Source organism: Amyelois transitella, chromosome 21, assembly GCF_032362555.1.
Source record: "Amyelois transitella isolate CPQ chromosome 21, ilAmyTran1.1, whole genome shotgun sequence".
Taxonomy (NCBI): Eukaryota; Metazoa; Arthropoda; class Insecta; order Lepidoptera; family Pyralidae; genus Amyelois; species Amyelois transitella.
In genome coordinates this window covers 7930578-8044318 of record NC_083524.1, presented here as the reverse complement: position 1 = coordinate 8044318, position 113741 = coordinate 7930578, and the positions used below count along the sequence as shown (strand labels likewise).

General features: G+C 36.4%; 2 protein-coding genes across 3 annotated transcripts; one reads left to right on the top strand and one right to left on the bottom strand.

Moving 5' to 3' along the window:
• Positions 1 to 16138: 16138 nt before the first annotated feature.
• On the bottom strand, positions 16139 to 21299 carry LOC106138383 (uncharacterized). Its single transcript, XM_013339516.2, has 3 exons — positions 21183 to 21299; positions 20639 to 20764; positions 16139 to 16231 (listed from the first exon to the last, which is right to left on the bottom strand). The coding sequence occupies exons 1-3, from the start codon at positions 21282 to 21284 to the stop codon at positions 16139 to 16141; spliced, it is 321 nt and encodes a 106-aa protein (XP_013194970.2). The 5' UTR covers positions 21285 to 21299.
• Positions 21300 to 30379: 9080 nt separating this feature from the next.
• On the top strand, positions 30380 to 94447 carry LOC106134841 (leucine-rich repeat-containing protein 24-like). 2 transcript variants are annotated; one of them, XM_060950451.1, is made up of 2 exons: positions 30380 to 30759; positions 92590 to 94447. In XM_060950451.1, the coding sequence occupies exons 1-2, from the start codon at positions 30711 to 30713 to the stop codon at positions 94377 to 94379; spliced, it is 1839 nt and encodes a 612-aa protein (XP_060806434.1). In that variant the 5' UTR covers positions 30380 to 30710; the 3' UTR covers positions 94380 to 94447. The 2 variants fall into 2 exon arrangements, with proteins under 2 accessions (XP_060806434.1, XP_060806435.1); XM_060950452.1 differs by lacking the exon at positions 30380 to 30759 and adding an exon at positions 73147 to 73213.
• The last annotated feature ends 19294 nt before the right edge of the window (positions 94448 to 113741 follow it).

Genomic DNA, 113741 nt, shown 5'->3' with positions numbered 1-113741 from the left:
GAAAAGGCCTATGACAGAGTTGAGAGCACTTTCTATGCATGGGGTGAGCAGTCTCTTGATACGAGCACTGAAATCCTTATATGAGGATTCGAGTGCTTGTGTCAGGATAAACGGAGCGCACACTGAGTGGTTTAAGATTGAGAAAGGTGTTAGGCAGGGATGTGTTGCGTCACCGTGGCTGTTCAACCTATTTATGGATAGTTGTTTGACAGATTTGAAAGAGTCTGAAAGTGGATTAAGGATGAATGAATTACTCGTCAAATGTCTGCTCTATGCCGACGATCAGGTTATACTGGCGTCATCAGCGGAGGAGTTACAGGAGATGGTAAACTGTATGCATGAAGCTTTAAAAGAGAAAGGAATGAAAGTGAACGTAAGTAAAACTAAAACACTGGTTTTTGAAATGGAGAAAGAAATGACAGCATGTAATATTTTGATTGGAGGAGAAAAAGTTGAGCAAGTGAAAGAGTTTGTATATCTAGGATCAAAGTATACATCAGATGGCAAGTGTGATAGTGATATTGAAAGGAGAGTGAACGCGGGGAACATGGTGAATGGAGCTTTGCATGCCTTTATGAGCAGTCAGAAACTATCCAAAAAGGCTCGACTGGCTGTGCACAGGGGCGTGTTGGTCCCGACAATAATGTATGGGAGTGAAAGTTGGGTATGGCAAAAGAAGCACGAAAGCAGAATAAATGCAGTGGAAATGAGAGCGTTAAGGAGTATGTTGGGTGTGAAATTGAGTGACCGGATAAGGAACAGCGTGATAAGGGAATGTTGTGATGTGAAAGAAGATGTAGTTACAGGAATAGAAAAGGGTATGTTGAGATGGTTCGGTCATGTGGAGAGGATGAATGAAAACAGGTTGACTAAGCAGATATACAAGGAGAGTGTGGAGGGAAAGGTCGGGGTGGGAAGACCTAGACGAACATATCTTGATCAAATTAAGGACGTCCTGGTGAAGGGTCAGGTCAAAAGTGCCCGAAACCGCCGAGCTTGCATGAAGAGAGTTATGAATGTGGATGAAGCAAAGGAAGTATGCAGGGATCGTGGCAAGTGGAAAGAGGTAGTCTCTGCCTACCCCTCCGGGAAAGAAGCGTGAGTTTATGTATGTATGTATGTATGAAATAATGTGGGGATAAATTTCAGGATTCAGAGCGTCGGGACCAAAGTCCATAAAGATCTTAAATATCTATTAGCCGCAGCATTTCTACCTGAAAGGGTATAATTAAACTTTAAAAGCTAATTATTAAAGATGATGTAAGTATATTTGGGTGCATAATTTGCTCGCTTTTGTCTCTTGGGTTATTGTCGGGTGCTGGCGACAGAAATATTTGGCGTGTAATGGGTTTGCATAATAGTGAAATACATTTTGTAGTAGAATGAGGTAGTTAACCCATAGTTTAGTTTAATATAAGTACATATTCTGTTTATTCTTTGAAAAGAAAATACATTTTGTTGAAAAATGGTTTATGTTAAACATTTATAGTGTAAGTTCTGGTTGAGTACATACATACATACATATAATCACGTCTATATCCCCTGCGGGGTAGACAGAGCCAAAAGTCTTCAAAAGACTAATAAGCCACGTTCAGCTGCTTGGCTTAATGATAGAATTGAGATTCAAATAGTGACAGGTTGCTAGCCCATCGCCTAAAAGAAGAATCCCAAGTTAAAAGCCTATCCCTTAGTCGCACGACATCCATGGGAATGAGACGGAATGGTCCTATTCTTTTCGTTTTATTGGTGCCGGGAACCACACGGCACCTTTCTGATTGCGTTCTCACCTTTATGAAGAGAAGCCCAAGGGGCGCGTTTGTCAACGATCCATTTTAAATTAATCTAGGTTTTAATACGATGCAACTCCCATTTGACCACCGCTAACATTGCCAGGAACCTAACCTATATTGGTTAAAGTTTCGGTTAGTTATCAAACGAATGTATCCGTAACGAGCTGCGTCACAGAAGTCGTCAAAATAACGATCTAATTTACATGGTAAAGTATCTGAATAGGTATTTTAAACTTTCCATTCTTGCCAAGTTTCTTGCTATTACGGAATAATTCAAATAAATAAATTAAGGGATTATTAAATTTATAGATCAAATTCGAATGAATCACCCAATCCCTGTTACTCCTATTCCATTTCATAAAGCACCTATTCGATCCGCTCTCACCTCGCGAACTGGGTTAAATTGTAAAATAAAAAGTGTTCAGGATTGCCGTCGTCATAAATATATAAAGTCCAGTTCCTAAGGTACTGAAATAACGGTTAACAAACGCGATACGTCTTTTTATTGAACAATATTTTTTTTAAATTAATTAATTTCCATGAAAACAAATAGCAAAATGAAATAAATTCAGCTGATGGTTTAATAAAACAAAGTCAAAGAAAATAAAAATATTGCTAGCGACATTCTTTTTGAATTTCATAAATAAGTATATAAGCATAAATTTCGAAACAGCAAATATAAATTCCTGACGCTTTATTGCGGAAATACAGGTAAATATTTTATTGTATATTTAATAAAAAATCCTCTTTCTCATTTCAGTATCAATTCAATTCAAATCTTTATTATCATATCATAAAGTATCGATCAAAATAAACATAAAATAATATATTTAAGTGATACTTCTGAAATTTTGTTTTTTTGTGTTTAAAACGACATAAATTTGAAAGTCATTCGGGAAACAGGTCAAAGAGATACCTACAAACAAAATGTTTTGACAGTCTAGAGACCTAATACTACGGTCCAGTTGGCTGGCAAATAACCCATTTTCTTCGTTGCAATGTCGTAGAAGATAATATATTTATTTTGCGGTAGATGTGTGTGTGGTTCCCGGCACCAATATATAAAAAAAATAGGACCACTCTATCTCCTTCCTATGGTTGTCGTAAAAGGCGACTAAGGGATAAGCTGATAAACTTGGGATGGCTGACAAATAACCCATTTTCTTCGTTGCAATGTCGTAGAAGATAATAATATATTTATTCTGCGGTAGATGTGTGTGTGGTTCCCGGCACCAATAAATAAAAGAATAGAACCACTCCATCTCTTTCCTATGGATGTCGTAAAAGGCGACTAAGGGATAAGCTGATAAACTTGGGATTCTTGTTTTATTCTTCCCTCCGGTAAAGAGGCGAGATTTCACTGAAAAATTACTAATTTACTCATAGTTCGTTGAAAAAAAATCTCAATTTAGTAAGGCAAAATTGTCACGTGGCCCAGCAACATAACGCCTTTTTTTCCAAACGGTCGAGTCTAACTAGAACTCCAAATATACTGATTTCAAAGGCTTCCAAAAGTTTTTCTTCATAATATGAAAATGAAATACAAGCGCAATTAAAATTTAATTTATTTCATGAATAATTTCATGATAATTTATGAAATAAACAATTTATATAAGTATTACGTGAAACAATGCAGGCATTTAGAATAATTATGTGATTAAATTAAATTTAAATATATTGATATGCAAACAGCTGCCCTTTGACTCTGTGATTTTAGTAAAACTTTACAGAGATACATATGTTTTAGAAGTGACTCCTTTTTCATTTGTTAGTGCAAAAGGAGATACTATCGCAAGTCTTAAGGCGATCCATGCTTCCGTAGTAAAAAAAATAAAATGTCAGTTTGACAGATGACTCTATACACATGGCTTTTTAAAGAGAACAAAGCTAACGACAAAATTAACAATACAATAATAGAATAGATTTATTTTTAAAATTGTATAAAAGGTATCACGTATTGACGTCACATCACTTAAATCTATTTATAACAACTACCGCTTCCAAAGCGCATGTGAAGAAGAAGCGGCGGAACAAACTACACTGCAGCATTTTCATCGGACGTGTTGACGTAAAGAATGCCTTAGGTAATGGGCTATCAACCTGTCACTATACATGTGACGTCGTGCAGAGACCCCCTCTTCGCACCCCCGTAAATGCGTGTGCGCACGCCTCGGGTTACGCATTTGGACTACTTCAACGCTCAATAAGTGTAAAAATGAACATTGCCTATTTTTAAAAGTAATTGTCTGAGAAAAGACACGTTACATATTATGATTAAACATTTATTTATCTTGCTCTGCGCCGACGTCAATCTCCTGATTGGTTTCCTTCCACCCAAAGGTTGACTGGAAGAGATTGCATTAGCGATAAGTCCGCCTTTGTACCATCTCTATCTGTTTTGTACGTTTTACTCTTATGGTACAATAAAGAGTTTTATCTATCTATTTATCTAGGTGCGATATCTCAAAATTCCTCCAAAATGATAGCCCAGCGGAAAAACTAGTTTTGAATAAATAACAGGGTTCACATTACAAATCCCATTCTTAAATTAAACGCAGTTTCCCTTCCGAGTGGAAATTATATTAAATTCCTAAAACATAACTGTCTAACCGTCCACTGAGGTTTTAGACGCGGGTAATAAAACCGGCACCCGGAAGATTCTAAATGCCTGAGCATTCTGCAATTTCAGCGTGAAACGTTTGAAATGTGTAAATAAATTACTATTTAATATCTCACTGGGTTCAATAAAAATAAATGTCTAAATTAGAATAGTACACAGACAATTTGAAATATTTTTTGTTTTTTGTTTTTCTTTTTCAAGTTTTAAAATGTCTTAGCATTCTGCAATTTCAGCGTGACACGTTTGAAATGTGTAAAGAAATTACTATTTAATATGTCTCTGGGTTAAATGAATAAAATGTCTAAAATAAGAAAGTGAAGACAATTAGATATTTTTTCAAGTTTTAAAATCCCTGAGCATTCTGCAATTTTAGCGTGAAACATTTGAAGTGTGAAATATCCCTCTAGGATAATAATACAAAATATTGCTATGCGTTCTGAAATTTGAAAATTATTAATTACTATAACGATATATTTACGAGTACTTGACGAGTTGACTTTCATACTTTTTAAATTTAACTCCTGATTAATAGCAGATAGTAGTATTATATCTATTGCAGTACCCCCGAAATAATATTCTTCCTCTATTTAATTTGATTACTATGTCAAATATTTGTATTGAAATCATTTTAGGATCTTGGATTCATGGTCAAAGGCATACCCCCCGATCTCTTCTCCAGAGAGCAACCGGAACTAAAGTCAGAAGGAAGAAGATTTGTATTGAAATCATAATCATAAAACAATTTTTTTTTTATGTAGAAAATGTGCATTCGTCCACGGTAGTAAGATTAATTATGCTGATCCTTATTCACCTGCTCTTGGAAGCAGTAGCACCTAGATTTATAATAAGTAATATTTAAGTTATGTTCACGTCAATATTGTTTATTTAAGTAACGACGACGTTGCCGTGTGGTTCCCGGCACCAATAAAAAAAAAAGAATAGAATCAATCCATATCGTGCCCATGGATGTCGTATAAGACGACTTAGGGATAGGCTTATAAGCTTGGGATTCTTTTTTTAGGCGATTAACCTGTCACTATTTGAATCTCAATTTTATCATTAGCCAAACAGCTGAACGTGGCGTATAAGTCTTTTCAAGACAGCGGGCTCTGTCTACCTGTGTGTATGTTGACATCAATAATCGATACCTTGTATCCTACTTTGAAAACTAATCTATTTCAATTTCAAGGGACAAAGACAGGATATACATATAATATGTATGTAAAATGTATGTATTATATAAGGGTATCTTTAAAGTAGAGGTAATATGTGAATGTCAATATCTCCACTCAACTTGATGAGCGGCGTACGACATCCCGGTGGATATGACACGAACCCTCATGAATTTGACGCATTTTTATTCGTGCCTAAAACTGATGGAAGACTTACATACATACATATGGTCATGTCTATGTCCCTTGCGGGGTAGACAGAGCCAACATCCTTGAAAAGACTGAATGGCCACGTTCAGCTATTTGGCTTAATGATAGAATTGAGATTCAAATAGTGACAATTGGAGGACTTATTAGAATTATTTCGGTTATTCCAGGATAAAACATATCTATATACCTTTCTTATCTACCTATCTTAATATATATATGCCGTGTGGTTCCCGGGACCAATAAAAAAAAGCATAGGAACACTACATTTCTTTCCCATGGATGTCGTAAAATGCGACTAAGCGATAGACTTATAAACTTGGGCTAGCAAACTGTCACTATTTGAATCTCAATTCTATTATTAAGCCTAACAGCTGAAGGTGACCTGTCAGTCTTTCAAGATTGCTGGCTCTGTATACCTCGTAAGGGATATAGACGTGGTTATGTGAATGAATAATTTAAATAGATCAAACCGTATCTAAAATCTCCATCCCATCATAAGGTCACAGCTGAACGTGACTTTTCAGTATTTTTAAGACTGTTGGCTCTGTCTACCCTGCAAAGGATATAGACTTGTGGCGGCCGCACTAATGTCACACACCATCTGTCAATTACAGCCAAGAAATTGACGCGCTCAGCCAATAGCAACTAAAAGTCTAAATCGCGCAAACAAAGATTTCACAGATTGGAGCATAAATATCTGCTCTGACTATGTCGAATCGGAAATTGTATATGTGCCACAGACTATATATATATATATATATATATATATATATATATATATATATATATATATATATATATATATATATATGTATCTAAAACGACATAGTTCCCCAACATATTGCAAGGCGTAGGTAGGTGTTTTATCATAAAAAATATTCATAACTCACCGCATTTCCATTTTGTTTCGTCAGTATCCGCGTGTCGCTGCGTCTGGGATTTCCATGCTCTTGTTTTATATTTCACATTCAGGACTCACATTTATTGTGAACATGTTATATTTTAGCCGTGCGGTTTTGTTAGATACATATGTATGCAATGGAAAATGAATGACGATAAAAATTTAAGTGATTTTTGACACAAGGCGGCAAACATTTTTGGCTTACAGGTTAATCTATAAGTTAACTCAACGCCACCTGCTAATGTTTTACATACATATATATCCGTTGCGGGGTAGACAGAGCCAACAGTCTTGAAAAGACTCATAGGCCACGTTCAGCTGTTTAGCTAAATGATAGAATTGAGATTCGAATAGTGACAGGTAGCTAGCCTGTCACCTAAAAGAAAAATCCCAAGTTTTTACGCCTATCCCTTAGTCGCCTTTTATGACATCCATGGGAAAGAGTTGGAATGGTCCTATTCTTTGCTAATGTGTGCCGGGAACCACACTGCTAATCTTTTCTCTCTGGGTGAAGTATTTTACACAATTTTAAGGTTACAAATAACATGTAATTTTTAGTAACCTTAACTGTTACAATTTCCAAAAAGGTATCTGATTTAACAAGCAAATAAAGAATAACCTGTGGCATAGTCGTTCCCTATTTGGGACCCCAACAAAACCGCCCATGCTCGGAACTCGTACATAAATTAATACATTGTACGGTCTTACGGAAGTGACAACTGTTGTCGTCCCTATATTATTTACAATAATGATTCAGAACTTTAATAATATACCCTCAGACTTCGAGGGTCGAAGTGGCTCGTAAAAGTCTTCTATGATACTTTAGTAGCACTTCACTGTTACACTGCCTATTGTAGTTTTACTATGTTAGAACGAAACGGAGTGATAGATTAGAAAGAGAAGGGAAATGCGAATGGTCTTAGAGGTTAGGAAGCGTATTTTAAATAGCAGTAGAGCGCGTGCTATCTCGAGATATCATATATATATGTATATATTTCCACGTCTATATCCCTTGCGGGATAGACAAAGCCAACAGTCTCGATCTAATAGGCCACGATCGGCTTAATAACGGGAAAGTGATGAAGTAGTCCTATTCTTGTGTTTTATTAGTGACGTGAACCACACGGCACGGTACAATAACCAGACCCGTATTAAATCATGGTTGATCCATTTGCCTGAATGTGCCGATTATTGGTAAGCTTACTGTTATAAATATACCTGTCCATTAATTATAATTGATATATGGGTACCTAGAATAATGGGGAGCTAGTCAGAAAATCAAGATATGTCATTTGTTTTTCTAGCCCTCGTTTATATCAAACAAATACTTATAACAAATATATCTAAGGATTTGAACATGTGCCTACCTGTTTACAGCACTGTTATTCTTGCGCACTCTCATTAATTATATCCTAAATTATTATTGTTCCTCATTATACATATAGTATTAAAAATTGTTCGCTTTCAAACCACACTTCCCGCACTTTTAATATCATCTTTCATTGTCAGAGTTTTTAACCGACTTCATAAAAAGGAGGTTCTCAATTCAACCGCATATTTTGTAGTTAATAAATGCGCAATCTCGTGAGCGCTCTACATACTAATAGTTACTCTGAAAGAATAGTTTCTATGAAAAGACGTGGAAAAGTTTCTTGCAGTTTCGTGCAATGGGCCCCTAATGTTTTGTGACTTGTGGCTTTTAGAACTTTAAAAATATTAGACAATTTGTTTTAAAGTTGTATTTTGAATTGTTGCTACTGTTTTTTGCTGTCCTTTAAAGTTTGACGTTGGGATTTCTGCAAAGAGAGAGTGAACGCGTTAGTTTTCCACACTTCACAGCTTTCACACACAGACAGCTTTTAGTGTTTCACAGCTTTATAAGTACTTATATATACATACATATAATCACGTCTATATCCCTTGCGAGGTAGACAGAGCCAACAGTCTTGAAAATACTAAATGGCCACGTCCAGCTGTTTGGCTTGATGATAGAATTGAGATTCAAATAGTCACAAGTAGCTAGCCCATCGCCTAAAGTAAAAGAAGAATCTCAAGTTTATAAGCCTATCCCTTAGTTGCTCAGTTATAACTTACCTGTCTAAAAATAGATAGCAGAGTTAAAAGTCACAAAATGAATAAGATGCCACGTTCAGCTGTTTGACAAAAAAAAACAAATGAATTCATGATTTAAAAAAATCTTACTTTTTAATTTTAATTCTCTGCCATTTTAACTAATTTAATTTTTATTAAATATTTGCTCAACAACTAATATTACTACGAGTATTTATGCAAATTTAGAATTCAAGTAGAATAAATTTGAAATACTATGAAAAGTACAGGTGAACTCGAATAATATACTGCATTTATTTTGTGTACAATTCTGGATCTGAACTAAATCTGACGAGTACACTCAAGTGCAACATGCCGTACATTTAAAAGGTATAGAACTAAAACTGGATGTTAAAATGTAGAAGGAGTATCATCCTATGTATTTCTTGATGTTTAAGCCATAGGTACAGCTGAATGTGGTGTTTCAGTCTTTTCAAGACTGTTAGCTCTGTCTACCCCGCAAGGGATAGAGACGTGACTACGTATGTATGTATGTGCCCTTTTACAGGTCAGGAGGCAGCGATTCGCTTGTGACCACGATTCATGTTTTTAGTCAAAGTAGCTCTCGTATGACCTCCATCGTCTATTCAGAGGGTAAGTTTATTCTCTTGCTTGATTATTGCTCTTGCATTTTTGTAAATAAATTATAATAAAATATAAAAATTTAATTATTTAATGATAAAAAACAAGATTTACTTACAATAGCACGTTGTAAATCTTTTTACAATGTGCTATTGTAAACCGAAACTGTTTTACTTATACAGCAAAGGCTGATGTAGTCGCAGCTCTGACTAGGCAGTGAAGGTCTCATTAAAGTCTAAACATTTATTAGTTAACTTACGCATACCATTTTTCTCCGACCGACATTTTTTTAATTTCAACTGTCTTTCTACGTGTTTTACTTCTATGTTGAAAGATTCAGTAAAAGCCACTCACACTGAGCATCTACCTGTTTGTAGAGTTTAAATGTCTAAATAAAATGATGTTGGATTTCAAAGGATTCAAATTTATACATACTTCGTTGAATAAATACATTTCTACCGCATACGGGATGCATGGATCTATAATTTTGCCATATTGGTATATTACATACACGTGCCGTGTGGTCTCCGGCACCATTAGAAAAGAAAGAATAGGACCACTCCATCTCTTTCCCATGGATGTCGTAAAAGGCGACTAAGGGATAGGCTTATAAACTTGGGATTCTTCTTTTAGGCGACAGGCTAGCAATCTGTCACTATTTGAATCTAAATTCTATCATTAAGCCAAACAGCTAAACGTGGCCTATCAGTCTTTTCAAGACTGTTGGCTCTGTCTGCCCCGCAAGGGATATGGATGTGATTATATGTATGTATGTAGGTACATATAACCTGTCATAAAATTAGTAAGTCAGTTTTTGTCCATTATGCCTTTCATTTGCAGTAATTAGGTAGCAGCTGTGGGATCGAACCCCCTTTTCTTTTGAACAGGTGAACGTACTTTCAATCACGTCTTAATTCTTTACTGAAAATCCACGTTTAGTTGCATGTCTTCATGATGGCATTGAGATTCAAATAGTGACAAGTTGCCAGCCTAAGAAGACCTAAAAAAAGAATCCCAAGTATATAAATCTTTCCCCTGATTAAACTTCACTGTGAAAAAGAAGAAGCTATGGTGAACATAGTGACTTAACTAACAGTCTTACATAATATTATTGTTGTAAACACTGTACAAACTAGAAGACAGCTTCAGCAAATCGTGGAATACATTAAAACAGGCAATTGAGGAAACAATATATGTTGTATGTTGTATTACAAAATATGGAGGGCAGAGATGAGACGTCAATGCTGACCTCTTATTTATGTAGACATTTTCTGTTTTATTAATGGTACTGCACAAGTATATTTAAAACTAGACTTCGATACCATTTCAACAATTGTAAACTCAATTTAAGTGAATGAATTATTTAATTTTTTTTTTACACACTGTAAACAATTTAAATCAATACGTACGTTTTGCAAATGGAGCAAAAATTATAATGAAAGTTCACTTGGAAGTACTCTGTTTTTTTTTATTATGATGATCTCTAGCATTTGCGCGTCCCATTCCTAGTACACTCAAAACTTAGTAAAAACCATAATGTTAAATTTACTTGGTATATTGTGGATGAAGCGAAGGAAGTATGCAGAGATCGTGGCACGTGGAAAGAGGTAGTCTCTGCCTACCCCTGTAGGAAAGAGGCGTGATTTTATGCATGTATGTATGTTACTTGGTATAGCTTTACCGATACATACATCTCTGTTTTAGTCTAAAGGTTCGACTTGCAGATATTGCCAAAGATATTACGCGGTTCCATACTTCTTATTCTTCTACACCTCTGCTAATTATACCCATTATGAGACCGCGTTATACATAATCAAATTGTTATGTGAAAAAATATTACACAATCTTTAATTTTATTGAACCGTATCCTGATTCGGCTCCTATGACACAATCCTGTCCAAAACAATAATATATTATTATAAGATTTATTTTATTCAAAATTAACTTAAACTTGGTACAATCATAAGGACATACATATAAATATAACTACTTTGATGGTAATGAAATAAACAATGAAAATACGATTGAGTATTCAAACAAATGTACACAACTTTGAAAATAGTCATTAGTGCATGGCGAGATGGGATTTGAACCTGTGCCTTTCTGCGCATCACTCATTTTAACCAAACACCTCGTCTCCGACGCCCTTCAAGTTTCACTTCTGTAATCTCGTTCATTTGCAGGCTCTACGATTGTACCCAAATCACGGACTTACGCAATGCGGCTAGGCATCCTTTTATTTTGGGATGGCAAATGCCGTCTTGGTTATTACAGATATCTTTATATTGGTGTTTTTAGTGTGCCATGTCTGTTTTTATTGTTAATTCTGTTCGTGACATTGTTTTCTTAAATTGTTGGCAACGGCTCCACCTGAAGAAGGCTTAATAGCCGGTATTGGGAGTTTGTTTTTGTTCACGTAGATTTTTTTTTATATATGTAATGCTATTGTCGCATTTAATATCGTTTTAAGATTATTATTTTTTTTTTTTGGGATAAATTGCACAAATTGAGTTAGCCTTGTTAGCACTCAACGATAATTTATTTTATAATGGCTACCTATATATATATAAATATCCAAGACTAAGACCAATCAGAAAAAGTACATATCTCATTATGCTCTGGTCGGGATTCGAACCCGGGACCTCCGGTGTCACAGACAATCGCATTACCAAACGCCACAGAGGCATTCTAGGACAATTCAGTAGACGTAAATAATTTTTTTTTTATTATGTTAATTACTGCATTTACGATTGAGCTGTTTGTTACGATTTTTTTTCTTGCCTTATTTCTTGTCTTACTTATTTTTTTAGGAAAATTGGCAAAAGACATACCTTGGTAGTTAGTAATTAATATAATAATGGTCAATACAAAATATATCTCTATACACATACATACATACATACATAAAATCACGCCTCTTTCCCGGAGGGGTAGGCAGAGACTACCTCTTTCCACTCTTTCTTTCCTATATCTCTATTAAGATAATAATTTAACTGAATTCCTCATTTCGCTTTTGGTAATAGCAATTATGTACTGAAAGTGTGCATCTTACATGATGTGAAAGATTTGGTAATAATATATTACGTGCCTAGTCTTAATTTACCGAAAGCCGTTCGTAAACTCGTATTTCTTACGACACGCTATTTTAATACGTTCGAGATTCATATTTGCCGTCAGATGTTAAGTATTTATGAAGAAGGATCATCTTAATAAAACATAAGAATCTGGTTTCTGAAAAACATAACGTCTCGCGATGAAAAAACGATGACTGTTTTATACCAACTGTTATGGACCATAGACTTGTAGATAAACGATAAGTGAGATTAGATTCTGAGCGGGGTTCCGTGAATTTTTCTAGTATTGTGTATTAGTGCAAGGGATACTTACTTATGCCGTGTGGTTTCCGGTACTTTAAAATAACACCACTACATATCTTTCCCATGGATGTCGAGAAAGGTGACAAAGGGTTATCATTTATCCTACAAGAGGATATCACAGGCTTATAAACTTGGGATTCCTCTTGTCGGCGATGGGCTAGCATTCATACATATAATCACGTCTATGTCCCTTGCGGGGTAGGCAGAGACAACAGTCTCGAAACGCCACGTCCAGCTGTTTGGCCTAATAGAATTGAGATTCAAATAGTAACAGATTGCTTGCCCATTACCTAATAAAAAAATTCAAAGTTTATAAGGCTATTCTTTAGTCACCTTTTACGACATCGACGGGAAAGTGGTCCTATTCATTTGTTTCTATTGGTACCGTGAACCACACGGTACCAAATACTCACTACAAAGTTGTGATATTTTTTTTATAAATAACGCGAGAAAATTCAATAAATCTTCATAGTGGAGCGTGCTCTCCACCAATATCTTCACGTTGCACGGAATCCCAAATTCAATAAAAGCAAAGTACACGAGTATGTATGTATGTATGTATCCAAAAATCTTAACAAAGCAGAATACGAAACGTCCCCAATGACAATTTCTTGGTACGTGTGTCATTCGGTAAATTGCTGGCTGTTAGTGGAGTGACGCACAGACCAACATCTCGATAGACTTCATACATACATACATAAAATCACGCCTCTTTCCCGGAGTGGTAGGCAGAGACTACCTCTTTCCACTTGCCACGATCTCTGCATATTTCCTTCGCTTCATCCACATTCATAACTCTCTTCATGCAAGCTCGGCGGTTTCCGGTACTTTTGACCTGACCCTTTACCAGGACATTTCATACTTACGCATATATAATCACGTCTATATCCCTTGCGGGGTAGCGAGCCAGCAGTCTTGAAAAGACTGATAGGCCACGTTCAGCTGTTTGGCTTGATGATAGAATTGAGATTCAAATAGTGACAGGTTGCTAGCCCATCGCGTTAAAGAAGAATCCCAAGTTTATAAGCCTATCCTTAAGTTTATTTATTTATTTTAGTAGCCTTTTACGACATCCATGGGAACGAGATGGAGTGGCCAATTAATTGTAATAATTAATAGTAATATCTATGTCGTGGTAAAGGGTCAGGTCAAAAGTACCCGAGACCGCCGAGCTTGCATGAAGTACTACTAATGAAGAGAGTTATGAATGTGGATGAAGCAAAGGAAATATGCAGAGATCGTGGCAAGTGGAAAGAGGTAGTCTCTGCCTAACCCCTCCGGGAAAGAGGCGTGATTTTATGTATGTATCTATGTCGTGTGGTTCCCGGCATCAATAGAAAAAAGAATAGGACCACTCCATCTCATTCCCGTGGATGTCGTAAAAGGCATAGTGGTGGCAAGGCATATCTGTTGGCACATCAGAAAAATGTGGTTGTATAATCTATTTCTTTATTTACCTAAGAAAATAGATCTATGGACGAGCGAATGAGATGAATCGCGCTTGGTTCTTTGTATAGAACTTGTGATTCCTGCTTCAAACTAAGGTTATGTTTGAAACGATTCATACGTTACTGTTTTATTTGCGATATTTATTGTAAATTTGTCAATGGAAGTAGTATATTCGCAAAATTAAAAAGGACGATATATTCAAACAAAATGACTTTAATGAGCTAATCCTCAAAAATTTTCAAAGCAAGTTGGTGTCAAGCTGTTTGTCAACCAAGTTACATACACGTACATATATGTACATATATAATCATAATGTCTATATCCCTTCCGATGTAGACGGAGCCAACAGTATTGAAAGACTGAAAAGTGCTCATCGCCTAAAAGAAGAATCTCAAGCCTATCCCTTGGTCGCCTTTTACGATATCTGTAGAAGAGTAATGTAGTGGTCTCTTTTTTTTTCTTAATTATTGATAAGTACATGAATTTCAGCAATGTAACTTGGTAAGGGATATTATGACGGGATACCTTTCATTCGACTAATTTTTTTTGTCCTATTTTAATTTGGCATAACGAGTTACGCATACTATTTATTGTCATAATTGGTTTTGGCATACTATTTCAATAGGCATGAATATAGTTTAGGCTAATTTATTTTTTGCGCGGAGCAGATGTAGTGTAATGCGCTATAAGGCGAGTACTTCTTAGGTTAGGTTAGGTTAGGTTATGCTAATAGTAGGTATGCTTAAAGAAATATGCCTAAAATGTTATGCCAAATAATATTATGTTTATATTATGATATGTGTATGTGTATGACCTTGTCATCATTATTATGTGCTTTCAAATAAATGCCATATTTTTTACAGTGGATAATTATTTCACTAAATTGTTTTTTTTTTCAAAAGCAAGTTTCCAATTTAGAAAATATCGTTCAAGTACCTGCTTACTTTATTTATATTTTGGGATTAAAAGTCAAGTTAATTTATGAAAACTGCCTAAAATCGATATCTTCCTTTTATGAAGTCGGTTAAACTATTTAAAAAACCCTTTTCGTAAGTGTAACAAACATTTTCCTGAAAACTGCATCAAAATCGGTTTATCGAAACTCAAGATTATCGCAGACAACCATACATACATATTAAACTTAGAACCACCATTTCCTATTGAAAGCGGTTAAAAACACCGCCATCTTAGAATCACAGAGACAACAAAAAAAAACAATATTTTATTTTCCGTGAAAATTCCTGAGCGCTTTTAATTGCGATGTGAACGCGAAGTCTCAGCCACCTGTGTGGTAATTGAAAATGTTATCGTCGGTAGCGACATTTCTCAAGAACTTAGATTTACGATAGAAATACACCTCACACCAAGGAAATGCAATAATTATTTAAGCACTCCAAAATAAATACCGTGTGGTCCCCGGCACCAATAGAAAAAATAATAGAACCACTCCATCTCTTTCCCGTGACCGTCCCGTACGTGGGTGTCGTAAAAGGCGATGAAGGGATATGCTTTAAAAACTTGGGATTCTTATTTTAGGTGACAGCTAGCAACCTGTCACTATTTGAATCTCAATTCTATCATTAAGCCAAACAACTGAACGTGGCCTGTCAGTCTTTTTAAGACTGTTGGCTCTGTCTACACCCCAAGGGATATAGACGTGATTATATGTATGTAAAGTACAATCCATACATACGTATAGTCATGTCTATATCCCTCGATCGAATCGAATCTGTTCAAAGGTAAATAACACAACCACTACACATTCGCATACCATTATTTTGATGACTGTTGGCTCTGCTTACCTCGCAAGGGATAAAGACGTGATTGTATGTTATGTCAAATTATGTTACCTATTCAAAGGCTGTTAATGTTATGTAGGTAGAAAAACAGCAGAGCTAATTATAAAGTTGAGTTTATTCATGATAACTTCATGCCTTCATATGCAACTCCGGCGCATATTTATAGACGCACGTAACGATCTCGTTTGCGAGTTCACAGTCCGCAGTGCCGCTGTGTTTTACCTGGAAAAAAAAGTACTTATTAATATTAATAATTGGTGCCGTGTGGTTCCCGGCTCCAATGGAAAAAAGAATAGGACGACTCCATTTCTTTCCAATGGATGTCGTAAAAGGCGACTATGGGATAGGCTTATAAACTTGGGATTTATCTTGAGGCGTAGGGTTAGCACTGTCACTATTTGAATCTCAATTCTATCATAAAGCCAAATAGCTGAACGTGGCCATTCAGTCTTTTCAAGACTATTGGCTCTGTCGACCCCGCAAGGGATTTAGACGCAATTATATGTATGTATGTTTGTACTAACAATTATAAACAAAATAAATCTTTTATTTTTATGAGAAATCTGAATATCTGATGATTGTGTATCCGAACCGCTAGGTAATAGATTTGATATCCAGCTGGTAGGTTCTTAATACGTCCTTTACGTGTATATTAAGAGACAATTTTCCCAAAATTTCACGCAAATGCAAATTACCGGATATTCACGCGCTGTTTTTTAATAATTGCATTTTTGCAGTATAACATACACATACATACATATGGTCACGTCGTCTATATCCCTTGTGGGGTAGACAGAGCCAACAGGCTTAATGATAGAATTGAAATCCAAATAGTGACAGGTTGATAGCCCATCGCCTAAAAAAAGAATCCTAAGTTTGTAAGCCTATCCCTTAGTCGCCTTTTACGACATCCATAGGAAAGAAATGGAGTGGTCCTATTCTTTTTTGTACTGGTGCCGGGAACCACATGGCACAGTACAATAACAGTCGCTTTTTAACGTGGAAAAATATTTTAAATATCCCTGATTAAATATCAAAATTTCGTTTCCAAGTTTAAATCCTCTGTCGTTACTTTAGTTATTAAAAGTCCCTTTAATCCAATATTTAATTAAAACTGAACGTTACAACGTTTCGTATAAAATTACAAGTGAACTAGACGTTTTTGAACGGACGTATTTAAAATGGAAAATAGTGAACATTATAACGAAAAGACGAGGGACAAATTTAACGCTAACGTTAAAAATTAATTTAAAAATGTAGGTAGGTACTATGTTCTTCAGAGACAATATTAGATGTTAATTTTAATAATTTTGTATTTTATCACTGGAATTTTGCCCGGGGTCATTGCTCCTGTGAAATTCTAGAAATAAAAGTAAAATATCTTGTTCTGGTAAAGATTTTAGAAAAAATTTGTAAATGTAAATAAAGCCAAAGAAGTAGGTATGCTATGAAAGTATCGTGACAGGTAAAATCTGCCTACCCCATAGGGAGAAAGACCCTATTTTATAGGTATATTTTATTTACTTATATATTTATGTAAATGAAGGAAAAAATAAGAATAGAATAGATTTATTTTCAAAATTGGTATCATTTATTGACGTCACATCACTTAAATCTAATTATAACTGAAGAAGCGGCGGAACAAACTACACTGCAGCATTTTCACCGGTCTTTACATACTTACAGCAAGTCAATTTACATAATATACATACATACATATAATCACGTCTATATCCCTTGCGGGGTAGACAGAGCCTACAGTCTTGTAAAGACTGATAGGTCACGTTCAGTTATTTGGCTTTAAGATAGGATTGAGATTCAAATAATGACAGGTTGCTAGCCCATCGCCTATAAGAATAATCCCAAGTTTATAAGCCTACCCCTTAGTCGGCTTTTACGACATCCATGGGAAAGAGATGGAGTGGTCCTATCCTTTTTTGTATTGATGCCAGGAACCACACGGCATTACATAATATAGCTCTCTTAAATCTTAATCGTGGACGTATGCACATTGTCAACATTAATAAAACATGAATGAATGTAGAACTAATTAAATCAATACGAATATTTCGTCAAATAAATAAAGATTAAGATAAAGATAAAGTATAATACATATGTACACACTGTACAAATTATGCCAACAATCCCATTCACACTCTCATCGTCCAAATAATTGGTCTAAATTGAATTGGATTTCCAATCAATGATCGCACCGCTATTACGCCTAAACTACTTAATCGGCGCATTATGTTTACGTCATCAGACTAATCTGCTGACGTTGGTCTCATGTTATTGACAACCTAGCTTAATGTACCGTATCATTATATCTATTACTAGCTGTGCCCGCGACTTCGTCCGTGTGGATTCGTTGTTTTGGACATCATTGAAGTCATCAAGAATGAATAATTTTCCCCGTCTTTTTTTTTACTTTAACATTATTTCTTCGCTCCTTATAGTTGCAGCGTGATGTTATATAGCCTAAAGCCTTCCTCGATAAATGGTCTATTCAACGCAAAAAGAATTTTTCAATTCGAACTAGTAGTTCCTGGGATTAGCGCGTTCAAACAAACAAACAAACTCTTCAGCTTTATAATATTACTAGCTGTGCCCGCGACTTCGTCCATGTGGATTCGTTGTTTCGGACATCATTGAAGCCCTCAAGGATGAATAATTTTCCTCTTTTTTTTCACTTTTTCCATTTTTTCTTCGTTCCTTTAGTTGCAGCTTGATGTTATATAGCCTAAAGCCTCGATAAATGGTCTATTCAACGCAAAAAGAATTTTTCAATTCGAACCAGTAGTTCCTGAGATTAGCACGTTCAGACAAACAAACTCTTCAGCTTTATAATATCAATATAGACATGGGCATTAGTGCTTACTTGCTAGAGCTAAGAGCGTTGGTCGAATCGCTAATGTGCCTGGTTATAATGCGTGATGCGCAGAAAGGAACAACTATCCAACAGGTAGGATTCGAATCCGTGTTGTAAGTTGACAAAGCAAAACGTCAAAAATAAAAAAACGCTTTGTTCGTGTAAATTCCCATTTTTATACATTAATACACCGTAATTGTAAAGGGCGTATAAGTAAAAATATGAATAAGGAAAATATACAGGAAAGTAGTCATATTTTCACGAACGTGAAATTAAGAATTGTTCATTATTAAAAGAATATTGTAAGTTTTAATTTAAGAATTTTGTATCTATTTTAATCAATCTATCAGAACTTTTCACTAAAAGAAAATCTTCAGCAAATTCGCAAAAGAATGATTTTAATCTTTGCTTACTAACTCTGCATCAAAAATTAAAAAGTTAAAATTGGATCGCATTATGCAACATTTTATAAAAACTAATTTTAATTTTACGCTCATATGAGACGCAAGCACTCAACCGTAAGGCTATTGACCTACATTTAGACGATATATGGTCCGTAACGTACGGAACCACAGTACCCCATCCGTGAACTGAACTTCGGATTTATTCATTTTAAAACGAGCTGAAATTATTCGGTTAGAAGATAGAGGATAAAATATTTGACGTCAATTAAGATTTATACCAAAGATTTTTTTAAAACCTATTTCTGTATCTGTCCTATTTCTGGCAGAGCCGTGTGGTTCCCGGCACCAATACAATAAAAAAGAATAGGACCACTCCATCTCTTTCTCATGGATGTCGTAAAAAGCGACTAAGGGATAGGCTTACAAAGTTGGGATACTTTTTTAGGCGATGGGGTAGCAACCTGTCACTAGTTGAATCTCAATTATATCGTTAAGCCAAACAGCTGAACGTGGCCATTCAGTCTTTTCAAGACTGTTGGCTCTGTGTACCCCGCAAGCGATATAGACATGATCATTATGTATGTACCTATGTATGCTATTTCTGTAATGGATTGTATGCAACACGCTGGCTGGTAGGCGTATTCTCTCGTCCACATTTCTGTTCTGAGTTTGGATAATTGTCTTGTTGACGTTGTTGTAGAAAATGCTGCAGTGCACTTTGTCACCGCTTCTTCTGAACTGACGCTTTGGAAGTGTGTTCTTTTTATCAATTATATTCAAATAAATTTACATTTGATGTTTTTCGCAAATTTTGACAAGTTTAAACGTTAGAGAAGATTTTTTCCAATGTTAATATTGAAGCCAAATGCTGTAACATACGGACGGACAGAACATGTAGCTGCGGAACCCTTAAAAGTGGATACCAAAAGAATTGGGAATAGGTATAAAAACCTCAAGAACACTTTTTTTTACAACATTGTGAATATCTCATAAACTAATTAAACGATTTGTATGTTCCACGAACTTAAAAATTCAATTGACAAATCCAAAGTAAATTTTAAATTTCATCAAAATCAGACCGTCGTCGGTTTAAAAGTTATCGAGTTACAAACATACGTATTTACATACAAAAAAAAAATGTATTTTCAACGCAAGTTGATTGGTAGACCTCACTTGCTTCGCTATATTGGTCAGTTATATACTTACGAATATGAATGTTACGAGAGTTATGAATGTGGACGAAGCGAAAGAAGTATGCAGAGATCGTGGCAAGTGGAAAGAGGTAGTCTCTGCCTACCCCTCCGGGAAAGAGGCGTGATTTTATGTATGTATGTATGTATGTATGTATATACTTACCTCCTTGTCGCAATTTTCGGACACCGTCTTCATATGTTCCATCTTCTTTTTATTTTTAAACACCAATGGTGTTACGGCGGTGACGAAGCCTTGTTTAGAATACTTGTTATTCTTCACAATACCAATCTGAAACATGTTATTAAATTTTATGTTCAGCCTTACATAAAACATAACATCTTAAAATCCTACGGGGTAGACAGAGCCACCAGTCTTCAAAAGATGTAAAAGGCCACGTTCAGCTGTTTGGCCGCATTGATAGAATTGAAATTCGCCTAAAAGAGGAATGCCAAGTATATAAGCCTATGTCTTAGTCGACTTTTATAACATCTTGGAAAAGATATAGAGCGGTCCTATATTTTTTCTATTGGGCCGGGAACCACACGGCACGGGAGCCTGATTAACATCTCCGTTAGGCATCAAGGCGGGATTATATATACTACTTATGACATGAGAACTTATAAGCTGTAAGGTGTTCCATTATGTGGTTGCGTCGACTTCCAGAATTTTCTAGAGGATATTTTTTTATAACATAAGTGGAATATACCTTCTCCAACAGGCATTTGATGATACACGCAGTCTTCTCAGGGTAAGGCGGGTCATTCCTCAGGTATTCAAGGTCTGACTCCAAAGCGTTCGTCTTCTCCATACAAGTTCTGGCTGTGTTCAAGAGACTCTCTCTTACCACCGATGAGAAAGGGTTTTCTGGAAAAGAATGTGGACAATAACATTCAATGGTAAGGGATGGGTTCTTAGTCAAGTACAGGGAACCACACGGCACTAGATAAAAGTGAGTTCTGTTAAAGAGTTTTCGTTCAAATATTTATTGCAAAGATTTATTCCACCCATGTTAACTTTACATTCCTATTATTTTATTTTATTTATTTATGTACACAAAATTATATACATGGAGCATTTAATAGAGTAATTTTAGTACAAAGGTGATACTTATTTCAATCGAAATCTCTTCCAATTAACCCAATCGAGTATTTAAGCGTTCAATTAGGAATATAAAAAAGTATAGCCAATGACTACATCAACTTTTCACTTGTTACGAGTCTCTACTTCATTTACATTCATGAAAATTTCCATGCGAACTCGTGGACTTAGGGTTAGGGTAAACTCTAAATTGAAACCGTTTTGATTTAGGTAAATTTAACTAAAAAAATTCACTTATCCAACAATCGATACTCCAGCCTAAAAATCTACGGAACAATAAATCTTGTGCACAATATTGACCCAAGTAATAGGAAAATTGAGGAAAATTCCGCCTTGGGTAGGATAATCTCAGAAAATAATAAAGCTTGCTTATTGACTAGATGACATTAAGATACGATGATGTCGCATAACATATTAATTGGGTATCGACCATAACCAAGCCGGGTTATGTTTCACTGGTAATGAGGTCAAGAAGGTCAGGAACTGTTTGCGGTTCCCGCAAAATATGCTATTGGTAATATTTTTAATACTTTAAAATGCTGCAAGTAAAATATAAAGCGTAGATCGAGTACTCTCTGGCGTACAAATTTTCTGCATTTACAGCGTCGATGGATGAATGGTTAAAGTGCTCGAATAAAAAAGCATGGTGCAAAGGTTAAAATCCCACCGCGGTCATGTCATCAATGACTTTATTCTGAGTATTATATTAGTTGACAGCAGATATACAAGGAGAGTGTGGAGGGAAAGGTCGGAGTGGGAAGACCTAGACGAACGTATCTGAAACCGCCGAGCTCGCATGAAGAGAGTTATGAATGTGGATGGAGCGAAGGAAGTATGCAGAGATTGTGGCAAGAGGTAGTCTCTGCCTACCCCTCCGGGAAAGAGGCGTGATTTTTATGTATGTATTATATTAGTTTCATTGCTAACTCTTAAGGCGATAGTAAACATTGTCACAAAACCGGCACATTCAGGTAACTGGAACTGTAACCATGATCCAATAGAGATTATATTCAGACGTTGTCATGAAGTGTCTATTATTTTAAGGATTTTTAAAATAAAAAAATACGGAGCTGTTTTTGAATAATATTTGAATATAATTCTAAAATCGAAAAGTGATAAAAAAAAACACAATCGGGCGTGTGCATTGCGTCAATGCAGCACAAAAGAGGATGAATAGGAGCTTCAACAGACGTCAGGTCAGATGTGGTAACTTACTAAATTATACAATCAGAATTTCTTTCTCAGTTCTTCTTTAATAAATTACAATAATACGTCTTGATACTTCTTGTAGCTCGAATTCCCTATTTTTTAATGACACCAAAAAACGCGGCTAACTCAAACGTCAAAAAGCAAAATCAGTGTTGCCAACACATGACAATAAAATACTATTTTTCAAAATGTTAAGAGACGGGAGTAGCTTCGTATAAAAATCTGACTTACGTAATCCAATATTATGGTCATTGGCGAACACTAGACTCCTTTCCAGAGAGGTTAAGACGTGGAACTTACCCCAAAAGGTGATCGTGATCATTAAAATAACGTGCAATACAATAGTTTGCTTACTACGTTGCAAGACGGCAAAAATAGACGTATAAAAATTGCGCAATAACATGCCGGTTGACTGGAAGAGATCCCTTCATAGGGTAAGTCCGCCATTGCAAGTGATTTGTTTCTTTTATAACTATGTACTATTTTCTTGTTACTATGTAAATTTCTATGCAATAAAGATATTACAAACAAACAAATACACATTTTTCCAAGAAAAAAACGCTTACCTCTTTCACCCGTTGCCACATGAAACACCCCTAACACATAACTTAGACATAAAAACCTACAGAAGTACATTTTCAACGTTAGCCCTTACGAAATATTTTCGATATAATGACACCGACCAGTTCATGTTATGATGCCGAGATAAAATCTTTACGGGCAATTTCGGGTCTAATTACGAATTTTGTGGATGAACTTACTTTTGTCCTCGGCTTTGCTTGCGTAATACATTTGTAGTGGAAGCTTCGTGAGTGAAGGAAGTGAGTGAAGGAAATGAGTGAAGGAAATGAGTGAAGGAAGTGATAGTACAGGGTCGACCGCCACAAAGGAAGATTGAATTTGGACGGCCTCTGTGGCGCAGTGGTAGTACGCTTGTCTGTGACACCGAAAGTCCCGGGTTCGAATCCCGGTCAAGGCATGATGAGAAAGAACTTTTTCTGATTGGCCTAGGTCTTGGATGTTTATCTATATAAGTATTTATTATAAAATATAGTATCGTTGAGTTAGTATCTCGTAACACAAGTCCCGAACTTACTTCGAGGCTAACTCAATCAGTGTAATTTGTCTCGTATATATTTATTTATTTATCTTCCGTCAGGCTACGTGTTATGCCTGGGAACCGCAGCTCCAACAATGTTGAGTCAGAAGTTGTATTAATGCTCCCGTAAAATCTATAATAACGCGTTTTCCGCTGCTATTGGCTGAGCGCGTATCAATCTTCGCCGTGATTGGTTGATGTCGTGTGACGTTTGAGATGTCCCCACACATTATATACTTCTTTAGCTCTTACACTTAACAGAGTTTGAGAAAAACTTGAAGGCAATGTTCACCTCGATAGCTAGATGTTGGAATTAAAGAGAAGAAAGCAGAAAATACCGCATCGTCACGACGTCATAAAGTATTCTAAATCCTACTACTATTATAAAGGCGAAAGTTTGTATGGATGTATGGATGTTTGTTACTCTTTCACGCAAAAACTACTGAACCGATTACCATGAAATTTGGTATGTAGGTAGCTGAAGACCCAGAATAACACATAGGCTACTTTTTATCCCAGAGTTCCCGCGGGATTGATAGGGTTTCCATGCGGACGAAGTCGCGGGCGGCCTCTAGTCATGTATAATGGTGTTAAAACTGATAATAGAAATGACAATACAATTCATTAGAGGCTCCCGCCGTCAGCCTACATCATAATGCAGTCAGTTACCACAAAGCAGTCCGGTAATTACACGGGACAACGCAATGCATAATTTATTGCAATGACGTACGCCCTGTAATCTGATTGTTGATAGAACGCCGGCTAAATTATTTGAAGCTCGCCCATTATTTATTACTAGCTGTTGCCCGCGACTCCGTCTGCGTGGAATAACTATTCCTATAACCAGTCGTTTGGGCATCATTCCTCAAGGGTGAATAATTAGTAGTAGTTTTCCTTCCTAGTAGTAGTTCCTGAGATTAGCGCGTTCAAACAAACAAACTTTTCAACTTTATAATGTAAGTATAGATGAAACGAGTCGATTAAGTGCAAGTATTTGGTGTTTAAATCAGAATTTGTGTTTGATACAGAATATCCGTGCCGTGTGGTCCCGACACTTTGGAATAGGACCACTCTCCCTCTCTAACATGCATAAAGTTACATCTATATCCCTTGCGGGGTAGTCATCATTAAACCTACAGCTGAACGTGGCCTCGAACTCGTGAACGAACTGTCTCGAAAAGACCAGTAGACCACGTTTAGCCAATTCGCCAATATTTTAGACAAATAAACTATCATTAATTGGTTTATTCCACTTTAGTCACCTGGGTAATCCCAGGTGATTCCCAGTGTATTATTTTAATTAATATACTATTATTAAATTAAAAATTTGTTTGTGTTCCACATTCATACAAATAGTAAAAGAATTCAGAACCTCTTAATAGACTTCCAATTATGTATATACGAGTAATAATAAACTATGTCATATGGTGAATTGATATCGTCTCATTACCGATATTTCTTCATAGCAAGCCGTGCGTGAATTGAAATTCAAAATGGCGTTTTAATATGTTGACTGAGTAATAATTGATGGTCGTACAGTCGGGTTTAATGTTACAGAGATTTTATGTCACGGATTCTGTGTCGCGTTGGAACCACAGATTGTAATTATTAGATACTGATGTTGTTGTGTCGTTTTGGTATTTGAGGAAAGAACGCGAGGATACCTCTATTGGATCATGGTTACAGTTCCAGTTACCTGAATGTGCGGGTTTTGTCACAATGTTTTCTATTGCCTTAGCAGTTAGCAATGAAACTAATATAATACTCAGAATAAAGTCATTGGTACATGACCGCGTTGGGATTTTAACCTGTGTACCATGTTATTATATTCGAGCACTTTAACCATTTATCCATCGACGCTGTAAATGCAGAAAATATGTACGCCCGAGAGTACTTGATGTACGCTTTGTAGGTACGTTTGATATTTTACTGGCAGCATTTTAAAGTATTAAAAATATTCCCAATAGAATATTTTGCGGGAACCGTAAACAGTTCCTGACCTTCTTGACCAGGCAAATAGATGTGGAATCATGATTCAGTACGGGTAAGGTTCCCCCTGCAAAGGTTGCGGAGGTCAGATGGGATTCGTTTCTTGTAAAACCCTGGTGCACCCTGGGCTCTTCTGCAGAGACACCTGGAGAAAGAAGAAAGAATGAAATACACGTGACCTTAGAGGATTTAGAAAAATATCACGAAGAACTTGCACTTTCAAGAAACTGGTTGTGAAACTACGATCCATGCATAGTTCGTTTTCTTCGTTCACTTCTATCAATCTTTTCATGCAGGGTTAAGCACTGTTGGCTTGACTTTTTACTGAATAGTAAGTTAATATAGAAACTCACTTGTTATTCTTTCTTATGCAATGTCCTGAAGGTTGTTGGACGAGATTTACTGAAATCGTATATATATATGTGTGTGTGGTGTCAGTCTTTTCAAGAGTGTTGTCTCTGTCTACCCCACAAGGGATATAGACGTGACCATATGTATGTATGTATATATATAAACTCTACTGTTACTGAGTGACTGCCAGACAAAACAGAGCCCAAACCTGTAGGTTTAGAGACTTGAAATTTGGAAAATTTGGAGACTTGAAAAATGTACAAGCCTTAATGTAGTCTAGGGATGCCTAAGAGAAGTTCTTCCGAAATTCAATTCAAAATCTTTATTGCATATCATAAAGTACAACAGTTGAATTGCAGCAACTGCTTATAAAAAAGTACAATATGAACCCTGTTGGGCATCGCAGTTTTGAAATAATATGGAAAATTCCCGCGAGAATCGACAGGATTTCCCGCAATACGCAAAAGGAGTCGCGAGCATCCTCTCGTTTGACTTATAAATCTTATTTATAAAATTCTAATGTCACAATGTTCGTTACCGTACACCTCCGAAACGGCTTGACCGATTCTCATGAAATTTTGTGAGCACATTGAATAGGTCTGAGAATCGGCCAACATTTATTTATCATACAAGGGGTATGAAAAATAGATAGTGATAAATGTTGCCCACCCTTAACATTTTTTAACTAGAAATTACTTAAAAGTTATTTATATGGCAAAACAACGTTTGCCGGGACTTATTATTTATTATACTTACGTATACGTGGTAGTCTTAAGTATAATAAATTGTATTGATAATAATTACGTGCCAAAGAAAATTTTATTCATATTATTCAGCAACAGAGGCCTCATTATTTCTCCTTTAGTCGATGTTCACACCTATCTAATTCTGACATCATTTGTATGCTGATAGCAACTAATTCAACATAAATCATGTATTTCGCACTAAAGGCAATGTTTCAAAGCTGCTTTGATTAATTAACGTGTGAACATTTATGATATTATGTTGATGGTTCCGTTGCGAATTAGGGTTTATTGTTTATACATACATCACGTCTTTGTTGCTTTTGAGGTAGACAGAGTCAACAGTTTCTAAGGCCAGATTTAGCTGGCTTCATGATGGAATTGAGAATTTGATAGGGACAGATTATTAATTGGGTATCATTAATATTTTACCTATAACCAGTTTTGGTGCCGTGTGGTTCCCGGCACCATTACAAAAAGAATAAGACCACTCCATCTCTTTACCAGGGATGTCGTAAAAGGCGACTAAGGGATAGGCTTATAAACTTGAGATTCCTCTTTTAGGCGACATGCTAGCAATATGTCACTATTTTAATCTCAATTCTATCATTAAGCCAAACAGCTGAGCGTGGCCTATCAGTTCAAGGCTGGTGGCTCCGTCTAACCCGCTAGGGATATAGACGTGATCATATGCATGTATATATGTGTACTAACCTGCTTACGTTACGCCTACCCCGCTAGGGATACAGACGTGATCATATGTATGTATATATGTATACTAACCTGCTTACGTTAACGGCGTTGTGGTTGAAACAAAACTCGTGAACTTTAAGAGACAAGCTTATACAAAAGTCAGCTTCGTACAAAACGAACAGACAGACAAAGCACAAAAGCACAATGACCCGGAGCTTATTTCCACGACACTTGTTTGTAGATTGTAGGAAGCCTTCGTGTTACAGCGAGTTTTTCTCTTTGACTGCAAGTTAGATAATGTATTTGGTAAAAAGGAATGTTCTAGTATGTTTCTTTGGGAGTTTGTTTCAAAATTAAAAAAAAAAAATCAAAATTTTTATTCATTACTATAGGATACTATATATCGCTTAATAATTGTCAAAACGTATGGTTTAACAACATTGGTTGACAAATAAATTACTTAAAAACTAAGTGTTTGGAGAAAGCATTCGTTTAAATAGCTTAGTATATTAATAAGGACCATCCAGTTACAAAAATACGTTGAAACTTGCACTTGATGAAGCGTAAGAAGTATCCAAGTATCGTGGCAAGTGCAAACCTGTATTTTCTGATCATTCATACATATAATCACGTCTATATCCCTTTCGGGGTAAACAGAGCCAGTTGTCTTGAATGACTGACAGGCCACGTTAAGTTTTTAGGCTTAATGATAGAATTGAGATTCAAATAGTGAGAGGTTGCTAGCCTATCTATAAGAAGAATCCCAAGTTAAGTGAGGGAGTTTTTGTGTAAAAACTTGACTTAACCGTGTGCCGTGTGGTTCCCGACACCAATACAAAAAAGAATAGGACCACTCCATCTCTTTTCCATGGATGTCGTAAAAGGCAATTAAGGGATAGGCTTACAAACTTGGGATTCTTCTTTTAGGCAACAGGCTAGCAACCTGTCACTATTTGAATCTCAATTCTATCATTAAGCCAAATAGCTGAACGTGGCCATTCAGTCTTTTCAAGACTGTTGGCTCTGACTACCCCGCGAGGGACATAGACGTGACCATATGTATGTATGCATACTACCTACTATCTAAGACGTGACCATATGTATGTACATACCTACCTATGTATACAACGAACGATGTAAGAAAAATTCAAGTTATTTTTCCCATATAAAAATTTCCGTGTCGCAACTTTTCCGAGTGTAGATTTTCGAAGTGGCAATCAATACACAGTGGCGCAAGGCCAAAAGCACGAATAACATGCCTCGGAATCTAACTTACTGCGCTAGCTCAGTTTCCAAACTTTTCTCGCGTTTGATATTTACTAGATTGTCCGTGAATTTGAACGTGAACGATGAACACACAAGCAGAATCAACGCTGGTGCCGTGTGGTTCCCGGCACCAATAAAAAAAAGAATAGGACCACTCCATCTCATTTCCCGTGGATGTTGTAAAAGGTGACTAAGGAAAAGGCTTTAAAACTTGGGATTCTTATTTTAGGCAATGGGTAAGCAATATGTAACTATTTGATTCTCAATTAAATCATAAAGCCAAACAGCTGAATGTGGCTCGTCAGTCTCTTCAGGACTGCTAGCCCTGTCTACCCCGCAAGGGATATAGATGTGACTATATGTATGTGATAAACATACAAGCAGAATCACCGCTGGTGCCGTGTGGTTCCCGGCACCAATACAAAAAAAGAATAGAACCACACCCCTTTTCTTTCCCGTGGATGACATAAGAGGCGACTAAGGGATAGGTTTATTAACCTGGGATTGTTCTTTTAAGTGACGGGCTGGCAAACTTCAATTTGACAAAATTCTATAATGAAGTCAGATAGTTGTGCATGGCCTGTCAGACTTTTGGACTGACCGTTTGCTCTGTCTACCCCGCAAGGTATATAGACGTGACTATATGTATGTATGTAAACAATATTTATACCACCAACTTTCAGCAATATCATTGCGTTGATGGATTATGTCAGTCGCTCTTTCTTATTAATTTCTTATTTAAGTCTGTTTCTCTAGATCGACTTATAGAATAGAATAGAATTGATTTATTACTACGCTTTTATTAGCTTGGGTTGTATGTATGTATGTATGTATGTATGTATGTATGTAACGGAATCTTTGAGCTTAATTTTCACTGATTTCTAAACGTCTGATCAACTTGAAACTTTGCACACGTATCAAGGACCGATGACAATGCAATATTTTGATAAGAGTTTCTCATTATCCTTATTAAAACTGCCAGGATTAATAAATTCATTTTTAGATCCTTCGTATGAGAGTAAGAGAGACAGAGATAGCACCAGTGCCAGTAATCTCCATACAAGAAACCAAGAAGTTCTGACGTATAAGGAGTCCAAAAAGAGATGTAATATATTTCCATATAATGTTACTATTAACCTGAGGCTTTTTTATTTCATCGCATCGCTCCATTTAGAATTACCATTAGAAACAATAGTAGAATTAGTAGAATATTTTAAAACAATAAAAAATATATAAGTAATAAAACAAAAGTAATAAATGAAAATTGAACAACTAAATTTACAACAATACAAGAATAAAGTTACTACCTACAGAACTTTGCGATATTTAATACGTATTTAACATATTAATGCAATTCTTGAATTAACATTAGGTATCTTTTGCCTATTTATAATAGCAACACTGTAATACTCGTTTAAGACATGAGTGACAGTTTTTTATGTCAAACAAGTTTTGCAGTAAGTTTTGTTTTGAATTCGATTAGAAAACCTGTAAACTTTCTTTCTGTTTTTTTTATACCGGTGCCTGTGTATTTACCTATTTGCACTTTGTTTTGTGCTGATAACTTGTCGTTATTTGTAGTTTGGAATCTTCCGTTGAGTCGAGCTTTGTTCTTCCGGATATTCGTGTGATTTTATCATCTGAGATTGGACTCTGACTGTGTTCACTGTGTTGTGCAGATATTTTTTAGATAGGACTCCTGTAAAAAGTACCTGATTATTTGAGATAGGAGTCCCAAGTTTGTGTTTGTTTTTGTGAAAGACAGTTTTACAACGAAAGTGCCACGATGTCTTCAGATAAACATTGTTGCGTTCCTGGTTGTAAAGGCAGTGGAGGTATGTTTGAAATATTTTTGTTCCTGTATCAATCTGCCTCTTAATCTTGTGGTTTGATTCCTGGCAAGGCCACAATCGAAAATAATTATGTTTGCTGGATAGTCAAAAATATTATTAACAGTGATTTATCACTATAAAATTCTTTTCAACTGGGTTTAACAGTCATCATACATACATATAATCACGTCTATATCCCTTGCGGGGTAGACAGAGCCAGCAGTCTTGTAAAGACTGATAGGCCACGTTCAGCTATTTGGCTTTAAGATAGAATTGAGATTCAAATAGTGACAGGTTGCAAGCCCATCGCCTAAAAAAGAATCATCATTATGAGAATATTATGAGATTTAATCCAATCAGGCCACATATAACTTTAAGAAAGTTAATTGTGAAAACCTCCGGCGATGGGCGCATGGTTGCAAAAGTCTTTTCTAGTATGATAGTTATACTAGAAGTGTTAACTTCCAAAAAATAATTGTATAAAAAAACTAAAAAACTATGCGTTTTATTGCAAATTGAACTAAAAAATAGAAAATAAATAATAGTTTAAAAAAAACTAAAAAACTACGCTTTTATTGCTAATCAAACTAAAAAATAGAAAATAAAAATTAATGACAAAGGAATTATAAAACAGTAGTAGCAAGTCGAACAATCAGTTATAGTCAATTACCTCCGATTAAAATTATAACAAAATTAAATTTATAAACAAAACAATTTAAATCGGAGTAAAAAGCGTGGGGTGCATTTTACTTCATTTTCATATCTCTCTTGTCATAAATATATGCTAATAGAATGATTTTAATATTTACTACATCAAGCACCCCACGCTTTTTACTCAGATTTAAATTGTTTTGTTTATAAATTAAATTTTGTTATAATTTTAATCGGAGGTAATTGACTATAACTGATTGTTCGACTTGCTACTACTGTTTTATAATTCCTTTGTCATTAATTTTTATTTTCTATTTTTTAGTTTGATTAGCAATAAAAGCGTAGTTTTTTAGTTTTTTTTAAACTATTATTTTCCAAATTAGATACAAGGTATCACTTCTTGACGTCACATCACTTAAATCAAATTAGGTATAACTACTACCGCTTACAAAGCGCATGTGTAGAAGAAGCGGCGGAACAAACTACACTGCAGCATTTTCATCGGACGTCAATTTGCATATGTACATACATAATGATCACGTCTATATCCCTAGCGGGGTAGACAGAGCCACCAGTTTGAAAAGACTAATTGGCTAATAGGGATCCGCACGGCACTGTAATGGTGCCGGGAACCACACGGCACATATATTTACATATATCCTGTAGACTAAACAAGTTCACTTCGTAGGTAAGTTGTACTAATCAAAACTCGTACCAAGGCGTGCCTATAATTGTGTTTAACCCCCCGAAATTCAGCAGCCAAGTATTTCTAAGCGACAAAGCATCACTGCAGTCATTTTTTACCCCCTGACAAAGCGGGCTTGTCAAGGTGCCAATACTGCCGGTTCCGGCTTTATTTCGAAGAATTGCCGATCGTGCATTTTACTGCCTTATTCAACGGGCACATTTTAATTTTCAAGTCGTGATGCGTCAATTTTGATGATAAATTAGTTTTCTTGCAATATTTTGTTGGGTTTTAAGTGATTTACTGATGATTAGTCTCTTTGAAGCTATTTCTATTGTCTATTTTGTATAATACATGAAGAGATTTATGAATGTGGATGAAGCGAAGGAAGTATGCAGAGGTCGTGACAAGTGGAAAGATGTAGTGTCTGCCTACCCCTGGAGAACGGCGTGATTTTATGTATATATGCATGTCTTCAATTTACACGCAAACAAAGCTGTTGCTGATATTTTGGTGATTTTATCATGATATTATAATTTAAAAAAATCGGTTGTCTGTAAAGTCGGTTTACTGAAGATAGTTGAACGTGACAACGTCTTAAGAAAATACTGATGGAATGGTAGCATTTTTGAAAAGAAAATTTTAATTTCATTTGTTTAATAGATTTGTATGTATATAGAGAAGGAGGTAAATGCTGCCGAACGCGAAGGCCGATTGTGCCTCTTTGTCGCTCGTTCCGCGCTCTCGCTTGCACTTCAAGCCTTACATGGAACGCCTCAGAGCGAGGTAACGCCGCATGAGTCATGTTTTTTCGTGCATGCAGTCGGCTCAATCGAATTATAAGACGTTGTCACGTCAAAAATATACCTTAGTCGGCGTTCGTTTAACAAAGCTGCATTTGAAAGTTTGTAAATTAATTTGTTACATTTCTTTACGTTAGGATATATCTAAACTAATATTATAAAGCTGAAGAGTTTGTTTGTTTATTTGAACGCGCTAAGGAACTACTGGTTCGAATTGAAAAATTATTTTTGTGTTGAATAGACCATTTATCGAAGAAGGCTATAGGCTATAAAACATCACGCTGCAACTATTAGAAGCGAAGAAATAATGGAAAATGCGAAGAAAACGGGGAAAAGTATTCATCCTTGAGGGCTTTAATGATGCCCAAAATAACAATTTCACGCGGACGAAGTCGCGGGCACAGCTAGTAAATAATAATATACTTCCCACCAACAATCCTGCCAAGATCACTTACACCAAACATATTTGTTGTTCCTTTCGTCACGTCACACAATTTCCTGCTTCTGCCCTTTTTGTGTCACCAACTGAACTTTCATTATTTGTCTGTGTCAAATCTTGTTGGTCATTTATAGTGACCGGTAATGTAACAAACTTATAAAATTATTAAAATCCATAAGGAAAATTAAAACATTTAAAATAGAAAGTAATTTCATTGACTGACTGTCATATTAACGCGCATCCAAATTATTCTCGTGACTTGTTTTATGTCGTCATATTAAATTGTAAATAAAATATGGGTTTGGTTTTTAATTTTAAGAAAAGCTTGTTTTTAATTATTTGTTTTAAATACATTTTTATCATTAATATTTTAAGAAAATGTTGCATGCATAGGAGTTTATTAACTAAGCATATATTTCTACAAATTTTTATGAGAATTCTAAAGGAAGTGCCGTTTACATTTTGCTCGACTTAGTGGCCTATATCAGTAATACTGATTTCACTGCTGTTACGAAGCGGACACCGGTAATAATTCGTCATTGTCCTGCGCGTCACGCGTCACAATTTCCTGATTTCGGATAACTGGACGCCATGTTATTTAGCGGTCACATTTAACGCAAATATTAATGTGCAACGTTTATTTGGTAGCTATTGTGTCTATGATTATATTTGTGCAGTTTTTCAATTCCCTCTCTCGATTAAAAATCAAAATAAAAAAGTCTCAATGCCATCATTGGACCATACAGCTAAACGTGGCTTTTCAGTCTTTTCAAGACTGTTGGCTCTGTCTAACCCGCAAGACTCGATTATATATTTGTATAGTACAGTACTATCTGGTACTATAATTATCTCCAAAATTACTGGAACGAAATTGACACAAGTCTAGAAATTACCTACAATCATCGGCTTAGCATTATTCCTCTTACGTTGGGTTCAGTTACATCCTCGCCACCCCAGAGTGGAGTCCAGGGTTCGGCCTCTACCATGGATCCTAGATTGGGTGAGTCAGGTTTTTTATACGAAGTGACAGGGAATGGAAATCTAACTCATATAAGTCGGTTCGACGCTCTCAAAATTCTCGTATATTCTATTAATCTTCAAGAGTGCAAAGACTTGCAAAAGTCTTATACTGAAATATAATTAAAATTTTCAGCGCCACAATATCCCGTAATAAATGGTCACTTTGCTATGAATAATGGCGTCGACAGCGCAGGTGATACAAAATTGATGTGCTCAGGCATTTTCTCAAAAGGTTGCAAACAAAACATAACTACGCTTTTATATGTATAGATACTATTAGGACGGTATTCGAGTCGGCAAGGGGTTAAAATGCGTAATGGAAGGCAACAGGAACAGGTTCGAATTCCATCTCGGTCATGTAACAGTAACTATTTACGAAGTTATTACATTAGTTTGAATACTAACCGATGCTCTTACGGTGTGGGAAAACATCAAGAGGAAACCTGCACATTCAGACAACTGGATGTGTAACCATGATCGATGCAATACGGGTTAGGTTTACCAGCAAACGTTGCTGAGGTCAGATGAGAGTGGTTCGCTTCGTGTGAAAACCTGACTCACCCAGTCCAGAATCCATCCAGGTCAAAGGCATACCCCGGGCTCCTCTCCAGAGTGGTGAGGATGCATTGGGAACTATAAGCCAGGAGGAATTAGACTTTACAGTGCTACTAGATGACTACCCGCAGTACCCGCGGCTCTGACCGCGTTAAATAAAACATACATACATACATATGGTCACGTCTATATCCCCTGTGGGGTATACAGAGCTAACAGTCTTGAAAAGACTGATAAGCCACGCTCAGCTATTTGGCTTAATGATAGAATTGAGATTCAAATAGTGACAGGTTGCTAGCCCATCGCCTAAAAAAGATTCCCAAGTCTGTAAGCCTGTCCCTTAGTCGCCTTTTACGACATCCATGTCCTTTCCTTTTTTGTACTGGTGCCGGGAACCACACGGCACGGAAATAAAATTTCCGATAATTCCCGTTCCCAGGGGAATTTCCATATCCTCTTTTAATACTCACCTACATTCCCTAGAGAAACTACATGCCAAATTTCAACTCGCTTACGCCAGGTAGTATCGGCTGTATATTGTCTGTCAGTCAGTGAAAGTTTTTTTTATAAAATATGAATGAGATAAACACACAAACAGGTTAAATAGTCTAAGAGCTAGTGAACCCTCCGAGTAACGGTGTTCCTGTAAGGCTAGAAATTTGTAGTGATGATTGTGATGTTCGAGTTCCTCACGTAACGCGAGGCCCCGACGACTGGTCTGAGACTTTGGTTCTCTTGGGCTCTGGAACACCGTTACTCGGAGGGTTCACTAGCTCTCCAACTAAAAGACCTATTCAGCCGAACGCAGCTTACGAATAGTCACAAAATATTGTCTCTGTCTACCTCGTGAGCGATAAAGACGTTATTATATTATTATTTATGATCAAATTTATATACAGATATTTTATTTATTTAAACTTTATGCACGTAAAATGTACATCAGGTGGATTTTATGCCTTTTTCCTTTCTCTTCCAATCGAACCTGTCTGCATGACGATGATTGATAGACTTTTACCGAACATTTCAATTTTAATTTTCATTTAATTTAAATTTTCTGTATTTTTGCATGCCATGACTGGTTAAATGCGCGACATGTATATGCTTTGTAACACCTTTAATTGTACCGCATTTATAGCAAATAAAGTATTTGTATTTGCATTTCAAGCAGAATCCTGGGGGCAATGACTAGTATATCAATAAAATTCCATTTTCGTGTGTCCATTCAGTCGTCATCAGCCGGGAAATTGGTTTCACAGCACGACTGGCTGAACCCAATGCGATAGATCAACTGCATGTAAACTATTCCATTTGTGAACTGCCTATTTTATATAAAAAAAAAAGATTTTACTGTACGTTTTCCTGACTATGATTTTGTGGAAAATTCTAGATATAAAATAGCTTATTGTGTCGTGTGGTTCCCGGCCGGCAGTTTAGAATCGTCGCTTTATCAGGCTTCTTGCGGCGCAGCGGTAGTGAGCTTGTCTGAGTCACATGAGGTCCCGGGTTCGAATCCCGGCCAGGGCATGATGAGAAACAAACTTTCTCTGATTGGCCTGGGTCTTTGATGTTTATCTAAATAAGTATTTCTTATAAAATATAGTATCGTTGAGTTAGTATCTCGTAACACAAGTCTCAAAGTTACTTCGAGGCTAACTCAATCTGTGTAATTTGTCCCGTATATATATATTTATTATTTGTTTACCTATGGATGTCGTAAAAGGCCAGATTATTTGCCAGTGACAATTATAATAGTTTGAACTGAATTACAATACAATGTAATCCATTCTTGAAAGATATATAATTAGGGAATCTATATAAGAGCAACAGAAGGCAAAACAATGATTTTTAGAAATTCTGCCCGTCTGTATATTTGTACTCGATACACGCGTAAACTATTGCTAATGAAACGAATAATACTAAAGCGAAGGAAGTATGCAGAGATCGTGCCAAGTGGAAAGAGATAGTCTTTGCCTACCCCTCCGGGAAAGAGGCGTGATTTTATGTATGTATGTATGTACTATTGCTAATTAAATGCGGTTTCCTCATAATATGTATTATACTTGGATCAACTTAAAAATTGGTATACAAAAAAATTCTCCTCCCACCCTTCAAAGGTAACAAAACAGTCAGTCAGTTTTTATGTATTGAAATTCCCAGTGAATTTTTATGGGAAACGAAGTCGCGGGCATCAGTTAGTATACAACATATTGAAATCCATGGTACCACTACAGTTTACATATCAAATTGTCATTCCACGATACTGGCCTTTGTAATAATATCCACGTGCGCCGATCTCATTTCCTGAAAACACTAGCGGGGATTCTGTTTGCGGCTTGAATATATTTACGTTCTGCCTGCAAATACAGATTCGTAAGGACTGATGATCGTTTTAAACTAATATTGTGGCAAAGCCGTGTGGTTTTCGGCACTTAAGAATATAACAATTGGTTGCAAAAATGCATCAATTGTTGTCGGGGAGAAAAATTTAATATTTATAAATAAATATAAATATGTACCGGACAAATTACACAGATTGAGTTAGCCTCGAAGTAAGTTAGAGACTTGTGTTACGAGATACTAATTCAACGATAGGTAAAATATAGAAATATTTTATAATAAATACTTATATAGATAAACATCCAAGACCCGGGCCAATCAGAAAAAGTTCTTTTCTCATCATTTCCTGGTCGTGATTCAACCCGGGACCTCCGGTGTCACAGACAAGCGCACTACCGCTGCGCCACAGAGGCCGTCTGATATTACTGATGCACCTTACGTTAAAAGCAGTATTCAAACTACTAATTATAATAAAAATTGAACTCGTAATTTATAAATTGTATAATCCCTGAAAAACCTTTGCCCACGGCCATGTGGGGACAATACAAACATACATACATATGTTCACGTTTATATCCCTTGTGGGGTAGACAGAGCCAACAGTCTTGAAAAGACTGATAGGCCACGCTCAGCTATTTGGCTTAATGATAGGATTGAGATCCAAATAGTGACAGGCTGCTAGCCCATCGTCTAAGAACAGAATCCCGAGTTTGTAAGCCTATCCCTTAGTCGCCTTTTAGGACATCCATGGGAACGAGATTTGGAGGTCCTATTCTTTAACGCCATCTGACAAAGAAGCGACGAAATCATCACCACCTATAAAAAATATCATTCGTTAATTTTTACTATCACGTCTATATCCCTTGCGCGGTAGACAGAGCCAACAGTCCTAAAAAGACTGATAGGCCACGTTCAGCTATTTGGCTTTATTATAGAATTGAGATTCAAATAGTGACAGGTTGCTAGCACATCGCTAAAAAAAGAATCCCAAGTTTGTAAGCCTATCGCCTTTTACTACATTCATTGGAACGAGATGTAGTGTTCCTATTCTTATTAACTTAGGATTTTTCTGTTTGGCGATGTTATAGCAACCTGTCACTATTTTAATCTCAATTCTATCATCAAGCCAAAAAATTAAATTCGTCGCTCGACGTCGCTCAAAAATACAGACGAACGTATCTTGATCAAATTAAGGACGTCCTGGTAATGGGTCAGGTCAAGAGTACCCGAAACCGCCGAGCTTGCATGAGGAGAGTTATGAATGTGGATGAAGCGAAAGAAGTGTGCAGAGATCGTGGCAAGTGGAAAGAGGTAGTCTCTGCCTACCCCTCCTGGAAAGAGGCGTGATTTTATGTATGTATGTATATATGTCGCTCGTCTTATGATACATCTATGGATGGGGCTTAATACACACGGGCGAAGCAAAGAAGCAATAAAGACGTGACAACTTGCTCTCATGCACGTATTATTCAAAATGAAATAAGCTTATGACGTCACAAAGGACTCGACAATGCAACTGAACGATAAAACGAAACTATTCGAATTCAATACACTTTGCATACGTTGTAGACGAATGTACTACAGCTATTCCGTTGAACACATAACATATAGACCAATAGATGTGTTATTAGATATCACTAGCTGCGAGCCAAAGCTTCTCTTCCATGGAAAATTTGAGATAAAAAGTCCCCAATACCTTATTCCAGGTAATGTTTTACCCGTATATTTAATTTCAACAAAATCCTTCATGGAGATTTTGTGTGAGAGAGTAACAAACACACATACAATACAAAACAACACAATCCAACGCAACGCAACGCAACACAGCGCAACACAACACAACACAACGCTACGCAACGCAACGCAGCGCAACGCAACGCAACACAAAGCAACGCAATGCAAAGCATTAATACAGCCTCCGACTCGACATCGTCGGAGTCGCGGTTCCCCAGGCATCACACCTAGCCTGGCGGAAGATCTTCCCTTTGGTGGCGGTCGAGCCTTAACTTTTACCTCTTTTCCAGTACTTTTTTCACAAATCAAAAAAATTTATTTGTCTACGAAATTTTGTGCTCTATACACGACTTTCGACGTTTTGTTTTGAGCTGAATTTGCAGAAAGGAAGTCATATTTCTTTGCAAAATCGTTAAATTTTTACAATTCACTTAACATATGTTTTAGCTACACAATTCAACTTTGTACAAAGGAAAACTGTGTGGTTCCTGGCACTGTAGAAAAGAACCACTCCATATCTTGTAAAAGGATGTTGTAAAACGCAACTAAGGGATAATCTTGAAAGCTTGGGATTCCTCTGGTAGGCGGTAATTTTTAATATCATAATTTCACTATCACATACATACATATAATCACGTCTATATCCCTTGCGGGGAAGACAGAGCCAACAGTCTTGAAATAACTGAATGGCCACGTGCAGCTATTTGGCTTAATGATAGAATGGAGATTCAAATAGTGACAGGTTGCTAGCCCATCGCCTTAAAGAGAATCCCAAGTTTGTAAGCTTATCCCTTAGTTGCATTTAACGACATCCATGGGAAATTTGGCGCCGGGAACCATACGACACTATGAACCAAAAAAAAAAACAAAAACCAAACCAAACAAATGAAACCTGACCCTGATTAATTTTTAGATTAGTTAAAAACAAGTTCGTTTAGGTTTTTCTGCTGTCGACTGTACATAAACGAATGAATCGCCGATAAATTCCACTTATCCATAGACCTACTTAACTTTTTCTAAAGCGGATATTGAAAATTAATATCGTTTTTCAAACCAGCAGTTACTTAATGGTTCTCGTGCAAAAACCGTTACAAAACGCTTGAATTCATAATCTGCTGAAATGTTATCGTACGAGTAATTTTATGCCGTGTGGTATCGGCAGGAGGAATAATTAATATTACAAGTCCCGAACTTACTTTGTGGCTTATTCAATCTATGCGGTTTGTTTGTTTGTTTGTAATATCTTTATTGCATAAAAATTTACACAGTAACAAGAAAATAGTAAGTACATAGTTATAAAAGAAACTAGTCACTTGCAATGGCGGACTTATCCCATAAAGGGATCTCTACCAGTCAACCGGCAAACAATAAAGGAACTAGGTTTTTCCTGTATATATTTATTTATTTAACATGACATGCGGAAAGATGTAGTCTCTGCCTGCCCCTTCGGAAAGGCGCGATTTTATATATGTACTAGCTGTGCCCGCGACTTCGTCCGCGTGGAATAGTTATTTTGGGCATCATTGAAGCTCTCAAGGATGAATAATTCCCCCCGTTTTTTTTCACATTTTCCATTATTTCTTCGCTCCTAAGAGTTGCAGCATGATGTAATATAGCCTGAAACCTTCCTCGATAAATGGTCTAGTCAACACAAAAACAATTTTTCAATTAGAATCAGTAGTTCCTGAGATTAGCGCGTTCAAACAAACATACAAACAAACTCTTCAGCTTTATAATATTAGTAGATACTTTTAATCCTGACTTCATTCATATACTTACATGCATACATCTATGCATGTAAGTATACGAATGAAGTCAGGATTCGGACGTTTAAAATGAAATTGGTTCGCACGTTTCAAGTTTGCTCCAAAAGTGGGGAACGCAATGTGCCGCCAGTTATTGCATTTCATTCCTGTTAGTACAACGTTTTTTTTTTTTCAGGGAACGGCACGTGCATATTGTGTTTGTCATAGAGTATAACATGCATGGCATAACATGTATTTCTATTATACTAGCGCTCCGGCTTCGTACTTTAAGCATTGATAGATAAAAACAAAAAGAAAACCATCTTTGCAACATTTTAAACAGGATAAAATCCGTTCACATCTTTCCGAGATTAACGCATATATAAAAACAGAGAAAATAGGAAGACTTTATAATAAAACGGGTTAGCCTGCAAAATTTGCGGAGGTCAGATAGGAGTCGCTTTGCTGCAAAACTGGTCATACAAAGCTACTATCAATTTTCAATTCTCACAAAACTGGTACAATGGGTTCAAACCATAGAGGTATTTATCATACACCAAGCACATTTAAAAAATAAACTGTTGATATTTTTTTTCTGTTTGAAAGTTATTTATTTTGCTGATAAACTTATAATTTAATTATATTATACTATATATATAATAATTTGACTATAATGAAATTTGGCACAAAGTTAAAATAATCATTAACAGTAATAAATTATGAGTTAATTGAAAACGAAATAATCATGTCTCCTATCTCGGGTCTGCTGGAAGAGATTTCTTTTGAAATAAACAGAATCTTTGTGATTTTGTTTCTTGTGATTGTCAGTCTCGATGTTTTCTGTGTACATAAATTAGTAAATAAATCATACATACATAAAATCACGCCTCTTTCCCGAAGGGGTAGGCTGAGACTACATCTTTCCACTTGCAACGATCTCTGCATACTTCCTTCGCTTCATCCACATTCATAACGCCGAGCTTGCATGAAGAGTTGGCGGCTCGGCGGTTTCGGGTACTCTTGACCTGACATTTTGCCAGGACGTCCTAAATGTGATCAAGATACGTTCGTCTAGGCCTTCCCATTCCGACCTTTCCCTCTATCTAGGACAGAAAAAGGAATATATGCGACATCTTATGCTACTTGTAAATGTTATTCAAGTAAGTCAAATGTCTACTCTATACGGAATAGAGACTCAATGGTCCAACCCGAGTTTTTCCTCTTGAATTTGTAATCTCCGAATACAAAAGGTAAATTGCCCGCTGGTGTCTACCCCGTAATGACGTCATCAGTGCGCCTGTAATCGCGTGTGGACACTTTTATGGCATACATGGAGGTCGGGTTTTGTCCTTATTTACACCGATACGATCAAATAATAGGTGTGTTGAATTGTTTTTGTGTTTAAAAATTAAGTTTCATAATAACTTAAATATTGATGACCACTTTGCTGTTCCACAGGTCAGGATTGAATTGCATCAATTTATTTGGCATTTCTACTGCGGAGAAATTGCGTCTGATTGTTAATCTCAAAACATTGGTACTTACATAGAGCCACGTCTATATTCCATGCGGTCTAGGCGGAGCCCAAAAGCCTTATAAAACTGAAAAGCCACGCTCAGCTGCATGGCTCTGTAATTGAATCGAAATTCAAATAGTGACAGGTTGATAGCCCATCGCCTATAAAAGGAATCTCAAGTTTATAAGCCTATCCCTTAGTCACCTTTTATGACTACCATCAGAGGGATATGATATAGATCTTTTATTTCGGGCAACACAGAACTCACCAGTATTCCTCCATATTTTTTGTTAAATGTATTTTTTGTCCTTAATAATATTTCTTATTTCTATATTTCTTTCGCTTTTCTTCGCTCGTCGACAGCTCACCGGTTTAGCTTAAATTATCATTGAAGTTCTTATTATAATACGCTTTGGTGTAATAGTGTGACCAAGTCACTATAATGTACAAGAGCAAATGACATCATGAGACCTTTTGTATGAATCTTGGCAAAATATCTTAACATTACAATGTTATTATAGTATTAATCTTTTTTTTTAAACTGTAGCGTTGGTTGGCTTCGAATACTCTTGACCAGCCTATCGTCAGGATCTCTCTGATTTGATCAAGGTAGGTATGTTCATGGTGCCGTGTGGTTCCCGGCACCAATAAAAAAAAAGAATAGGACCACTCCATCTCTTTCCCATGGATGTCGTAAAAGGCGACTAAGGGATAGGCTTACAAACTTGGGATTCTTTTTTAGGCGATAGGCTAGCAACCTGTCACTATTTGAATCTCAATTCTATCATTAAGCCAAATAGCTGAACGTGGCCTTTCAGTCTTTTCAAGACTGTTGGCTCTGTCTACCCCGCTAGGGATATAGACGTGACCATATGTATGTATGTATGTATGTATTATTTCAATCTCTCTTGTACTCGTATATTCCGAGCTCGCGTGAAGAATGTTATGAGACGTGTTTCAACGCAAAAAGAATTTTTCAATTCGAACCAGTAGTTCCTGAGATTAGCGCGTCCAAACAAACAAACAAACTCTTCAGCTTTATAATGTTAGTATAGATTCTAACAGCTGAACGTGCCCTATCTTTCAAGACTTTCTTTTAATATGAATAGACTCTTAAACTGGCAATTTAATTAAATTTTTAGCAATTATATAAGGTTTTGATAAGATTACATTCTTCAAAAAGGCACTGTTTCGAATCCCACCCCGGCCATGTATTAGTGACTATTTTCGAAGTTATTTACATAAGCTTGAATACTAACCGATGCTCTTACGGTGAGGGAAAACATCGTAAGGAAACCTGCTGGCATTCAGGCAACTGGATGTGTAACCATGATCGAACAATACGGGTTAAGTTCCCCTACCGAGGTCAGAGGGGAGTCGCTTCGTGTTAAAACCTGACTCACCCAATCCAGGATCCATGGTCAGAGGCATACCTCAGGTTCCTCTCCAAAATGGTGAGGATACAACCGCGACTAAAGCCAAGGGGAAGAAAATACTTTATTAATAGATTTTGGAGTGGGAAGTCAGCACACAATTAGCATAGCAGTCTATCACGTGACCGAAGGCTGAAAATTATCTGGCCAGCCTTCTGGGCACACTCCCGCATGTTGATGCTATACAGAGACTGTACAATTTGTAAATAAAATTTTAGTTTGTAACCATCTTTTTTTACTTTATTTTTTATTAAGTATATAAAAAATATGAGCATCCAGATAATTTCCCAAAATTATCGCGGGAACGGTAACCGTTAGGTATTATTTATTTAACGTACAAAAAATTTATAATAATCTAGGTATGTAATTGAAACTCGATGAATTTAATTTATTGCAATCCCTCATATCATATCGTTCTATTTACGAGTAGTAGGTAGGTAATACCTAATGTCAACACAACCATAAATCCAATATCTAATGACCGCCTTTGATGTAGCATAATGTGTGTGTAGCATTATAATTAATGTGTGTCTGTGTGTACAAGTATATAAACATAGCTTTCCATCCCTCAATTACATGTATGGAGTGCTACCCCTAGTATTTTTTTTTTGATATACTTACTTATATATATGTAAAATTTATTTTCATACTGGCAACATTAAGATATAAAATGATTTGTGTTACGAGATACTAAATCGACGAAGCTATGTATATTTTACTAGCTGTGCCCGCGACTATATACCTACGTGTGGAATAGTTATTTTGGGCATCATTGAAGCCCTCAAGGATGAATAATTTACCCGTTTTTTTTTGTCACATTTTCTATAATTTCTTTGCTCCTAATAGTTTCAGCGTGATGTTATATAGCCTAAAACCTTCCTCGATAAATGGTCTTTACAACGCAGAAATAATTTTTCAATTCAAACCAGTAGTTCTTGAGATTAGCGCGTACAAACAAACAAACTCTTCAGCTTTATAATATTAGTATAGATAATAAATACTTGAACAGATATAAAAGCTACGAACTGGGCTTAGAAAATTTATTTTCCCATCATGACCTGAAATGAACCAACCGCCCCCATAGTAATAAGCAGTGCCTTGTACTGAATTTCTTGAACTGAAAGTTTTATTCTTATTTTCCTCGAAGTACGTAAATATATAAATAAAATACAAGTCGTCAATCAAAATTCTCGAAGAAGAATTCTCTTTTATTTATTTCACGATGGTTATCCGAACTCCCTATATAAAAATCGTGTGCGCAAACCGTATCTGTTTGTACGGTAACAAATACTGGTCAATCTTGACGTGATGTTGATTGAAAAGCGGAACGTGTGAGAAACAATATTTGCCGAGCTAAATTGATTGAAAGAATTACCGCTTGACCTGACCTGACCGATGGGATATATGTTGTTCAAATATTGGTTTGTGCTGTTGACTTAGTATAGAATAAAGTTTAAACGATAAAGGGAAGATAACTTTTTGCTCACTTATGTTTTAATACATACATACATATGGTCAAGTCTATATCCCTTGTGGGGTAGACAGAGCCAACAGTCTTGACAAGACGGATTGGCCACGTTCAGCTATTTGGCTTAATGATAGAAATTCATTCAAATAGTGACAGGTTGTTAGCCCATCGCCTAAAAAGAGGACTCCCAATTTTATAAACCTATCCCTAAGTCGCCTAACACAACATCCATGGAAACGAGATGGAGTGGTTCTATTCTTTTTTTTTTTAATTGGCGTCGGGAACCACACGGCACTTTGATAATAAATAAGTAATTTATACATGAAAATAACAAGTATATCTTAAATAGAAAGCTTGTCACTCTCATACCAAAATCAATATGGCTTGGCAAGCGTCCAGCCGGCGGAAATATGTTTACTGTTTTCGTGAATTGTATGTTCCGCTCATTGTTTTTGTTCCAAATTAGACGTGCACATGTGCTCCAAGGCACGCGGTTTGGAGTGAAGTGGAACAAGGCCACTATGTGTTTTATCGTACATACATACATACATTTCATTCGTTCATATATACTCGTCTATATCCCTTGGGAGGTAGACAGGGTCAGCAGTCTTTCAAAAGACTAATAGGCCATGTTCAACTGTTATGCTTGATGTAATGTTGTCAAATGTGTAGGTTTCCTCACGATGTTTTCCCTCACCGTAAGAGTATCAGTTCGTATTCAAACTAATGTACATAGCTTCGAAAATAATCATTAGTACATGGCCGATGTGGGATTCGAACCTCTGTCTATCTGCATATCACGCATTTTCATGTGATTCATCAACCACTGATGTTCATGTGGCCGCTGGCGCGTTCTAATAATTGTATTATTTAGAAATAGTGTACAAATAAAATTGAAATACATTAGAGGCAGTTAAAAATGTATCCTAATTAATTGAAAATACTTTTGACAGACGAACGGCAAGATACGGCGAATCAATTAAGCTAATGCACTTCATAACCCTTTACTGTCACTGTTTGACATGACACAATGAGAGTTAAGGAAATAATAATCTAGTTCAAAATGCGTAACTGTTTGGTTGAACCACAGATTCATACTTAACTATAATACGACGGGTTGAGTATGTAGTTATTATGACCGCTTTTGTGGCGCAGCGGTAGTACGCTTGTCTGTGCTACCTGGGTTCGAATCCCGGTCAGGGCATGATGAGAAAAGAACTTTTTCTGATCGGCCTGGGGCTTGGATGTTTATCTATATAAGTATTAATTATAAAATAAGTATTCGGGCACGCGGGCACGCGGACACAGCTAGTATTCGTGTAAAATGACATAAATCATTATTTCAAGCTCATGTTCAAGCGAATATGAACTTTATAAACCTAAGATTCTTATTTTAACTCCTTTCAAGTCAGGATGCGAAAAGAAATCTTTGCATTTGAAACTATTTTTAAGAAAAAAAAAAACGAGCTCTGCATAATCCAACTATGAGAATGTTACAGACAAACTTTACATTTTATTTTCTGTAGGAAAATCTGAGATTTTCTTGCGTTTTAGATTGCCCAAGACAATGCTAAGGCATTTGCTTCCTTCCATCACTGAGTCTTTGAACTTTTATTACTGATTCTACTATTTTATGAAAAAATTATGAAATAAAATAACTATATTTTCCAAAAAATGAAGAAAACTCATTTGTTTGTAAAATTTACGATATGTTTTAATATACTAAATGACATGCATGATTATAAACACGTCTTTACCCTTACGGAGAAGACAGAGCCAACAGTCTTGCCAAGACTGAAAGACCACATTCAGCTGTATAGTGCTGAGATTCAAATAAGGTTGCTAGACCGTCTAAAAGTAGATTACCAATTATAATAAATAGCCTTTCGCTAAGAAAATCAAAACGAATAAAAATAAATTTTAAAAGTATAGTACGGGATGTAAGTTTGGAATGAAATAAAAACGGTCGGTTTTTTTTTTTAATTTTTTTTTTCGATAGGTATACAAAAATGAATCTCGTTCAAAGTGTCAGTGGTTACACGATCCTATCCTGTGGTGAGAATATGAAAAAACCGAGTCGCCGGCATATCCGAAGTTTTTAATTTCACCCTCATAGCACGAAGGCGGGGGCAATAAGCTATATTTTCTAGTGAACGCGTAAAGATTGCGATGTTTTTTTTTGTTAGGTATTTGTTCATTAGCATGTGAGGCGGAGATTCATTCTGTGTGCCGTGTGGTTACCGATAATTTATGGGATAAATAAATATGTTTTGCATCGATGGAATCTATATTTTGTTCATATCTAATGCAGCTTTTACTATGACCTGATATGCGGTAGATGGTGGCTTTGTGGTTTCCGGCACCTATATAAAAAATAAGACCACTCCATCTATTTTCCATGGATGTCGTAAAATGCGACTAAGAGATAGGCTTACAAACTTGGGATTCTTCTGCCACTATTTGAATCTTAATTCTTTAATGTAACCTAACAGCTAAAAGTGGCCTATCAGTATTTCAATACTGCTGGCTCAGTCTATCCCGCAAGGGATATAGACGTGATTATATGAATGAATGAATAATATGGGTTAGGTTCCCCTATAAAGGAAAAGTCAGACGGGAGTTGCTTCGTGTTAAAACGTGAAGTAAGTACCGGGAATGAATCCAGGACATTCTAGCCTTAGGCTTACAAAGTTGGGATTCTTTTTTAGGCGATGGGCTAGCAACCTGTCACTAGTTGAATCTCAATTCTATCATTAAGCCAAATAGCTGAACGTGGCCATTCAGTCTTTTCAAGACTGTTGGCTCTGTCTACCCCGCAAGGGATATAGACGTGACCATATGTATGTATGTATGTATGTACATTCTAGCCCTACTGTGGGCGAGAGCGTCCAAATGATGCGTTGGTTTGACCATGACCTGACTTTCACCAAAATGACCAAGATTCGATCCAAGGTAAGTGAAAATAGGCTCTAGTCTATGCTTTATTTATTTATTCATTTGTTTATCATTTATGCCTTGAATATGGTTACAATATACATAGGTCTTAAGCATTCAAGTACAGTTTCTGTTAAGACATATTCTATGTACCTTTGAAGGCGTCGGAATTATGTACCTATATATATTTTGAATAAGCAGCGTATATAGGCTCTGTCAAATTATGATCATTTTGTCAATATTTCAATGTCAAATACATCTGGTATTTGAGCTTGCATGAAGAGAGTTATGAATGTGGATGAAGCAAAGGAAGTATGCAGAGATCGTGGCAAGTGGAAAGAGGTAGTCTCTGCCTACCCCTCCGGGAAAGAGAAGTGATTTTTATGTATGTATGTACATATGTAATACATCTTGTCTCCACCTAACGTCTCCTACTGTCTTTGTGTTTCATCCGGTCAAACACATAACCAACATTGTCAGGGTTGTTGGTATAAATCTGTTCGGATACATTTCCGGGATACATTGAAATTGATATTGAACTTTCGTAACTAGGGTTGGTTACCAAAGTTGTGAAAATTCAATTAAGAGTTAGCATTTCATTGCAAAGGGTTTGTTTTGCGCATTGCACAGAGCAAGGAAGTATGCGGCTGCCCTAGAAACGGGAACAACAAACATTATGTATGTATGTATGTAACACGTCTTCATAAAAACTGCCAAATTGTAATTTCTTATAAAGATAAATTATGGAACTGAGATTCAAATAGTGACAGGTTGCTTGCGCAACGCCTAAAAGAATAATACAAACATATACTCACGTCTATATCCCTTGCGGGGTAGACAGAGCCAAAAGTCTTGAAAAGACAGAAAGGCCACGTTCATCTGTTCGGTTTAATGATAGAATTTAGATTGAAATAGTGACAGGTTTCTAGCCTTTTGCCTAAAAAAAGAACCCCAAATTTATGAGCATATACCTAACTCGCCTTTTACGACATCCGTAGAAAAGAGATGGAGTAGCCCCTTTTTCTAGGTGCCGGTAACCCCATATCCCCAGTTTATAAACCTTTCTTTGATTGACTTTTGCAAACACGGGCTAAGATGCAGTACACCCTATATATATTTTTTAGTTACCAGACCAACATAGAAGCTTCCTATAAACGGTTATTCGCATAACTGGATTAAATGAAAATCGGAATACCGTTGTAAATCCGATTAATTTTTCATTGGCCATTCAACATAGCATTACGACTGATTAATACTTTTCCATTCGATTTACGTCAATGCCACGTGAAATATTGGGCATAGGTTGAATTATTTGAGGCCTGCATACATAAGGCTTATTACACATACATAAAATCACGCCTCTTTCCCGGAGGGGTAGGCAGAAACTGCCTCTTTCCACTTGCCACAATCTCTGTATACTTCCTTCGCTTCATCCACATTCATAACTCTCTTCATGCAAGCTCGGCGGTTTCTGGTACTTTTGACCTGACCTTTTGCTAGAACGTCTCCGATTTGTTCAAAGAAACATCTGATCTCTGCTATGTATGTATGTTTGTAACAATAAGATAGTAGTAGTTTGACGAAGCATGCTGCGAACAATTTTGATGATAGTACATATAAAAGCATTATAATCCTACTTTAATTAAAAATAAAAAAAATATATATAATTATTATTATCAGACCTCAGAGTATTTGTATCGTATTGTATGTCAGGTGCCTTTGGCGGCCTGCAAATCTGACACCAGTGTTGCCACCTACACACACGAAGAGAAACTAAAAAAAATATTTTAAATGTGAGAGAAATGCCTTAACTGCAGTGCGATTGAATTAAATCATGACACGCTCGATAAACGCTTCCTCGAAGTATTGCGAACTAAATGTTTTAATACATAATAATATGTGATTTCGATATTCTCATTCAAAGTTAATACAATATTAAGTGTATCTATACATAAATACATACATGTAGTCACGGCATATACATTGCAGGGTAGACAGAGCCAACAGTCTCGAAAAGACAAAAATGGCCACGCTAAGCTGTATTTATGGCTAGCTTCATGATTTTGTGTTCCTTTAATTTAATTAACAGTCTTTGACATAATTGCAAAAGGATGCGTGTGATCCTACTACCTTTTTTTTTTTTTTACGTGTTGAAAGACCTTCATCTACCCGGCCGGCTACGGGAAGCCGGACGGGTTATGTGGGGCTTGAACCCACTAAAACCACACGGTGCCATCGCCTACCGCTTCATTGCCAGGAGTGTGAGCTGCCCTCGCTCATATTCCTGACGCGGCGGCCGCTTCCACGGCGGCCTCGGCTCGGCCGCTCTCCACGGAGCGGCCAGCGGGGTGACCCGTCGGCCTTCAATTCTACCCGCTAGGGGAGGGCGCGCCTAGCACAAGCGCGCCTTCAACCCAGGGCCGTTTCGGTGACCCTACTACCTATCCCAACGTAACACAACACAACACAACGCAACGCGACACAATATAACATATCATGGTCAGACAGAGAAAAGCCTGCCTTAATTTTTCATTAGTTTTTACCTATAAATCTATCTGTGTACATAAAATTAAACTTATTAGTTTAACTCCAATATCTTATCTATACTTATATTGTAAAGCTGAAACCTTTTTTTAAAGGTGGTTCCCGGAACCTTAATCTCGGCTCCGTCTATCTCGCAAGGGATAAAGACGTGGATATATCAATAGAATATAATAGTTTAATTTTAAAAATTTAATACTTAATGACGTCACATGACTTCAATCTAATTAAATCTATTAAGTACCACTTCCAAAGCGCATGCGTAGAAGAAGCGGCCAAGCAAACTACACTGCAGCATTTTCACCGGACATCAATTTACAAATATATGTAGATCTCTTAAATCTAAATCGTGCATGAATGCGCATTGTCTACATAAAAAAATGTGAATAAAACTAATGATTTTAATACGAATATTATGTATGTATGTACGTAAATTTACGATCAAATTCGCGGACACCAACTAGTTTTTGAAATGAAACGGTGATATTAAGCTTTTACAACCTACACGTTCCTTTTATTAATTGTGTATAGGAAGAAAATTACATTAAATATGGATGAGGTAAGCTCCCCTGCTGCCATTTTGTTTTAACTTTATGAATTGTTTTAGCCCACAACCGAAAAGAGGAAAGTTGTGTGCTTAACGTTATACATAGGTACGTACCTATATTATGCCTCTTTCCTGGAGGGGTAGACAGATACTACATCTTTCAACTGGCCATGATCTCTGCGTACGTCTTAGTTTGAATTAGACCTTACGAGTATAATAATATCGATGACTAAGTATCCTATAAAATAAGCAACGAACTTTCTTTAAGGCTAACTAAATCGAAATATATATAATACATGTTTGAATTTTATGCCTTTAACTCTCGAAATTCAAAGGGAAATGACAATTAACGGAATTATTCGTAATTTAAGCGGAACCGTGGACGAACGCCAGTATTATACCATACTAGAGGCTGCCCGCGACTTCGTCCGCTTATAACCTTTATCATAACATAACAATCAATCCAGTGGAAATTCCGAGATAAGAAGTAGCCTACATGTATATTATGGGCTACCTACATACCAAATTTCATCGTAATCGGTTCAGTAGTATTTTCGTGAAAGAGTAACAAACATCCATACTGACATCTTAACATACTTAAAAACTTTCGCATTTATAATATTAGTAGAATACATGGCCTTTTCAGATTTGTATTATCACTACGAACTCTGTAAAAAAGGTGAAATTTCCTCTCGAATAAAATCGCGTATCCTTCAAATTGTTTTTGAGAGACTACAGCCATTGATTGGCTCATTTTAATTGGTGTTCCGCACTCACAGGTGCACGATTCAATTCCGTTTTTCACCTTGTATTTTTATTTTTTCAACATTCGGTATGAAATTACATATACGTATGAAGCTAAAGCTGTTAAGATGGTTTGATCATGTGGAGAGGATGAATGAAAGCAGATTGACTAAGCAGGAGAGTGTGGAGGGAAAGGTCGGAGTGGGAAGACTTAGACGAACGTATCTTGATCAAATTAAGGACGTCCTGATAAAGGGTCAGGTCAAGAGTACCCGAAACCGCCGCCGAGCTTGCATAAAGAGAGTTATGAATGTGATTGAAGCGAAGGAAGTATGGAGAGATCGTGGCAAGTGGAAAGAGGTAGTCTCTGCCTACCCCTCCGGGAAAGAGGCGTGATTTTATGTATGTATAAAGCTCCGTGAAATAATTATTGTTATGACGGATATTAAACTTGTCATTGATGAAACGATAAGTGTCGATGTTAAATTCATTTTGTTCGTAATATAACTGCTAAGGATTTTTTTAAACTTCGAATGGTGAAATTCTTATCGCGCGAAAAATATAGCTGTCCCGTTTCAGGTCATAATAAAAAGTGAAACAGCGGTAGTTCAACTGTCGCGATGATTCAAAATAAAAAAAAAAATACTTTTTTTTTTTGAGTCATGAACCATATTTGTTTGGCAGCTCCCTTAACGTTAATAGTTATTATGACGTCTTAATAAAGTTGTTCCATTTGTTTTTTTTATTAACTGACGGCATAGTTATTTTGAATTATTTTTTTCAAATGGTATTTCCCATCGTCAGATGCGACTAAGGGAAAGGCTAATAAATTTGGGACACTTCTTGTAAACAATAACGTTACCATTTGCTAACCGAAATATAAAATACTGTATTTATGTACTTTCGATATTTTGTTTCATACGAATGTCACTACCGAACTTTATTATTTTTGAAGAATTTTATGACGTGATAATATTTATTTTATTTTACAAAAAAAAAATCACATCCGGCATTCTTTTTGCATGCAAAAATACATACGAGTATAATGACTTATACATATACGTAGCCCATCGCTTAAAATTGAATCCCAAGTTTATAAGTCTAACCCTTAGTCGCCTTTTACGACATCCATAGGATGTAGTGGTAGGACCACTACATCTTTTTCATCTACTTCTTTTTCTATTGGTGCCGGGAAACACAGGGCATGGCTGGTTAGTTCTGAAGAGAGAATAAACGATTTATTATTATCATTTTCTCCACACTTTCATAAAGTGATGAGTGAAGAATCCAGGGTGCATCTGTGACTATTTCACCACCGAGTGGTGGTGACATCCAACGGCTCTTCCAACCTTCCTGTTAGCCTTGTGGCGAGAGCGATGATTCGGCTCGACCGCCACCAAAGGGAAGATCTTCCGCCGGGCTAGGTGTTATGCCTGGGGAACCGCGGCTTCGAGGATGTTGAGTCGGAGGTTGTATTTATGCTCCAATCCGTGAAATCTTTGAAATCGCGATTTAGATTCTTCGCTGCTATTGGTTGAGCGCGTCAATTTCTTCGCGATGATTGACAGTAGTTGTTTGATTGGATGTTGTGACAAGTGGCGTAGAGATGTCGCCACAGACTGATCTGTTAGTCTGAAAACCTAATTTTCTTGTTTTGATGATAAAAATCCCTACACCTTTACCTTTCATTATTATCCTGAAGCTCAAGATCCCCAACCTCAACGCTTTTAACATGAAATAAGAACACGTGACTCATACATACACACATACATATAGTCACGTCTATATCCCTTACGGGGTAGACAGAGCCAATAGTCCCGAAAAGACTGAATGGCCACGTTCATCTGCTCGGCTTGATGATGGTATTGAGATCCAAATAGTGACAGGTTGCTAGCCCATCACCCAAAAAAAAAGGATCGCAATTTCATAAGCCTATCCCTTAGTAGCCTTTTACGACATCCATGGGAAAGATATGAAGTGGTCCTATTCTTTTTTTGCATTGGTGCCGGGAACCACACGGCACACACAACACGTGATTCCGCACTAATAATAACCGACGAACGCCTGAACATTCGGCCGGCCGTGGACGGACATGTGATCGATTTACGTGGGTCCAATCACGCCCATATGACGGCTGAGTTACGATGAACAAACAGATTGACAAACAATTCGGTACGCGTGTATATATATATCTTTATGTTATTGATTCCGAAGATCGGCCCTTCATTTTGCAAGTAAATATATTACAGACTAGATTTTTCTCATATCTACCGCGTAAATATAGATTTTAGGTACAAAAAACAAAAGCAGCGGTCTTTATTGAACAAATCAGTATGTTCAAGGCTCTATCTACCCCGCAAGGGATGAAGACGTGACTATATGTATGTATGCATGAAGTATAGCATCTGCCAGTATGAAAGCAACCAGGCTTATACACGGGTACCATAATAGAGCATTGTGGTACCCGGCACCAATACAAAAAAGAATAGGACCACTCCATTTCTTTCCCATGGATGTCGTAAAAGGCAACTAGGGGATAGGCTCACAAACTTGGGATTCTTTTTTAGGCGATAGGCTAGCAACCTGTCACTATTCGAATCTCAATTATATCATCAAGAAAAATAGCTGAACGTGGCCATTAGTCTTTTCCAGAGTGTTGGCTCTATCTGCCCCGCAAGGGATATAGACGTGACTATATATATGTATGTACCATAATAGAAGTTGCCACTTAGAACTGGTACAAAACCTATTTCAGTACCACTATCAAGATTTAAAAAGAAGAAATGTATGTAGCTATTTTTTTTTTTGTTTTGTTCGGTAGTATAAAGTCTATGGTGCTAACTTTTTAAAAATCATGCATTCAAGAGTTTCTTGTCGATGGCTGAGAGAGATTTCAGCAAAGTCAGTAAAGCACGTTCCGCTGACGCAGCATTGTCATACAATAGCAAGTTGACAGATATATACGTATACTACTCAGTTCAGTTCCAAGGAACTAAGCTATTATTGATGACAGAGTCTTTTTAACTTGGAAGGCTTAAGAACTAGGGAAAGATCTAAAAAATGATAAGAGTCATTGTAAAATCGTAATTAATCTCTGTTTATGAAGGTGATGTCAAATTATTTATTCAAATAACATACAAATGTTGTTATACTCGTGAAAGTGAATATAAAATCACGCCTCATTCCCGGAGGGGTAAGTAGAGACTTCATTTTCCAGCCTTGTCGGGTTCGGGGACTTTTCACCTGACAAAAATATTTTCTTTTCGTTTTTTACGGTTACGTAGTAAACGAAGAACCCGTTACGTAGTAAATATATTACGCCGTGTCTGTCTGTCCGCGGTTTTATGTGGGAGAAAGGTGTAATTTGGTACGGGTTACGTGTATGTGTAATTTAATATTGGCAATAAAGTCATAATAAAAAAATATATCAATCAAACTCTGCTTACGTTCGAAATTTAAAATCGAAACCTTGTTCCCCTTTTTGTATTAATTTAAAAAACGAACATATTTTAAGTGACGTCACATCTGTTCTCTTATAATTTACAGCCGGTGCCAATGAACCCCTGAGATGGCCATTATGTCAAGTTAAGGGTTTACGTGTCTCCGAGGCCTTTATTGCCTGTAGTCAACCGCAAAGTTCTAGTATTCGAGTTAGGAACAACATCTTAACTTATAAGGAGGATAGGCATACCATATTGCGAATGTCTTATATGAGGGAAATGTTGATAGATAGATATATAATTGTCGTGTGGTTCTCGGTAGGTACCAATACAAAAAAGAATAGGACTGCTCCATCTCTTTCCTATGGATGTCGTATAAGGCGACTAAGGGATAGGCTTATAAACTTGGGATTCCTTTTTAGGCGATGGGCTAGCAACCTGTCACTATTTGAATCTCAATTCTATCATTAAACCAAATAGCTGAACGTGGCCATTCAGTCTTTTCAAGACTGTTGTCTCTGTCTACTCCGTAAGGGTCGTGACGATATGTATGTATGTATAATATACTAGCGACCCGCCCCGGCTTTGCACGGATAGCATTTATAGATATACACCTTCCTCAGGGAATCCTCTTTCCAACATTTCAAACAGGAAGAAAATCCTTTCACAACTTTCCTAGATTAGCCCATATTATTTACCTCCCATTTAGTCCCTATTTGATCTAGAAATCAGGTCCATATCCCTTGCGGGATAGGCAGAGCCAATAGTTTTGGAAAGACTTAAAGGTCACGTTTAGCTGCATGGCTTCATGATGGAATTGAGATTCAAATTGTGACTTGCTAGCCCAAGAGGAAACCCAAGTTATAAGCTTATCCCTTAGTCGCCTTTTACGATATCCATGACAAGGAGATGGAATGTACCTATTCATTTTTATTGCTGCCGGTTCCTGGTACCAATTAAAACCACACGGCACTTCATAGCTATATATTTATATTCCTTTCATAAGGAAATTAAAGCGTCACTCTATGTGTTTGAAGCGAAGGAAATGAAAACGCCTGTTATTAAATTGAGAAGCGTAATTTGAATTGTGAGAAAGTTGTACTTGGTTTACATACATTAATATACTCACGTCTATATCCTTGCGGGTTAGACAGAGCAAAAAGTCTCGAAAAGACTGAAAGGCCACGTTCAGCTGCGTGGCTTCATGATGGAATTGAGATTCAAATAGTGACAGGTTGCTACCACTCTGGAGAGGAGTTCGGGGTATGTCTTTGACCATGAATCCTGGATTGGGTTAGTCAAGTTGTTACAGGAGAGTGTGGAGGGAAAGGTCGGAGTGGGAAGACCTAGACCTACCTAAATTAAGGACGTCCTGGTAAATGGTCAGGTCAAAAGTACCCGAAACCGCATCGAGCTTGCATGAAGAGAGTAATGAATGTGGATGAAGCGTAGGAAGTATTCAGAGATTGTGGCAAGTGGAAAGAGGTAGTCTCTGCCTACCCCTCCGGGAAAGAGGCGTGATTTTATGTATGTATGTATGTAAGTTTTTACACGAAGCGACTCCCATCTGACCTCTGCAACCTTGGAAGGTTAACCTAACCCGTATTGGGCCCATGGTTACACATCCAGTAGTAATTTGCAGGTTTCCTCACGATATTTTCCCTCACCGTAAGAGAATCGGTTAGTATTCAAACTAATGTAAATAACTTTGAAAATATTAAATGGCCGAGGTGGGATTTGAACCGGGCACCTTACCTATTCGACCACTGACACACCCACAATATGCAGTATCAGCCCTTAAAACTAATAGACGAATAAATAACACAATTGCCGTGTGGTTCCCGGCACCAGTACAAAAAAGAATAGGACCACTCCATCTCTTTCCCATGAATGACGTAAAAGGTGACTAAGGGATAGGCTTACAAACTTGGCATTCTTTTTAGGCGATGGGCTGTCACTATTTGAATCTCAATTCTATCATTAAGCCAAATAGCTGAGCGTGGCCTACTCGTATCAGTCTTTTCAAGACCGTTGCCTCTGTCTACCCCACAAGGGTTATAGACGTGACCATATGTACACATGCATGTATAATACAATTCTACCTTAAGTGAACAAAACATTTACAAACATAAAGCTTTCAGTGTCGTGAAAGCTCCCTGTGTGCTTTTAAAATAATGTATCTTTCAATTTGATGTTAAACATGTGTTGAGCAATACTTAAACTAAAATGTTTCTAGCAAGTTTTCATGGTGCAATAAACAGAACTAAAGTGGTTATATTTTTCAGTATTGCCGTCCTTGTCTTAAAACGAAGAGACTGACAGCTTTAGAGAGTAGACATAGCTACTAGTAGTATAGTTGGACAGAGGAGATCGGATAGCGGACTATAGGTGCGATGTTATAATTTGAAACCACTTGATAAATGATATATTTTCTATGACTGTTTGTGTCTATGTGAAAGAAGATTTGAAAGAAGACGTGAAAGAAGACGTGAAAGAAGATGTAATTACAGGAATAGAAAAGGGTATCTTAAGATGGTTTGGTCATTTGGAGAGGATGAGTGAAAGCAGGTAGACTAAGTAGATATACATGAAGAGTGTGGAGGGAAAGGTCGGAGTGGGAAGACCTAGACGAAGGTATCTTGATCAAATTAAGGACGTCCTGGTAAAGGATCAGGTCAAGAGTACCCGAAACCGCCGAGCTTGCATGAAGAGACTGTTGGCTCTGTATACCCCACAAGGGATGTAGACGTGACCATATGTATACCACCAACCTAGCTAACCCCACTGATATAAGTCTAGTTACATTAATATTACAACTCTGGAAGGTATACCAGGGTACGACTTTTGACCATGATCTTGAAATGGATAAGTCAAGCTCTTACACGATATTTAAACCAAAATATATTTTTTTTCATAAAAATCGACAGCATATTTTCGACATCGTCTGCGAGGAGCTGTTGGTTCAGTGGTCAACGTTCGATTCCCAATTACAAAGATTGTTTTGTTTTTTTTGCTAGAAAAGGAAAATATGTACGTTTTTTGCGGCAACAAAAAACACGAAACGCCGCTCAGTCGCCCAGGTACAGTACATTATAGGAATCATTCTCATGAACTTGAGAAGGGTTAATGATTGTGGCCTACCAGCCGTGAAGTTAGATCTCGACGTTTGCGAAACCAATTTCAGTCAATTCTTTTATGTATTGTCTGGATTCAATTTTTTTTTAATGTATTTTTTTTGTTTTTAAGGAACGTATAGATAAAAATCCTTCTAGCAATGGCAATACAATCAAGAATTACAGTTTTTTACTTTAATTAATGATTCATATTTTCTTTACATATATATAATTTACACATATATATTGTGCCGTGTGGTTCCCGGTACTAATACAAAAAAGAATAGGACCACTCCATCTCTTTCCCATGGATGTCGTAAAAGGCGACTAATATGTAATAGGCTTACAAACTTGGGATTCTCTTTTTAAGCGATGGGCTAGCAACATGTACCTACTATTTGAATCTCAATTCTATCATAAAACCAAATAGCTAAACGTGGCCTTTCAGTCTTTTCAAGACTGTTGGCTCTGTTTACCCCGCAAGGAATATAGACGTGACCATGTGTATGTATGTATGTAGTATATATATTTTTAATGGTTCAATATTTTATGTAATCTGTAACTGCATTGAATAAATTCAGTTGTATATTACTTATATTTTTTTTTATTTCTTCATCGTAGTTGCAAGTTAAACTAAACTCATAACCTTCTTTTTTGATGGGCGTTAAAATACAATCAAACTAAGTTTGATTGGAAAACTCGGAAACAATGATTAGATTCATTGAACATTGTTTTTCTTCAATAAGTAAAAGAAATGCGAACTTTATGAATGAAAATTACCGATATTATGTGCTAAAATAACAATGATATTAATTTTATTTTGGTTCACAGATATAGTAGAGACATTTAGTCTTGACCTTGATCTTGGCTCTGTCTATCCCGCAAGGGATAAAGACGAAAATATGATAATAGAATAGAATAGTTTCATTTTCAAAAAATTGGATACAAGGTATCACTTATTGACGCCACATCACTCAAATCTTATTAAAACTACCATCGCTTCCAAAGCGCATGTGTAGAAGAAGCGGCGGAACAAACTACACTGCAGCATTTTCACCGGACGTCAATTTTCAAATATAGATAGATCTCTTAAATCAAAATCGTCGACGAATGCACATTGTCTACATTAAACTAAACCAAGTTAGATAAAAAAACCAACTCACCCACTTTTACGTTTATTCCTAACAAGGTAGGCAGAGCCTTAATTTAAGCGAGCTCTCTAGAAAATTCACCTAACCGAGAGCGATACAGCTTTTTAGCCAGCATCCTTACTCTATTGCATAATTTCGTTTTAAGCGTCGCGTTACTAAAGGTATGGCAAAATGGGCTTCCATCTTAATAGACGTTAAAAGCCCAAAAAGCCCCACACCTGGCCGTGTAGGCGTCAAGTTGCGTGTTAACTTAATTTAAAGTTAAATTTAAACATACACATACATACATACGGTCACGTCTAAATCCCTTGCGGGGTAGACAGAGCCAACAGTCTTGAAAAGACTGAATGGCCATGTTCAGCTATTTAGCTTTATGATAGAATTGAGATTCAAATAGTGACAGGTTGCTAGCCCATCGCCTAAAGAAGAATCCCAATTTTGTAAGCCTATCCCTTAGTCGCCTTTTATGACATCTATGGGAAAGAGATGGAGTGGTCCTATTATTTTTTTCATTGATGCCGGGAACCACACGGCACTTTAAAAGTTAACTTAATTTTCAATTTTCATGAAACTTCCCTGTGTTCAGCCAAATCACTGAACGTGGCCTGTCAGTCTTTTCAAAACTGTTGGCTCTGTTTACCCCGCAAGTGATATAGACGTGATTATATGTATGTATGTGGTTCCCGGTACTGTAGAATACCGACTCACTTCATGTCTTTTCCATAAATATCGTTAAAGGCGACTAAGGGAATAGACGCACATTCATATAATAAAAGGTTTCATGCTGGTTTGGTAGCAAAGAATAAATCATAGTGTTTGCCAGCTGCTTTTCTTCTTATGGAGATTAGCTCTGTACACCCCGTAGAAGTTAAAGATGTTATTGTATGTATATATGAAACTTTTTCAGCCCCTGTAGCATGGTATGCCGATTTAGTGACGTGAAAAACTATCATACATACATATGGTCACGTCTATATCCGTTACGGGGTAGACAGAGCCAACAGTCTTGAAAAGACTGAATGGCCACCTTCAGCTATTTGGCTTAATAATAGAATTGAGATTCAAATAGTGACAGGTTGCTAGCCCTATGCCCTAGCTAAATGAAAAACTGTCTTTGTCCATTTTCACGATAAAAAGACAAAATAAAAACAATCGAAACGAACAATCTATCTTATAAAAAGTACGTTTATGAAGTTAGCTAAAACACAACGTGTTACTAACTTCGTGGTGTTTGAACTTACCTACATTCATTGTCAGGTCAAACGTCTTATCTCCCCTCTCTTCCCTTTTCAGGTTAACCTCAGAGATAGAAAGAGATGGTGAACAACCCCGCCACTAATCCACCTAGGCAGTAAATCCCCAAAACATAATAACACCGCTGATTGGATAAAAACAAAACATCAACTTAAATGAAGATAGGTACCGCTGTTGTTTCGGGTTCAGCCACAGACATAGATCTAAATAGATACAGCACATTTAACCCGAGATTTAATCCGTAGGGGAACTAGTCATGTTAACTGTCAACGAAACATCTCAAGTATTACACAACTGAAAATTACTCTTTTACGAAAGATTAGACAGAAAATACATATTTCTATTCTACATATTTCATTCGCTTCATCTTCATCGATCACCCTAATTATTATTTTATCAGATGATTGATCACAACTGAAATCGATTACAAAAACAGAAATCGTTTTAATAATTGGGTCCATTTGATTGGACATTTTTTATTAATTATTAATTAAAGTATAGTCACCTGTAAAATATGTGGTTTAATTTATATAATTTTCAGCTTTCGCGCTGATCTGATTGTGATGGATAATCGTACTTAGTGTGTATAGCTGCTTCTTTCCGCGCACTATGTAAAATTCAATCAAGGGAAGGCTTATTGGCTTTCTTCTTTTTGTGCACTAGCATCCTGTCACTATTTGAATCTCAATTCCACCATCAACACATGCAGCTTTCGAGACTTTTCGAGACTACTGAGTCTGTCTACCCCGTAACGGCTAAAGACGTGAAATATAAAATGCTTTTGGGTGAAAATTGTTCCTTAACTTATAAAGTGGAATATTTCAATAAAAATGAGCTAAAGAACACTCGCAGGGTCTACCTACATCTATGTCTCTTGATTCAGCAGTTATGATTGAAAAAGTTTTATCCACCCAAATTCGGATGTCCTGGCGTTGATCGATCGTAGGTACATTTAGGTGACAGTTTTATTGGTTTGATTACCATTCAGGTTAGAATTATTTTCATTAATCAATCGATGTTTAGATCAGAATAATAATAAAAAAAATACAATACATACATTTAATCACGTCTATATCCCTCTCGGGTTTGACAGAGCCAACGTTTGGCTTGATGATAGAATTGAGATTCAAATAGGGACAGGTTGCTAGCCCATCGCCTAAATGAAGAATCCCAAGTTTATAAGCCTATCACTTAGTCGTCGGAGTGGTCCTATTCTTTACAAAAATTACAATTTATAAATAATAATCACTTCTTTTGCAAATTTAAAATTTCCAGATCTACTTTTACAGAATTATACATACCACGTCTTAATCGCTTACGAGGTAAACTTGGCCAGTCTTGAAAAGACTGTAAGCCATAAGCTGAACGACGCCTTGTCTTGAATGGGTTGGCTGTCCAAATAGTGACAGACCGCCAACCCATTGCCTGGTAGAAGAATCCCAAGTTTGTTGGCCTTTCCCTTGACTAATTTTTATAATCTCCGTGGGAAGAAGCTGGCTCACACTAAGTTTATTCTTCGCCAGCGTAAAATCTTGCACTAATATGTGCAACTTTTCCTATATAAAAAATTAAAAAGGCATCTTATTACTGAAGCGATAAAATGAATTTTACTTAAATTCTTCATTCGCAGCGCAAAGGAAATTAATCTCAAGACCTGATCTCCAACTGAAGATGTGCCTTTGTCATCACATGCTGTCAACAGCATACGAGATCTGATTAAATTTAGCTCTTATTTCAACGCGAGAGAGATTATAATTAAACACAGCGTTTTCTGAAGTTCCGAAGTACTGTGCTACTTGCTTTGAGAGACTTTTGTTTATTACAGAGAAAAATAGGTATGGAACATATTATTTATTAATATTATAGAGAGGTAAAGTTTGTAACTTTGTTTGTATTTAAAGAACCAATATTCTAAAATACTGAAACGTCCATGAAAATTCTGTACATTATCTGTGGGTGTTATATATAGACTATGTATTTAGTTCCGTCAAAGACATGGTGGGTCGCTAGTAGAATAATAAATTAAATATAAATAAATAAATTATATAATAATAAATAAATTAAAATAAATTCTAAAATTAAAAACCTTTAGAATGTATGATAGATACACGTTTTACAAGTTACTAACTCGTTAAACGTGTAATCTGCCCCATATAATAAGCGCGATACTATATTTTATGATACTCGTAAATACTTATATAATAAGTAACATCCAATGACAGAAAGTTCGTTTCTCATCATGTCCTGGCAGGGATTCGAACCCGGCACCTACCAATGTCACAAACAAATCGTACAACCGCTGCGTTACAGAGGCCGTCAAATACATATAACAAGCAGATAAGGTTTCCAAGGTTGTGGAGGTCGGACTGGAATTTATCAATCTTCTTCTTCCTCTTGGCGTAAATCCAGGTAACGTCCTCATGGAGAAGTCTGGAGTCCACCTGAAGAGGGAGTGATGTTTCAGGCTCGTCTGCTACCAAAAGGAAAATCTTCCACCAGGCTAGATTTTAGGGGAAAAAAAGCTCTGACGATGTTGAGTCGGAGGCTAAAATGCGTTGAAACTATTAAGATCAGACTCTTCGCTGCTATTGGCTGAGGACGTCATACTCTTCGATCTGATTGGCTGAGTGCGTGTGACGTCAGAGATGTCGCCACAAGCCTTAAGTCAAGCACGTCCTTGGAGTGAGAAAGTCAGATAATTGCATTAATGCTCTCACCCGACCCTCGTGACCCTGAGAAGATAAAATCTACTACTTGACCATAAAACCTTTCTCAAAGCAATAACAATGAAATTCAGCGTAAAACATGAACTGCCAAATCTGACAATAAAACGACAGGACCAATTGGCTAAGTTCAATTTTTTTAAGCTTTATTTTTTTATTCATTTTCAATATCTCATTAGGTAAGAAGTCAGTTTAATATTAAGATTATCTATGAAGTGATAAGATGAGGAAATGAATGATTTTTTTAGAATGATTTTATATATTTTCTTCTAATTAGTCCCTAGTCGAACTGTAAGAAGACACAGTTACCCAGATTGCCGTGGAGGCCAATAGATAAGGCATAATGACTTATATTTAGTCTCTCTCAATATCTCCAACATGTACCTTATCAACATTTAAAAAAAATATATTACAAAGGCACAAACAGTATATAAGAAAAATGTATTGTACATTTACGATTATAATATAAAAACAATAACTTTAAAATATATGAACTTACTATCCTTGCATCACGCAGAAAATCAATGATCAACAACCGTTTTTTTCTTTTGAAAAAATTAAATAATTAACACCGGTTCGAAAAGTTTTACTTAGCCAATTGTTTTCAACTAGGTGAATGATTGGTCCCTTTCATCCCCGCTATTGCTGTTTCATAGGATTGGAATTCTATTAGAATTGGCTTCGTTACATTTAAAAAGGTTTTATGTAGTAATTACAAAAATTTCCCTTTTATTTCCTAAGATTTTTCTGTCTTCGAGTTATGGCACTCATTTGCCACCGACAGTAAAAAGGTGTTCTCAATTCGTCTGCTTTTTTATGATTGTCATTTATTATATCAAAAGTTTTACAATTAGTTTTTTGGTTTAATTCTCACGTTTTTTTTAATCCATTTTTTTTTAAATTACCGGTATCGACCCAGGGCGTGGTGGAAAACAAACCTTTTCTGATTGATCTTGTTCTTGGATGTTTATTAATATAAGTATTTATTATAGAATATTGTATCATTGAGTTGGTTTCTCATGACACAATTCCTATAAATCAATACGAAAGTAAGTTATCACGTCCATATCCCTTGTGGGGTAGACAGAGCCAACAGTCTTAAAAGGACTGATAGGCCACGAGCTGTTTGGCTTAATGATAGAATTGAGATTCAAATAGTGACAGGTTGCTAGTCTGTCGCCTAAAAGAAGAATCCCAAGTTTATAAGTCTATCCCTTAATCGCCTTTTACGACATCCATGGGAGAGAGATGGTGTGGTCCTATTCCTTCTTTTCTAATGGTGCCGGAAACCACACGGCATTATATTTATATGACGAAATTTGGCATAAACAGAGTTTAAAGTCCGAAAAAGAACATCGGGTACTTTTCACGCGAACGAAGCCGCGTGCGAAAGCTCATTAAACCATAAAATTCAACAAGTTCACGACAAAATAAAAATACTTGTACAACTTTCAACATTACCGTATAAAACTCAAGATGGTGACTTAGACAAAGTGGCTCTAGTACTATTAGAGGCGTTCATCATTTGTCAAGTCGTGTTTGTTGTATTTATTTCTTCAGATAAGTTAGTTTTTCACTACTAACACAAATATTATGAGAAAATATACTAGTATTATATACATTTTCTTATAATATTTACGAACAATTTATCATACGGATACATTAGGAGAATTCGGAGTGATTTGTTTTCTATGATTAGTATTTTAATGGATAAAATGATTATACATACATACAATCACGTCTATATCCCTTGCGGGGTAGACAGAGCCAATAGTCTAGAAAACCTGATAGGCCACGTTCAGCTATTTGGCTTTAAGATAGAATTGAGATTCAAATAGTGACAGGTTGCTAGCCCATCGCATAAAAAAAGAATCCCAAGTTTATAAGCCTACTTAAATAACTAAATATAAAATGATTATGTAATAGATATAATCACATCTTTATCATTTGAAAAGAGTTGTGAATGTGGCAATGAAGCAAAAGTGTGAATAAAGCAAAACAAGTATACAGGGATCGTGGCAAATGAATAGGTGTAGTTACCGCCTACCCCTTAAGGTAAGAGGCGTGTTTTTATTTAGGTATACCTATGCATAGATGTACGTTTTCTTTGTAGAATATTTAATACGGAAAATATTTACCCGTTTCTCGTTATTTTCTCGTAAATCTTTTGAATAGGTGATGTTAAGAGATGAAATATTAAAACTCAGTTAACGAGGTGGGGCTTTAAATTCTTATGGCTTTTGCTCAAGATTCAATTAAGGCAAGATAATAAGTTAAGTGGAAAACGTTGAAGGAATTTATAAATTAGGACATCATGTTTATGCGATGAAGAAGATCGTTATTTTTCTACATGAAAATCATTATTACATACCTACATACATTATCATCACATATTGCGGGGACGATAGAACCTACAGTCTTGAAAAGACTGATAGGCCACGTTCAGCTGTTTAGCTTAATGATAGAATTGAGATTCAAATAGTGACAGGATGCTATCCCACCGCCTAAAAGAGCAATCCCAAGTTTATAAGTCTATCGCTTAGTCGCCTTTTACGACATCCATGGGGTGTAACAAAAAGCATACAACCACTTTATACTTTCAAGTGTTTAATGTTATTTGCAGCAATATACTCACAAAAGTAGGTACTTAAGTCTCTAGTCGACTGTTACAGCATCGTTTGTAACACTGACCAAGGCCAATTTGTTCAGGATTACAACGGTTGTGGAACGTGGTATTTCATTAAATAAAGTGGCATTTCGTTTTGCGGTCCAAGTTTCCGTTTACACAAGTTTTTGAGTTAACACACACAAAACACACACACACAACGATGTGGTGGATCGATGGACCTGCCTATCTATACTTTGTGTATTCCCAATCCTACTAATATTACAAACTAGCTTCCGCCCGCGACTCCGTCCGCGCGGATGTCGGTCTTCGCGTGGATGGTTTATTTCTCCATTTTGAGCAAACTCTGACAAATACATCTTATAAATATCTATTGGACCCAAATACGGCTAGTATTATAAATGTGAAGAGTATGTCAGGATGTCAGTATGGATGTTTGTTACTCTTTCACGCAAATAATACTGAACTGATTACGATGAAATCGGTAGCTAAAGACCCAGAATAACACATAGTCTACTTTTTATCCCAGAGTTCCCGCGAGATTGATAGGGTTTCCATGCGGACGAAGTCGCGGGCGGCCTCTAGGTACTAATAAATATAGATAGATATGTGCCCTGTTGTTTCCACAAGTAGAAAAAAGAATAGGACCACTCCATCTCTTTCTTACAAAGAAAAATAAAGGACCCTTTCAAAAATTTTATAACAGATACATATATTTGGCTTTATGTGTTAGTTCTATAAAGTCGCTTTTCAGTACAATGTGAACTTGTTGTAACAAACTTAAGAGGCAATTGTAAACATTTTGATTGCTCGTTATGCTATTTTTACTCAACTATAGCTAGTTATTGTTGGGCTACGAAATGTACGATAATAACTTTAAAAACGACGAGAGTGCCGTGTGGTTCCCGGCAGCAATACAAACAAGAATAGGACCACTCCATCTATTTCCCATGGATGTCGTAAAAGGCGACTAAGGGATAGTCTTATAAACTTGGGATTCTTTTTTAGGCGATGGGTTAGCAATCTGTCACTGTTTGAATCTCAATTCTATCTTAAGCTAAATAGCTGAACATGGCCATTCAGGCTTTTCAAGACTGTTGGCTCTGTTTACCCCGCAAGGGATATAGACGTGACCATATGTACGTGTGTATGTACGACGAGTTCGCATGAAGAAAGTAATGAATGTGGATGAAGCGGAGGAAGTATGCAGGGATCGTGGTAAGTATAAAGTCTCTCTATACACCTCTGGGAATGACACCTTACGGTACATCAAAAACTCTTTTAAGAAGGGTACGCCATTTTGATCGTGATCAAAATTTAATAAAAAAAATAATTCAAAGTGCACAAATAAACATCCAAAGACCAGGCAAATCAGAAATATGTATGTATTGTTCCATTAGAGGCAAAAACATATTCACTTGGCAATAAAATGATAAACATAACAAGTGTTTTAATGCTAGCATAAGTTTTGTAAGAAACATTAACTCATATATGGGCCTTGATACCAGAAATAAATGCTGCCAGACATTTTTTAATATCGCACATTTCATGGCCCACCATAAAGGGTTGCATGTTTGTTAATAGGAAGTTTATTACCCTATAAAACGAAAGAAAAGTGTTGGTCTCAATTCCAACGTGTATTTGATGAAATAATACCTTTTCTTACGTAATTAAGGTCTTTCCTGACTCATACATTTTTGTGCCGTGTGGTACCCGGCACTTACGGCACTTAGAATAGGTCCAGTTCATATCTTTCCCATGGATGTCGTAAATGCCGACTAAGGGATAGGCTTACAGACTTGGGATTCTTTTTTAGGCGATGGGCTGGCAACCTGTCACTATTTGAATCTCAATTTTATCATTAAGCCAAATAGCTGATCGTGGCCATTCAGTCTTTTCAAGACTATTGGCTCTGTCTACCCCGCAAGGGATACAGACGTGACCATATGTATGTATGTATGTTAAACCATTCAACTGAACGTGGCCTTACGGTCATGTCAAACTGTCGACTCTGTCACAGCTTTGTTTGACTCGATTTAAAAATATCCAACCATTTTAAGTGTGTCAAAAAATTGCCACGTCCGCAAGGTTGTGAAAGGCGTGCATAATTAGTAGGATTATAACGGGACATGTTCGCTAACTCAGACCTTATTTAATTTATTCACGGCTTAAGACCGAGCCGACGTGGCGTTTTGTGGGTTCTTTTTTGTTCCTTATATAATTGTGCCGTGTGGTTCCCAGCACCAATACAAAAAAGAATAGGATCACTTCATCTCTTCCCATGGATGTCGTAAAAGGCGACTAAGGGATAGGCTTGCAAACTTGGGATTCTTTTTTAGGCGAAGGGCTAGCAACCTGTCACTATTTGAATCTTTATTCTATCATTAGGCCAAATAGCTGAACGTGGCCATTCAGTCCTTTCAAGACTGTTGGCTCTGTCTACCCCGCAAGGGATATAGACGTGAACATATGTATGTATGTATATGTCCTTATATAAAAGGTAAAAGTAGGACAATATTGCTGAGACTTAGCTGTCCGTCTGTCAGTCACAAGTCTATATCTCATGAACCGTGATAGCTACAAAGTTGAAATTTTCACGTATAGTGTATTTCTATTTAAGCTTGAATTACATGAATATTAAAGGGGTGCCTTGTATTTGACGGCCTCCGTGGCGCAGCGGTAGTACGCTTGTCTGTGACAACGGAGGTCCCGGGTTCGAATCCCGGCCGGGGAATGATGAGAAACGAACTTTCTCTGATTGGCCTGGGTCTTGGATGTGTATATATGTATTTATTATAAAATATAGTATGGTTGAGTTAGTATCTCGTAACACAAGTTACGGACTAACGACGAGGCTAACTCAATCTGTGTAATTTGTCCCGTATATATATATGTGTTTATTATTTATTTAATCTTTGAACTATATTAACAAAGAACAAAAACGGAACGTATAAATTGAAAACAAAAGAAAAAAGCATAAATACCGTGTAACGGAGCGGACTCCGAAACTTACGTCATTAAGGAAGTTAATTAAGAAAGAGGCTTTATCGGAACTCCGCAGAAATATATTCAAATTACAGCCGATGACTTACTCGTTAAGTTTCAGAAGTCATTGCGTAGAAATTTTAAAGAGGATTAGATTAAATTGACTATTTAACTTTTAAGAACGTATACACATTCCAATATTTTTTTTGTGATTGCACGTGCTTTTGTACCCATTTTAATATGTATCTCAAATACCTTATTGGTATCGTAAAAGGCGATGTAGGGAAAGGCTAGTAAACTTGGGATTCTTCTTGTCCTGTCACTAATTAAATCTCAATGCCACTATATAGCGATACAGATGAAGGTGGTCTTACGGTATTTTCAAGACAGTTGGCTCTGTCATTTCCGCATGACGTAAAAGATAAACTGTCATAGAATAGCGTGTATATAGCTTTATCATGTCGCTTATAGCTGTACTAAGAATAGATTTATTTGAATTTCAGGGCTAGTCGTTCAATTTTTTTTAAATTACTGTTTCTGTCTGTCCCGTAAGGGATAAAGACGTGGTTATATGTATGTAAGGTATGTAACTCAGGCACATACAGTTTCCTCTATATAAATGTACTTGCGATGAATCTGAACCCTGTCAGCTATTCGTGTGGCAACCGACTCATTCGGAATTAATCCATGTGGTATGGCTTCTGTGACACGCAATATTCTTTCAAATAAACCTTACAACATACATACATACATACATAAAATCACGCCTCTTTCCCGGAGGGGTAGGCAGAGACCACCTCTTTCCACTTGCCACGATCTCTGCATACTTCCTTCGCCTCATCCACATTCATAACTCTCTTCATTCCAATTCTTCATTTATGTTCATTTCCTCATTTCATAACTTTCTCTCTCCACTTGGGCCGGTTTTCGGCGTCCTCGGATTTCAGTCATATGAAGAATTCTTAATGGATTAATATTGTATGTATGTATATATATTATTGAGATATTAGACTCACCCAATCCAGGATTCAAGGTCAAAGGCATACCCCGGGCTCCTCTCCAGAGTGGTGAGAATGCAACCGGGACTAAAGCCAGGAGGAAGAAGAAGTTTACATTAAGATAACTTAATTATATTCATTTATCGATAGTGTCCCAACACTACTGCACTATTCTGATATTCAGATGTCGGCGCATGTGTGTAACACGTACTAGACTTACATTTAAGCCCCCAAAACACTTGTAGCTTGGGTTTTGTGCAAAGTTATTGTTATTTTACGTACAAAATGTCCGTGACCGAAATAAGGAAAAGGAAGTTAGCTTCCTCATCCCATTTTACGCTTTTTAAGATTCGTTCCGGTTTGGAGGAAACATAATTCACATGTTCCCAAATACATACATATGGTCACGTCTATATCCCTTGCGGGGTAGACAGAGCCAACAGTCTTGAAAAGACTGAATGGCCACGTTCAGCTATTTGGCTTAATGATAGAATTGAGATTCAAATAGTGACAGGTTGCTAACCCATCGCCTAAAAAAGAATCCCAAGTTTGTAAGCCTATCCCTTAGTCGCCTTTTACGACATCCATGGGAAAGAGATTAAGTAGTCCTATTCTCTTTTGTATTGGTGCCGGGAACCACACGACACGGCGACGTTCCCAAATATTTCAAAGTAAATAATTTGTTATCGTTACATAGCGACGGTTGTTGAATCGGTAAAGTCGGTTGGAATCCAATGACTATTTTCGAAGTTATATGTACATTAGTTATTTTCAGCAGGTTTCTCTGTAAGCATTCCCTTGATCAACTACACTGGAACACATAATGTTTTCTTCGTTACTACACTGTATGTGCTAATTCTTTTTTAACCTTTTACGAGATTCACGAGGAAGAAATGAAATGTCCTATTACATGCAAATTGACAGAAACCACACGATTACAAAGGAAAATTTAAAAAAATTTCATTTTCTATTACTTTACTCAATTTTATTACTACAAAAACTCATTATTTAAATGTTTCAAATACAACTAGACTGTTTCTATGAAATTTCAAATTAACTCGGATAAACGAAACATCGTTAACTCAAAGAGTAACGTTAATCTTTTTAAGTTCTTGGGAAAGAAAGCATGTGTAAATAAATTAGAGAATTGTTTGTTAAACAATGCGACATGAAAGAGCTATTAAAAGAAAGTTTACCTTAAGAAGCCGTCTGGAATAGTTCATTCTCGCTTTTGATACACAATTACCAGGGAGGACAGAGCCTACATTTTCCTAGACAAGTACTGTCCACGAACATTCGAAAGTAGAATAAATAGATATCTATTGGATAGGCATGCAATATCTTCGACTTCATCGTCACTTACCGACAGTTGAGATGGAGATCTTTTTATTAGATTTTTTTACTATTTTTATTATATATTTCTCATGTTTAATAAAAAGAATCTCAAAGTGACCACACTCAGGATGACTTAATGATGAAAGTGAGGTTCACGTAGTGACAATTTATTAGCTTATCACCTAAAAGAAGAATCCCAAGTTTGTAAGCCTATCCCTTAGTCCTTTAACGACATCCATTATCCATTTTATACTTTACTGTACTTAAACAACGCTAATCAAATTTTTATTAAAAGCTGTTCCTTGAAATTTTTTTCCGCAAATTTATTACATTAATCTCTGTATATTTTATCGCATAAAGAAGCGTCCATACAGCCGACAATGCTCGGTAATTGAACGTGGAATCGCTTAAGGCTTGAACACACCAAAGCAGGTAAGATGCTGCGCAGTTTAAAAGCGGGGCCGCACTAAGTTGTAATATATGAAATTCTTCAAAGAGGTCACACTGCGGCTCGACATTCTTTACGTTGTTTTTATGTTTAATCAGCGCTTACCAAATTCTTATAAAAATTTTTCATTCATTCATTCATATGCTCATGTCTATAACCTTAACGTCGTTTACAGAGCCAGCAGTCTTGAGAGACTGATAAGCCACGTTCATAGGTTTATTGATAGAATTGAGATTCAACTAGTGACAGTTTGCTAGCCCATCGCCTTAAAGAAGAATCCCAGGTTTTTAAACGTAGTCGCCTTGTACGACATCCGTAGGAAAGAGATGGAGTAGTCTTTTTTATATTGATACCGGTAACCACACGGCACACTTGTTTTTTTTTTCACAAGTTCATTACATTATTTTGTTTATTTATTGCATAAAGAAGCATCCATAACTGACAATACTCGGTAATTGGAAGTGAAATCGTTAACAAAGAATAAAGGAAAAGGTAAATTTATTATACTTTATTAAATATTTTCAGTTCTGTGGTGATTGTATTGGTTCTCTCTTGATACCCGTGGAGATGATAGCATTTATTAATCTTTTGTAAAATGAAAATACCTTAGCAGTAACTTTAGCTTCTTTATTTCAATAAAACTGCATGGTTTTAAGAAAATACGTTCAGTAGGTTTTAGCGAAAGAGTGATACATATAGTCACGACTATATCCCTTATTGGGGTAGACAGAGCCAACAGTCTTGAAAAGACCGATAGAATTGTGATTAGTGACAGGGTGCTAGCACATCGCCTAAACGATGAATCCCAAGTTTATAAGCATATCCCTTAGTCGCCTTTTACGACATCCATGGGAACGAGATTGTGTGGTCCTATTCTTTTTTTTATTGGTGCCGAGAATTACACGGCATATCATATAATAGCCGTCTTACAATCCGTCAAGTTTTTCAGACGTCACCTCAACCGTTCTTCGACCTACATCCGTCAAATCTCACATTGCAATAATATAACAGCGTTAACACCAAAAGTCTAAAAAAACTCATTAGAACACCGACGCTTACCAAAACAAAAAACCTGAAATACAGCAAGCAATGAAATGAAATACACTTGAAATTTTAAGGGCCGGCACCTCCTTATTGTCGGCTGTCGCAGGTCCAGAATGCCGCGCGGAGGCGCCGCGGACAGTCGCGCGTTGTGTTGTGTTGTGTCGTGACTGTGATTCTATAATTGTATTGTAAGTATTATAATTATAAAGCTGTATGTTTTATTTTATATTTATATTATTAATACGTTGATATGGTATTCGGTTTTGTGGTGTGTATTGGCAACGCTGTAAGTGTTATCGTTATAAAGCTTTATATTTTGGTATTAAATTCATGTTTTTGTTATAAAATGTATTTATACTATAATGTCGTCGTGTAATGTGTGTATTACAATAGTAGAGATAAATATTTATATATATTATTTTCTAATGCTTTATAATCTTGTAATGCTCTAAGGTGATGTGTGAATATAAGTTATATATTTTTATACTGTATCTATTTATATAAAGCTTTTTATTTTTATTATAATAATTTCGTCTGTCATTTTTTTTTAATGGTTTTTGGTAACTAATATTTTGTTGATGAATGTGAATGAAGCGAAATATGAATGAAGACATTCTGACAAGTGGAATTATTTAGAACCTGCCTACCCCTATGTAAAGAAATGTTTTGTGCCTTACAAACAAAATTAATTAAGTATATACTTAAAAAGTTACTGTCATGATTAACATTTTTTAAGTGTTAGCTTTTTAAAATACTTTATCAGATTATTTTGGTCTTAATTTCCAAATCAAATTATATTTTTGCTATTTTTATGTAGGTAATAGTAATGCCGTAACTTTTCACTGCCAATTGTAAGTACTATGTTTATTTTTTATAAGTATTAAGAAGAATGTAATTTTTTATTGCGCGAGAAAAAAAAACCATTACTATTTAATAACAAATTAAAATATGAGGTTATTAATGTTTTCGTTTTGAAAAACTAAACTAAATTATTTTTAATTAAAAAAAAAACAAATATCCCGTATATTACAGAGTTTGAAATTAAACATAATTTTTTGAATTAAATTTATACTGTTAAGAAAAGTTGTGCACTGTGTGGGTTCCCAGCACTTTAGAATAGGCGACTAAGGGAAAGAGAAATAAACTTGAGATTCTTCCTGTAGGCTAGCGACCTGTCTCTATTTGAAGCACGATTCCATCATTGAGCCATACACCTAAATGCGGCCTTTCTATCTCTTGGCTCTGCCTACCCCGCAAGAGATATAGACGTTATTATATACATGTATGTACATATGTATAACGTTGTTATGTTACATAGGTATTAAATGTGAAACCCCTGCCTATCTCACACAAATATTGACGTGTATAGAAACATCTTTGTTTATTGATGTCATAGAATTGAAAGCTCATTGAATGTTTATACTCTAAATGAGAACTTCATAAACAAACAATCAACCATTGAATATTTCTATATATGTGTTTGAAATGAATATTATTTTTTATGTTCAGACCTTTTCAAACGACATAACTGATTTGATCCAGTTTTTTTAATACTCGTAGATAGACTAATCAAGAGGAAGGTTAATATGTATAAATGCTACCCCTGCAAAGCCCGGGCGGCAAGGTGGGCAACTAATAGAATGAAACTCAATTACGGGGTAGACAGAGCCAACAGTCTCGAGAAGACTGAAAGGCCACGTTGAGATGGATGGCTTAATGATTGAATTGAGGACTATTGTAATTTTAGTAAATCTAATTAACATACATACATGTGGTCACGTCTATATCTCTTGCTGGGTAGACAGAGGCTACAGTCTTGAATAGACTAATAGGCCACATTCAGCTTTTTGGCTTGATGATAGAATTGAGATTCAAATAGTGATAGGTTGCTAGCCCATCGCCTAAAAGAAGAATCCCAAGTTTATAACCTATCCCTTATTTTATGAAATCCATAGAAAAGAGAAGGAGTGGTCCTATTCTTTTTTTAATGGTTCTGGGAACCACACGGCACATAAATCTAATTTAACGCTTCAAAATTCTCCGATATCTAGATATTAGACGTTTAACAAATCGTAACTGGGGGGTTCCCCTTGTTGTTATTTACGTTTTCCTAAGGTCGCGTCTGCTTAAATTTGTGCCCAATTTAACCGTTAACTTACGAAGTCTCGGATAAAAGCTATTGGACGAGTTTTGATCAAATAAGGATTCCAGCCAAAGGGTGAATTGGGCGGGAAAGGATGTAATAATTCAATTCAAAATTCAAATTTTTTTTTCATTATTACCTATAGGATAACTTCATATCGCTTAATAATTGTTAAAACGTATGGTTTAACAACATTGGTTGACGTCAAATAAATTACTTAAAACTAAGTTTACTGCCACTTCCAAGGCGTCAGTGCAGAAGAAGCGAAGAATTTTTTTGTCATATCACATCGTCACATCACTTAAATCTAATTATAACTACTACCGCTTCCAAAGCGCATGTGTAGAAGAAGCTGCGGAACAAACTGCACTGCAGCATAAACAAAACAAATGTTGTGAAACCAAAAGATATGACAATTATTAAGTGATGTTGAAGTGTCCCATAATAATAAATAATAAAGATATATACTCGTATGTATGTATATACCTCTCGGATACTCAAACCCTCGGAGGGGTAGGCAGAGACTACCTCTTTCTACTTGCCACGATCCCTGCACACATCCTTCGCTACATCCACATTCATAACTCACTTCATACGTTCGTCTAGAACTTCCCACTCCGACCTTTTCCTCCAAACTCTCCTTGTATATCTGCTTAGTCAACCTGCTTTCATTCATCCTCTCCACACGACCAAACCATCTTAACATACCCTTTTCTATTCCTGTAACTACATCTTCTTTCACATCACAACATTCCTTTATCACGCTGTTCCTTATCCGGTCACTCAATTTCACACCCATCATACTCCTTAACGCTCTCATTTCCACTGCATTTATTCTGCTTTCGTGCTTCTTTTGCCATACCCAACTTTCACTCCCATACATTAATGTCGGGACCAACACGCCCCTATGCACCTCTCGGATCTTAAACGAAATTTCATCAAATTATTCCGAGCCACACATTTCACCGCGAAATTTTCTCTTCACTGAATTAATTTTCGCGCCAACCACATTTAGTCAAGTGGCTAATAATGTATTCGATGCAGAAATTTAGCTTAGTGTTCAAAATTTAGTGACTTAGGCACGAAATCACATGACTAAGTGCAGAACGCTGCCAAATAGGCCATTAGCTCGAATTGCATGGGTTTCATACAGTATTTTGTACACGCAAACTTAGTGCCGTGTGGTTCCCGACACCAATAGAAAAAAGAATAGGACCACTCCATCTCTTTCCCCGTGGATGTCGTAAAAGGCGACTGATTGATAGGCATATATTATTCAGTCTGGTGCCTCTGTCTATCCCGCAAGGGATATAAACGTAATATATGCATGTACCTATGTACCCTACTTTAAAAATTAAGTGTTCAATTTTACATACATACATATAATCACGTCTATATCCATTGCGGGGTAGACAGAGCCAACAGTCTTGAAAAGACTGATAGGCCACGTCCGGCTATTTGGATTTAAGAAAAAATTGAGATTCGAATAGTGCCAGGTTGCTAGCCAATCGCCTAAAAGAAGAATCCCAAATTTAAAAGCCTATCTCTTAGTCGCCTTTTACGATATTTCATAACTAGTACCTATTCTTTTTAATTCACTTAATACTTAACGTAACCAAAATGCTAAACTATATTTTGCGGACATCATTATCACTACATACATAGTATAAAATCATCCTATTTTTTCTGTCTGTATGTATGGGCTAATCTCGGAAAGTTATGAACGGATTTTGTTCCTTAGTAAAATGGCAGAAAGAGACTTTTCTGAGCAAGGTTTATAAAAATGCTATGCTATGCCGTGCAAAGCCGGGCCGGCTCGCTAGTTTAATATAAGAAAGCTAATAGTCTCATTTTGAGATTCAGATAGGACCGTGTAAAAAAAATCTCAAATTTCATATTAATTTGATTGACTTTTACAATCTGAAAAAAGAAGCATGTGTTCACTATATATTTATAAATTTTTTCAACGAAAAATCACATAATACAGTTCAAATACCTAAAAAGTAACAAAATAGAAATCTCCCCTCGAGATTTGAACCCACACCCCTATTTATGAAAGCCAGCCGCCTCGCTACACAACTCCGGCCGTTTACAATAAAACTTCTAACATTTAGTACCGGGCCAAATTGCTAATTCCTACATCTTGACCGTTGTAAATTAAAAAAAAAGCACTCTTGCGCTTCCTAGTAGGCAAGAAGCCAAGTAAAGGTCATTGACCGGGGTTGCTTTTAAATAGGCTTTGTTAAGTTTTGTTATGTGCTTATAACAGATTTTCCTTAAAATGTTAATATAGAATAGTTAGTTTTGTTGCCGTGTGGTTCCTGGCATTAAATAAAAGGACCACTCCATCTCTTTCCTATGGATGTTGTAAAAGGAGACTAAGGGGTAGGCGGATTAACTTGGGATGCTTTTTGTATGTCCTGTCACTAGCTCACTCATTATTACTAGCTCATCGCCTGAAAGGTTTTTATCTGAAATCCCAAATTTATTAGCCTATTCCCTTAATCGCCATTTACGATACCCGTGGGAAAGAGATGAAGTCCTTTACTCAAATTATAAAATTTAAATAAAATCACATTAATCATTTCATTCGCTTAAAAGATGATATTAAGTATTATCGCAATTGCAAATCAGCCGTCAATTTCATGTACTTTTTCGAATTCAATTTAGTCTGAAAACGAAAAGGATCGTCAAATCAAGACGGGGAGAGTAATCTCATTATCTTTGACATCTGATACCGTCAGAATTCAACCTTTATTTATTTAAGGAGCCCGCATTCAAATGTCAAAGTGCTCCGATTGGGTCATAACATCAACCCCGATGGAGAGATGAGTGTTATTTCTTACGAATTGGCAATTTTTGATGACCTCTGGTATGGACTGGTCCATTGATGGAAGAAATCTGAATATGGTAAGATACCTAGACCTGTTTTGGTGACGTTAGAAATCCCGTAAAGTCATAAAAAAAGTTCCGTGTGGTGTTCGGTACTTTAGAACAGAACCACAGCATGTCTTTCCCATTGACGTCGTAAAAGGCGACTAAAGGATACGCTTATAAACTAAGGATTCCTCTTGTACGCTAACAAACTTTCACTATTTGAATCTCAATTCTATCATTAAGCCAAACAGCTGAACGTGACCTATCAGTTTTTACAAGACTGTTGGCTTTGTCTACCCCGCAAGGGATATAGACGTGATGAAAATTCAGTTTGCGTGTCAACTTTTTTATCTAACCCGAATAGGATAAAGCCGTGATATACAGTTGAACCAGCTTAATACGATTTCTAGCATAATACACCATTTTGCATCAGTCCCTGCAACATGAGACATGTTTTCATACATTCTTCAGCGCTTAATACGATTCATCAACCCGTTAAATACGCCCTAACCGCCAAAGACGATAATGTGGCATCATACGAAAATCAATCAATTGAAGATCTTATTGGGAACTAGCTGCGCCCGCGACTTCGTCCGTGTAGAATAGTTATTTGTAGCATCATTGAAGCCCTCAAGGATAAATAAATTTCCCCGTTTTTTTTTCACATTTTCTATTATTTCTTTATTTCATTAGTTGCAGCGTGATGTTATATAGCCTAAAGCCTTCCTCGATAAATGGTCTATTCAAGGCAAAATGAGTCAATTCGAACCAATAGTTCCTGAGATTAGCGCGTTCAAACAAACAAACACTTCAGCTTTATAATATAAGTATAGATGTAAATAACACACAAGAAGAGTTTGAAAGTGATAATGATCAAGAAGATGAGTCAACTCCGATTTTGCCACCTGGGCATTATCAGTAGTTAATATTTAAGACGCTATGTAACTTCTTTAAATCAAAGCGAAGACGCACTATAAAAGTTAAATTACGTTGATAATTTTGTAGTTGCTAATGTCTTAAAATCTTTTCGTCAAACTGAAATAAGTGATTATTTTAAATCACGTGAAAGATACACGGCATTTCATATAAAATACATAATTTTTAAATGTACAATTCAATCTATACTAATATTATAAATGCGAAAGTTTGTGAGTATGACAGGATGTCAGTATGGATGTTTGTTACTCTTTCACGCAAAAAACTACTGAACGGATTTCTATGAAATTTAGTATGTAGGTAGCTGAAGACCCTGAATAAAATATAGGCTACTTTTTATCCCAGAGTTCCCGCAGGATTCCACGCGGACGAAGTCGCGGGCGGCCTCTAGAACCTAATAAACATACGTATGTAGTAGGTCCGTCTTTTATTTCCCAATATCTTGCATAATAAGCTTTTCCGCTTAAGACGCGTTTTTGGTTGAGTCTCTGTCTTAAACAGGTTTTACTGTATTTACGTATATACATATGAATTGTATAATTGAATTTAAATGGAATGTGCACTTATTCGACTTATTATCTATCATTTCAAATTTAAATATTTTTTTTTATTTATTTTGTATTTCAGTATTGCATGCCGAAAGGTACAATGTAGCGATAATATTTATACATGTTTAAAATCCCTGTGTTACCTGCATTTGCAATGAATAATTTGATTTTGACTTATTTCTATCAAAATGTGTGTGGTTGCTGCTCATCAAATCTCAATGTGATCTGACCCTTATTTTTGTTTTTCTCTACACAGAAATATTTCAGGAACTCACCCTTATATTCTGCAAGGCGAAATATCTCGCAAGTGAACACATACAATGCTCTAGAGGTCAGCGCCGTCGCAATATATTGCCTTCTTGTATGTCTTATCTATTATCTTGCGCACTGGTTTGTTCTGTTCGGTAAATTGTAGAATATTGTATATTTTACTACTCCGGTAGCGTGTTGAATCTCGAAAGAGCCATTTGCCCCGCTCACAAAAGGAGTATTGTGTATTCAGAATAAAAAATTACAAACTGTTTTGTCGGAATGCTAGTGTATGTACGAAATATTGAGATTGCTTCAACAGTTCTTGATTTTATTAACTACAAACAAAACTAAATACATAAAAATCACGCATTCTTATCGGACGGTTAAGAAGATAATACCTATATCTTGTCACCCTTGTTTAGGATTTTTCGCGTTACCTATATACATTATAACAATACAAATTCACAAGAATTCAATGTTTGTCTATGGCCAAAAATGAAAAGATTGTCGACTCTTACGGCGAAGATGTACCTTACGCTCCACACAGGGAGGAAACAGGAATAACGTCAAATATTTTCTGATAATTTACGGCCAGTTCTAGACTAAGAAGAAGAATAAATATAAGCGAACCTGCTATATAATCTTCTTACAGCCCTATCATGCTTGGCGTCTTTCAGGTGGTCAGAGCGTTGACTAGGCGTCGACTTAGCGATAATGTTCATCATGCGTGCGCAGGTCGCGTAGGCGTTAGCAAGGTGACGACGCACACTGAGGCAGGAGACCCTAATTTGTGCTAACAAATCAATTAACGAATTTAGAGCATGGTATATGTACTAAACTTGTTAGTGTATGTTTACTTATGTATATTCAAACAACACAAAAATCCAATACATAAAACGTAATAATACATCAAGAAATGATAAAATCCGTATCCGTACTAATATTATAAATGCGAAAGTCTGTCTGTCTGTCTGTCTGTCTGTCTGTCTGTTCCTCTTTCACGGCCGAACCACTGAACCGATTTTGATGAAATTTGGTATGTATATAGTTTAAAACCCGCGTTCAAACATAGGCTACTTTTTTTTTCAAAAATCGACCCCCAAAATTGTCAAATGGGGGGTTGAAAGTTTGTATGAAAATCATCGTTCCGCTTTCACGCTTGAACCGCTGAACCGATTATAATAAAATTTGGTATGTATATAGTTAAAGACCCGCGTTCAAACATAGGCTACTTTTTTTTTCAAAAATCGACCCCCTAAATAGTCAAATGGGGGATTGAAAGTTTGTATGAAAATCATCGTTCCGCTTTCACGCCTGAACGGCTGAACCAATTTTGATGATATTTGGCCGTACTATATATATATATATATATATAATATTATAAATGCGAAAGTCTGTCTGTCTGTCTGTCTGTCTGTCTGTCTGTTCCTCTTTCACGGCCGAACCACTGAACCGATTTTGATGAAATTTGGTATGTATATAGTTTAAAACCCGCGTTCAAACATAGGCTACTTTTTTTTTCAAAAATCGACCCCCAAAATTGTCAAATGGGGGGTTGAAAGTTTGTATGAAAATCATCGTTCCGCTTTCACGCTTGAACCGCTGAACCGATTATAATAAAATTTGGTATGTATATAGTTAAAGACCCGCGTTCAAACATAGGCTACTTTTTTTTTCAAAAATCGACCCCCTAAATAGTCAAATGGGGGATTGAAAGTTTGTATGAAAATCATCGTTCCGCTTTCACGCCTGAACGGCTGAACCAATTTTGATGATATTTGGCCGTACTATTTGGCCGTACTAATATTATAAATGCGAAAGTCTGTCTGTCTGTCTGTCTGTCTGTTCCTCTTTCACGGCCGAACCACTGAACCGATTTTGATGAAATTTGGTATGTATATAGTTTAAAACCCGCGTTCAAACATAGGCTACTTTTTTTTTCAAAAATCGACCCCCAAAATTGTCAAATGGGGGGTTGAAAGTTTGTATGAAAATCATCGTTCCGCTTTCACGCTTGAACCGCTGAACCGATTATAATAAAATTTGGTATGTATATAGTTAAAGACCCGCGTTCAAACATAGGCTACTTTTTTTTTCAAAAATCGACCCCCTAAATAGTCAAATGGGGGATTGAAAGTTTGTATGAAAATCATCGTTCCGCTTTCACGCCTGAACCGCTGAACCAATTTTGATGATATTTGGTATGTATATAGTTTAAAACCCGCGTTCAAACATAGGCTACGTTTTTTTTCAAAATTCGACCCCCAAAATACTCAAATGGGGGGATGAAAGTTTGTATGAAAATCATCGTTCCGCTTTCACGCCTGAACCGCTGAACCAATTTTGATGAAATTTGGTATGTATATAGTTTAAAACCCGCGTTCAAACATAGGCTACGTTTTTTTTCAAAAATCGACCCCCAAAATACTCAAATGGGGGGATGAAAGTTTGTATGAAAATCATCGTTCCGCTTTCACGCCTGACCCGCTGAACCGATTATGATGAAATTTGGTATGTATATAGTTTAAAACCCGCGTTCAAACATAGGCTACGTTTTTTTTTCAAAAATCGACCCCCAAAATACTCAAATGGGGGGATGAAAGTTTGTATGAAAATCATCGTTCCGCTTTCACGCCTGACCCGCTGAACCGATTTTGATGACATTTGGTATTTATATAGTTTAAGACCCGCGTTCAAACATAGGCTATTTTTTTTTTCAAAAATCGACCCCCAAAGTATTCCAAATCATCGTTCCGCTTTCACACCTGAACCGCTGGACTGATTTTGATGAAATTTAATATGTATATAGTTTAAGAATCGCGTTCAAACATAGGCTACTTTTTTTGGAAAATCGACCTCCAAAATAGTCAAATGGGGGGGTGAAAGTTTGTATGAAAATCATCGTTCGGCTTTCACGCCTGAACCGCTGAACCGATTTTAATGAAATTTGAAATGCATATAGACTAAGATACGCGTTCAAACATAGGCTACTTTTTTTTTCAAAAATTGACCCCCATAATAGTCAAATGGGGGGTTGAAAGTTTGTATGAAAATCATCGTTCCGCTTTCACGCCTGACCCGCTGAACCGATTTTGATGAAATTTGGTATTTATATAGTTAAAGACCCGCGTTCAAGTAAAGGCTACGTTTTTTTTGAAAAATCGACCCCCTAAATAGTCAAATGGGGGATTGAAAGTTTGTATGAAAATCATCGTTCCGCTTTCACGCCTGAACCACTGAACCAATTTTGATGAAATTTGGTATGTATTTAGTTTAAAACCCGCGTTCAAACATAGGCTACGTTTTTTTTTCAAAAATCGACCCCCAAAATACTCAAATGGGGGGGTGAAAGTTTGTATGAAAATCATCGTTCCGCTTTCACGCCTGACCCGCTGAACCGATTTTGATGACATTTGGTATTTATATAGTTTAAGACCCGCGTTCAAACATAGGCTATTTTTTTTTTCAAAAATCGACCCCCAAAGTATTCCAAATCATCGTTCCGCTTTCACACCTGAACCGCTGGACTGATTTTGATGAAATTTAATATGTATATAGTTTAAGAATCGCGTTCAAACATAGGCTACTTTTTTTGGAAAATCGACCTCCAAAATAGTCAAATGGGGGGGTGAAAGTTTGTATGAAAATCATCGTTCGGCTTTCACGCCTGAACCGCTGAACCGATTTTAATGAAATTTGAAATGCATATAGACTAAGATACGCGTTCAAACATAGGCTACTTTTTTTTTCAAAAATTGACCCCCATAATAGTCAAATGGGGGGTTGAAAGTTTGTATGAAAATCATCGTTCCGCTTTCACGCCTGACCCGCTGAACCGATTTTGATGAAATTTGGTATTTATATAGTTAAAGACCCGCGTTCAAGTAAAGGCTACGTTTTTTTTGAAAAATCGACCCCCTAAATAGTCAAATGGGGGATTGAAAGTTTGTATGAAAATCATCGTTCCGCTTTCACGCCTGAACCACTGAACCAATTTTGATGAAATTTGGTATGTATTTAGTTTAAAACCCGCGTTCAAACATAGGCTACGTTTTTTTTTCAAAAATCGACCCCCAAAATACTCAAATGGGGGGGTGAAAGTTTGTATGAAAATCATCGTTCCGCTTTCACGCCTGACCCGCTGAACCGATTTTGATGACATTTGGTATTTATATAGTTTAAGACCCGCGTTCAAACATAGGCTATTTTTTTTTTCAAAAATCGACCCCCAAAGTATTCCAAATCATCGTTCCGCTTTCACACCTGAACCGCTGGACTGATTTTGATGAAATTTAATATGTATATAGTTTAAGAATCGCGTTCAAACATAGGCTACTTTTTTTGGAAAATCGACCTCCAAAATAGTCAAATGGGGGGGTGAAAGTTTGTATGAAAATCATCGTTCGGCTTTCACGCCTGAACCGCTGAACCGATTTTAATGAAATTTGAAATGCATATAGACTAAGATACGCGTTCAAACATAGGCTACTTTTTTTTTCAAAAATTGACCCCCATAATAGTCAAATGGGGGGTTGAAAGTTTGTATGAAAATCATCGTTCCGCTTTCACGCCTGACCCGCTGAACCGATTTTGATGAAATTTGGTATTTATATAGTTAAAGACCCGCGTTCAAGTAAAGGCTACGTTTTTTTTGAAAAATCGACCCCCTAAATAGTCAAATGGGGGATTGAAAGTTTGTATGAAAATCATCGTTCCGCTTTCACGCCTGAACCACTGAACCAATTTTGATGAAATTTGGTATGTATTTAGTTTAAAACCCGCGTTCAAACATAGGCTACGTTTTTTTTTTCAAAAATCGACCCCCAAAATACTCAAATGGGGGGGTGAAAGTTTGTATGAAAATCATCGTTCCGCTTTCACGCCTGACCCGCTGAACCGATTTTGATGACATTTGGTATTTATATAGTTTAAGACCCGCGTTCAAACATAGGCTATTTTTTTTTTCAAAAATCGACCCCCAAAGTATTCCAAATCATCGTTCCGCTTTCACACCTGAACCGCTGGACTGATTTTGATGAAATTTAATATGTATATAGTTTAAGAATCGCGTTCAAACATAGGCTACTTTTTTTGGAAAATCGACCTCCAAAATAGTCAAATGGGGGGGTGAAAGTTTGTATGAAAATCATCGTTCGGCTTTCACGCCTGAACCGCTGAACCGATTTTAATGAAATTTGAAATGCATATAGACTAAGATACGCGTTCAAACATAGGCTACTTTTTTTTTCAAAAATTGACCCCCATAATAGTCAAATGGGGGGTTGAAAGTTTGTATGAAAATCATCGTTCCGCTTTCACGCCTGACCCGCTGAACCGATTTTGATGAAATTTGGTATTTATATAGTTAAAGACCCGCGTTCAAGTAAAGGCTACGTTTTTTTTGAAAAATCGACCCCCTAAATAGTCAAATGGGGGATTGAAAGTTTGTATGAAAATCATCGTTCCGCTTTCACGCCTGAACCACTGAACCAATTTTGATGAAATTTGGTATGTATTTAGTTTAAAACCCGCGTTCAAACATAGGCTACGTTTTTTTTTCAAAAATCGACCCCCAAAATACTGAAATGGGGGGGTGAAAGTTTGTATGAAAATCATCGTTCCGCTTTCACGCCTGACCCGCTGAACCGATTTTGATGACATTTGGTATTTATATAGTTTAAGACCCGCGTTCAAACATAGGCTATTTTTTTTTTCAAAAATCGACCCCCAAAGTATTCCAAATCATCGTTCCGCTTTCACACCTGAACCGCTGGACTGATTTTGATGAAATTTAATATGTATATAGTTTAAGAATCGCGTTCAAACATAGGCTACTTTTTTTCGAAAATCGACCTCCAAAAAAGTCAAATGGGGGGTGAAAGTTTGTATGAAAATCATCGTTCGGCTTTCACGCCTGAACCGCTGAACCGATTTTAATGAAATTTGAAATGCATATAGATTAAGATACGCGTTCAAACATAGGCTACTTTTTTTCTAAAATCGACCTCCAAAAAAGTCAAATGGGTGGGGTGAAAGTTTGTATGAAAATCATCGTTCGGCTTTCACGCCTGAACCGCTGAACCGATTTTAATGAAATTTGAAATGCATATAGATTAAGATAAGCGTTCAAACATAGGCTACTTTTTTTTTCAAAAAATAACCTCCAAAACAGTTAAAGGGGGGTGAATCATCGTTCCGCTTTTACAGCCTATCTAGACCGATTTTGATGAAATTTGGTATGTTTATGTGTATGGTAGTTTTAGTATTTTTATTTTAACGTCAACCGAAATTTATGATCTGTGAAAATGTCACCTGTCTAGCTATCATGAGACACGCCTGGTGACAGGAGGATGGGTGAGCGGACAAACGAACTGACAGACGTAAAAAATTCGAATACAGTAATAAGATTTAAAAAATTGCATTCCTATCGCGGTGAAATAGGGGTTGTAAATTTGTATGAAATTTCGACAATTTTAACGTTGGGCACATGAAATTTTAGAATTAAATTTTGGTTAGTATGAAATAATCATTAAAACATTGGATTTTGAAAACTGCATCTTAAGGGCGAAAAATGAGGGTTGGAAGTTTGTATGAAACTTCGTTTTCTGATGGGCGTCGAAGTGCGAGAAGTCTTAAATATTGGTTAGTAAAAAAATCGTATCAGTTGCGGAAAGCAGGATGGCACTAAATAGGATGGGATGGGACAGGATAGGACTGGACGGGGCAGGACGAGACACAGCAGTTTGAGACGGGACGGAACAGAACGAGAAGAGACGGGACAAGACGGGAGAAGCCATTATGAATTTAAATCAAATATTAACTTAAAACAGTCCCGCACGATACGGGATTAAAAAATGGGTGAAATTTTATGGCATATCCTTATAATCTAAAATACATTTGCGCGGGCGAAGCCGCGGGCAAAAGCTAGTTAGCTTATATTAACTGACTTTGTACGTCTTTCTTCTTTTTTTTTCTTTAGTTTGCTTATCGATAGTTAAGAACTGGGTGAGGTTCGAAGTTCTTCAATATTGATATGGGGTACCTTGAAATTCGATTTAATTTTTTTGAATTGTTTGCGCCGTTTTCGGTTTTTGCCATAGTGTGCGACGTTCGAAAGACACCAAATATGTGGGGCCCTTAGTCAGGATGCTGGACACACTTTCAGAGTAGTCTGTGCCTGCGCAGGGTTTAAGCGAAGAGATGTTTATTTAGACATTTCCTGAGAACAGCTATCTAGACGATTTCCCTTCCATTTTTGCCGGTCGTAGGCATTGCGAATACACATTCATGGTTAAATCCGTAGCGTTTTAAATAAGGCCTGTCCAGTGGATCGATAAAGGTCCTTTTTCGGCCTTTAACTTTGCCCTATACTTTCAGTCTTTCGATCGAGTAATCATCTAGTAAGCACTGTACTACACCTGTCTCTCCGTCTGTCCGCAATTCTGGTGACGTTCCCAAAATAACAAAATTAATCAAAATTATTTCCACTGAACCCCTGACCTAAGAATATCAGTTGGTACCTATTTTATTATCTACATAAAAATATAGTCACGTCCATATTCTTTTGCGGGGTAGACAGAGCCGACAGTCTTGAAAAGACTGAAAGGCCACGTTCAGCTCAGTATGACTTAATGAAATTATATTATTATCTACGTTTTATTTGGGTATTTGGGTAAAATATTTTAGACAATGCCTTAGGAATTACTTATTCCTAAGGCATTGTCTAAATAATTTTTAATTCTATGATTTGCACTTGTCAGGTTATCTTGATACAACTTTTATCTCTTTCACACTCTATCGGTCCCGTTTTCTATAAAGACATGATAACGATAATATGTGCTCATACAATGAAGATATATGGGTCTAGCGGTAACTTAGTCTCCGCTAGATGTAAGCCGACTAGTCTACCCGAATGGGTTCCAAAGATATGGGGCTTAAAGTTTGAGAGCTTATTATTAGATAACATGTTTTTATATATTTTCTCTTATTTGATTGTGCGGATAACATAAACGTTTTAGTATTGTTTTAATGAAGAAAAATATTGTATAGTACAATTATTTAATATCCCATTATATTTTTATTAATTTTGACAAAAAAATATAATTTCAGGGGGGTAACCATTAATTCTCTAACCTCTAACCTTCCGCTTCAATTGATAGTGTTTATCATGTCACAATCTGAACTCACCTTTATATTTTTCAAAGTCAAATAACAAAAAATGAAGACGTAGTTCCAACGTTCAGTATTTCGACAACGAAATTTTAACTCAATGAATTTACCTTCACGCGAAATATAATTAAACTGAGTCCAGGAGCGATTCGAAACCTTCACTCAATGTAAAATTTCATTACACGTTTTAAGGCCGGTTAGTAAATGCTAAATTAAATCAACCGTACCTTGGAAAGATGCCAAGAGCGAGACGCCGGTATATAATTGAAATAGGCCATCTCTTTCGGGGATGATTCCACTGCAGCGAACATTAATATGGTTAGAGCACGGACCATTGGCTCCTCGACTATATTCGTGATAAGAATTCGAGCACTCGATTCTTCTGTTTCATCGACGAAAGCAGAAATCGAATAGTACGGACTCGATTTATGGGGCTCATGTCGTTTCAGATTAAAGTTAACTTGACTTGGCACGGTAAAATTTGGACTTTTGTTTTAGTTTGTTGTAGAAATATTTGAAGTAATATCTGATTCTCACTTCTATCTCTCTCATCTCTCATTTGGTCCGGTTTTCGGCGTCCTGGCTCATTAGCACGCATATCATCTTTTGCGACGTCTAGCCAAATTGATTGATTTAATTTATGGTTTCTTATTTTCGACATTTTACCACTGCCACGGTTAAAAATCCGCTGATATCGGAATCGGATCGCCACCAACTTTTTGTTGGCCGTAGGGTTTTAATGAAAAAAGTGGTGAAAAGCGTACCTGACTCCGCATCGGCGGATCTGCGGAATTCCCGGTATTTGAACCGATCTTCGGAATTAGGCCGGAGTTATTTCGTTACACGTTGCTCAGTGTGGCGACATGGTGCCATTTCTAGATTTTTTAGATAAGTTTGGGCCCCTTTTAAACCGACATCAGAAAAGGGGGAGGTTCTAAATATATTTCTTAAATTATTTCACAACAATATTTACAACACTTATAAATAAATAGCATATAATAATAATACAAGGAATCAGTATTCATTTTGCCGTAATGTAAATGTTAAGTTTTTGAGTTAATTCGGTAGAAACAAAAACAAATATGTTAATAACAAACAATCTCTCGTTCCCATGGGAATATCCAAAACCCATTTTCAGTAGACGTGAATCCATTCCTGCCAAATTTCATCTTTATTGGCTCAGTACTTTTTGAGATTTCGTGGTCAGTGAATTAGTTTTTTAGACTTTTATATAAAAACAGATAACAACGAAGTATGGTTGTATGTAGGTAGATAAAATATATAATAATAATACATTGGTAGTTCACACAGCCCACAATAGTTAATTACATCAATCAGCCTAGCAGATGTTAGTTTACCGATATATTGATATTACTGGTCTAATTAACGCCACTAGTTAATATTACACTGGAATTATACAGACATACATAATCACGTCTGAATCCCTTGCGGTGAATACAGAGCCAACAGCCTTGAAAAGACTGATAGACCACGTTCAGCTGTTTGGCTTGATGATAGAATCGAGATTCAAATAGCGACAGGATGCTAGCCCATCGCCTAAAAGAAGAATCCCAAGTTTGTAAGCCTATTCCTTAGTCGACCTTTACGATATCCATGAGAACGAGATGGAGTGGTCCTTTTCTTTTTTGTATTGGTGCCGGGAACCACACGGCACTATTGAATACTTTTTTTAATCCCGCCTTTCCTTCCTATCTTAAAGAACGTTTCTCTTTCCGTCATTCGTCTAATTCTCCTTGCAGGTCTCTATTGTGTACTTACTATTCCTACTCACAGGACTTCCTTTTACTCCTTCTCCGTCTGTACTCTTGCTGTACGATTGCAAAAAACGATGACGTAGAGATTTCTAGCTCTCTTGCATTTTGTCAGCTATGTCACTGACATGAAGACTAACGTTAAAACTTCGAGCGTCCAGCGTAGTATTTTCTTCTCAGTGATACGCAGGATCTGACCAACTTTTTCAAGATCGCATAAATTAACGTAAAAATATAACTACTTGTCAAATAACGGCTCATGGTTCGAAATTGAATGAACGTTTCGTTGTGACGTCATCAAAATTGCTAAGAAATGTATGCTTAAAGTAATATTAATATTTTTATATCAAAAAATTTTTTTGATTGGCTTGGGTCTTGGATGTTGATCTATATAATAAGTATTTATTATAAAATATAGCATCGTTGGATTAGTATCTCGTACCACAAGTCTCGAACTTACCTTGAGGCTAACTCTATCTGTATAATATAAAATCCCGCATATATTTATTTATTTATTATATTGTTTTCTAATAGTCATGGTACAAATTTCAAAAGTAATATTGAATCAATACTGCTACAAGGCATTATGGTAAACCCCCTGTTTATTCCCCTTTATGGTTAACTGGCTTAAAAATCATCGGCATTAAAGAAAGAAAAAACTTAATTATCTCATTTTGGGGACGAAGCAGTGGAGCAATGGGAAACAAACTAGCGCTGTACCCGCCATCAGCGGCCTAATATCATTAGCTTTGAATTACCGCTGCCCAGCCGCCATGTTGGCACGTCATAAACGATATTACTGGTTGACGACATGACGTAATAGGCCTTGGTGGGCGGGCAGTTAAATTGTAGGACTTACATACATATGGTCACGTCTATATCCCTTGCAGGGTAGACAAAGCCAATAATCTTGAAAAACTGAATGGCCACGTTCAGCTATTTGGCTAAATGATAGAATTGAGATTCAAATAGTGACAGGTTGCTAGCCCATCGCCTAAAAAAGAATCCCAAGTTTGTAAGCCCTTAGTCGCCTTTAACGATATTCGTGGGAGAGAAATGGAGTGGTCCTATTCTTTTTTGTATTGGTGCCGGGAACCACACGGACTAGTACTAGTAGGAGTAGTACTTAGTAGACTAGTAGGACTTAATGTGCCCTTTTCAAAATTCACAGGTTTGAATCCTACTGCGTTCTGAAACTTTACACTTTTTTTTTGAGGTATGAACATCATTATTGTAATCAACGGCTTGTATATATTATAGAATCTATACAAGCCGTTGATATACTAACTAACCGTTAATATGTTACTACTACTAGCTAATTTTCTATAATTCAAATAAATAAATATATAAGTACGGGACAAATTACACTGATTGAGTTAGCCTCGAAGTAAGTTCGAGACTTGTGTTACGAGATACTAACCCAACGATACTATATTTTATAATAAATAGGCATATAGATAAACATCCAAGACCCAGGCCGATCAGAAAAAGTTATTTTCTCATCATGCCCTGGCCGGGATTCGAACCCGGGATCTCCGATGTCACAGACCAGACAAGCGTACTACCGCTGCGCCATAGAGGGCTTCAATTTTCTATAATTTAATCTTTCTCTTTTAGTAAGACACCTAGTTACAACGTTAAAGTTTAATATTACTGTGAGTTACCGATACAAACTCGCTCAACTTATATCGTGATCCAATTAATTCGATAGAAGTCGTAAAGTCTAGATAACTGGGATGTGGCCAGTATAGTTAAAGTTCGCTAGATATTCCGTCCCAGTTTCAACACAGAAAATGAAGTGCTAACACATGGAGTGGTCACTTGCTTCACTCAAATTTGTACTGAAAATGGTAAAAATAAGCTATTTCCCACGTATTCCCACGAGGATTTTCACATTGTGATCATAAAAACACTCTCTTTGTGCTTTGTTCATCTAAATTCCACGAGGCACCAAATTTGCCATAACTCATTCAGTATTAAAATTATTCATTAATCGAAAAATTATTTTAGGACCAATAATATTTGGGAAATACTGATTGGCTGACCATATAATCATAATAGAAGCCTTAACGTTTATTTAGATACATACGCCTGTATCCCTTGCGGGGTAGACAGAGACAGGCTTAAAAAGACTGATAGGCCACGTTTAGCTGTTTGGCTTAATGATAGAAATGAGATTGAATTCTTGTTGCTGCAAAGTGACAGCTTGCTAGCACATCGCCTAAAAAAAGTTTTCCAAGTTTATAAGCATATACCTTAGTCGCCTTTTGCGAACGCCTTTTATCCTTGGAAAAGAGATAGAGTGGATTTTTTGTATTTGTGCCGGGAACCACACGGCACCGTATGTAGTCGCATTCGTATTATTGTGAGTATGTGTGCGTGGAAATTACTGCCATATATCATGTGTCCGTAGTGTGGTAAAACTTTCCTTGATCATTCCAGTTTCAATTAGGAGTTAACTGGAATGAAGTTATACTTACAACACTTTCTAATAAACACTATGTTACCCTTAATAACATTTTTTTAACTATACTAACTCTAATACATTGTATACGTAACCGTTCACAGATTATAACTTTAACAATATTAATTTCCCCTTGTCTCGAACACATTAAACTGAAGATCGTAAAGATCCACTTCCTACCACAAACCGCTAGCGAGTTTGAAGACGTTAATACAAATACTGTCTCAGTCAAGACAACCTTACACACCCTTTGTAATTAAACAACTCCATATCTCGTGCCTGATCTTCATTAAACACGTACGGAGATAGGCAACATAGATACAAACTAACTTATGTAACTCGCATTAATTGCTCTTCTAAAACATTTACATCCATACTGATCGATAAAATTGCTTTGTTACAGGTATTCGCACGAGAAAATCAAGATATGAAATGGGCATGCGAGCACTCCGCAATGGGTGCTGGCTTATGATACTCTTCATAAATTACACTGGAAGCGATTGGCTTAACTGCGCGAATATAGCGGAGTGCAATTGCAAATGGTCGTCTGGCAAGAAAACGGCTTCGTGCGTCTCGGCGGGACTGAAACAACTTCCTCATTTGGCGACCGAGATCCAAGTTCTAGACTTGCACGGAAATCAGTTAAAGAGTTTAGGACAAGACGCCTTTGCGAGCATAGAATTATTGCACTTGCAACGGCTGAATTTGAGTTCGAGCAACCTCCGCTCGCTGCATCCGGACGCATTCAGGGAACTTCGGATACTTGTCGAGTTGGACCTATCCCAAAACGAACTGTTTCAACTTTCCCCTGACACTTTCAGAGGCAACGACCGTCTCAGGCTACTAGTCTTGAATGATAACCCTTTGATGACATTAGTAGCTGAGCAATTCCCCCCACTTCAACATTTGAAGAAACTAGAATTAGTTAGATGTAAACTCCAGACTATTCACCCATTTGCCTTCGTACATTTACAGGCATTGGAAACTATACATGTCCGGCAGAATTCAATTTCGTATCTCCATCGAAACACTTTTAATTTACCACTTCTAAAGACTTTAACACTTTCAGACAATCCATGGTACTGTGATTGTAGGCTAAGAGAGTTCCACGAATGGTTTTTAAATAGCAACCTTGGGAATGAAGAAGTATATTGCGAAGGTCCCGAAAACAAAGCGCAGATTTCATGGAGAAGTCTGAAGGGAAATGACATGGTTTGTCCACCGTCAGCATATACGAGTCCAACAGTTATAAGAACGGAAGCTGGTGCAGACATTTCGTTCGGTTGTTTTGTTAGAGGTGATCCAAAACCGATTGTGAACTGGTCCTTTCATCATATTGAAATTCATAACAGTACCAGCAGACACAGTGATATTCTTATTTATAGGTATCAATTGGACCATTTTGATGAATATAGAGACGATTATATAAACAAAAGTGCTCAGTGGATTAACGTGACCATATCAAACGTGACTAGTGAATTATCCGGTGAGTGGAAATGTAGTGCCAAAAGTCGTGTAGGTGAGTCTTCGGCATATTTAACGTTATTTTTACCTAAAGCACGGACAGCTACAGCTCGTGTACCTCCAGACTATTCCTCGTTTATTATGATAGCTGGATCTTTGTTAGCTTTGACAGGATTAGGCTTTATTGCAGCGTGTGTCTGTTGGAAAACGCAACACCGAAGAGTACCACCGAGCAGAAGCTTCACAGATCAAGAGAAGAAATTACTAGATACTTCAATAGCGGCAAGTTGTGACCGAACTAGTGCCGATTTGGGTTCATCCTCTTACGGCTTTGAAATGTTGGACAGATCAATGTCTATGGATAGTGAAGACACTCAGAGATGTTTAGAACCGGTTCAAATAACAATAGAAGGTCCTCCTGGTTCTTTCCCACCTCCACCTGCAGAATTTGCGCTACCAGCGCCTTACGGCAATATTTTCATATCAGTTCAAGTTTCTGGCCACAATAATGAATACCCAGACTTACTTGGCGGTGGTGCTACATTGCCAAGGCGGAGTCGAACATGTTTTTTAAAATCAGCGTATGATAATATGGGACCTAGAATAACTGCAGCAGGTAGTTCCACGTGGTCTCTTCCTGGTGCCAATGTAGATAATAAGAAAGATGAAACGGACACAAATTTAACTATGCCATTGTCTACTTTTTCAACTGAATTTACAGCTCTTTAAAATAGATTATAAGTGCGTGACTTTGTAAAACGGAAAATGCATTTATATCAACATTGATAAGTTCCTTATCATACAGATGTTGTAAGATTGAAAATTAAAATTGAAAGTCAAAACAAGATGTAAAAAATAAACATAACCTAATAAAATACCCTAAATATCCTATCTTGTTCGTCTTATATTAATTTTGTATTTTTCTTTTTGTAACATTATAATAATGTACTTAAAAAATTAAGGGCGCTGCCTCAATCCCACTCGCTGTGATGCGCTCTTAAAGAGTTTTAGAACGTCTGTGTGATAAAGAATTAAATTGATTCAATTATATACATACACTCTGAACGCACGTTACTTGCAATTACTTTACAGAGATGATAAAATGCAATACTTCTGCTTGGGTCAGATGTAAATCTCACAAGGGATGTAGTTTGATTATCTGAGCAACTGTTTTTAAAATAAATATTGAATTGATACTTATTATCAGTTATTAATTACTTACCTACATATCAATTTGAAGTTTTTAGATTGTAAATACTCATTCTTTTTGAATAATTTTTATTGATGTTTGATTGTGTTAGTATTTTAGCTGAATTTAGGACTGATTGTATACGAAACCCAAAATTTGTTGATAGACAATATGCTTCGCAGTCATTTTATAATTATATTAAATACAAAAGCATTAATCCAACTTGAAATACTAGCTTTTAAAGTCTAAACCTGAATCGAAGATCAAATGGATACAAATTTAATTAGCACAATATTACATGAAAAGTATGAAAATGGACTCAGAGGTTTAATTAATAGACTAAACAAAATTTGATAATACCCCTAAAACAAATAATGAGTACATCTTATAACAATAATACCCACGGCCCAAAATAACTGCGTAGTTAATTGGTATCAAAAACGTTGTCTTAATTTTATACACTAACGGCTTAATTTGTAATAATTTTGTATTTTACCGTACATTTCTATCTATGCTTGTTATAAAATAGATGTATTTATAAGATTTTTGACTAAAATCGTTGCTTTAAATTCTATGAGAATAAAAAGAGTGCAACTTATCTTTGCAGTGTTATTTGACAATCTGAGAGTATATTAAAATGTAAATATTAGGTTAGTCAATGACTTTTTGATAAATAGATGATATATTGATAGAAGGTAACAGGGTCGCAAAAGTCAGACATGTTTTTACCTATCTGATATAAAGAGAGATCATTCCTGAATTGTGGTCGTGTGCGGAATTCAGGCTGCCAACCCAAGGTAGATATAACTAAAACAAATGCGAGAAATATGAATTGACCAATTAAGCTGATACATACATACATATGGTCACGTCCATATCCCTTACGGGGTAGACAGAGCCAACAGTCTTGAAAAGACTGAATGGCCACGTTCAGCTATTTGGCTTAATGATAGAATTGAGATTCAAATAGTGACAGGTTGCTGGCCCATCGCCTAAAAATAAGAATCCCAAGTTTGTAAGCCTATCCCTTAGTCGCCTTTTACGACATCCATGGGAAAGAGATGGAGTGGTCCTATTCTTTTTTGGTATTAGTGCCGGGAACCACACGGCACCCGGCAACTACACGGCAATTAAGCTGATAACTAGAAATAATTAAATGAACAATTCAAATTTCGCGCCCTTTGCGTAAGCACGAAAAAACAGATGATATTCATCTTCCACCTGATGTAAGTCCTGTTGACAAACTCAATTCCCTAGAGAGGAGCCCGAGATTCGCCTTTGATCATATTCCTGTATTGGTCAAGTCAGACATTTACACGTCTGAACTTCGCCAAATTTGATGACACGTCCATTTGTGCAGAATTTCCTCACGATGTTTACGCCGAAGCGATAACTGATAATAACACAGTGCATAGTAGGACACACCAGTTTTGTCTGCACGCTTCATACTTTTAAAGTAACTAGCGACATCACTAAAATATAACACAACAACTGTCAATCATAGCGAAGAAAATGACGCGTTCAGCAGTGAAGAATGTAAATCGTTAAGGTTGTTTCTAATCACGTCGGGGTCACCAAGAAACCATTGTAATCGCGATTTAGATTCATCGCTGCTATTGGCTGAGCGCGTCCTTTTCTTCGCTATGATTGACAGTTGTTGTATTACATTTTAGTGATGTCGCGACAAGTACCAATGATGACCTACGAAGCTCCTGAACTAGACCACGAAAAAGACCAGTTTTCCTCGAAATAAAATTCGCATTTGACTCTGAAAAGCCACTTATTTCCGAGTGCTACCCAAGAACGTCAAAGCTTTAGTCCACAGCTTTGATACATTCAGATGAAAAAGTGGAAAGTATACCTTTTAGGAGTCTCCATCATAATTTGGATTTGAAAAATTTTATAGAAATAAATTACTAGTGGCTTTTTTCAGCGGTATAAAGCTGGCTTAAGAAAATACATGTATAATCAAGTTTTTATTCTGTGGCGACATCTCTACGGCACTCGACACAACATCCAATCACACAACAACTGTCAATCATCGCGAAGAAATTGACGCGCTCAGCCAATAGCTGCGAAAGTTCTTAATCGCGATTTCAAAGATTTCATTGATTGGAACATAAATACAACCTCCGACACAACATCGTCGGAGCCGCGGTTCCCCAGGCGTCACACCTAGCCTGGCGGAAGATCTTCCCTTTGGTGGCGGTCGAGCCGAATCATCGCTCCCGCTACAATTCCTTTACGGAATACATAGATCTTACAGGATCGAAAAGACTTAAAGGCCACATTCAGCTGTTTGGCTTAATGATAGAATTGAGATTCAAATACTCGTAGTGACAGGTTGCTAACCCATCGTCTTAAAGAAGAATCTCAAGTTTATTAGCCTTTCACAAACATTTAGAATAAGAAATAGATTTGTTTTCAAAATAGGAAAGGTATCGCTTATTGACGTCAACAAAACTTAAGTATAATTATATTATCTATAATCACAACAAAAGTTATGTAAGAATATCAACCAGTCAAGATGAACTTCAAAGTAAATTAAGTCGGAGACATTCTATCAGGTCAAACGTAATCTGATCTATAAATCATATCATAATCAAAGAGAACATAGAATGCTCCACTTAACTCCACTCTTAAATTAAACAGCAAGAAAGAGATTTGACAGGTAATTTTATCGTTAAAGTCTTGCTAAAGCACAAGTCGCACTTAAAAAACTGTAACAAAATCGACCGAAGTAATGTTTCCGTTAACGTCAAAAAGAGCCATTTTTAAACTGAAAAATACGGTCACAGGAATCCTAGTTTATTTCCGTCGCAATACTTTCAGAAGCCGTCTATTTCCTCCTTTTATCGGCGTTTACTTTTCTTATTTGTGACCAATTTCTGCGATTGCGACGTATCGGCCGATTTCCAGAAAAATACGGTGAATCGGACACTCGTTAAAAGTTTACAGCCACTAGTTGTTGTCCCGGTGTCTGCCTTAACGAAAATGTAGGGTTTTTTGATGATTAGTACAGTAACCCGTTAGTTTACGTTTTTTGGGCCTAGCTAAATCATGTCTATGGATAGGGTATACATACATACATACGTATGTATGTATGTAAAGACGTGATTATATGTAAGTATGTACGTACATACTTACATATAATCACGTCTTTATCCCTTGCGTGGTAATCAGAGCCAACAGTCTTAAAAAGACTGATAGGCCACGTTCAGCTGTTTGGTTTAATGATAGAGTTGAGACTCAAATAGTAAAAGGTTACCAGCCCATCGCCTAAAAGAAGAATCTCAAATTTATAAGCCTATCTCTTACTCGCCTTTTACGACATCCATGGGAATGAGACTGAGTAATACTGTTCTAAAAAAAATTTTTTTACTTGTGCCGGAAACCACACGGCACTTATCCATATTCAACGCTATATCAATGTAAGATCGTGGAAGGGATCGTCTCTTGAAAAGCCTGTATGGCATAAAAAATATTTATAAACCTACCTAATTCCCAACAGAAATTCGGGACGAACAAAACAAAGCCACAAAAATAATGAAGGATAAAATCAGCCGGTGACATTACAATTTGTATAAAATAATGAATGTGCTGTTCTCATACTAAGAGAGAATCTGCGTTACCTGGAACGCATACTAAGTAGCCGATCCGGGTACAACACTATTATGTATAAATAAATTCTATTCAAAACATAAATACATATAATCACGTCTATATCCTTTGCGGGGTAGACAGGACCAACTGTTTTAGAAAAGACTGATAGGCCACGTTCAGATGTTTGGCTCAATGATAGAATTGAGATTCAAATAGAGACAGGTCGCTAGCTCGTCGCCTAAAAGAAGAATCCCAAATTTATAAGCCTATCCCTTAGTCGCCTTTTACAACATCCATGGGAACGAGATGGAGTGGTCCTTTTCTTTTTTCATTGGTGCCGGGAACCACACGGCACAAACAACTGACATTTTATAGGTACATTTAAATGGGAGTGGAGCTTACATAGCCTACTACGTACTAACGTTAGTACGTACATTACTACGTTAGTACGTAGTAGACTATGTTAATGACTATGTTAGCTTCACTAGCTTTTGTCCGCAGCTCCGCCCGCGTAAAACTAATTTAGTACCCGTTTTCTCCGGCCTCATACTGAGAAGGCCGGTTTAATATTATTATCAGTCTTTGTTGTGAAAGCCTGACAGACAGTCTTTAGCATTTATATATAAGTCTTCTTCCTCCTGGCTAAAGTCCTGATTGCATCCTCACCACTCTGGAGAGGAGCCCGGAGTATGACTGTGAAAAAAAAGGATTTTTGTATGTTTTTTTGTACACGCTAATCTCCGAAACTAATGAACGGATTTGAATGAAACTTTTTTGCTGTATATCTCTTATGCCTGGCCAACATATATAGGGTATACTTTATTTATTTTAGAATCTGTAAAAGTATAATGTAATATAGCTTTTTAAACTGTAAATAATAGTTTAAAAAAAACTAAAAAACTACGCTTTTATTGCTAATCAAACTAAAAAATAGAAAATAAAAATTAATGACAAAGGAATTCAGTAGTAGCAAGTCGAACAATCAGTTATAGTCAGTTGTAGTAGTAATTACCTCGGATTAAAATTATAACAAAATTAAATTTATAAACAAAACAATTTAAATCAGAGTAAAAAGCGTGGGGTGCCTGATGTAGTAAATATTAAAATCATTCTATTAGCATATATTTATGACAAGAGAGTTATGAAAATGAAGTAAAATGCACCCCACGCTTTTTACTCTGATTTAAATTGTTTTGTTTATAAATTTAATTTTGTTATAATTTTAATCCGAGGTAATTACTACTACAACTGACTATAACTGATTGTTCGACTTGCTACTACTGAATTCCTTTGTCATTAATTTTTATTTTCTATTTTTTAGTTTGATTAGCAATAAAAGCGTAGTTTTTTAGTTTTTTTTAAACTATTATTTATTTTCTATTTTTTAGTTCGATTTGCAATAAAACGGGTAGTTTTTTAGTTTTTTTATACAATTATTTTTTGGAAGTTAACACTTCTGGTATAACTATCTTACTAGAAAAGACTTTCGCAACCATGCGCCCATCGCCGGAGGTTTTCACAACTAACTTTCTTACAGTTATATGAGGCCTGATTGGATTAAATCTCATAATATTCTCATCATCATGATTCTTTTTAAGGCGATGGGCTTGCAACCTGTCACTATTTGAATCTCAATTCTATCTTAAAGCCAAATAGCTGAACGTGGCCTATCAGTCTTTACAAGACTGTTGGCTCTGTCTACCCCGCAAGGGATATAGACGTGATTATATGTATGTATGATGATTGTTAAACCCAATTGAAAAGAATTTTATAGTGATAAATCACTGTTAATAATATTTTTGACTATCCAGCAAACGTAATAATTTTCGATTGTGGCCTTGCCAGGAATCAAACCACAAGATTAAGAGGCAGATTGATACAGGAACAAAAATATTTCAAACATACCTCCACTGCCTTTACAACCAGGAACGCAACAAAGTTTATCTGAAGACATCGTGGCACTTTTGTTGTAAAATCTGTCTTTCACAAAAACAAACACAAACTTGGGACTCCTATCTCAAATAATAAGGTACTTTTTACAGGAGTCCTATCTCAAAATATCTGCACAACACAGTAAACACAGTCAGAGTCCAATCTCAGATGATAAAATCACACGAATATCCGGAAGAACAAAGCTCGACTCAACGGAAGATTCCAAACTCCAAATAACGACAAGTTATCAGCACAAAACAAAGTGCAAATAGGTAAATACACAGGCACCGGTAAAAAACAACAGAAAGAAAGTTTACAGGTGTTCGAATCGTATTCAATCAAAACTTACTGCAAAACTTATTTGACATAAAAAACTGTCACTCATTTTCCAAACGAGTATTACAGTGTTGCTATTATAAATAGGCAAAAGATACCTAATGTTAATTCAAGAATTGCATTAATATGTTAAATACGTATTAAATATCGCAAAGTTCTGTAGGTAGTAACTTTATTCTTGTATTTTTGTAAATTTAGTTGTTCAATTTTCATTTATTACTTTTGTTTTATTACTTATTTATTTTTTATTGTTTTAAAATATTCTACTAATTTCTACTATGGTTTCTAATGGTAATTCTAAATGGAGCAATGCGATGAAATAAAGAAGCCTCAGGTTAATAGTAACATTATATGGAAATATATTACATCTCTTTTTGACTCATTATACGTCAGAACTTCTTGGTTTCTTGTATGGAGATTACTGGCACTGGTGCTATCTCTGTCTCTCTTACTCTCATACGAAGGATCTAAAAATGAATTTATTAATCCTGGCAGTTTTAATAAGGATAATGAGAAACTCTTATCAAAATATTGCATTGTCATCGGTCCTTGATACGTGTGCAAAGTTCCAAGTTGATCAGACGTTTAGAAATCAGTGAAAATTAAGCTCAAAGATTCCGTTACATACATACATACATACATACAACCCAAGCTAATAAAAGCGTAGTAAAAATAAAATGGCACGTATTTATTTGGGCAGTGATGTAATGTAATGAAGTGATGTAATATTTCTAAAATTCCCACGGGAATCAGGAAACAACCGAGACTTAACGAATTAAGCAGGCATAATCTAACAAACATTTTCAATAAAAACGTAGATACGAAAATTCTAAAAAACCCAAAACCTAAAGAATATTATCGCATCGTAACGCCTTCCAAAAAAAAATACGACAAAAAGGTCCTATAAACCTCTGGTAGGAAAGCGTGGCCATTAATGCCAGCCATTCACGGCTGTTATTCGAACATGATAAGCGTGAATGGCCACGTTCATTCATACGGGAAACCCGGGGATGTTACAACAGATATTTTTTTTTACAACATTTACAAGACTTTCTGGACTTATAGATAAAGGTATGGTTACACCATAATACATTAGCATCAATGTTATCATTTTAATTTTAGTTCTACGTTCATTCATGTTTTTTTTAATGTAGACAATGTGCATTTAGATTTAAGAGAATGTTGATTGATGTTGATTTGTAAATTGACGTCCGGTGAAAATGCTGCAGTGTAGTTTGTTCCACCGCTTCTTTTACACATGCACTTTGGAAGCGGTAGTAGTTATAATTAGATTTTAGTGATGTGACGTCAATAAGTAATACCTTGTGACCAATTTGAAAATAAATCTATTCTATTCTAATGCCGGTCTGTAGAAAAAAAAACAATGTGTGTCAATCTTCCCGTTGTAAAAGTCTGTCAAGGGAACGGCTAAAAATCTTTTCCTTCATATTTTGGTTGACTGGAAACTTGGAATTCCTCTTTTATTTGGTGAGCGAACAACCTGTCTCTATTTGAATCTCAATTCTATCACTAAACCAGACAGATAAACGAGCTCAATCTTTTCGAGACTGTTGGCTTTGTCTACCACGCAAGGGATAAAGACGTGATAATATGTATATATGTCATAAAAAATATTTAGTTTTTAGCGCCATCTACTAAGCCAATGAAAAAGATGATATGACTCTTCTTTTATGATAATTTAAAGACCTATCGTTTCTCTGAACTAAATTCCATGATTTATTTTTAGAAGTTTAGCAGGGATTCATTTATAGTAAAGTTTTAAAGAGCGTAGGAGTCCTGGGGATTTACGAAAGAAAAATGGCGGCATATTGAATTCAAGATGTTAGCTTTATAAGGCAAACCTTAGCTAAACTTTAGAGAATATTCTAGTAATGTAGTCAGAAGCGTAGTTAGTCAGTTGTGTATTTTATTTATTTTACTATCCAAAAAAAGACGATCAAAAATGGAGAGTGCTTAAAAGATGTTACCAAAAGTTTTGATTATTACAAGTTTCATTGCAATATATCAATACATACATATAATCAAGTCTATAACCCTTGTGGGGAAGGCAGAGCCGCCAGTCTTGAAAATACTGATAGGCCACGTTCATTTGTTTGGCTTTATGATAGAATTGAGATTCAAATAGTGACAGGTTGCTAACCTATACCAGAAAAATCCCAACTTTGTTCGCCTTTTACGACATCCATTAAAAAGAAATGGAGTGATCCCATTCTTAAATGCCGGGAACTACACGGCTTAAAAACTAGTTGGACAAGAAGGGAGTCAAATCGTCTTTACAATAGCGGGGAAATTCTGAGTGTGTCGATTTTGCGTCTATTACGAAGACGCTGAATTCGTCTTAATGAATTTAACATTTTTAGCCTTACCTTATTCGCCTTTTACGACATCCATTACAAAGAAATGGAGTTATCCCATTCTTAAATGCCGGGAACCACACGGCTTAAAAACTAGTTGGACAAAAAGGGAGTCAAATCGTCTTTACAATAGCGGGGAATTTCTGAGTGTGTCGATTTTGCGTCTATTACGAAGACGCTAAATTCGTCTTAATGAATTTACATGCACTCTCCTGTCAGTACAGCAATCATTCAGGAATGATACTTACAATGATATTTGCATTGTAAGTGGCGGCGCACATTCTCCGTCCGATAAACTATTCTGACAAGGTGACTTGGGGCGGACTTGGGCACGGCTCCGCCTCGGTTGGTAAGACCGCTTCATTGTAAACACACGGACTCCCCACTTAAGGGTAGCGAAATTTTCTTATATAGTCAGCGAGCGAAAAAATTTTGATATCGCGTTTTGGAACTCGATCGCTGATTCGTCGTTCGCGAACGACGGCGGCAGGGGTGCTACCACAGGGTGTTGCGAAGTTTGGATTTTGAATTATATTGCTGTAGGGTAATAAATAATAAGGTAATAACTTTCTGACTACACTTTTTTTGTTGTTCGTACTGTTATTTTTTTAATAGTGTAAGGTTATAAGGAAAATAATAAGGTTTATTATTTATTAATTATTTGGTACTATGACTATTACGGTTAGGTATATAAAAAATTACTGTAAGAAAAGGAAATTAAATTATTTTTAAAAATATCTAGAACATTACCTTAAAATCCTGTCCATATTTTTTTTTTAATTACATACATAAAGATAAACTGAAAGAAAAAGTATAAGCATTAATTTTTTTTTCAATAGTTTTACAATTACGTGCAGAAATTGAAGTAAATAATAAACCTGAATATTTATAATAACAATCTTAACTTTATTTAATTATTGATGATTAATTTCTACGTTATTTTTTATTCTTCAATCGACAGAAAGTAGATCATGCCTAATACAATGGAATTTTATTGATTTTTGTAAGAGCATTTGACAGTAGGGGCGCGGACGGGTGTATTTATCTTACACCGCGCGGGGTGGGTTTGGAACCCACAGAGCATAAAACGAGGGTCATTTTTTGCTCTGTGCATCGGCCGTTGAGTTCAGATATTTGTTCTTGTGACGAATCAAATGAAAAAAAAAAGTGTTAAGGTACTTCACTTTAGAATCGTTTAAAAAAAAACTCAAATTCATTCATTCTTGTAATCACTATATCCCTTGCAAGGTAGACAGAGTCAACAGTCTTGATAGACTGACGGGTACGTTCAACTGTTAGGCTTAATGATAGAATTAAGATTCATCAGGAAGAGATGGCAAAAAACTCAAAGTTAGTTACTAAGTTTTTTTTTTTTTTTTTGCTAAACAATACAGAAACCAATTATAAAATGTAGTATCGTTGAGTTAGTTAATACAAATTTCGAAATTACTATGACTAACTCAATCTGTGTGTTTTTGTCCCATATAGGTATATTTATTTATTAGTTTAAAGACAAATATAATTATTGTTAGATAGTTGGAGACAATAAAATTATTAGTTAATATTTGTTTTTATTTTAATCATACTTCCCGACCTTGAATCTCAGTCAAGGTGTTATTTTATTATTTAAATAAATTTCAAATCTGACTACATTTAAACTTTCTACACTAGTGTAGTAGTAATAATTAGGCACCGCTTTGCCGAATACATTTTTTACCTAACACCGATACGACACGCTGCGATAGTTATCACCCTAACATTCGAATTTCAAACTCAAACACAGCTGCGCGCCACCACCGCTCCAATCAACCAATGGGAGGCCGAGTTCCAAAACGCGCTTCTAAAATTCCCTCGCTCGCTGACTATATAAGAAAATTTCGGAGCTTGGTCAGCGGGAGTCCGTGTCTTCCTAACAAAGCGGTCTCAGTATCCGAGGCGGAGCCGCTCTAAGTCCGCCCATGCGCACTTGTGCAGTACAGCTTTATAAGACGGGGAATTGGCTCGCTAGTGCTTACAATGCTGTCGGAGATATCCAGCATTGTAAGCGCTTTATTTCCCTTAATATATGTGCTGTACTGGCAAGCAAGTCTATTGCAAATCCAGTGAGATGGATTTAGAAGTTAAACCAACTTCAGTATCTAAAGCCGTTGCAACATGTAGACAGGAGACAGTTGTGACTCCCTTTTGACAAAAATTAATCGGAATAATTTTTGTGTATTTATTATTGGATTATAAATTGTTTACTTTATTCAAATTTTTATTTTCCGAGTTAAACATTTTTCTTATTATTTATTTTATCAATTATAAATATGTAATAATGATTTAATCAATAAATGAATTTCAATTTCATATAAAAAATATTTTTTCTAAAATGTAATATACCTACCATTATTTTTTTTAAATACATAGTAGTTACTTTTACATGTTAAAACTCTATTGAGACCACTTGTAAATTAAATTTTTAACCGCAACGATAGTATTATAAAGACCTAACAGTACAGAGCAAAGCACCACAGAACACAGAACAGATCCAAAATCCTCAGCGAAGCAGGTAGTCGCTAGACGCTGACAAAAAACGCGCCCGTATCAGGTGCACGCATTCATTGCTCGATGCGACTCATAATATTAATCTGAACAAAAGTGGTCATTTCTTTAAAAAAGCAAGTTAATGCTGTTTATAGAATGTCATTATTTTTAAAAAGAGTGGGTTTTAAATCATCGATATGATAAACAGAAAATTGATTTTATGAGTGTCGTGTGGTTCCCGGCACCAATAGGAAAAAGAATGGGACCACTCCATCTCTTTCCCATGGATGTCGTAAAAGGCGACTGCTTATACACTTGGGATTCTTTTCGGCGACAAGCTAGCAAGCTGTCACTATTTGAATCTCAATTCTATCATTAAACCAAACAGCAGAACGTGGCATACTTATCAGTCTTTTAAAGACTTGGCTCTGTCTTCCCCGCCTGCCCCCGCCTGTCTACATGGGATATCGACATGATTATATGTATGTATTTATTTAAAACTTTATAGCACAAAAACAAATGAACAAATGGCGGACTATATGCCGTTTAGCATTCTCTACCAGACAAGCTGACCAAATAGAAAAATCTTTAAGTTGGTGGTGAAATAAAGTGCCCATGCATACTGAAAAATACATACTTTACAAAAAAATGTATGTATATAATAAAAAGGGAAAAAATAAAATTAAAAGAATTTTGAAAGTTTAAATTGACATCGGATTTCTTTGGAATTTTGATAAAGTTGAAGGACCAAAATATTTAAAACGATTATTTCTTTTTTTTTTTCGCATTTTTTCATTTAGTGCTCATTGAACCAATTAATAATGATCTCTATTCTAATTCTCTCATACATAAAATTGAATCCAATGCATACTTTTCAAATTAATATAATTGTAACGTAGTCTCATTCATGAGTGGTCGGTCAGTGTACGTAAAATAGAGAGGTTAATTTCAAAATCAGTCAAAAAGCATTACGTAGGCAGAATGGTCTTGAACTTGCGTTTTATCGTTAAGTGATTTTCCTTGTCGTCGAAAAACTCCGAGTTCTCAAAAGCTTTAAGGTTTTTCGCAAAGGAACAGTTTAATTACTGAAGTTCATGACTTTTTGACGACAACATTTAGTTGTTTTTGTGGTGGCTTATTATAAAGTAGACTATGCGATTTAAGTGTTGTGTGGTTCCTACTAAAAAAACAGAAACACTCCATCTCTCTCCCACGAATGTTGTAAAAGGCGATTAAGGGATAGGTTTATAACTTTGGGATTCTTCGTTAAGGCCATGAGCTAGCAACCTGTCACTACTTGAATATTATTTTCTATCATAAAGCTAAACAGCTGAACGTGGCCTGTCAGTCTCTACAATACTGTTGGCTCATTGAATAAAAATCATGTAATTGATATAAAAAAAATTATTAAAATTAAGAAAAAAATCTCTTTTTTCATTCGATTTTCAAACACGAAAAGCAGGGGTTATCAACATTTTTTCCGAGCAATCATTCATCGGGCGATAGCGACCGCAAAAAGCAGTACCAACTTTCTTTAACCCGATTGGACTGATGTATATTTATTACGGGCCATTGTGCGCCAGAACTGCGAGACGACGGTTGAGCACCCCTGAATAGAACGAAATTGCGCCATATAAATAGTTTGCGGGAAACTTATTTTATTAATTTGCCGGTAACGCCTTTATCGGTGTATTTATTATTAATTTTTTGTTTCGTTCTTCAATGTTTTATGGTTACCTGGATTATTTATTTTTTCGATATAGGTATGAAAAATATTATAATTATTCAGAAGGCTGTCTTTCTGTCATATTTAATTACGCTCTTATAGCTAAGCCACAAGACTAATGTTGTCGAAAATTTGTTTGAAAGTTAGGTTAAGGGAAAAGTATAGTGAATTTTTCCTTCTGGTTTTAGTCCCAGATGTAATCTCACCACTCTGGTGAGGAGCCCGGGTGTACCTTTGACCATGACCCCTAGATGGGGAGATTCAGGTTTTAACACGAAGCGTCTACCGTCGGACCTCCGCAACCTTTTAAGGGGAACCTAACCCGTATTGGATCAATCATGGTTTCACATCCAGTTGCCTGAATGTGCAGGTTTCCTCGCTATGTTTTTCCTCACCGTAAGAGCATCGGTTAGTATAGTAAGTTATGTACATAACTTCGTAAATAGTTATGTAATAGTCAAATAGTCATAGTACATGGCCGAGGTGGGATTTGAACTTGTGGCTTTCTGCTCATCATGCATTTTAAGCGGACATCTTACCAATTTCACCACCGGCGTTCACTAAACGATGACCTTTCTGTATAGAAAGGTCATCAAGGTACAAGTATTTGTAAGTTGACCGGAGTGATATTCAAACCTGGAAAGGTATATATATATATAGTTAGTTATTTATATTATTTTTTATCTCTGATTGCAATACAGGGCTCTACTTGTTTGTTTGTTTACTCTTTTTGCACATTTTATTATTGTGATAGTTATATTAGTATTAGTTATGTTAGTTATTGTATTTTTTTGAGATTTTCTGAGTAACAGGTGGTTTTCTCAGATTGCAAAACAGGACTCTACTTGTTTGTTTGTTTGTTTGTTAAATCTTTTTTGCGCATTTGTTTTTTATTGTATTTGTTTTGAGATTTTCTGAAACAGGTGGCTTAAATCATTTTCTTGTAAGAAGATGATGATGAAAAATACATCATACACCACTTATAATACTCTCATGTATAATAAAAGAAATAGGTATTGAAAGTCTATAAATTTGAAAAGTAATATCTCATAAATCTTTAGAATATTAAATAAATATAAATATCTACGGGCCAAATTACACAGATTGAGTTAGCCTCGAAGTAAGTTCGAAATCGGTCAATCGGAGAAAGTTCATTTCCCATCATGCCCTGGCCGGGATTCGAACCCGGTGTCACAGATAAGCGCACTACCTCTGCGCCACAGAGGCCGTCAAAAATATTTCCTGATTATTAAGTTTTCTATTAACACAGGCAACTAACAAATTAATATTAAACATAGTTTCGACGACAATACGAACAAGCCCAGAGGGATAGCTCGTAAAACCCTTTTTTCGCGCCCTTCGAAATTCAACTTACCCAAAAAAGTTTTATTGCTTGTTTTTAAGGAGAATCTGGGTAGGTGTTTACATAAATGTTGACGTTGTAAACGTATTAGAGAATTATTGCTGAAATCAAAATGATATTGTCTGTGGCGTACTTATCCAAAATTTTTTCGACTAACATACATACATACATACATATGGTCACGTCTATTACCCCTTGCGGGGTAGACAAAGCTAACAGTCTTGAAAAGACTGAATGGCTACGGTCAGCTATTTGGCTTAATGATAGAATTGAGATTTAAATAGTGACAGTTGCTAACCCATCGCCCTAAAAAAGAATCCCAAGTTTGTAAGGCTATCCCTTAGTCGCCTTTTACGACATCCATGGGAAAGAGATGGAGTGGTCCGATATTTTTTTGTACTGGTGCCGGGTACCACACGGCTTCGACTAACAGCGTATTGTTCTTTACAAATTGTAAATCTAACAATAAAGAATAAATAAATAAATCTATAATTTATAAATAATACAGGTATTGAACGCGCACATAACGTGCCTTTATTTTATCCAATTAATGATCCGTGGTCACCAAGCGAAATATCGATGACCGCGGATCACTGTTACTTGATTCAAAACGTCCGAAATAAAAAGAAACGTACGTAACATGCTCTTTCAATATCTGTGTAAAAAGGAAATATAGTCAATCAATGCTGTCTTTAAATAAATTTACCTCTATAAAAAAAAATTTAAAAAAAATATTTCACCTGCCTGCGTAGCATGGCACATGACAAAAACTATCGCTGTCCCGTTTCACGTGATAACAAAAAGCGAAACGGCGATAGTTTCGCGCTACAAAAACGGCTAAGCGCGTGCCATGCGCGGGACTGATAATTCTAATGAAGTGGACATTCTTTATTTGATTTATCATACATAGATCTGTAAGATGGGTATTACGATACGTAGATATATGTATACATACATAGGTACATACATAAAATCACGCCTCTTTCCCGGAGGGGTAGGCAGAGACTACCTCTTTCCACTTGCTACAATCTCTGCATACTTCCTTCGCTTCATCCACATTCATAACTCTCTTCATGCAAGCTCGGCGGTTTCGATTAGGTTACGTAGGTAGGTATGTGTAGTAATTTATTGTACTTTTTTGAGATTTCCGACCGGTTCAATCAATCCGGCATAATGTAACATGTAACGTTACACACGTCATTCCCTGATTGGACGCGCGCACTCCCGGGAAATTAACTCCGTACCTGGTCTGATTCAATCTACGCCAACATGTAAATAGCTGCTCAAGATTCCATGTGTATTCCATTATTAACTGACTTGTAATTTAAAATGACATAGAATTTTTGGGAAAAATTACATAACTTAATTATTTAAATATTTAAAGTAATTAAGAAAAAGTATTTTAGCAATCCGTTTGAATTCTGTTTGCAGTAAAGAATAATCTTTAACGGCAGATTGTAGAAGGCAATCATGGAAAAAGTTTTTACGATTCTTGATTTAGACGATCGGCTTGTTAGCTATATCTTCAAAAGACAAGAACAGATTCAGGTTCACACGTGTTGCACCATTAAGATAAACATGACCTTTAAGTTTTTGATTCTGACTACTGTTTTATTTAACCCCGCATAAAAAAAGGCGTGACATATGCATGTTTCAATCAATCTCACTCGGCATAATGTAACATAACGTAACGTTACACACGTCATTCCCTGATTGGACGCGCGCACTCCCGGGAAATTAACTCCGTACCTGGTCTGATTCAATCTACGCCAACATGTTAATAGCGGCTCAAGGAATTCCATTATTAACTGACTGGACTTAATGGACTTTAACGTGGGATTGTTTGCGCCGGTTCCCGACACATTAGAGCAGAGCCACTCTATATCTTTCCCAGGGATTTCGTACAAGACGACAAAGGAAAACTTATAAATATGGGATTCTTTTTGTAAACGATAGGCTAGCAACCTGTCGCTATTTGAGTCTCAATTCCATCATTTAACCGTACAGCTTAACGTGATCTTTCAGTCTTTTCGAGACTGTTGACTCTGTCTACCCCGCAACGGATATAAATGTGACTTTAATGTATGTATGTAATTATTATATGGAGATACATAGAGGTTTAAAGAAGAATTATTTTATCCATGTTGCATCGCTGGCCTGGGAGCAGAGTAATTCAAATAGTAATAGTCTGCCAAATCATCGGCTTAAAGAAGAATCTCAAGATTAGCCTTTCCCTTGATCGGATTTAACAATTTGCACGGGAAGAGGCTGGCACACACTATGTTTTTCCTTTTCTATGGAATCTAGTGTGTAATGTTATATAGTGTTCTACATACATACATATGACCATATGTATACGTCTATATCCCTTGTGGAGTAGACAGAATCTTGAAAAGACTGATAGGCCACGTTCAGCTATTTGGCTAAATAATATAATTGAGATTCAAATAGTGACAGGTTGCTAGCCTATCGCCTAAAAAATGAACCCCAATTTTGTAAGCTTATCCCTTAGTCGCCCTTTACGACATCCATGGAAGAGAGATGGAGTGGTCTTATTGCCTTTTTTTTATTGGTGTCGGGAACCACACGGATATATACTATATAGTGTTCTATTTGATAGAAAATGAATATTAACATAATCGAAATTATTATTTAGCAGTTGACCAGTACAATTTATGGCCCGATTTCGACGTGAGGGAGTCGTAAACGGCGATATTGGGCCTAAACGTAAATATATTCAAAGGGATCATGTAAATTGGTTATAAAACTCGGTAATCTGTCGCCGTCGGCCGTATAACTCGCCCCTGATGCTTATCTGGTAACATACTACATGTTTTTATCCCTAACGGGGTTGACAGAGCCTATATCCAGTTAAACGGTGCCTTCAAATGTATTGAAGGCACCGTTTAACTGGATGGCTCAATGATGATTAACTAGTAATACATACTTGAAAATTATATTATGAACTTTTATTTGTTATTTAAATTTCAATTAATAATAAGAATGTATTGTCTCGTCCACATTTCTATTCAAATTCTAAGTTTGGATAATTCTAGTGTTGACATAATGAATTGAAAATGCTGCAGTGCAGTTTGTTACCGCTTATTCTGCACTGGCGCTAAATTTAGTTTTAAGTAATTTATTTCACGTTAACCAATGTTGTGAACCCAAAAGATGTGACAATTATTAAGAAATAAAAGGAAATATGCCATAATAATGAAAACATTTTAATTTTGAATTTGAACTTTATCCCTCATGGGGTAGACAGAGCCGATAGAAGACTCCAAGCTCTCGTTTAACTGGATGACTTAGTGTAAGAATTAAGATTCATGAATAGCCAATTACTTAAAACAAAATAAGAATTATTTGTAATATTTTCCCTAAACTGACATTTACAATTTACTACTATAGTTATAATTAGATTTAAGTGATGTGACGTCAATAAGTGGTACCTTATACCCAATTTTGAAAATAAATCGATTCTATTCTATCCTATTCCATTCTTTTCCATTCTATTCCATTCTTTTCCATTCTATTCCACTCTATTCCACTCTATTCCACTCTATTCCACTCTATTCCACTCTATTCCACTCTATTCCACTCTATTCCACTCTATTCCACTCTATTCCACTCTTTTCCACTCTATTCCACTCTATTCCACTCTATTCCACTCTATTCCACTCTATTCCACTCTATTCCACTCTATTCCACTCTTTTCCACTCTATTCCACTCTATTCCACTCTATTCCATTCTATTTCATTCTATTCCATTCTTTTCCATTCTATTAAGTTTAGTGAGACGAAAAGTATTACAAATCGCCAACGTAACAAAGTAACCGAGCAAATTAATATAGATGGATTTCCCTGGAGGTGGCTTGTCAAAGGTACCCTTATTAAATAAATAAATAAATATATACGGGACAAATTACACAGATTGAGTTAGCCTCGAAGTAAGTTTGAGACTTGTGTTACGAGATACTAACTCAACGATACTATATTTCATAATAAATACTTATATAGATAAACATCCAAGACCCAGACCAATCAGAAATGGTTCTTTTCTCATCATGCCCTGGCCGGGATTCGAACCCGGGACCTCCGGTGTCACAGACAAGCGTACTACCGCTGCGCCACAGAGGCCGTCATTATTAGGGTCTCTATTATAATATGTATGGAGTCGGTATATATACGAATGTCTCTCGGTTGCTTTCTGCACTTTTTATTAAGCTTTCTGCATATGGATGTTTTGGAATTAATGCGATTTCTAATGGATAGCCCTCGAGGGAATTTATTGAAATAACTAGAGGCCGCCCGCGACTTCGTCCGCATGGAAACCCTATCAATCCCGCGGGAACTCCGGGATAAAAACAGTAGACAATATGTTATTCTGGGTCTTCAGCTACCTACATACCAAATTTCATCGTAATCGGTTCGGTAGTTTTTGCGTGAAAGAGTAACAAACATCCATACTGACATACACACAAACTTTCGCATTTATAATATTAGTAGGATAAGGAAAACCAATACTTTTATTAATGCTAACGTGTAGCTAACAATGAAATGATATATGCATGAGGATTTCCCGAAATATATACATATAATGACGTCTATATTCCTTACGGGGTAGACAGAGCATACAGTCTTGTAAAGACTGATAGGCCACATTCAGCTATTTGGCTTTAAGATAGGATTGAGATTGAAATAGTGACAGGTTGCTAGCCCATCGCCTAAAAGAAGAATCCCAAGTTTATAAGCCTACCCCTTAGTCGCCTTTTACGACATCCATGGGCAAGAGATGGAGAGGTCCTATTCTTTTTTGTAATGGTGCCGGTACACGGCAAATTCCCGAAATTCCCGCGGTAATTATTCGTTTTACGCCGACAGAGCGGCACGCGACCTATAATATTATAAGGAATCAATTGAAGAATAAATCATAGAACGAATAGTCTATAAAACATGAAATACGAATCGCACATTTCTGTAAGTACTAAATTCACTGGTCTGAATCCAGAAAAACAACAGTGGAACCCATTTATCACTG

Excerpts from the sequence above, each read along its gene's own strand:
- LOC106138383 (XM_013339516.2), bottom strand. The coding sequence starts at position 21,284 with ATGGAGAAGACGAACGCTTTGGAGTCAGACCTTGAATACCTGAGGAAT. Across the intron at positions 20,765-21,182 it reads TCAAATGCCTGTTGGAGAAG|ATTGGTATTGTGAAGAATAA; the intron begins GTATATTCCACT and ends AACATGTTTCAG. Across the intron at positions 16,232-20,638 it reads CCGAAAATTGCGACAAGGAG|GTAAAACACAGCGGCACTGC; the intron begins GTAAGTATATAC and ends TTTTTTTTCCAG.
- LOC106134841 (XM_060950451.1), top strand. The coding sequence starts at position 30,711 with ATGTCTTCAGATAAACATTGTTGCGTTCCTGGTTGTAAAGGCAGTGGA. Across the intron at positions 30,760-92,589 it reads TGGTTGTAAAGGCAGTGGAG|GTATTCGCACGAGAAAATCA; the intron begins GTATGTTTGAAA and ends GCTTTGTTACAG.